Source organism: Orcinus orca, chromosome X (genome assembly GCF_937001465.1).
Source record: "Orcinus orca chromosome X, mOrcOrc1.1, whole genome shotgun sequence".
NCBI lineage: Eukaryota > Metazoa > Chordata > Mammalia > Artiodactyla > Delphinidae > Orcinus > Orcinus orca.
This window is the reverse complement of record NC_064580.1, coordinates 104,095,557-104,239,735: the sequence shown is the minus strand read 5'-3', so window position 1 is coordinate 104,239,735 and position 144,179 is coordinate 104,095,557. Positions and strand designations below refer to the sequence as shown.

Genomic DNA, 144,179 nt, shown 5'->3' with positions numbered 1-144,179 from the left:
CTAGCCTTTAAAGTCTGATTCTCTAGGAATTCCTCCTCCCGTTGCCAGATCCCCAGGTTGGGAAGCCTGACGTGGGGCTCAGAACCTTCACTCCAGTGGGTGGACTTCTGTGGTATAAGCATTCTCCACTTTGTGAGTCACCTGCCTAGCAGTTATGGGATTTGATTTTATCGTGATTGCACCCCTCCTACCGTCTCATTGTGGCTTCTCCTTTGTCTTTGGATGTGGGGTATCTTTTTTGGTGAGTTCCAGTGTCTTCATGTCGATGATTGTTCAGCAGTTAGTTGTGATTCCAGTGCTCTCACAAGAGGGAGTGAGAGCACGTCCTTCTGCTCCGCCATCTTGAACCAATCCTCGATCTTGGATTTCTAACCTCCAGAACAGTGAGAAAATAAATTTCTGTTGTTTAAGCCACCCAGTCTATGGTATTTTGTTATGGCAGCCCTAGCTGACTAATACAATACTGAACCACAGTAAGTCTTTTAAAAATGTATTTTTAAAATATGTTATAACATTTATTAAATCCAGTGCCTATTTTAAATTTTTTAATTAAGTGAGGAACTTTAATTGCGTCTCACATATTTCTTCTTTCTTGTGATTTATCCTTTTATGTCCCTTAAGTTTTAAAAATATGGAACATACCTAAGAATTAAAACATGTTGCCAGTGGATTTTAGCATGCTAATTGTTCTTTTTAAATTATAATTCATGGGGTGCTAATTTCCTATTCATAGAAGGGTTCAGTGTTAAGACAAATAATGCATTTATGTTATTTTGAATTATTTTTTTTCTTCAACTAACCCAATAACAGATTGCATGCCAGATTTTAGCATTACAAAGGGATTTTAAAGATGAACATGCCAGTATGGTTTTGTTTAGTTAATTTTCCTATATACAATACTATCTGAAGGTTTAATGCTTCTTCTTTTTCCTTGTTTCTTTTCTCTTTGGTGCTCTTTATTAGCTGCTGCTTCCCTCTCCTCTATTTCCGTGTCTACTTTAGGTTGAGTTGAGACAATGTGCTTCACAGATAAACTTCTAATTTGTGACTAGTTGATAAAGCATTATTATTAGAAACTTGTACTTACAGATATCCGTATAAGAACATGAAATCAGAGAATTAGAGTTGGAGGGGCCCTAAAAATAATTCTCTAGGCAATACCTAAATTATTCCAGATGTGATGTTAAGAGGAAAAGACTGTGATACAGAAATGCCCTTTTTAAGCTATTGTAGAAGGCTAATAATACTCATTTTCAGAATTCTCTTACAACAGGATGAAATCTCTATTCTGTAGTGTGTTAGGTTCTTACTCTGGGGAGACACAACAATTGCTACTGTACCGTATGTCTGTTCCACATGTAGAATGAAATTATGAAGTCTTCCGTCAGCCTTCTTATGTCCAGTTTCTTTCATCTTTCCTTATGATTCCTATTTCCCTGCATTTGCCCTGTGGTTTCTTCTGAAAATATAAATCCTTCATGCTGCTTTCAGTGTGAATAGCATTTTGTTAACTCGAAAGCATTATGCAAATGTAAATGATTATTCTACTATTTTGAAGGTGGTTGGCCAATAAGCTGTACTGTTACAAAAGCAGTCAGATGCTGGCTTTGAATGGTTCTTGGACAATCAGTTTGTTACTGAAAATTTTTAAGTGTATATTTTTATACTCTGTGGTCCATATTTTATCACTTTTCTGATTCTTACTACAGTTTTCTTTAAATTCAGCTCTGATGAACATACAGCAGTACAGGACAAAGAGCCAAAGAAAAGCACCACTTTAGCTTCTACTTCAGAAGGTATTTTTTAAATATAGGACTTTTTTATTGAGAAGTTTAAAAAATACATTTATAAATAGTTGAATATTAGACTTTACTCAAATCGCCTGTCATCAATTCCTTTTCAGTATTTTTTTTTTTTTTTTTTTTTTTTTTGCGGTACACAGGCCTCTCACTGTTGTGGTCTCTCCCGTTGCGGAGCACAGGCTCCAGACGCTCAGGCTCAGCGGCCATGGCTCACGAGCCCAGCCGCTTCCCGGACCGGGACCCGAACCCGTGTCCCCTGCATCGGCAGGCGGACTCTCAACCACTGCGCCACCAGGGAAGCCCATCTTTTCAGTATTTTTAATACAATAAAATTGATGCTCAGAAATACTTCTTTAGAAGTTAGTTTTTTATTTGTATTTTATGTAGAAGAAAAGAAGAAGAAGTCTAGTCATTCAAAAGAAAGGTCCAAGAAAAAGAGGAAGAAAAAATCATCTAAAAGAAAACACAAGAAGTATTCTGATGATAGTGACAGTGACTCTGATTCTGAAACAGACTCCAGTGGTAAGAAAGCCAACATCCTTCTGTGAGCCTTACTTCAAAACTAGTTGTACTTCTTGAAAGCTTATTTTAGAAGCAGGTTCTTAAAAACAATAATAGCCAAGAGTTTTGAACACTCACTGACTTTGTGTTGGGCACCCTGCTAAGTGCTTGATATGCATTATTGCTATTTAATCCACACAGTCACTGTAGGACACATCTTAGAGATGGAGAAATGGAGGCCCAGAGCAGAGCATTAAGTACCGCACCCAAGGCCACACAGTTGGGATTCAGACCTAAGCCGTGTGACTCCAGATTGGTTGTGTGTAGCTGTACAAGGCATGTGGCACCGAACCATGTTGGGGTTAGTCTGTGAGACGTGTGGTGCTAAACCAAGCCACAGGGGGCTGCCTCAGCCCAGTGGAGCAGCTCTTTTGTGAGATTCTCACACTTAGTGGGCACCTTTGTGCAATTTTCAAAAAGGTACACCATAGGGGACTCCCTCTGGCCAGCAGCTGATTTATGTATCACACTTCCTGTGGGGCGGCACATCACAAAAAAGTCACCTTTTTGTGCCCTCTCCTGGCTGATGACTGACAGAGGGTGCCTCCTCTGGGGACACGTTACACTAAGGCACCCCTTCCTCTGATGTCACCTGGGTTTCCTGGCCCTCACTGTCACCTTTCCTCCTCACTGCTAGAAGCCTGAGCTTTCTTGAAGCGCAGATCTGAGCATGGCGGTCCCTACTTAAAATCCTTCCACAGTTCTCCATGGCCTTCAGGGTAAAGTCAGATCCCAATTGTAGAGGAATAACTGAGGACATGGAAAGGAGACGTGACCCATGAACCCCTCGGCAGACCGAGGGTTAGCGAATAAGCCAGAACTGCAGGCAGTCCTGGATACTTTGGGCGCTGATCCATGAAATGACCTCAGTATAATCAGAATGATGGGAACACAAGGAGATGTCCTTGTGCTGCTTGTGAACTCAAGGATGAAGCACGGCATGTCTTCAAGAAAGCCCACTGTTGCTTGTCTAATCAATACAAGCATATATTGCTGCTTTGGCATTTCTGGAATGTTAAAATTTTAAGTCTTAAGATGTAAACATAGATAATGCTTAAATAAAAGTCACCACAGCAGGATGAGACGGCGCTGTATTGCCTGAGCGAGCAGCAGCCCTCTACTGCTGTGCTTCTGCACAGTTCATCTCGTGTGATGAGCTTACTTTCAGCCCTGTCATAAGAAAACTGCAACACCAATTGATCTCTCACATCACACGTACCCTGTGGCTCTCCTGCAGCGTCCTCTTTGGCCTAAGGATGACTTTCCATCTCCTTGATACTGCACGTCCTTTCTCTTGACTCTGTCGCTTGATACAGAGAGTCTGTCTGCCTACAATGCCGGTCTCTCCCTGCATGCGGCTTGGCTTACTCATTGCTATGATGGGCATGCATTACGTTTGTAATGAAACTGATTTTAAAAATAACTAGCTTAAGAGTCACCTTTTCCTGGTCAACCATTCCTCAACCACTATCCCCAAATCAGCCTGATTTTTAGACTCCTCTGTATGCCCAGAGCACCCCATGCTTCCCTCTCACTCAGATTCTAGTTGCCTCTTTCCCTGTGTCTCCTCCACTAGAATGTGCTCCTGGAAAGCAAACCCTCAAACACACACATCATGAAAATACTCAAACACTGAGAAAAGTAAAGGGAGTAGTAGTATTAATGCCATGTACAGTACTTGTCACTCAGGTTTAACATTTGTTAGCATTTTGACATACTTGCTTCAGATAGGGATTTTTTTGTTGAGATAGTCAAGGTAAAATACACTAAATATTTCTGTCTGCAACGCTTTAAAAAATGACATTTTCCTACTTAACTATAATACCATTATCTTACCAGTAAGTTAATAATTCCTTATATCATCTAATACCTAGTGTGACTTTAATTTCTATGCTTCCAGTGCCTAGCACGGTTCGTGACACAAGCGTTTGAATTTCTCTGATATAACAAATGGGACAGGAAAAGCATATTTATCTTGTCAAAGGTATTAACATGGGGACTTCTCTGGTGGCACAGTGGTTAGGAGTCCGCCTGCCAATGCAGGGGACTTGGGTTCGAGCTCTGGTCCAGGAAGATCCCATATGCCACAGAGCAACTAAGCCCGTGTGCCACAACTACTGGGCCTGTGCTCTAGAGCCCGCAAGCCACAACTACTGAGCCCACGTGCCACAACTACAGAAGCCTGCACGCCTAGAGCCTGTGCTCTGCAACAAGAGAAGCCACTGCAATGAGAAGCCTGTGTGGCACAACGAAGAGTAGCCCCAGCACGCTGCAACTAAAGAAAGCCCGCACACAGCAACGAAGACCGAACACAGCCATAAATAAATAAATAAATCATAAATAAATTTATAAAAAGGTATTAATGTTTAGAGGTAAACTTTTTTTTCAATTTTAATGTGTTTTAATTTTCAGATGAAGATACAAAGGAAAGCAAAAAAAAAGCCCAGCAAAAGAAAAAGAAGAAACACAGATGATCAGGTTTTTTAATTTAATTTTTGTTATGGAAAAGGTCAAATATATATACAAGTATAGAGAATAGTGTAATGATCTCCCATGTACATATCACCCACTTGAACAATTATCAACTTGTGAGAAGTTGCCACCACCTCCCAATTATTTTGAAACAAATCCCAGATATCATTTCATTTATAAACAATTCAGCATGCTTCTCTAAAAGAGAGACATTCTTTTTTAAACATAACCACATTACCATTACTATGCCTAAAAATTTAACAGTAATTCCTCAGTTTTTTATCACACTTCATTTGTATTTTGTTTTCTAGCCTGGCAGTTTCACATGAGGAAGACAGCATGAAGAAAGCCAAGGTCTGACCACTTCTTTTCAGTGATCTATTAATCTGGAATATTAATCAGGGCCTCCCTCTTGCTTCCAGCAGCAGTAAACCAAAATGTTCCCTTTTAGTGTTTAATCGTCAGATCTAGCGTCCTTTCAAGGACGCTGAATGAGACAAAATACATTTGAAGGGATAATTGTCACTTCTGAGCCGGGGAAGACACAACAATATGGCTCCTGTGGTGGGGGGAGGGGTGAAAAGGGAGAAGAGCCTCTTTCTGGCCTCAATGGAGGCACCTCTTGTGTTCCCTTTGAAGCAGCAGTTCCTTTGGGCCAGAATGGTTTGTTCCCCTATATCCTTCACAAAAAGGGAGGGTAGTGAACAGAATCTGGAGCATCTAGAACAAAACTAGGTGAATATTTGGATGCTACCTTCCCATAAAGCCCTATGAATAGTAATTTCTTAGGAAGCTTCCTTTAGAGTCCAGGCTTGTGCCTGAGCTCCTCATCATGAATGGAGCTTGGTCCCATTTTGCAGCACACTGTTCTCTCACTAGGGACTTTTCCCACCTCATCTTACATGTGTATGTATCTGAGAAGTGCAGGGTCTAGTGATAGTGCTTAGGGACGTCACCTCATGAAAAGAGACCTTCTTGACATTCCTTAGCAATTCTTACCCATATCATACTAACCCCATTTGGCACATAAAAACAAGTATACAAGAGAATTCACATCTTTACTGAAAATACAAAAAATATGCCCTATTAAAAACACAGTGCACTGTTTTCATTTATTCAGTTCATTTATTAGGCATTTGGTGAACTGCTCTTGAGGTGCTATGAAAAATTTCAATCTGGCAAAAAAATACTTTGGAAAAACTCATAGAAAACATGTCTTACAAGATAGGGACTAGAAAATGAATGCTGATGACAGGGACCCATGCCAGGCCAAGCAAAGCTAAGCCAAAGGAAGACATAGGTGGAGGAGGCAAGGGCAGACAAGGCAAGGATGGCATGGGTGGCCCAGGTATTTGGGGCTGCAGTGGCACCAGAGGAACCCAACTCCAGTTGGGTTGCAGAATAAATATGGCATTATAGGGTCCATCCAGGATTATGATGACAGGGTGACCCATGGCCAAAGGGGATGTATTTCTGAGAATTAAACCCCTCTGATATCTCCAACACTTGGCCCTCCCATTCTTAAACCAAAACTTTAATCAGAGGGAAAAAAGGTATTGGTTTAGTATATTGAACAGTTAATGTCTTAATAGAAAAACACAATATGCAAATCTATGTGCTATTGATGAAATGGAAGAAACTATTTCATTATTGCTCAAATATCTTAGGAAAATTAATACTGCACCCCTCCCTTCAGCCCAACCTTAGTGATCGTAGGCTATACATGCCAAGCTCTGGTCTAGGCTTATTGCTTTGTTCCTGTCCTCCCACTTTTAGTATTCTTTAACTATTTTCCATGTCCTACATGCAAACCAGCTAGTGAATTGCACTGTGTCCTTGCTGTTAATGTTTTGCCTGGTAACAGGGTAAAGACATGTTAGTGTTCTGACAGCAGTCGAGCTGCCCTGCCCCTCCTCACTAGAGACAATGTCACCCTGGTGATGGGGGAGAGCTGAATATGGTAAAAATTCAACCCCTTTCAAAGTCATACTGAGGGAGGCAGCCCCTATTTTAAAACCCCATCTTCAGTCTGAAGTAAATAATAGGAAGGAACATGTTGGATTTTTAGACAGAAGGCTTCCTTCAAGGATGACTAAGGAGTCATTCACCCTCTGAAACATCTTGAAAGTTAGAAAGGTGGTCTGGCAAGAGGGGCCCAGTGGGGTTTTGACTTGTCTTACTGGGACGTGAGAGTTGCTGAAGATCTGGTCACTGCCTTGATATCTTAGTCTTTAATGCTAAGGAAAGTTCAACCTAACTAGGTTCAACTCCATTCAAACCCAGTTTCTGCCCAGCCAATAATTCGGAGGGAAAGAGGCAGACCACTGTCAATTCTGCATGTGCCAACCTGCCCCCACCCTCCAGTCTTCATGGGCTCAGGACACTGTCAGCTAACCCGGTTCTACCTCCAGGTTCAGGATTCTGGATGGAAGGTGATGTTGCCAGAGTAGGTCCTGCCAGCCCTACTCCTCAACTAGGAGATCCCAACACCAACAAGAGTTCTAAGGCAGGAGAGTGGAACTAGGCATTTTAGAACAAGGTCAGCAACAGTGTGGCACCCCCGTGTTCACTGCAGCATTATTTGCGATAGATAAGGAAACAACCCAATTGTCTATCTACGGATGAATGAATAAAGAAAATGTGTATACAGGCACATCTCAGAGATATTGTTGGTGTGGTTCCAGACCACTGCAACAAAGTGAATATCGCAATAAAGTGAGCCACATGGATTTTTTGGTTTCCTAATACATGTAAAAGTTATTTTTACACTATACTGTAGTCTATTAAAGTATGCAATAGCATTATGTCTTAAGAAACAACATAAAGGGCTTCCCTCGTGGCCCAGTGGTTAAGAACCCGCCTGCCAATGCAGGGGACATGGGTTCGAGCCTTGGTCTGGGAAGATTCCACATGCCATGGAGCAACTACGCCCGTGTGCCACAACTACAGAGCCTGCACTCTACAGCCCACATGCCACAACTACTGAGCCTGCGAACCACAAATACTAAAGCCCGTGCACCTAGAGCCCATGCACTGCAACAAGAGAAGCCACTGCAATGAGAAACCCGGGCAACAAAGAGTAGCCCCCACTCGCTGCAACTAGAGAAAGCCCGTGTGCAGCAACGAAGACCCAATGCAGCCAAAAAATAAATAAATATTTTTTTAAAAACCCACAACGTAAATACCTTAAAAATACTTTATTGATGGGCTTCCCTGGTGGCGCAGTGATTGAGAGTCTGCCTGTCGATGAAGGGGACATGGGTTCGTGCCCCGGTCCGGGCAGATCCCACATGCCGCGGAGCGGCTAGGCCCATGAGCCATGGCCACTGAGCCTGTGCGTCCGGAGCCTGTGCTCCGCAATGGGAGAGGCCACAACAGTGAGAGGCCTGTGTACCGCAAAAAAAAAAAAAAAAAAAAAACTTTACTGGTGAGGAGCTTCAAGATGGCGGAAGAGTAAGACGCAGAGATCACCTTCCTCCCCACAAATACATCAGAAATCTACATGTGGTACAACTCCTACAGAACACCTGCTGAACGCTGGCAGAAGACCTCAGACCTCCCTCCCAAAAGGCAAGAAACTCTCCATGTACCTGGGTAGGGCAAAAGAAAAGACAAAAGAATAGGGACGGGACCTGCACCAGTGGGAGGGAGCTGTGAAGGAGGAGAGGTTTCCACACACTAGGAAGCCCCTTCGTGGGCTGAGACTGCGGGTGGCGGAGCGGGGAAGCCTTGGAGCCATGGAGGAAAATGCAGCAACAGAGGTGCGGAGGGCAAAGCGGGGAGATTCCCGCACAGAGGAACGGTGCCGACCAGCACTCACCAGCCTGAGAGGCTTGTCTGCTCACCTGCTGGGTTGAGCGGGGGTCTGGGAGCTGAGGCTCAGGCTTCGGAGGTCAGATCCCAGGGAGAGGACTGGGGTTGGCTGAGTGAACACAGCCTGAAGGGGGCCAGTGTGCCACAGCTAGCCAGGAGGGAGTCCGGGAAAAAGTCTGGAGCTGCTGAAGAGGCAAGACACTTTTTCTTGCCTCTTTGTTTCCTGGTACACGAGGAGAGGGGATTAAGAGCGCAGCTTAAAGGAGCTCCAGAGACGGGTGCGAGACGCAGCCATCAGTGCGGACCCCAGAGATGGGCATGAGACGCTAAGGCTTCTGCTAGAGCCAACAAGAAGCCTGTGTGCAAGCACAGGTCACCGCCCCTGCTGGGAGCCTGTGCATCCCACCACTGCCAGGGTCCTATGATCCAGGGACAACTTCCCCGGTAGAACGCACGGCACGCCTCAGGCTGGTGCAATGTCACGCCAGCCTCTGCACCTGCAGGCTCGCCCCACATCCATACCCCTGCCTTCCCCCGGCCTGAGCGAGCCAGAGCCCCCGAATCAGCTGCTCCTTTAACCCCATCCTGTCTGAGCGAAGAACAGACGCCCTCTGGCGACCTACACGCAGAGGTGGGTCCAAATCCACAGCTAAACCCGAGGAGCTGTGCGAACAAAGAAGAGAAAGGAAAATCTCTCCCAGCAGCCTAAGGAGCAGCGGATTAAATCTCCACAATCAACTTGATGTACCCTGCATCTGTGGAATACCTGAATAGACAACAAATCATCCCAAATTGAGGAGGTGGACTTTGGGAGCAATGATATATATATTGTTTTCCCTTTTTCTCTTTTTGTGACTGTGTATGTATATGCTTCTGTGTGTGATTTTGTCTGTATAGCTTTGCTTTTACCATTTGTCCTAGGGTTCTCTCCGTTTCTTTTTAATTTTATTAAAAAAATTTTTTTTCGTAATAATTTTTATTTTAATAACGTTATTTTATTTTACTTTATTTTATCTTCTTCTTTCTTTCTTTCCTTTCTTCCTCCCTTTTATTCTGAGCCGTGTGGAGGAGAGGCTCTTGGTGCTCCAGCCAGGCGTCAGGGCTGTGCCACTGAGGTGGGAGAGCCACGTTCAGGACACTGGTCCACAAGAGGCCTCCCATCTCCACGTAATATCAAACGGCGAAAATCTCCCAGAGATCTCCATCTCAACGCCAAGATCCAGCTCCACTCAACAACCAGCAAGGTACAGTGCTGGACACCCAATGCCAAACAACTAGCAAGACAGGAACCCAACCCCATCCATTAGCACAGAGGATTCCTAAAATCACAGTAAGCCCACAGACACTCCAAAACACCACCAAACGTGGACCTGCCCACCAGAAGGACAAGATCCAGCCTCATCCACCAGAATAGGTACTAGTCCCCTCCACCAGGAAGCCTACACAACCCACTGAACCAACCTTAGCCACTGGGGACAGACACCAAAAACAATGGGAACTATGAACCTGCAGCCTGCGAAAAGGAGACCCCAAACACAGTAAGTTAAGCAAAATGAGAAGACAGAGAAAGACACAGCAGCTCAAGGAGCAAGGCAAAAACCCACCAGACCTAACAAATGAAGAGGAAATAGGCAGTCTACCTGAAAAAGAATTCAGAATAATGATAGAAAAGATGATCCAAAATCTTGGAAATAGAATGGAGAAAATACAAGAAGCGTTTAAAAAGGACTTAGAAGACCTAAAGAGCAAACAAACAGTGATGAACAACACAATAAATGAAATTAAAAATTCTCTAGAAGGGATCAATAGCAGAATAACTGAGGCAGAAGAACGCGTAAGTGACCTGGAAGACAAAATAGTGGAAATAACTACTGCAGAGCAGAAAAAAGAAAAAAGAATGTGAAGAACTGAGGACAGTCTCAGAGACTTCTGGGACAACATTAAATGCACTAGCATTCGAATTATAGAGGTCGCAGAAGAAGAAGAGAAAAAGAAAGGGACTGAGAAAATATTTGCAGAGATTATAGTTGAAAACTTCCCTAATATGAGAAAGGAAATAGTTAATTAAGTCCAGGAAGCGCAGAGAGTCCCATACAGGATAAATCCAAGGAGAAACACACCAACACACATACTAAACTATCAAAAATTAAATACAAAGAAAACATATTGAAAGCAGCAAGGGAAAAACAACAAATAACACACAAGGGAATCCCCATAAGGTCAACAGCTGATCTTTCAGCAGAAACTCTGCAAGCCAATAGGGAGTGGCAGGACATATTTAAAGTGATGAAGGAGAAAAACCTACAACCAAGATTACTCTACCCAGCAAGGATCTCATTCAGATTTGACAGAGAAATTAAAACCTTTACAGACAAGCGAAAGCTGAGAGAGTTCAGCACCACCAAACCAGCTTTACAACAAATGCTAAAGGAACTTCTCCAGGCAGGAAACACAAGAGAAGGAAAAGACCTACAATAATAAACCCCAAACAATTAAGAAAATGGGAATAGGAACATACATATTGATAATTACCTTAAATGTAAATGGATTAAATGCTCCAACCAAAAGACATAGATTGACTGAATGGATAAAATAACAAGACCCATATATATGCTGTCTACAGAGACCCACTTCAGACCTAGGGACACATACAGACTGAAAGTGAGGGGATGGAAAAAGATATTCCATGCAAATGGAATCAAAAGAAAGCTGGAGTAGCTATTCTCATATCAGACAAAATAGACTTTAAAGACTATTACAAGAGACAAAGAAGGACACTACATAATGATCAAGGGATCAATCCAAGAAGAAGATATAACAATTGTAAATATTTATGCACCCAACATAGGAGCACCTCAATACATAAGGCAAATACTAACAGCCATAAAACGGGAAATCGACGGTAACACAATCATAGTAGGGGACTTTAACACCCCACTTTCACCAATGGACACATCATCCAAAATGAAAATAAATAAGGAAACAAACTTTAAATGATACATTACACAAGATGTACTTAATTGATATTTACGGACATTGTATCCAAAAACAACAGAATACACATTCTTCGCAAGTGCTCATGGAACATTCTCCAGGATAGATCATATCTTGGGTCACAAATCAAGCCTCAGTAAATTTAAGAAAATTGAAATCTTACCAAGTATCTTTTCCGACCACAACGCCATGAGACTAGATATCAATTATAGGAAAAAATATGTAAGAAACACAAACACATGGAGGCTAAATAACACACTACTTAATAACCAAGAGATCGCTGAAGAAATCAAAGAGGAAATCAAAAAATACCTAGAATCAAATAACACTGAAAACACGACGACCCAAAAGCTATGGGATGCAGCAAAAGCAGTTCTAAGAGGGAAGTTTATAGCAATACAATCCTACCTTAAGAAACAAGAAACATCTCAAATAAACAACCTAACCTTACACCTAAAGCAGTTAGAGAAAGAAAAACAAAAAACCCCAAAATTAGCCAAAGGAAAGAAATCATAAAGATCAGATCAGAAATAAATGAAAAAGAAATGAAGGAAACAATAGTAAAGATCAATAAAACTAAAAGCTGGTGTGTTGAGAAGATAAACAAAATTGATAAACCATTAGCCAGACTCATCAAGAAAAAAGGGAGAAGACTCAAATCAGTAGAATTAGAAATGGAAAAGGAGAAGTAACAACTGACACTGCAGAAATACACAGCAACATGAGAGATTACTACAAGCAACTATATGTCAATAAAATGGACAACCTGGAAGAAATGGACAAATTCTTAGAAATGCACAACCTTCCAAGACTGAACCACGAAGAAATAGAAAATATGAACAGACCAATCACAAGCACTGAAATTGAAACTATGATTAAAAATCTTCCAACAAACAAAAGCCCAGTACCAGGTGGCTTTACAGGTGAATTCTATCAAACATTTAGAGAAGAGCTAACACCTATCCTTCTCAAACTCTTCCAAAATATAGCAGAGGGAGGAACACTCCCAAACTCATTCTACGAGGCCACCATCACTCTGATACCAAACCAGACAAAGATGTCACAAAGAAAGAGAACTACAGGCCAATATCACTGATGAACATAGATGCAAAAATCCTCAACAAAATACTAGCAAGCAGAATCCAACAGCACATTAAAAGGATCATACACTATGATCAAGTGGGATTTATCCCAGGAATGCAAGGATTCTTCAATATATGCAAATCAATCAACGTGATACACCATATTAGCAAATTGAAGGGGAAAAACCATATGATCATCTCAATAGATGCAGAGAAAGCTTTTGACAAAATTCAACACCCATTTATGATAAAAACCCTCCAGATAGTAGGCATAGAGGGAACTTTCGTCAACATAATAAAGGCTATATATGACAAACCCACAGCCAACATTGTCCTCAATGGTGAAAAACTGAAACCATTTCCACTAAGTTCAGGAACAAGACAAGGTTGCCCACTCTCACCACTGTTATTCAACATAGTTTTGGAAGTTTTAGCCACAGCAATCAGAGAAGAAAAAGAAATTAAAGGAATCCATATTGGAAAAGAAGAAGTAACACTGTCACTGTTTGCAGGTGACATGATACTATACATAGAGAATCCTAAAGATGTTACCAGAAAACTACTAGAGCTAGTCAGTGAATGTGGTAAAGTTGCAGGATACAAAATTAATGCACAGAAATCTCTTGCATTTCTATACACTAATGATGAAAAATATGAAGGGGAAATTAAGAAAACACTCCCATTACCCATTGCAACAAAAAGAATAAAATATCTAGGAATAAACCTACATAAGGAGACAAAAGACCTGTATGCAGAAAATTATAAGACACTGATGAAAGAAATTAAAGATGATACAAATAGTTGGAGAGATATACCATTTTCTTGGATTGGAAGATTCAACTTTGTGAAAATGACTCTACTACCCAAAGCAATCTACAGATTCAATGCAATCCCTATCAAACTACCACTGGCATTTCCCCCAGAACTAGAACAAAAAGTTTCACAATTTGTATGGAAACACAAAAGACCCTGAATAGGCAGAGCAATCTTGAGAAAGAAAAACGGGGCTGGAGGAATCAGACTCCCTGACATCAGACTATACTACAAAGCTACAGTAATCAAGACAGTATGGTACTGGCACAGAAACCGAAATATAGATCAGTGGAACAGGATAGAAAACCCAGAAATAAACCCATGCACATATGGTCACCTTATCTTAGATAAAGGAGGCAAGAATATACAGTGGAGAAAAGACAGCCTCTTCAATAAGTGGTGCTGGGAGAACTGGACAGCTCCATGTAAAAGAATGAAATTAGAACACTCCCTAACACCCTACACAAAAATAAACTCAAAATGGATTAAAGACCTAAGTGTAAGGCCAGACACCATCAAACTCTTAGAGGAAAACATAGGCAGAACAGTCTATGACATATATCACAGCAAGATCCTTTCTGACCCACCTCCTAGAGAAATGGAAATAAAAACAAAAATAAACAAATGGGACCTAATGAAACTTAAAAGCTTTTGCACAGCAAAGGAAACCATAAACAAGACAAAAAAACAACCCTCAGAATGGGAGAAAATATTTGTAAATGAAGCAACTGACAAAGGATTAATCTCCAAAATTTACAGGCAGCTCAATATTGAAAAAATAAACAACCCAATCCACAAATGGGCAGAAGACCTAAATAGACATTTCTCCAAAGAAGATATACAGATTGCCTAACAGACACATGAAAGAATGCTCAACATCATTAATCATTAGCGAAATACAAATCAAAACTACAATGAGATATCATCTCACACCGGTCAGAATGGCCATCATCAAAAAATCTACAAACAATAAATGCTGGAGGGGGTGTGGAGAAAAGGGAACCCTCTTGCACTGTTGGTGGGAATGTAAATTGATACAGCCACTATGGAGAACAGTATGGAGGTTCCTTAAGAAACTAAAAATAGAACTGCCATACGACCCAGCAATCCCACTAGTGGGCATATACCCTGAGAAAACCATAATTCAAAAAGAGTCATGTACCACAATGTTCACTGCACCTCTATTTACAATAGCAGGGACATGGAAGCAGCCTAAGTGTCCATTGACAGATGAATGGATAAAGAAGATGTGGCATATATATACAATGGAATATTACTCAGCCATAAAAAGGAATGAAACTGAGTTATTTGTAGTGAGGTGGATGAAGTAAGTCAGAAAGAGAAAAACAAATACTGTATGCTAACACATATATATGGAATCTTAAAATAAAATGGTCATGGAGAACATAGGGGCAAGATGGGAATAAAGATGCATACCTACTAGAGAATGGACTTGAGGATACGGGGAGGGGGAAGGGTAAGCTGGGACAAAGTGAGAAAGTGACATGGACATATATATACACTACCAAAAGTAAAATAGATAGCTAGTGGGAAGCAGCCACATAGCACAGGGAGATCAGCTCGGTGCTTTGTGACCACTTAGCGGGGTGGGATAGGGAGGGTTGGAGGGAGGGAGATGCAAGGGGGAAGAGATATGGGGACATATGTATATGTATAACCAATTCACTTTGTTATAAAGCAGAAATTAACACATCAATGTAAAGCAATTATACTCCAATAAAGATGTTAAAAAAATAAATAAATTTCTGTTGTTTAAGCCATGAAAAATAAAAAATACTTTATTGCTAAAAATGCTAACCACCATCTTGGGCCTTCAGCAAATTGTAATATTTCTGCAATAGAAACAGAGATCACTGATCACAGATCACTATAACAAATATAATAATGATGAAAAAGTCTGAAATATCACCAGAATTTCCAAAATGTGACACAGAGACAAGAAGTGAGCAAATGCTGTTGGAAAAATGGCACCAGTGGACTTGCTTGATTCAGGGTGGCCGTAAATCTTCAATTTGTTTAAGAAAAAGAAAAAACCGCAATATCTGCAAAGTGCAATAAAGTGAAGCACAATAAATGAGGTGTGCCTGTATATACAGTGGAATATTTTTCAGCCACAAAAAAGAATGAAATCTTACACTTGCTACAACATGGATGGACCTTGAGTGCATCATGCTAAGTGAAATAAATCAGAAAGACAGATAATGTGTGATCTCACTTTTACATGGAGGAATCTAAAAGCAACAAACAACAACCCCCCGTCAATTAAAGAAAACAAGCTCATAGGGGCTTCCCTGGTGGCGCAGTGGTTGAGAGTCCACCTGCCGATGCAGGGGACACGGGTTCGTGCCCCTGTCCGGGAAGGTCCCACATGCCGCGGAGCGGCTAGGCCCGTGAGCCATGGCTGCTGAGCCTGCGCGTCTGGAGCCTGTGCTCCGCAACGGGAGAGGCCACAACAGTGAGAGGCCCGCGTACCGCAAAAAACAAAAAAGAAAAGAAAAGAAAACAAGCTCATAGAACAGATTGGTGGTTGCCAGAGGAGGGAGGTAGGAGAAATGGGTGAAGGGGGTCAAAGGTACAAACTTAAGTCATGGGGAGTGTAATGTACAGTATGCTGACTACAGTTAATAGTACTATTGAAAGTACTAATAGTACTAATTTGAAAGTTGCTAAGAGAGTAGATCTTAAAAATTATCATAAGAAAAAAAATTTGGGTGTGGTGACGGATGTTAACTAGACTTATTGTGGTGATCATTTTGCAATATTTACAAATATCAAATAATTATGTTGTACACCTGAAACTAATATAATGTATATCAATTATACCTCAATTTTAAAAAAAGAGAGAAAAGGAGGTTCTTTGGGGTTCATGCTGTAGTTTGGAAATAGATGAGAACATTCTTTTTCCTTATTTTTTTCTTGTGGTTCCTTTTCCCTTCAGAACTCCATTAAGAGACCACTACGTAAACCCAGGAGAAGCAAGCCACCAAAACTTCAGTTTCTCTTTTCCTCTGAGCTTGCTTTGCCTGCTTGAGAAAGCAGAGGCCTGCGCCTCCCAAGCCCTGGCCAGACCTGACTGTGAGCCCAGCCCGTGGCCTTAGGCCGCCAGCACTGCTTTCCAGACCCCACCACCAGCTTTGCAGCCCGTGTCCATCACTGCCCTCACACACACTCTCTGCAGCAAAGCTAATAATAAGCTCATCCTGATTTTTCCTCCTACCAATACTTCCTTGATGCAACCTAAGGTTTTCTGTGATCTTAAGTAGTCACCTCTTGATTCCATGACCTAGAAATAAGTCATCCCTGCTTGAGGAAATGAAAAGGTACTTCAGATTAACACAGGTCCAACTCTACCCTGAATTGACAGCCACCCCACCAGCACCAAAAAGTTCCACAAAACCCACTTGTTCCTAATTGTACCACCAAAAGGGAAAAAAGTCCTTAGATGAGAAGTTCCTCAAGAGAATATTCATTTATGCATTTGGTAGTTTCATAACATTGATTTTGTGTGATATCTCCAAGGCATATTTTGACAATATATTAGAATTCTCATTTTCACCCTTTTTGGGTCAGTGGAATTTTATCCATAATTGTTCTTTTTTGTTTTTGTTTTTTTAGACAACTTTAGGGCTACCACTCCCTACCTTGCTTTACCAAATGCTGAAAAACAACAGCAGGAGGACTTGAACTTTAAGCTCTCAACCCCATCCGTCTCATTGCAACTAAACAGATGCTAGTTACTCCTATAGTGTGCTCTCTGGACCAATTACTCCCTTGCACCAGTGCTGAAATGTTTACAGAATCACTCATTTTACCTCAGAGTTTATGCTTGGTTTTGAATATTTTAAATAATTTAGCACTGTTGAACCCTCTTATAACCCAGCTCCTCAGTGTATTAATGTAAATACTTCCAGGTCAGATTGAGTCCCAACATGACTGCATGGAAGATAGAAGTATTGCTTTAAGGAGGGCTAACATTCTCCCTAAAGGATACTTGTGTTAGGAGGACTTGAATTTTATTGGAAAAAACACATATCTATATATATTCAGATGGATAGATACCACAGGTGTAGGAAAAGTGGCTCTGTTCTATTTTTTCTTCTTTGGGAATGATGGGCAGTTTCCATAAACTGGAATTTACTGATCCCATTTACTACCCCTTAAAGCCCCCAAAGTTCAAAAACTTATTTTCCAATCATGGAAAAGGCAATAAAAACAAACCAACGTGAGAATGTCCATGACAAAGATGTCCAAGTCCCAAAGCAGGTTTTAGGATGGCTGCCCTGCCAGGTTGTTTTTTTCAGGTTTACTCACCTGCACCTTGGCTTCAGTATCATCCATGTGTCTTGCAAGCGAGAAGAAAATCACAAATGTTCAGTATTCTGAGATGTGGATGAAATTAAATATATGGATGTTATTTCATTCTTGTTTTAAATTTTCTATCCCCTTCATGCCCCCCACCACAGTACACTTTTCTGTAATACCCAGCTCCAGGCTTGCCTTAGCAGGTGGTTTTCCCTCCCACGCAAAATTTAATGGGACACCAAAAAAATCAGTAATCAAGATAAATAATGTTTTAGTGTAGTATTTAACAAATACCAAAATTAGTGCAAAAATAGCCCATGATGAAAATATTACCAAAATTTAAACATAGGTAGAATCTGACCCTGCACTTGCTCCACCGTGCCTCATGCACGGTTCCAACAAAACGTTATTTACAAAACGGGCCTCCGGCCAAAGTTTCCCTACTTGATGGATTTAAATACCGCATGAAAATATTTACCTTGATGCCCGGTAGGTATTGCCCCCACCCCAGAGTCCTGGGGGAGGGGGCCCTGGTGGCCTTGGGCCCTCTAGGTGGCTTTTGGCTCAGACTCCGGAAGAGAGCCAGAGACACCCAGAGACAACCGAGCCCCCTGGAGAGCTAGGCACCTCCAGGGCTAGCCGCGTACATGGGGAACACGGCGGGGTATCCAGTGCGGTGTAAAAGGCTCTCCATCCGTAGCTGCAAAGGGGTGAATGTGATGCGGTAGAAGCGCCGCTACCTGTCCCCAGGCTTCCGCCCCTCAGGGACCTGGGGAGGTCAGCTCCTGCTGCTGCTGCTTTGTGGGCTCCTGGCCACCGCCTCCTCGTCCTCCCCCGCCCCAGTTCGGACCACACTGCCTCCTCTTCACCTCCCGCTACCATCCATCGCTGAGATCACGGAGGGCTTCATATCTGAAAAGGGGGAAAGGCAAAGAGAGAGCCTATAGGGAGGCGAAGGGCCGTCCCTGAGCCGCAGCAGCGTCCCGTCCACTCGCCTCTCCCAGGGAAAGGGCATTTCCTGGGCTTCGCCAAAGCACCTGTCCCGGTCCGGGCACTGGCCTTGTGGTTCTTCCCGGTCTTCACCGACTCAGGCTGTGATAGCCAGTATCATCAAGGCTACTCCACTGCCCCGCCCCCACACGAGCCGAGGCTCCACGTCTTGAGTGCTGTGGATAAAGCTGCGCTGGGATCTGTGGGGATGCCCTCGTCGGGGATAGAGCTAGGGCCAGTGGCCGGGTCAGGTCCTCTTTTTGGCGCCTGGTCCCGGTTATAGCGTGTCTGTCGCAGGTGCAGTGCGTACCCGCTCATGGTTAGGTGCCCGTCCCCACCTGGCCTGCGGTGGGTGAGACCCGCTGAGGCGTGCACGAGGCCAGGGAGTGACCGTAGAGGGGTGCCAACTTGAGGCGGGGGAGGGGCATGGGAATGAGACCTCACTCGCCCCCGGGGCCCCAGAAAAATGTTGGGAGAACATCTCTCGGCCTGGCCCCTCCATGGGCGCAGGCTCGTTGCCCTTAGTTACCCCGGAGCGAGAGACACAGAGGTGGGGCTGGAGAAAGCACGCGGGGCCCCAGCAGCCCCAGCCCGGTCACCACCCCTTGTCGTGTGGGCTCTGAGCACGACTCTCCCCCTAACCCCCCGAAAGTCGGTAACTAATGGATGGGACTCTGGTTCTGTTCCATTCGCCCGCAAAGTCCACGAATTGGGCTAGTGGTTCATATGAAATGATCAGGGAGCTGCTTGCTCTGGCTCCCTGGGGCGCATTATAGTGGGAGCTTGGGGCTGTGTTTGCAGAGCACTCTGTGTGCTCAGATGCCTGCTGCAAGAAACCCAACCTGTCCCTTGCCGAATGCAACAAGTGCTCCAGATTTGTACTAACCCACGTCAGAGTGCAAGTGTAGAACCCTGCCAGTGATCAGTGCTCCCAAGAACGTTTACAGTGCAAGGGGCCCTTCCTTCGACTTTGGACGTAACTGTGGAGCTATGCATCGTCCGCTGGACTCTGCTCCACACCTCTGGCTGCAGGTGCCCTACATAGGCGCATGTTTGCCCTTTACTTGGGCCTGTATTGTAGACCAGGGAGAGTTTCCATCTTCCCCATGCCGCCCTTTTCTCCTGCACCCCATCTCCCACCCCACCCCTCCCACTCTGTCTCTCCTCTAACTTCCGGAATTCCTTTTTTTTTTTTTGGTAGCTCTCTCCTCTTTTTTTTTTAATTTAATTTTATTTTAACATCTTTATTGGAGTATAATTGCTTTACAATGGTGTGTTAGTTTCTGCTTTATAACAAAGTGAATCAGTTATACATATACATATACATATGTTCCCATATCTCTTCCCTCTTGCGTCTCCCTCCCTCCCACCCTCCCTATCCCACCCCTCTAGGTGGTCACAAAGCACCGAGCTGATCTCCCTGTGCTATGCAGCTGCTTCCCGCTAGCTATCTACCTTACGTTTGGTAGTGTATATATGTCCATGCCTCTCTCTCGCTTTGTCACAGCTCACCCTTCCCCCTCCCCATATCCTCAAGTCCATTCTCTAGTAGGTCTGTGTCTTTATTCCTGTCTTGCCCCTAGGTTCTTCATGACCTTTTTTTTTTCTCTTAGATTCCATATATATGTGTTAGCATACAGTATTTGTTTTTCTCTTTCTGACTTACTTCACTCTGTATGACAGACTCTAGGTCCATCCGCCTCACTACAGATAACCCAGTTTCGTTCCTTTTTATGGCTGAGTAATATTCCATTGTATATATGTGCCACATCTTCTTTATCCATTCATCTGTTGATGGACACTTAGGTTGCTTCCATGTCCTGGTTATTGTAAATAGAGCTGCAATGAACATTTTGGTACATGACTCTTTTTGAATTATGGTTTTCTCAGGGTATATGCCCAGTAGTGGGATTGCTGGGTCGTATGGCAGTTCTATTTTTAGTTTTTTAAGGAACCTCCATACTGTTCTCCATATTGGAATTCTTGTTCCCCACCAAGAAGGGCCAAATGAAAGCCAGGCCAGATTGAGGGTTTTATGGTTCTTCAAGAGGTGTTTACAGGTCCCCAGGGGCGTGTTAATATCCTGAATATTAAGAATAGCTTCTAACCATGGGTCCTGTGCTTGACATTGTACATGACTTATCCTATTTCTACCTTCACAATCATCATTATCATCATCCCCTTTTTAAAAGAAATTACACCAGGGTGGAATGGCTCAACCTCATTCATAGACAAGCCCTGCCCTGCCCTGATGATGAAGTGGTTCCACTCACTGCACTTTCAGATGTGGCCCCTCGTCCACCAGTGAGTTGGAACAGAGAAGGAGGAGCTGGTAGACAGAGCCTGGGCTGCTGTGTCAGCCAACCTGCCTTTGAGGGGACAAGGGGATTTGATTAAGCAGCCTCTTAGGTACCTTTACCCTGGAGGACATTAATCATTTTTTGTCATTAATTAATTCCATTTATAAATTCTTTAAATGTCTCATTCTTAATGACAATTTAGTGCAGGTGTGGAGGAGAAGAGGTGACGTGAGATTTGTGCACGCATCACTGATGTGCTCTTTGGAAGCTTGTCTTTGGGAGTAGCGGTTACTTACATCATGGGCAGTAACACTTTGGGATTGAATATTTCTAATAAAACTTTACAGATGATCACACCACACTGCTTTATATTCACCACTTCAGTCACTTTCTATTTATTTATGTATTCATGAGGGTCTGTAAGAGGGGAGATGGTTATCCTCTGGTGGTTCTCAACGAGGACAGGATGTTTTCCTGTGAAAATAATGTCCCTCCTGCCGCTTTTTGTACCTGTGAGCATCAGTCAGTAAGCCTATGTCAGCTGCTGGTATACAGGGCCCTGTGCCAGGCGATGTGGGGAATGTCACAATGCCTGACCCAGCCATCGTGCTGTGGGTTCTCAGTCTCGAGAGGCAGATCGGCCCACACCAGAGAAGGAAGCCACAAATTATGGAGGCAGATCGCCCAGCCCCACCATTTACTCACTCTGTGACCCTGGGCAAGTTGGCTGACCTCCCTCTGTGCCTCAATTGCCACATCTGTAGAATGGATATCATGATGGTACCTGCCTTACGGTGTTGTGAGGTTTAAATAACGTAATAAAGATAAGGCCCATGGGCTTCCCTGGTGGCGCAGTGGTTGAGAGTCCGCCTGCCAATTCAGGGGACACGGGTTCGTGCCCTGGTCCGGGAAGGTCCCACATGCCGCGGAGCAGCTGGGACCGTAAGCCATGGCCGCTGAGCCTGCGCATCCGGAGCCTGTGCTCCGCAACGGGAGAGGCCACAACAGTGAGAGGCCCGCGTACCGCAAAAAAAAAAAAAAAAAAAAAAAAAAAGATAAGGCCCATGGTGAGCACTCAACCAACATCAGCTGATGCTCAAGTAAAGGGATCAAGAGTGAGGTCAGTCTGTATCCACGTCCGCACTGACATGAAGATGTCAGGTGAGGAGTTATTGGGAAGAACACAAGAATGTATACATGTAAAACATGTAGAACAGTGCCTGGCACGGTAGGTAAGTACTTGAGCCATGAGAGCTATTGCTATTATATGTATTGTTATTTTCATGTTATTGATGAAAACTACCTCTGATTCAGAGATTCTTACCCAATTCACTAGCTAGGAGTGAGAATTGAGCCTGGATAGAGAGGATGGTTAGGAATTCAATATAGTACAGAGCCCAAGCAGAAAAGACTTGAGCCAAGGCCCTAGGCTGGGAGCAGACAGGTATGTCCAGGGATCCATAGACTGTGCATGCTGGGAGATTGGAGTATCGTAGGACATGAGGTTGAAAGGGAAGGAATCAAGATGTGGCCGTGCTGTGCAAAACTGGCAGGTATTTATTAGATATGTAAGGGGGAACCAGGAGATATTTCCAGCAAAGAAGTTACATAAACCCATGCCTATTTTGGGAAAGTAACACAGGCTGCAGGGGGTAGGAAAGGAGATAGGTGGAAGCTAAAGTTAGGAATCAAGTAGGAGTTTGTTGTAATAGTAAGTTGTAAAAGTAAGCCCAAATGAGGGCCTGGCAAGGGGAACTGGACGAAGGGGAGAGTCAGAGCACTCATGGACTTGAAGATGATTAGAGGGAAGAGTGTTGAACAGCTCTGAAGTTTTAAGCAGGACGACTGAAGGACAGTGATGCCATTATGCAATTTAGGGAACACTGACTTGTGGTGGTAAACAAATAGTGGGGGTTACACACGTTGAATCTGAGATTCATGTGCAACTCAATGAACGCTTAGAAACATGATCCTGGCATTCAGGAGAGACAGCAGAGATAAAGACATAGATTTGTAAATCATGAGTGTGAAGGGATGATGGTTGAATCCATGAGAGTAGAGGAGATCATAAAGGGATAAAGGGTAAAGTGAGAATTCAAGAGTGCTAAGAACCGGGCTTTGGGCAACAACTACACCTTGAGGAGTGGGGAGAAGAAAAGTCAGCAAACAAGACAGAGAAGGAGCAGTTGGAGAGAGAGGAGAAAATTCCAAAGACTGCAGATTACGGAAACCAAGAGAGGAGAGAAATTCAAGAAAGAGAAAGCAGCCAACTGTGTAAAGAAGTACGAAGAAGAAATAAAGAAGACTGAGACCTGGATGTGCTGTTTGGTAAGTCCCTACTGAAGTAAAAAAGTGTTTTGTAAGGGAGGAGTCATATTCAAGGGATCGTAGAGAAAATGGGAGGAAGAAAAATAAAATAAGTTGGCAATAAACGTAGAGTACAATTTAAAGGAGTTTGACATCAAAACGAAAGCAAGGGTAATAGATGGTTAGTTAACTGTCACGTACAAATCTTTTTTTTTTTCTTTTGAAAAATCAAAGGTTCTTTTGTCAGGCACAGTAATCAAAACACCATGGTACTGGCACAAAAACAGACACATAGATCAATGGAACAGAATGGAGAGCCCAGAAATAAACCCACACACCTATGGCCAATTAATATATGACAAAGGAGGCAAGAATATACAATGGAGAAAAGACAGTCTCTTCAACAAGTGATGTTGGGAAAGCTGGACAGCCACATGTAAATCAATGAAATTAGAAAACTCCCTCACACCGTATACAAAAATAAACTCAAAATCGTTTAAAAACCTAAATGTAAAACATGACACCATAAAACTCCTAGAAAAAAACATAGGCGAAACATTCTTTGACATAAATTGTAGTAATATATTCTTAGATCAGTCTCCCAAGGCAAAAGAAATAAAAGCAAAAATAAACAAATGGGACCTAATCAAACTTAAAAGCTTATGCACAGCAATGGAAACCATCAACAAAACAAAAAGACAACCTACTGAATGGGAGAAAATATTTTCAAACAATGCAACCAACAAGGGGTTAATATCCAAAATATACAAACAGCCAAGACATGGAAACAACCCAAGCGCCCATCAACAGATGATTGGCTTAAAAGGATGTGAGATATATATATATATATATATGTGTGTGTGTGTGTGTGTGTGTGTGTGTGTGTGTGTGTGTGTGTATATATGAATATTACTCAGCCATAAAATAGAATGAAATATTGTCATTTGCAGCAACATGGATGGACCTAGAGAATATTATGCTTAGTGAAATAAGTCAGACAGAAAAAGACAAATACTGCATGATATCACTTGTGTGGAATCTAAAAAGTAATACAAATGAATCTATATACAAAACAGAAACAGACTCAACAGACATAGAAAACAAACGTACGGTTACCAAAGCGGAGAGGGAGAGGGTGAAGGACAAATTAGGAATATGGGATTAACAGATACACTCTACTATACATAAAATAGATAAGCAACAAGGGTTTACTGTATAGCACAGGGAATTATATCCAATACCTTGTAATATAATAACCTATAATAGAATATAATCTGCAAACAAAAAACTGAATCACTATGCTGCACACCTAAATCTAACACAATATTGTAAATCAACCATACTTCAGTTTTAAAAATTCTCGGGCTTCCCTGGCGGTCCAGTGGTTAAGACTCCGCACTTCCAATGCAGGGGGCGTGGGTTCAATCCCTGGTCGGGGAACTAAGATCCCACATGCCACACAGCGCGGCCAAAAAACAAAGAAACCATTCTTTTGTCATGTCTGTAATCCTGTATCTGACTTTCAAATTTGGGTATAAAATAAGACTCACCTAAACACAGTTGTAGGGTTTGATCAGAGAAGCGGAGTGAAAGGCAATGAGGGAATTTATTATAGGGATTAGATCTCATGCAGTTGTGGGAGCTGAGGAAGAAGTCTATGAAAGGCTATTGCCTCTGCATTTGACGGTGGCCTGAAGTCAATGCACATATTCAAGGCCAATAGTTGGGCAGATAAGTGCATGTGAAATGGGGGAGAGCAAAGACCAACTGGAATCTGCAAGGATTCCCTTGAACCCATGAGGACAAACTAAAACCCATGAAGACACAAAACTTTGTGGACCCTATAACTGCCTCTTACTGTCTCCAATCTAGAGAAGGAACTGCCATCCTTTGCCACGGAGCTGCACACGCACCCGGCCCAGGATCTGGAGACGTTGGAGGAGATCTTGTGGGTGGAGTCGCTGCGGGCCCCACTGCTGTCCCACGCCAAAAAGATATGCCAGAGGGTCAGTGCCAACGTGCACAAGTGGCAATAGCACCTGGTCTTATACCAAATTTCAGAACATAATGGCTGTGGCTTCACTTCTACCTCCCAAATCTTGCCCCAATTTTTCTTCCAGCCAACCCTAATTCAGGACAGGGAAGGCAATCCCGGGAAAGTTCTAGCCTAGCTAAATTGTCAAAGCCACTACAACAAGCGTGAGACACTATAATAGAGTGTAACTGGTCATTACTGGAAAGAAGGATGGCACACCATGGCAAAAGACACACGGGAGGTCATTCCGGGCCTCAGTTATAGGCAAGGATTTCCCAGCATTTGGTGCTCAGATTCCACAAGAGCTGTGTCCAGGAAGGACTCATTTAACCACCACATTTACTCCACCGATCCTGTTGAGTGTCTCTGTTCACAGTGTCAGTGGAGCAGAAGAGGAAGGAACCGTAAGTAAGCACAGAGTTACTGGCAGCATTTTGGAAATCTTCTGGCCGCCATGAATTTTGGTCACTGACTGCTGACTTCTGAGATAGGCCATCAAACTCTGAACATTCCATCCAGCTTCTCAAAGAGGGTGAGTGGTCCTGGGTATATATCTGAAAACAAACTGAAAACACTAATTCGAAAAGATACATACACCACAGTGTTCATTGCAGCATTATTTACAATAGCCAAGATATGGAAGCAACCCAAGTGTCCATCAACAGAGGAATGGATAAAGAAGATGTGGTATCTATATATACAATGGAATATTATTCAGCCATAAAAAGGAAAATTTGGCATTTGCAGCAACATGGATGGACTTAGAGAGTATTATGCTTAGTGAAATAAGTCAGAGAGACAAATACTATATGATCTCACTTATATGTGGAATCTAAAAAATAAAACAAACTAGTGAATATCCCAGAAAAGAAACAGACTCACAGATATGTAACCGAGAAAGACCCTATGAGGCCTTCCCAGAATAGACCCCTACCCATGTCCTCCGCCTGCCTTTTGTCTGTAGAAAAACTTTAGTCAGAGAATAAATTAAGGGACTTCCCTGGTGGTGCAGTGGTTAAGAAGCCACCTGCCAATGCAGGGGACACGGGTTCAAGCTCTGATCTGGGAAGATCCCACATGCCGCGGAGCAACTAAGCCCATGTGCCACAACTACTGAGCCTGCACTCTAGAGCCCACGAGCCACAACTGCTGAGCCTGCATGCCACAACTACTGACGCCCATGCGCCTAGAGCCCATGCTCTGCAACAAGAGAAGCCACCGCAATAAGAAGCCCATGCACTGCAACGAAGAGTAGCCCCTGTTCGCCACAACTAGAGAAAGCCCACGGGCAGCAACGAAGACCCAACAACGAAGACCCAATGAAGCCAAAAATAAATAAATAAATATTTTTAAAAAGAATAAATTAAATCAGAGAAGTGAGAAAATGCAGAAAGGAAAACAGTCAAGCAAGACAAAATAGTAATACTTTAGCCATTAAACAAAGTCAAAGACCTTTAGTTCCTCCTCAAGGACTATAGATAATATTGAGCCATCTCCTCTGAGCTGTTTTGCAGAGACTGAAACTCCCACCAGGTGGAAGAAGTTAACTGTATGCTGCCCACAAGCACGGAGACCCCAGACCAGTTGGAACCAGAAGGTTGATGATGCTGAGTCCTGATGACCTCACCACCAACCAATCAGAAGAATCTGATCACGCCCTGCTCCTTGAACACTATAAGACTCCTCACTACCCCCTCCAGGGTAGGTCACACAGTCTTGAGGGCATTAGCCTGCTGTGGCCCCCTTTGTCTGGCAAAGCGATAAAGCTGTTTTTCCTACTTCACCCAAAACTCTCTCCACATTTCTATTCAGCACCTGTGAACAAAGGCCGAATTTTGGCAACAGATATAGAAAACAAACTAGTGGTTACCAGTGGAAGAGACGCAGTAGGGAGGGACAAGATAGAAGAAGGGGATTAAGAGACTCAAACTACTATGCGTAACATAAATAAGCTACAAAGATATATTGTACAGCACAGGAAATATAGTCAATATTTTATAATAACTATAAATGTACTATAACCTTTAAAAATTGTGAATCACTATGTTGTACACTTGAAACTTATTGTACATCAACTATACCTGAATTAAAAATATACAAATAAATCAATCAATAAAACAGAGTGAGTGTTTCCTTATTTTTTGACAGCCCTTGGAGAAATAAGGGTAACACAGGCTTGGGTTAACTGTATAGGCTTTGGTAGGAATAGTGACTAGTTTCCAAAGTTTCAGATGGGAATATGAACCTGAAATCTGTCCCAGTGTGACTCATGGTGTCTTCCCATATTAAAAGCAAAGTTTCAGAGGCAACAACTTCTGCTTCTGTGCTCTCTCCCACACCTATTAAGAATAAGAAATAGTGGGCCCATGGATACAAGAGAAAATCAGAAGAGAATAGCTTGAAGGCACTGGGAAGCTGCATAGGTGATAGCATAGATATTCTGCTGTTTTTTTGGGATAAGCTGTGCTTTGAGGATTTTCCACAGAAGAAAGAATCAGGGGTGGTTTTATTTGTCACAAAACAGTTGATTTTTACATAAGAACCTCCAATGAAAAGCTATCATTTCCTGGTTTGACTGACAATAAACCTATTATAACTAGAACATGGTTAAGTAGCTCTACAGCCCACACTTTATTATTTATCCTCTGGATAAATGAAGTTAGAAATAGGAAATATTCATTTAACTACTAAAGTTTTACACCTAAAAACTTCTTCATGAAATTCTGATTACTCTCTTTTAAAGAGTAATAGAAACTATGGGAGTCATTTTGAAGAAACAGCCTTCTTCAGGGGTCATGGTGGTAATAATAATAATAATAATAATAATGGCTAATATTGATTGAGGATTTGCTATGTGCTAGGCACTAACCAATTATTTTACGTGTATTATCTCATTTAATCCTCCCAATAGCTGTAGGCAATCAGTAGTCTGATTGCTTCCACTTAAAGATGAGGAAACTGGAGCCTAGAAAGGCTGTGATTTGTGCAAAGACACACAGTAAATTCCAGAGCTGGAGTTCAAACCCAGCCTATACCGTTGCACTACATTCCTACAAAAATTCAAGCTGAACAATAGGCAGACATCACTTCAGCAAAAGATGTACAAACAGGAATGTTTAGTGCAGCATCTTTTATAAGAGTTTAACATTAGAAAAAGCTTATATGTTTATCATAAGGGACTGATTAAATTAATAAAAGTCCCTCCATCCAACAGAATAGTTATGCATCTGTTAGGAATTATATTGCAAAGAAGTATGGATAGAATGATCCAATTTTAGTGAATACAGCATTTTTACCAGTATTTGCATACATGAAGAAGTCTGGAATATTATACAGCAGAAATACAATGAGCATTTCGAAGTGGTAGGACTCTAGGTAAATTCAAACGTTAACTTCTCCCAACTTTTCCTACAATAATTACTTAATAAAGAATAAAATCCTTAAACATCACACTACTGTCCTTTCCCTGAGAGATACTGCTTCCCACTTGAGCTCCAGACTGGAAATCAGCCCTGACTGCACACAGGTGTTCTGCGACTTTGACCGACACTTATCCTCTCTGGGCCTTCTGTTCCACATATATAATAATGAGAAGGTGGTTTAATTTCGAAAATTCCTTCCAGGTCTAATGTTCTTTGACTTGGTCAATTTCATTCCTAGAGAAGTTCTTTATTTAAAAAAAAAATACAAAAAGGGCGTGTGGGGGTTTAAATGTCAATAAACGGTCTCCTCACACCTTATCTGTTTTCCTCGGCATATGAAGTTGTTGTTCCCATTATCCCCTTCCCATCAGTTTTTTGTGAAGGGAATGTTAATGCATTTCTCCAGAAATGTGTCAAATCACTCTAGAAGAATCAGTCTTTTCCCAGAAAGACAATTTTTAAAATTCATTTTTATTGCAGTATAGTTGATTTACAATGTTGTGTTAGTTTCAGGTGTACAGCAAAGTGATTCAGTTATACATGTACATATATCCACTCTTTTTTAGATTCTTTTCCCATGTAGGTCATTACAGAGTACTGAGTAGAGTTCCCTGTGTTATACAGTGGGTCCTTATTAGTGATGTATTTTATATATAGTAGCGTATATATGTCAATCTCAATCTCCCCACAAAGACAATTTTTAACCTATACCTTAAGAAACAGACAAACAAAAAACACTATATGCCGAAATAGCACACCCTGCAACCCAAACCACAAAAGAAACAAAAGCAAACTACCCAAACACAATCTGCACTTCAGTTCTTATTCCATAGACTCTTGGCTTCTTTCTTAAGATCACCTGTTACCGATACATGTGATAAATGATAATAATAATAGCAATTAACCTTTATTTTGCAGCTATCCATAGGGCCATTCAAAGTAGCGAACTCACTGCGGAGCCTCGGAAGTCGGGAAGAGTCTGTTTCTCAGAAGGGCGTGGCTGGCGGCCTTGGCTTACTACCTGCCTGCGAGCTACACGGCATGGAGGCGGCCCCTGCGCGCGAGCGTCCGGCGGGCCGGCGCTGCGAGGCTCTCCGGCGCCCTCTGCTGTGGAGTCGGCTCCACGCCGCCGCTGAGCGCGGACTCCCCACAGTCGTGCCTTCCCTGCAAGCTTCTCGCCATTCGTGGGTTGATGTGAGACTGCTAGGTGACGTGGGGTGAAGTGGAGCTCGCGGAGGGCTGCGGTGGGGGGCGTGTGGAGTCTGAGAAGTAAGGTGCAGGCCGGCTGGGGGTGTCGTGGAAGGGAGTCTTTGCGGCGGGGAGGGATGTGCAGCCTGTGGGGCGCCATGCCACCAAGATCCACTTTCCCCTGCGCGAGTGTGGTCCTGGCGCCACCCGTGCCCACACATCTCCTACGCCCCTCAGCCCTTTACTTGCTTAGGGAAATGGTAGAAAGCTGGGGGCGGTTTCCCTGTCGCCTTTTAAACCTGCCTCCTTCCCATAAATCGGAAAATCTGTCCTTAGAAGAAGGATAATTTTCTATTATCCTTCCCAGCCAGGGTGAAAACAGAAGATAATTTTCAACATGTAAAATGCTGAACATATGTGTTGCAGGTTCTCCCCTCCCCCTCCCCCGGGGACCATTTCCCTGAGAGTGACTGGTCTGGAATCATCCAAATTGCCTTGCTCCACACCCCACTCCTCCCCCACCCCTACTTTCCATCCCCTTAGCAAATACTTTCCTAGATGGTGTGTTCACCTAAGAACTGTAATTCTGAGATCGCACCCATTTATGTCCACTTGCTAGCTGTGTGGCAGTCACTAAACTACTCTGAGGTAATGGCATCAACCTCACAGAGTGGATGCATAAACCTCCTTTATTCACTCATTCCACATGTGTCAACTGAGCGCCTACCTACTCCAGTTGGGCCCTGGGCTAGGTGCTGGGAGTACATCAGGGAGCAAGACAGATGCTTTCCTTACTGTCATGAAATTTGCCTCCCTACTAGGGACTCAGACAATAAACTAATAAATACACGAATGGTGGTAAGTGTGTCCATGTAAGGAACATGGTACAAGGAGAGAGAATACAATGGATTCTGATTTAGGTTGTGAGGGCAAGGAAGGCCACTCCAGGAAGGGACACGAAAGCTTAACCTGAAAGATAAATAAGCCAGATGAAAGGTGTTGGGCAAAAATCCTGAATTGGGAAAGTTTCATATGTTCTATGAAAGGCCGTGTGACTGGATATCAGGAGTGAGGAGGAGAGATGCTCCAAAGGAGTTTGGAGAATGAACCAGGGGACTATTGGTGTTATGCATTCTGTGGATTTGGACAAATGTATTATGACATGTATCCATCACTATAGTATCAAACAGAATATTTTCACTGCCCTAAAAATCCTCTGTGCTCTGCCTACTCATCCCTTCCCCGACCCCCAACCCCTGACAGCCACTGGTCTTTTTTTCTGTCTCCATAGTTTTACCTTTTCCACAATGGCATATAATTGGAATCATACAATATGTAGCCTTTTTAATTTTTTTTAAACATTTATTTATTTGGTTGTGCCAGGTCTTAGTTGTGGCAGGCAGGCTCCTTAGTTGCAGCACATGGGCTCCTTAGTTGCGGCATGTGAACTCTTAGTTGCAGCATACATGTGGGATCTAGTTCCCCGACCAAGGATCGAACCCAGCCCCCTGCATTGGGAGTGCGGAGTCTTAACCACTGCACCACCAGGGAAGTCCCAGTATGTAGCCTTTTTGAGTTGGCTTTGTTCATTTAGTAATAATGCATTTAAGGTTCTTCCATGCCTTTTCATGGACTTTTATCAGATATTTTAATATGTCCAAAGAGCTAAAGAAAACAATGTCTAAAATCTAAAGGAAAGATTCCACTCCAATAAGAACTTGCAACTTATTCCCACCCTCACAAGAAAAAATATGAACAGATTAAAGATCAATGACTAGAGATTGGTTCAAGATGGCAGAGTAGAAGGACGTGCTCTCACTCCCTCTTGTGAGAGCACTGGGGTCACGGCTAACTGCTGAACAGTCATCAACAGGAGGACACTGGAACTCACCAAAAAGGACACCCCACATCCAAAGACAAAGGAGAAGCCACAGTGAGATGGTAGGAGGGGCGCAATCACAATAAAATCCAATCCCATAACCTCTGGGTGGGTGACTCACAAACTGGAGAACACTTACACCACAGAAGTCCACCCACTGGAGTGAAGGTTCTGAGCCCCACATCAGGCTTCCCAACCTGGGAGTCCGGCAACAGGAGGAGGAATTCCTAGAGAATCAGACTTTAAAGGCTAGTGGGAATCGATTGCAGGACTCTGACTGAACTGGGGGAAACAGAGACTCCACTCTTGGAGGGCACACACAAAGTAGTGTGCACATCAGGACCCAGGGGAAGGAGAAGTGACCCCATAGGAGACTGAACCAGACCTACTGGCAAGTGTTGGAGGGTCTCCTGCAGAGGCGGGGGTGGGGGACTGTGTCTCATCATGAGGACAAGGACACTGGCAGCAGAAGTTCTGGGAATTCCTCCTTGTAGAGACGTGGGTGGATCTAGAGACTGTCATACAGAGTGAGCCATTGCCGCTGAGCCTGCGCGTCCGGAGCCTGTGCTCCGCAACGGGAGAGGCCACAGCAGTGAGAGGCCCACGTACCGCAAAAAAAAATTTTTAAATTTAAAAAAAATTTTAAAAAAATCAATGACTATTCTTGGCCACATCAGAGAATTGAGGTCATGGGACAAATTGCAACCACCAAACTGGAGAAACAGGTGATGCTAGAGATTACAGATTATAGTGAACACAGATCAGCACACGTGAGGCAGAAACTGCTGGAATCTGTAAAACTGGGACTTAAATGGTAGCTTCAATGAATTGCTGGTGACTGAGTGTGGACTAACTTGAGAATTAAAACTGCTGGGGGCCTAATCTAAGCACCCCCCACCCCCGACCATCATGGTGTTTACCCTTTGGATCCTCGACAGGTTTTCTTGGTAAATATCAGAGAAAAATTGCCTGCTGTTTGGCCAGGGAGAGGGGAGAAGTAACCATTTTGAAATAAGCCAAGAGCATTGTCCATACAATGGCCTACCCAGCAAGGGAGAAGACTTCACCAGAGCCTTCTTGGACTTGGGGTAAGGGAAATTACTAAACTTCAGACCCTCTGGCCATCCGCCTTCACATAAGGGAAGAAAAAACCTGAGAAGTACTTGTGAAGGTCACAGCCCGGGGGACAGGCATACTAAACGACCGAGACCAAATCATAGGATTACAGAACGTGTCTCCTCAACACAGACCTGATGAAACTTCAGTAAGGGCTCCTTACGCTTTCAGCTGTGACAGTAGGTCACAGCTGGAAAGAAATGAAGGCTCAGACTCAATGGGGTTTGTAGGGGAAACAAAAGATGCCAGCAGACAAAATCAAAGATGCTTGTGGAAATTGAATCCTCTGATACTACAGATACAGAAAACAGTAAACACAGCATATCTCCTGGCCAAATAAAAGTAAGATGTCATACAAAGTTCTGTCTATGTCCTAATACCTGACAATTCATGATTGGCTTTCAGCAAAAAAATTACATGGTATGATAAAAGGAAAGAGTCTGAAGAGAAAAAGCAAGTGTCAGAACCAGATTCAGGTATAGCAGAGATTATGAAATTATCAGACTGAGAATTAAAAATAAATGATTAATATGCTAAGGGCTCTAGTGGAAAAGGTGGACAACATGCAAGAACAGATGGATAATGTAAACAGAGATAGAAACCCTTAGAAAGAATATAAAGGAAATACTAGAATAAAAAACACTGTAAAGAAATAAAGAATACATTTGATGGACCCATCAGATGATTGGAAAGGGCTGGGATTAGAATCAGAGAGTTTGAATATATATCAGTAGAAACTTCCCAAACTTAAATGTAAAGAGAAAAACATTAAAAATGGAATAGAATATCTCCAATCATTGTGGGACAATTACAAAAAGTATAACATATGTATAATGGGACTACCAAAAGCAGAAGAAAGAAAAGAAACAGATGAAATATTTGAAGTAATAATGGCTGGGATTTTTGTAAGATTAATGATAGAAATCAAACCACACATCTAGGAAGTTCAGAGAACACCAAGCAGGATAAGTGCCAAAAAAAACACCCCAAACCCGCCTAGGCATATCATATTCAAATTGCAGAAAACCAAACACAAAGAGAAAATCTTGGAAAAAAAGTCAGAGAATAAAAACACCTTACCTAAAGAGGAACACAGATTGTTTCCACAGGGAGGCTTGTTCTGTATGCCAGTCTGAGTCTTGCCAGAAGGCTGACCAAATGGCAAGGCCATTAGCCACATCCATGAGTCAGTGAAGATACAGAAAGCCTTCTTTGCTGAAGCGACCTGGACAGACATCCCCACTGCATGAAGCTCTGCCCATTGTGCTGAGCATCCCTTACCATGCTCGGTAAGGGAAAGGTCGTTCTCAGGTTGGATGGCAGCTGCGCCCTATTCCTGCTCGTTAGTAGTTAACCGGGAGGAGCTATCAGGTGTGCTGATCAGGCCCATTTATGGTCCAGGGAGGTCTTTGTCTCTGCACCCTCATAGGGCCAGTGGAGGCACTGGCTCTTCGGGCAGTATGCCAGACAGCCAAAGGGACACTCCTGAGAACTTTCAGGGAGTTCTGAGACCCCATCTGGGCCGAGTTTTGCACATTCCTATATGTACCATTTACATAGAAGATTCCTGAGCCACCTCCACGAGGTGACTTGAGACATCTGCTTGTATCCATGACATGATTGGAACTTATGGTCTTAAGATTACTTCACAGCCATGAATCATGTGCTCAATATCCACCAAGGCCCAATAACAGGCCAATAATTGTGTCCGAAGCTAAGACAGTGGAGCTCTCTCATTCATCTTCAGACTCACCAAGAAAGGCAAAGGGCTATCACCATGCAGCCTCTCCAGGTAATCTGGTACCTGGCCCCGAGTTCCTAAATGGGGAGCCCATCAATCTCCCTTGAGGCCCCATTATTGAGTGACCAGATCCAGAGATGTCTTTGGGAAAGCCCTTGCCCAGATTGTCCAGAAGAGGCGCCTGAACACCATTTTTACATTATTCTTTTCGTTGGTCAAGTTTTGCTATTTTTGCAGTAAATTTTTTTTTTCCTGTGCCCAGAAACAGGGCAGAGCTATGGTTTGGGGCCTGCTGTGGCACTAGAAGGATCATAGCAGTTAATCTTATGGGCTTTGTGGGATTCAGACAAGTGAGCAGAGCTGAGGCCAGTCCCCAGCAGCAGCAGCAGTATTCATAGCTCTGCAGCTTGTGTGCTCATCAATGAGTGTCCATACAAATCCTTCTTCCTTGGCTGCTGGGCATAGACCCTAATGAGTGACAGCTCAAGACACATCTGTCCCTGTAGTACTGAGAAATTCTCCCAGCTTCAGGGAAGCAGTGGGCTCCTTCTGATTCCTTTACTGTTTTTTTCCATCTGTTGTTGTTAGTGTCTTATTTAATCATCATCATGGTAGCTAATGTTTATTGAACACCTACAGCTTGCCAGGCATTGTTCTGAGTGCTCTACATGAATCCCTTCATTTCCTCTTCTTTTCAGCCCTATGAACTATTATTAAGATCCCTTTGTATGGATGAGGCTCAGAAAGCTGAAACAGTCTGTCGAAAGTCACAAAGCCAGTACGTGGCGGAGCTATGATTTGAAACCCTCTGAGCCCGAAGTTTGTCTTCTTCCTATTGAGCCACAATGCCTTCTACACTTCCTCCTCCCAAACTGCATGCCTCTACCACTCCATGCCATCTCAGCAGGTGTACCCTACACCCAGGAGACTAGGGTCAAGCGATAATCATCTGGATCATTATATAAAGTACCCTCAGTGACTCAGAGAACAATAAAGTCAAGTCCTTTTTATAAAACAGCCAACATGCGATAGAAACTATTTTCCGGGTATGTTTGTGCTTCTATCACAGACATGTGCTATAGGGTGCATACCTGTGTAGTATCTGTGTGTGTGTGTTTTCTACCTGGGAGTTCCATTTGAAGAAGGTCCCGTGAACAAACGTAAGGTCTACCTGCTGCTCTTATTTTATTTTTCATTTTTATTTTTTTAACATCTTTATTGGAGTATAATTGCTTTACAATGGTGTGTTAGTTTCTGCTTTATAACAAAGTGAATCCGTTTTTCATATACATATGTTCCCATACCTGCTGCTTTTATTTATTTTTATTTTTAAAATGAATTTATTTTATTATTGGCTGTGTTGGGTCTTTGTGGCTGCGCGTGGGCTTTCTGTAGTTGCGGCGCTTCTCATTGCAGTGGCTGCTCTTGTGGTGGAGCACGGGCTCTAGGTGTGCGGCCTTCAGTAGTTGTGGCACACAGGCTCAGTAGTTGTGGCGCACGGGCTTAGTTGCTCCGCGGCATGTGGGATCTTCCCGCAGACAGACTCTTAACCACTGTGGCACCAGGGAAGCCCTACCTGCTTCTTTTAAATAAAGTGATTATCCTGGATCAGTGCTCAGGGACCACCACCTCCTGGCTTCAGGCAACACTCACCCAAGAGGCTCCATTTCAGTGTTGAATTAGCTGGAACCAGAGTTCTCCCAAGGATGTTGAAGGTGACAAAGTACACTTGAAGGCCACATCATCTGTCAGCTCTGAGCTGCGGAAGGAGCTATGATATGCTTTCCGTATCTGGGGGTGGGGGAGAGGGGGTGAGAAGAGCCGCATGTGGGCCTGGACAGTCTCCTCTTGTGTTACCTTCGCAGAGGTAGGCCCCTCCCCCTCTGCTAGCGTGGTTTCTGTCCCCAGGTGCCCTCCACAACAGGGAAGGCGGTGAACAGAACTGGGAGAGAAGCCGACGGTGCCCCGCTCCCTCTCCTCCATAAAGCCCTATGAGTAGTCACTGCAGAAGTGTCCCTTGGAGTCCTCCTTGTACCTGACCTGGTCACCATGAATGGGCCTCAGGCCTGCTTTGAAACACACTGTTCTCCCATTCGAGACTCACACCACCCGTCTTGCACATCTAGGTGGTCCCAATGGGGCAGCGTGCGGGGAGCATGGGTGCTGGGGGAGAGGGTGGAAGAGAACAGGTGGGTCTGTGTAAACCCCTCACGGGCACCTGGCAAACTTCTGAGATGTGCATGGCCTATGATGGTGACTCAGGGCTGTTACTTCATGAAAGGAGGCCTCCTGGGCATTCGGCCTGAATGGAGTTGGCTTAGCCATTTCCATCAAATTTACTAACCCCATGTGACACAGAGAACAAATATGCAGAGGACTCACAACTTTATTGAAAATACAAAACATGCCCTAAAACAGTGGGTCAAGGCCTCTACTTCTATTTAATATACTTTGCAGGCATTTGGGGAACTGTTCTTGGTGGTGAGGTATGCAGAATTTGAAACTGGCTCAAAGGACCTTTGAAAAAAACTGTCATGGACACCATTTAAGAGGAAACTAGGGCTACCGTAGGATCGCTGATGGTTAGGGACCAGGCCATGCCGCATGAGGGCACCTACAGGGAAGCAAGTGTGGAAGAAGCCTGGGTGGAGAAGGCAACAGCATTGGAGGAAAGGGCTGCCTGGGCATCATGTGTGGCATGGGTTGCACGTGCCACAGGGGCGGCTCGGGAAGCATGGGCGGCACGGGCGGCATTGGTGGCATGGGGTGCACGGGCCACATGAGCTGCATGGGCGGCATGGGTGGCACGGGCGGCCTGGGCACCACAGGCTGCATGGGTGGCATGGGATCCTCGGGCAGCACGGGTGGCACGGGCGGCACGGGCAGCATGGGTGGCACAGGTGGCCTGGGTGGCACGGGCGATCTGGGCAGCAGGGACAGGTCCATCAGCAGTGGCTCCAGAAGATCGCATGACGAATTCAGCTCCTGACGCGAGACGGCAGGGCAGGGCTCACAGAATCTGACGACAACAGGGAGCATGAGGGGCACGTTACTGAACATTAGTGCCCTCTGATGTCTCCTCCACTTGGCCCTTTTCCTCTTAAACCAAGCCTTCAAGCAGAGAGAAAAAGGGATTGATTAGTATATTGAGCATTTCATGTCAGACATGAAAAATTGCAGCAGGGAGCTCTCGGTGCCTTGAAGATTTGAAAGCGCATCAGGAGAAGCTATTTCCTTCTTGCTAAAGTATCTTAGGATATGTAGCTGAAGGCGCTCCCTTCAGCCGCCCTCCCCCGCAAGAGCGAGCACCGACTATGTGCCAGGCTCTGGATTGGCATATGGCTTTGTCTCTCCCCTCCCACCTTTTCTATTATTTCCCCCACTCTTACACGCAGGTGGAGCTGACCAACTGCACTCTGTCCCTGCTGTTATTACTGTGCCTGGGAGGTCTGCGTCCTGACAACTGACCGTCAGCTCCAGCTGCCACTAATCCCTACTCATTGGGCAGGTGTCACCTTAGTTATGGGGGAAGTTGAGCATAGGAAAAAGCGGGTGCCTTTTAAAATCATACTGAGGGGAACGGTCCCCATTTTGAAAAACCCATCTTTGGTTACAGTAAATAATTAATAGGAGTGGGTTGGATTTTTAAACAAAAGCTTTCCCCAAGGATGACTAAAAAGGGTCATTCATCCTCTGGAACCTTGGGATGGTTATAAAGAAGGAGATGGTATTGTGAGGGAGGTTTGGTCATGGGGGGCCCAGGGACTTTGTGGCTTGTCTTGCTGGACACCGGCGGAACTGAAGCCCTGGACACTGCCTTAATATTAGACTATAGGGGTAACGAATGCTTAGACGAACTCAGCCCAAATTTACTAAAACTCTTAAAATCTTTGCCCAGACAAGAGTTTGGGGGGGAAAGAGGCATACCATTGTCACCTCTGTCAATTCTGCACTCTCCAACCTGCCCCACCCTCCAAACCTTCCTGGGCTCAGGACCAGATCAGCTCACTCCGCTCTGGCTACAGTTGCAGGGCCTTGGAGCAGAGCCTCTGGTGCCCAGCAAGGTTGCGCCCTCTAGGAGCTGCTAATCAACCAGGAGATCCCCATCCTGTCCCTTATGCTTAAGTCAAGAGGGTGCAACCTGCATTTTAGGAAGAGAGCCGACAACCACGTGAGTGAGGGGTCACAAAACGGCTCCCCCCTAAATATCTGCCAACTATTAACAACTGAAAGTAAAACCTGTCCTGTGGACTCCACTGCTCCCTCAGCATCTCAGTTAATGGAATTGTGCCACATTTAGTATTTTTGGATGTTTCCACTCGGCAAATTTTACATGAGACCAAGGGCCTCCTCTCTCTGTCGCCCCATCTTCCCTCTCCCATCTTAGTATTTGGGTCCTTCTGCTGCATGAATATGTAGTCGAGAAAAGCCAGTGTAATAGAGCTCATTTTGGGGGGTTCGAGCGTACCAATGGTCAAATCTGCATAAATATAAGCAATGTGCAAAGCTGGCTATGTGAGGTTCAGGCTGACACTACTTCCATATTTCCAATACTGGTTTCATAAAACAGCTCCTACTGTCCTTGCAAACCAAGGGGGGGTGTCCATTAAATGTTTCTTTGGGACGCTCATGCTGTAGAGTTTGGAAATAGATGAAAACATTCTCCCGTCTTCTTCATTTGTTTCTTGTTGCTCCTTTTCCCTTCAGAACTCCATTAAGAGACCACTACGTAAACCCAGGAGAAGCAAGCCACCAAAACTTCAGTTTCTCTTTTCCTCTGAGCTTGCTTTGCCTGCTTGAGAAAGCAGAGGCCTGCGCCTCCCAAGCCCTGGCCAGACCTGACTGTGAGCCCAGCCCGTGGCCTTAGGCCACCAGCACTGCTTTCCAGACCCCACCACCAGCTCTGCAGCCCGTGTCCATCACTGCCCTCACACACGCTCTCTGCAGCAAAGCTAGTGAACCCATCCTGATTCTTCCTTCCTTCCTTCCTTCTTTCTTCCTTTCTATCAATCTTGTGTTTTAAAAAAATATTCCTCTTCCACAACAAGCGAAGCCACTGCACTGAGAAGACCGCGCACCACAACGAAGAGTAACCCCGGCTCTCCTCAACTAGAGAAGAGCCCACGCACAGCAACGAAGACCCAACGCAGCCAAATATAAATAAATAAATATATTAAATATATATATATATATGTAATATATATATATACTCCTTTGATACAACTTACTGTGTTCTATGGACAAATAATCAGCTTCTGTGCCATGAGCTACCAACTAGTAACCACTACCTGAATGAATGAGCAAGTATTTCAAATTAACACAGGTAAGCGACTAGCTGAGAGCCAACCACTGACCATCACAAACAAATTCTTCGAAACCAATCCCTCATAATAGTATGAAAACGGAAGAAAAAAATTCTTAGACATTAGAAATTGCTGAAAATAATATTCACTGATACATTCGGTAGTTTCATAATGTTGAATTTACGCAGTATCTCCAAGACATATATCGATAGTATCCAATTATTCTCAAACCCGTCCACCTTTTGAGGTCAGTGGAAATTTATTCAAATTTGTTCTTTTTGTTTGTTTTATTGTTTTATATGTTTAGACAAATTCCTAAAGGTTGCAAACCTTCCCCCCCCATCATACTGCACAACCTACTATGTTAGCAATGTTTTCAGGCTGCACATCAAAAAATTTCAGAAAATTAAAATTTACGGCTGAAACTCTCTACACTGCTCTACCAAACACATAAAAACAACAGCAAGAGGACCAGGCACTTGGAATTTTAAGCTATTCGCCTCCCCATCAGTCTCACCTAAACTAAACATATATTAGTTGCTCACATGTTGTGTTCCGAGGTGAGTTATTCCCTTACCCAATTGCCTGAATACTTGTAAATTCACTCCTTATACAAAGAGCTTAGGCCTGGCTTTAAAACTTTTAAATAATTTAGTATACTTGAACCCTCTTCTAACCCAGCTATTTGGTGCATTAATTTGAATAACTGCCAAGTCAGAATCAGCCCCAACATGATTCCACAGAGACTTGTCCCCTAAGGGATACCAGTTTTGGAAGGAGTTTAACTTTACTGAAGATACATATATTCTGGCCCCAAAGCCCCAAAAGTCCAAACCTTATTTCCAAAACATCGACAAGTGTACAAAAACACACCAACTTGAGAATGTCTAGGACAAGGTATCCAATTCCTAAAGCAGGTTTTAGATTGGCTGCCCTGCCAAGTTGCTTTTTTCAGGTTTACTGACCCACACACTGGCTTCAGTCACTCCCAGGCGTCTTGCAAGCTCCTTTCTGAGGGGAAAAATATTGAAAATATTCAGCACTTGACATTATGGATGAAACGAAATATACAATGCACATTTTATGCTATGTTAAAATGTTTATTCAGAGAGTAGCCAAGATGATGACATAGGAAAAACCCCGAGCTTACCTCCTTCCATGGGTACACCAAAATTACAGCTATTTACAGAGCAACTTTTTTTTTTTTTTTTTGCGGTACGCGGGCCTCTCACTGTTGTGGCCTCTCCCGTTGCGGAGCACAGGCTCCGGACGCGCAGGCTCAGCGGTCATGGTTCACGGGCCCAGCCGCTCCGCGGCATGTGGGATCTTCCCGGACCGCGGCACGAACCCGTGTCCCCTGCATCGGCAGGCGGACCCTCAACCACTGTGCCACCAGGGAAGCCTACAGAGCAGCTATTGATGAGAATGACCTGAAGACTAGCAGACAAGAGCTTCCACAACTACAGATATAAAGAAGGAAACACAATGAGATGGATAGGAAGGGCCGAGATGTGGTATAGTCAAGACCCACACCCCCAGGTTGGCGACCCATAAATGGGAGGATAATTACAATTGCAGAGGTTCTCCCCAAGAAGCAAGGGGTCCAAGCACATTAGATTTACGAACTGGCAGAAAATATTTGCACACAATGCAACTGACAAGGGCTTAATTTCCAAAATATGCCAATAGCTCATACAACTCAATAACAAAAAAACAAACAACGCAATCAAAAAATGGGCAGAAGACCTAAATAGACATTTCTCCAAAGAAGACATACAGATGGCCAACAGGCACATGAAAAGATGCTCAACATCACTAATCCCATATCTGGGCATATACCTGAAAAAGATGAAAGCTCTAATTCGAAAAGATACATGCACCCCAATGTTCAGAGCAGCACTGTTTACAATAACTAAGATGTGGAAGCAACCTAAGTGTCCATCAACAGATGAATGGATAAAGACGATGTGGTATATATATACAATGGAATATTACTCAGCCATAAAAAGGTATGAAATCCTGCCATTTGTAACAACATGGACGGACTTAGAGAGTACTATCCTAAGTGAAGTAAGTCAGACAGAGAAAGACAAATATTACATGATATCACTTATATGTGGAATCTAAAAAACAGAACAAGTGAACTTATTTACAAAACAAAAACAGATTCACAGACATAAAAAACAAACTTATGGTTACCAAGTGGGGGGATAAATTGGGAGCACAGGATTAACAGATGCACACTACCATAGATACCAGATAAACCACAAGGATTTATTGTATAGCACAGGGAACTCTATTCAATATCTTGTAATAAAATATAATGGAAAAGAATTAAGAAAAAAGAATATAGATATATACATATATATGTATAATCTAATGCACTGCTATATATAAACCTCATGGTAACCACAAACCAAAAATCTATAATAGATACACACACACACAAAGAGAAAGGAATCCAAACATAACACTAAAGATAGTCATCAAATCACAAGGGAAGAGAGCAAAAGAAGAGGAACAAAAAGAACTCCAAAAACAATTAGCAAAATGGCAGTAATTACATACCTACCAATAATTACTTTAAATATAAATGGAATAAATGCTCCAATCAAACGACAAAGAGTGGCTGAATGGATACAAAAACAAGACCCACATACATGCTGCCTACAAGAGACGCACTTCAGATCTAAAGACTCAGACAGAAAGTGAAGGGATGGAAAAAGGTATTCCATGCAAATGGAAATCAAAATAAAGCTGGAGTAGCATTTCTCATATGAGACAAAATACACTTTAAAATAAAGACTATTACAAGAGACAAAGAAGGACACTACATAATGATCAAGGGATCGATCCAAGAAGAAGATATAACAACTGTAAATATTTAAGCACCCAACACAGGAGCACCTCAATACATAAGGCAAAGGCTAACAGCCATAAAAGGGGAAATCGACGGTAACGCAATCATAGTAGGGGACTTTAACACCCCACTTTCACCAATGGGCAGATCATCTAAAATGAAGATAAATAAGGAAACACAAGCTTTAAATGATACATTAAACAAGATGGACTTAATTGATATTTATAGGACATTCCATCCCAAAACAACAGAATACACATTCTTCTCAAGTACTCATGGAACATTCTCCAGGATAGATCATATCTTGGATCACAAATCAAGCCTTGGTAAATTTAAGAAAATTGAAATCATATCAAGTATCTTTTCCAACCACCACGCTATGAAACTAGATATCAATTACAGGAAAAGATCTGTAAAAAATACAAACACATGGAGGCTAAACAATACACCACTTAATAACCAAGTGATCACTGAAGAAATCAAAGAGGAAATCAAAAAATACCTAGAAACAAATGACAATGGAGACACGATGACCCAAAACCTATGGGATGCAGCAAAAGCAGTTCTAAGAGGCAAGTTTATAGCAATACAATCCTACCTTAAGAAACAGGAAACATCTCAAATAAACAACCTAACCTTGCACCTAAAGCAATTAGAGAAAGAAGAACAAAAAAACCCCCAAAGTTAGCAGAAGGAAAGAAATCATGAAGATCAGATCAGAAATAAATGAAAAAGAAATGAAGGAAATGATAGCAAAGATCAATAAAACTAAAAGCTGGTTCTTTGAGAAGATAAACAAAATTGATAAACCATTACCCAGACTCATCAAGAAAAAAAGGGAGAAGACTCAAATCAATAGAATTAGAAATGAAAAAGGAGAAGTAACAACTGACACTGCAGAAATACAAAGGATCATGAGTGATTACTACAAGCAACTATATGCCAATAAATTTGACAATGGGAAAAAATGGACAGATTCTTAGAAAGGCACAACTTGCCGAGACTGAACCAGGAAGAAATAGAAAATATGAACTGACCAATCACAAGCACTGAAATTGAAAGTGTGATTAAAAATCTTCCAACAAACAAAAGCCCAGGACCAGATGGCTTCACAGGCGAATTCTATCAAACATTTAGAGAAGAGCTAACACCTATCCTTCTCAAACTCTTCCAAAATATAGCAGAGGGAGGAACACTCCCAAACTCATTCTACGAGGCCACCATCACCCTGATACCAAAACTAGACAAGATGTCACAAAGCAAGAAAACTACAGGCAATACCACTGATGAACATAGATGCAAAAATCCTCAACAAAATACTAGCAAACAGAATCCAACAGCACATTAAAAGGATCATGCACCATGATCAAGTGGGGTTTATTCCAAGAATGCAAGGATTCTTCCATATATGCAAATCAATCAATGTGATACACCATATTAACACATTGAAGGAGAAAAACCATAGGATCATCTCAATCGATGCAGAGAAAGCTTTCGACAAAATTCAACACCCATTTATGATAAAAACCCTGCAGAAAGCAGGCATAGAGGGAACTTTCCTCAACATAATAAAGGCCATATATGACAAGCCCACAGCCAACATCGTCCTCAATGGTGAAAAACTGAAACCATTTCCACTAAGATTAGGAACAAGACAAGGTTTCCCACTTTCTCACCACTATTATTCAACATAGTTTTGGAAGTTTTAGCCACAGCAATCAGAGAAACAAAAAATAAAAGGAATCCAAATTGGAAAAGAAGAAGTAAAGCTGTCACTGTTTGCAGATGACATGATACTATACATAGAGAATCCTAAAGATGCTAGCAGAAAACTACTAGAGTGAATCAATGTATTTGGTAAAGTAGCAGGATACAAAATTAATGCACAGAAATCTCTGGCATTCCTATACAATAATGATGAAAAATCTAAAAGTGAAACTAAGAAAACACTCCCATTTACCACTGCAACAAAAAGAATAAAGTATCTAGGAATAAACCAACCTAAGGAGACAAAAGACCTGTGTGCAGAAAATTATAAGACACTGATGAAAGAAATTAAAGATGACACGAATAGATGGAGAGATATACCATGTTCTTGGAATGGAAGAACCAACATTGTGAAAATGACTCTACTACCCAAAGCAATCTACAGATTTAATGCAATCCCTATCAAACTACCACTGGCATTTTTCACAGAACTAGAACAAAAAATTTCACAAATTGTATGGAAACACAAAAGACCCCGAATACCTAAAGCAATCTTGAGAACGAAAAATGGAGCTGGAGGGATCAGGCTCCCTGACTTCAGACTATACTACAAAGTTACAGTAATCAAGACAGTATGCTACCGGCACAAAACCAGAAATACAGATCAATGGAACAGGATAGAAAGCCCAGACATAAACCCACGCACATATGGTCACTTTACCTTTGATAAAGGAGGCAACAATATATGGTAGAGAAAAGACAGCCTCTTCAATAAGTGGTGCTGGGAAAACTGGACAGGTACATGTAGAAGTATGAAATTAGAACACTCCCTATCACCATATACAAAAATAAACTAAAAATGGATTAAAGACCTAAATGTAAGGCCAGACGCTATCAAACTCTTAGAGGAAAACATAGGCAGAACACTCTATGACATAAATCAGAGCAAGATCCTTTTTGACCCACTTCCTAGAGAAATGGAAATAAAAACAAAAATAAACAAATGGGACCTATTGAAACTTCAAAGCTTTTTCACAGCAAAGGAAACCATAAACAAGACCAAAAGACAACCCTCAGAATGGAAAAAAGTATTTGCAAATGAAGCAACTGACAAAGGATTCATCTCCAAAATTTACAAACAGTTCATGCAGCTCAATATCAAACAAACAACAGCCCAATCCATAAATGGGCAGAAGACCTAAATAGACATTTCTCCAAAGAAGATACACAGATTGCCAACAAACACATGAAAGAATGCTCAACATCATTTTTTGTAGTTAATTAATTAATTAATTTATTTTTGGCCGTGTTGGGTCTTCATTTCTGTGCGAGGGCTCTCTCTAGTTGCGGAAAGCGGGGGCCACTCTTCATCGTGGTGCGTGGGCCTCTCACTATCACGGCCTCTCTTGTTGCGGAGCACAGGCTCCAGACGCACAGGCTCAGTAGTTGTGGCTCACGGGCCCAGTTGCTCCGTGGCATGTGGGATCTTCCCAGACCAGGGCTCGAACCCGTGTCCCCTGCATTGGCAGGCAGATTCTCAACCACTGCACCACCAGGGAAGCCCTGCTCAACATCATTAATCATTAGAGAAATGCAAATCAAAACTACAATGAGATGTCATATCACACCCGTCAGAATGGCCATCATCAAAAAAATCTAGAAATGATAAATGCTGGAGAGGGTGCGCAGAAAAGGGAACGCTCTTGCACTGTTGGTTGGAATGTAAATTGATACAACCACTATGGAGAACAGTATGGAGGTTCCTTAGAAAACTAAAAATAGAACTACCATACGACCCAGCAAACCCACTACTGGGAATATACCCTGAGAAAACCATAATTCCAAAAGAGTCATGTACCACAATGTTCATTGCAGCTCTATTTACAATAGCCAGGACATGGAAGCAACCTAAGTGTCCATCAACAGGTGAATGGATAAAGAAGATGTGGCACATATATACAATGGAATGTTACTCAGCCATAAAAAGAAACGAAATCGAGTTATTTGTAGTGAGGTGGATGGACCTAGCGTCTGTCTTACACAGTGAAGTAAGTCAGAAAGAGAAAGACAAATACCGTATGCTAACACATATATATGGAATCTAAGAAAAAAAATGACATGAAGAACTAGGCGCAAGACAGGAATAAAGACACAGACCTACTAGAGAATGGACTTGAGGATACGGGGAGGGGGAAGGGTAAGCTGGGACAAACTGAGAGAGTGGCATGGACATATATACACTACCAAACCTAAAATAGATAGCTAGTGGGAAGCAGCCGCATAGCACAGGGAGATCAGCTCGGTGCTTTGTGACCACCTAGAGGGGTGGGATAGGGAGGGTGGGAGGGAGGGAGACACAAGCGGGAAGAGATATGGGGACATATGTATATGTATAACTGATTCACTTTGTTATAAAGCAGAAACTAACACACCATTGTAAAGCAATTATACCCCAATAAAGATGTTAAAAAAACAAAAAAACAAAATAAGAGAACAAAACCCAAAGTTAGTACAAGGGACAAAGTCACAAAGATCAGAGAAGAAAGAAATGAAATAGATTTTAAAATATATAAAATATCAATGGAAGTAAGAGATGATTCTTTGAAAAGGTAAATAAAATTGATAAACCTTTAGCCAGACTCATCAAGAAAAAGAGAAAGAGGGTCCAAATCAATAAAATCAGAAAAGAAAAAGAGGTTAGAACCAACACCACAGAAATACAAAGGATCATAAGAGATTACTATGAACAATCATACATCAATAAAATGGACAAACTAGAAGAAATGAACAAATTCCCAGAAATGTACCGTCTCCCAAGACTAAAGCAGTAAGAAATAGAAAATTTGAATACATCAATGATCAGTAATGAAACTGAATTGGATAATAAAAAAGGATATATTTTACAGCACCAGGAATAGAGCCAATATTTTATAATAACTTTAAATGGAGAATAATCTATGAAAATATTGAATCACTGTGCTGCACATCTGAAACTAATATAACATTGTAAATCAAATATACCTCAATAAAAACAGACATTAGGAAGTAGAGAGCAGAAGCAAGAAGAACTACAATCCCACAGCCTGTGGAACAAAAACCACAATCACAGAAAGATAGACAAGATGAAAAGGCAGAGGGCTATGTACCAGATGAAGGAACAAGATGAAACCCCAGAAAAACAACTAAATGAAGTGGAGATAGGAAAACTTCCAGAAAATGAATTCAGAATAATGATAGTGAAGATGATCCAGGACCTCAGAAAACGAATGGAGGCAACGATTGAGAAGATGCAAGAAATGTTAAACAAAGATCTAGGAGAATTAAAGCACAAACAAACAGAGATGAACAATACAATAACTGAAATGAAAAATACACTAGAAGGAATCAATCGCAGAATAACTGAGGCAGAAGAACAGATAAGTGACCTGGAAGACAGAATGGTGGAGTTCACTGCCACGGAACAGAATAAAGAAAAAAGAATGAAAAGAAATGAAGACAGCCTAAGAGACCTCTGGGACCACATTAAACGCAACAACATTCGCATTATAGGGGTCCCAGAAGGCGAAGAGAGAGAGAAAGGACCCGAGAAAATATTTGAAGAGATTATAGTGGAAAACTTCCCTAACGTGGGAAAGGAAATAGCCACTCAAGTCCAGGAAGCACAGAGAGACCCAGGCAGGATAAACCCAAGGGGAAACACACCGAGACACATAGTAATCAAATTGACAAAATTTAAAGACAAAGAAAAATTACTGAAAGCAACAAGGGAAAAATGACAAATAATATACAAGGGAACTGCCATAAGGTTAACAGCTGATTTCTCAGCAGGAACTCTACAAAAGCCAGAAGGGAGTGGCATGATATACTTAAAGTGATGAAAGGGAAGAACCTACAACCAAGATTACTCTACTCGGCAAGGATGTCATTCAGTTCGATGGAGAAATCAAAAGCTTTACAGACAAGCAAAAGCTAAGAGAATTCAGCACTACCAAACCAGCTTTACAACAAATGCTACAGGAAGTTCTCTAAGTGGGAGACACAAGAGAAAAAAAGGACCTACAAAAACAAACCCATAACAATTAAGACAATGGTAACAGGAACATACATATCGATAATTACCTTAAACGTGAATGGACTAAATGCTCCAACTAAAAGACACAGGCTCGCTGAATGGACAGAAAAATAAGAACCATATACATGCTGTCTACAAGAGACCCACTTCAGACCAAGGGACACATACAGACTGAAAGTGAGGGGATGGAAAAAGATATTCCATGCAAATGGAAATCAAAAGAAAGCTGGAGGGCTTCCCTGGTGGCGCAGTGGTTGAGAGTCTGCCTGCCTATGCAGGGGACATGGGTTCGTGCCCTGGTCCGGGAGGATTCCATATGCCGCGGAGCGGCTAGGCCCGCGAGACATGGCCGCTGAGCCTGCGCGTCCGGAACCTGTGCTCTGCAACGGGAGAGGCCACAACAGTGAGAGGCCCACGTACCACAAAAAAAAATAAATAAAGAAAAAAAAAAGCTGGAGTAGCAATACTTGTATCAGATAAAATAGACCTTAAAATAAACAATGTTACAAGAGACAAGGAAGGACACTACATAATGATCAATCCAGGAAGAAGATATAAGAATTATAAATATATATGCACTCAACATAGGAGCACCTCAATACATAGGGCAACCGCTAACAGCTATAAAAGAGGTAATCGACAGCAACACAATAATAGTGGGGGACTTTAACACCTCACTTACACCAATGGACAGATCATCCAAACAGAAAATTAATAAGGAAACACAAGCTTTAAATGACACAATAGACCAGATAGATTTAATTGATATTTATAGGACATTCCATCCAAAAACAGCAGATTACACTTTTTTCTCAACTGCGCATGGAACATTCTCCAGGACAGATCACATCTACGGCCACAAATCAAGCTTCAGTAAATTTAACAAAATTGAAATGATATCAAGCATCTTTTCTGACCACAACACTATAAGATTAGAAATCAATTACAGGGAAAAAAACGTAAAAAACACGAACACATGCAGGCTAAACAATACGTTACTAAATAACCAAGAGATCATTGAAGAAATTAAAGAGGAAATCAAAAAATACCTAGAGACGAATGACAATGAAAATACGACGATCCAAAACCTATGGGATGCAGCAAAAGCAGTTCTAAGACGGAAGTTTATAGCAATACAAGCCTACCTCAAGAAACAATAAAAATCTCAAGTAAACAATCTAAACTTACACCTAAAGGAACTAGAGAAAGAAGAACAAACAAAACCCAAAGTTAGCAGAAGGAAAGAAATCATAAACATCAGAGCAGAAATAAATGAAATAGAAACAAAGAAAACAATAGCAAAGATCAACAGAACTAAAAGCTGGTTCTTTGAGAAGATAAACGAAATTGATACACCATTAGCCAGACTCCTCAAGGAAAAGAGGGAGAGAACTCAAATCAATTAAATTAGGAATGCAAAAGGAAAAGTTACAACAGACACTGCAGAAATACAAAGCAACCTAAGAGACTACTACAAGCAACTCTATGGAAATAAAATGGACAACCTGGAAGAAATGGACAAATTCTTAGAACGGTATAACCTTCCAAGACTGAACCAGGAAGAAATAGAAAATATGAACAGACCAATCACAAGTAATTAAATTGAAACTGTGATTAAAAATCTTCCAACAGGGCTTCCCTGGTGGCGCAGTGGTTGAGAGTCTGCCTGCTGATGCAGGGGACACGGGTTCGTGCCCCAGTCCGGGAAGATCCCACATGCCGTGGAGCGGCTGGGCCCATGAGCCATGGCCGCTGAGCCTGCGCATCTGGAGCCTGCGCTCTGCAACGGGAGACGCCACAGCAGTGAGAGGCCCGCGTACCGCAAAAAAAAAAAAAAAAAAAAAAAAAAAAAAAAAAAAAAAATCTTCCAACAAACAAAAGTCCAGGACCAGATAACTTCACAGGTGAATGCTATCAAACATTTAGAGAAGCACTAACACCCATCCTTCTCAAACTCTTCCAAAAAATTGCAGAGGAAGGAACACTCCCAAACTCATTCTATGAGGCCACCATCACCTGGATACCAAAACCAGACAAAGATACTACAAAAAAGAAAATTACAGACCAATATCACTGATGAATATAGATGCCAAAATCCTCAACAAAATACTAGCAAACAGAATACAACAACACATTAAAAGGATCAGACACTGTGATCAAGTGGGATTTATCCCAGGAATGCAAGGATTCTTCAATATATGCAAATCAATCAATGTGATACACCATATTAACACATTGAAGAATAAAAACCATATGATCATCTCAATAGCTGAAGAAAAAGCTTTTGAGAAAATTCGACACCATTTATGATAAAAACTCTCCAGAAAGTGGGCATAGAGGGAACCTACCTCAATATAATAAAGCCCATATACGACAAACCCACAGCAAACATCATTCTCAGTGGTGAAAAACTGAAAGCATTTCCTAAGATCAGGAACAAGACAAGGTTGCCCACTCTCACCACTATTATTCAACATAGTTTTGGAAGTCCTAGCCACGGCAATCGGAGAAGAAAGAGAAATAAAAGGAATACAAATTGGAATAGAAGAAGTAAAGCTGTCACTGTTTGCAGATGGCATGATACTATACATAGAGAATCCTACAGATGCCACCAGAATACTACTGGAGCTAACCAATGAATTTGGTAAAGTTGCAGGATACAAAATTAATGCACAGAAATCTCTTGCATTCCTATACACTAATGATGAAAAATCTGAAAGAGAAATTAAGGAAACACTCCCATTTACCATGGCAACAAAAAGAATAAAATACCTAGGAATAAACCTACCTAGAGAGACAAAAGACCTGTATGCAGAAAACTATAAGACACTGATGAAAGAAATTAAAGATGATACCAACAGATGGAGAGATATACCATGTTCTTGGATTGGAAGAATCAACATTGTGAAAATGGCAATACTACCCAAAGCAATCTACAGATTCAATGCAATCCCTATCAAATTACCAATGGCGTGTTTTACAGAACTAGAACAAAAAAATCTTAAAATTTGTATGGAGACACAAAAGACCCCGAATATCCAAAGCAGTCTTGAGGGAAAAAAATGGAGCTGGAGGAATCAGACTCGCAGACTTCAGAATATACTGCAAAGCTACAGTAATCAAGACAATAGGGTACTGGCACAAAAACAGAAATACAGATCAATGCAACAGGATAGAAAGCCCAGACATAAACCCACGCACCTATGGTCAACTAATCTATGACAAAGGAGGCAGGGACGTACAATGGAGAAAAAGACAGTCTCTTCAATAAGTGGTGCTGGGAAAACTGGACAGCTCCATGTAAAAGAATGCAATTAGAACACTCCCTAACACCATACACAAATATAAACTCAAAATGGATTAGAGACCTAAATGTAAGACCGAGCACTATAAAACTCTTAGAGGAAAACATAGGAAGAACACTCTTTGAGATAAATTGCCGCAAGATCTTTTTTGTTCCACCTCCTAGAGTAATGAAAATAAAAACAAAAATAAACCAATGGGACCTAATGAAACTTAAAAGCTTTTGCATAACAAAGGAAACCATAAACAAGGCCAAAAGACAACCCTCAGAATGGGAGAAAATATTTGCAAATGAAGCAAGTGACAAAGGATTAATCTCCAAAATTTACAAGCAGCTCATGCAGCTCAATAGCAAAAAAACAAACAACCCAATCCAAAAATGGGCAGAAGACCTAAACAGACATTTCTCCAAAGAAGACATACAGATGGCCAAGAAGCACATGACAAGCTGCTCAACAGCACTATTATTAGAGAAACGCAAATCAAAACTACAGTGAGGTATCACCGCACACCAGTTAGAATGGGCATCATCCGAAAATGTACAAACAACAAATGCTGGAGAGGGTGTGGAGAAAAGGGAACCCTGTTGCCCTGTTGGTGGGAATGTAAATTGATATAGCCACTATGGAGAACAGTATGGAGGTTCCTTAAAAAACTAAAAATAGAATTACCATATGACCCAGTAATCCCACTCCTGGGCATATACCCAGAGAAAACCGTAATTCAAAAAGACACATGCACCCCAATGTTCATTACAGCACTATTTACAATAGCCAGGTCATGGAAGCAACCTAAATGCCCATCGTCAGATGAATGGATAAAGAAGATGTGGTACATATGTACAGTGGAATATTAGTCATAAAAAGGAACGAAATTGGGTCATTTGTAGAGATGTGGATGGATCTAGAGACTGTCATACAGAGTGAAGTAAGTCAGAAAGAGAAAAACAAATATCCTATATTAATGCATATATGTGGAACCTAGAAGAATGGTACAGATGAACCAGTTTGCAGGGCAGAAATAGAGACGCACATGTACAGAACAAACATATGGACACCAAGGGGGGACAGTGGGGTGGTGCTGGTGGTGGGATGAACTGGGAGACTGGGATTGACATATATACAGTAATATGTGTAAAATGGATAACTAATAAGAACACGCTGTATAAAAAAATAAATAAAATTCAAAAATTCAGAAAAATAAATATATAAAAAAATAAAAACGGACATCACTAATCATCAGAGTAATGCAAACCACAACTACAATGAGATATCACCTTAGAATAGCTACCGTCCAAAAGACTACAGGGACTTCCCTGGTGGCGCAGTGGTTAAGAATCCACCTGCCAGTGCAGGGGACACGGGTTTGAGCCCTGGTCCAGGAAGATCCTACATGCCACAGAGCAACTAAGCCCGTGCACCACAACTACTGAGCCTGCGCTCTAGAGCCCTCGAGCCACAACTACTGAGCCCGTGTGCCACAACTACTGAAGCCTGCGCACCTGCAGCCTGTGATCCACCACAAGAGAAGCCACCGCAATGAGAAGCCCGTGCACCGCAACAAAGAGCAGCTCTGGCTCACCTGCAACTAGAGTAAGCTCGCGCACAGCATCAAAGACCCAATGCAGCCAAAACTTAGTAAAGTAATTAATTCTTAAAAAGACTACAAATAACAAATATTGGTGAGGATGTGGAGAAAGGGGAACCCTTGTACACTGTTGGTGGGAATGTAAATTGGTGCAGCCACTGTGGCAAACAGTATGGAGGTTTCTCAAAAAACTAAAAATAGAACTACCATAGGACCCAGCAATTTCAATCCTGGGTATATATCTGAAAAAAACAAAAACACTAATTCAAAAAGATACATGCACCCCAATGTTCATAGCAGCATCATTTACAATAGCCAAGATATGGGAGCAACCTGAGTGTCCACCAATAGAGGAACGGATAAAGAAGATGTGGTATGTATATACAATGGAGGTTAAAAAGAATAAAACTTTGCCGTTTGCAACAACATGGATGGACTTGGAGGGTATTATGCTTAGTGAAATAAGTAGGACAGAGAAAGACAAATGATCTCACTGATATGTGGAATCTAAAAATTAAAGCAAACTATTGAATACAACGAAAAAGAAACAGTCTCATAGATATAGAGAACAAACTAGTGGTTACCAGTGGGAAGATACAGGGGAGAAGGACGAGATAGGGGCAGTGGATTAATAGGTACAAACTACTATGTATAAAATAAATAAGCTACAAGGATATATTGTACAGCATGGGGAATATAGCCAATATTTTATAATAACTATAATGGAGTATAACCTTTAAAAATTGTGAATCACTATATTGTACACCTGAAACTTATATAATATTGTACATCAACTGTAACTCAATTAAAAACAAACCCGATAACCCTAAAGTCTCCACCAAAAAACTGCTACAACTAATAAGTGAATTCAGTAAAGTTTCAGGATTCAAATTAATATACAGAAATCTGCTGCTTTTCTCTACACTATAATACACTATACTCTCAGAGAGAAAGCAAGAAAACAATCCCATTTAAAATAGCTTCAAGGGCTTCCCTGGTGGCGCAGTAGTTAAGAATCCACCTGCCAATGCAGGGTCCACGGGTTCAAGCCCTGGTCTGGGAAGATCCCACATGCCGCGGAGCAACTAAGCCTGTGGGACACAACTACTGAGCCTGCGCTCTGGAGCCTGCGAGCCACAGCTACTGAGCCCGTGTGCCACAACTACTAAAGCCCGCGTGCCTAGAGCCTGTGCTCTGCAACAAGAGAAGCCACCGCAATGAGAAGGCCCCACTTGCCGCAACTAAAGAAAGCCCACGTGCAGCAACAAAGACCCAACGCAGCCAAAAATAAAATTAATTAATTAATAATAATAAATAAAATAGCATCAAAAAGAATAAAATACCTAGGAATAAACTTAACCAAGGAAGTGAAAGACCTATACTCTGAAAACTATATACAAAACACTGATGAAGGAATTTGAAAATGTTCCCCCAAAATGGCAAGATACACTGTGTTCTTGGATTGGAAGAATTAATATTGCTAAAATATCCATACAGGAAACACAGGGGACCCCGAATGGCCAGGGCAGTCTTGAGAACGAGGAACGGAGCTGGAGGAGTCGGGCTCCCTGGCTTCGGACTATACTACAGAGCTGCAGTGGTCGGGACACTGTGGTACTGGCGCAGAGGCAGGGAGATGGATCAATGCAACAGGATGGAAAGCCCAGAGATGAACCCACGCACATATGGTCACCTTATCTTTGATGAAGGAGGCAGGAGTGTACAGTGGAGAAGGGACAGCCTCTTCAATGGGTGGTGCTGGGAGGACTGGACAGGTACATGTAAAGGTTTGAGATTAGATCACTCCCTGGCACCATGCACAAAAATAAGCTCAAAATGGATGGAGGGCCTGAATGTAAGGCCAGAAGCTGTCGGGCTCTTAGAGGAAAGCATAGGCAGAACACTCTATGACATAAATCACAGCAAGATCCTTTTTGACCCACCTCCTAGAGAAATGGAAATAGAAACAAGGGTGAACAGGTGGGACCTAGTGAAACTTCAGGGCCTTTGCACAGCGGAGGAAACCATAAGCAAGACCAGGGGACGACCCTCAGAATGGAAGAAGGTGTTTGCAGATGGAGCAACTGACAAAGGATTAATTTCCAAAATATGCAAGCAGCTCGTGCAGCTCAATAACAGAAAAACGGGCAACCCAATCCAGGAATGGGCAGGGGACCTGGGTAGACATTTCTCCAAGGAAGTTGTACAGACTGCCAGCAAGCACATGGAGGAATGCTCAATATCATTAATCATTAGGGAAATGCAGATCAGGGCTGCGGTGAGATATCATCTCACACCGGTCAGAATGGCCATCATCAAAAAATCTAGAAACAATAAATGCTGGAGAGGGTGTGGAGATGGCTGGATGGCCATCATCAAAAAATCTAGAAACAATAAATGCTGGAGAGGGTGTGGAGAACGCTCCTGCACTGCTGGTGGGAATGTGAATTGGTACAGCCACTATGGAGAACAGTATGGGGGTTCCTTGGAAAACTACAAGTGGAACTGCCACGTGACCCAGCGGGCCCACTACTGGGCATATACCCTGGGAGGACTATGGTTCAAAGGGAGTCATGTACCAGGATGTTCATTGCAGCTCTATTTACAATGGCCCAGAGATGGAAGCAACCTAGGTGCTCATCATCGGATGAATGGATGGGGAAGATGTGGCACATATATACAATGGAATATTACTCAGCCATAAAAAGAAATGAAATTGAGTGAGGTGGGGAAATTGGATGAAGGCAGTCAAAAGGTACAAACTTCCAGTTATAAGATAAATAAGTACTAGGGATATAATGTACAACATGATAAATAAAATTAACACTGCTGTATGTTATATACGAAATCTGTTAAGAGAGTTCCTAAAAGTTCTCATCACACAAAAAGCTTTTTTTCTGTTTAATTATGTATCTGTATGAGATGATGGATGGTCACCAAACTTATTATGATCATTTCATGACGCACATAAGCCAACTCGTTATGCTGTGCACCTTAAACTTATACAGTACTGAATGTTAATTATATCATAATAGACTGGAAGAAAAAATATTTATCAGGCAGCTCTAGACATCCAAATCAAGGGGCATCTTGAGTTTGACACTTTTGAGAAAGGGAGAAATTGGGCTGATCCAATTATCACACCACAGCAAAAAGCAACCGAACTTGGAGTAATCGAGTTGAACAGAAAATCCTAAACCGAAGTTGATGCTAGTTACCATCCCTTCTTGTTGAATCGTCTCCTACCGCCATCCAGGTTTCCACGATACGGTTTGCCTACAAACAGCCTCTCCAAACACTCCTCCTCTGTCTCTTGCAAGCTTCTTTTATTGTCTTTCAATATTCCCTAGCTCACTGAATATACCAGCAGCCATTCATTTGGGCAAATCAGAAATTTATACATTTTTCTTAAACATTTCCTTTTACCCACGTGTTCAAATTACCATGAATTGCTATCAATTTTACCTGCTAAATATCTCTTTAATCTGTTCACTTCTCTCCATCGCCACTACCCTGGACCAACACACCATCACCTCTGGCCTTGCCTACTGAACAGCCTCCTAGGACTGAATCCCAGCTCTGCCACATTCCAGCTGTGCCATCTTGGGCAAGTCTCATCACTTCTCTGAGCTGCAGTTTTTTCACAGTTATAAGTGGGGATAATAACAGTGGCTACCACATTCACAAGGGGTTGTGAAGATTCAATGACAGTATGTAGAAAAACCCTTTAAAACAAGTGCTTAACACACAGTAAGCACAATGTAAATGATAGCTTTTTAAATTTTAGCCGCATTCACGGGTACTCAGCAACCCATTCATTCTCCACACTGAAGCTTGCTTTAGGGAACAATTCTGCCTCAGGCACAAACTTCAGGGGTAACTAAAAATTCAGTAATCGGGCTTCCCTGGTGGCGCAGGGGTTAAGAATCCACCTGCCGATGCAGGGGACACGGGTCCGAGCCCTGGTCCGGGAAGATCCCACATGCCGCGGGGCAACTAAGCCCGTGTGCCACCACTACCGAGACTGCGCTCTAGAGCCCGCGAGCCACAACTACTGAGCCCACGTGCCACAACTACTACGGAAGCCCACCCGCCTAGAGCCCGCGCTCTGCAACAAGAGAAGCCACCACAATGCGCGCACCGCAATTTTAGGGTAGCCCCCGCTCGCCGCAACTAGAGAAAGCCCGTGCCCAGAGCCCGAGAGCAGCAACAAAGACCCAATGCAGCCATAAATAAATAAATTGATTTATTTTTAAAAATTCAGTAATCAAGATAAAGGATGTTTTAGGGCTTCCCTGGTGGCGCAGTGGTTGACAGTCCGCCTGCCGATGCGGGGGACACGGGTTCGTGCCCCGCTTCGGGAACATCCCACATGCCGCGGAGAGGCTGGGCCCGAGAGCCATGGCCGCTGAGCCTGCACGTCCGGAGCCTGTGCTCCGCAACCGGAAAGGCCACAACAGTGAGAGGTCCGTGCACCGCAAAAAAAAAAAGAAAAGATAAAGGATGTTTTCATGTAGTGTTTAAACTAATGCAAATATAATCCATGAATAACTGATGATCAAAATTTCAGATAAAAGTAGATTCCAACTCTGCATTTGCTCCACCACGTCTCGGGCGACTCATTATTTATGTGAACCGGCGGCCCACAAAGCTCCCCAACGTGACTTACTCAAACACCGCACGGAAATATCGACCTCGATTCCCGCCAGGCAGAGTCCCCGCCCCCGTCCTAGGCCTCGAGTGTGCAGGAAGGGCGGGCCGCCGCCAGGCCCCGGGGCTTTCAGATCCGGAGCCGAGGAGAGGGACTCGCGAGAGCGCCGCCCACCACCCGCGCGGCAGCCCGCGCCACCCGAGACGCCTGCTTACCGCATGAGCGCGGTGGGGTACTGAGTGTGCTGGAAAACGCTCTCCAGGTCCTGCACCTGCACCTGCGTGAACCTGGCGCGGGGGCCCCGCCGCTGCCCGTCTGCGGTCTCGGGACCCTCGACGGCGGCCCGCGGGGGCTGCTCCTCGCCGCCCTGCTCTCCGCCTTCGCCGCCGCCCGCCTCGGCCTCGGCCTCGCGGCTTTCGCCGTCCGCGGGGCCGGCGGCTCCGACGCTGACCTCGCAGCCTTCCTTTCCTTCTCCTTCGTCTCCCGCCTCTTTCCCTTCCGCGGCTGCTCCCTGCTCTGGTTCGGACTGAGCCTTCTGCTCCTCTCCCCCCTCTCCGGGAGGCGACATCTCCGCGGGCTTCACCTCTGCAAGGGAGGAAACCCAAAGAGAAAGATCAGGCCGTCGAGTGAGCCCGGCTCTGGGGAGGGCCTGCGTCCGAGGGGGGTCCTGCCGTTCGCCTCGCCCTGGGAAAGTACCTTTCCTGGAATCCGTTAAAGCGAGTGCCCCACCCGCCACTGACCTTTCGCTTCTTCCCGCTCCTCTTCGACCCCCAGCTTGAAGAAGCGGGCAATGGCTGCATCCGTGACGTCATAGGCATCGTGGCTGCTCTGCGGCTGACGCTCCATGTCCCGACTGCTGTCGAGGAGGCTGTGAGCTTCAGCAGAGGCTGCTCCGGATCTCCTGAGACCCCCGGCTCACGACTCAAGGCTAGAGCGGTGGCCCACGATCTGGCACGTTAAGGCTCCTCTGGAGGCTGGTCCGGTTTCAGAGATTCTGGTATGACGCCCGCTGTGGGTTTACCACAGCCTGCTGGGGGTTGGGTTAGCTGATGTGCGCATGCGGCAGGGCGTCGGCCATCTAGGGGCCGTCTAAGGGGGCGCGGGCAGGGCGCGGAGGATGTTGCGCGCCGCCCAGGCGCTGGTAGGGAGCATGCGTGAGAGCAGAATTCCAGGTCGCAGGTTGCAACCTAGCTGACTAAGTACTCCGTACTTGGTCGGGCGCCTTCCCAGACCAAGGGGCTGTGCCCGTTTTGTGGAGGGTAAGAGAGAGACCTCACCCAAGCTCCATAGACCTTGGAGAAGCATTTGGGGACTATCTCTTGACCGAGCCCTCCATATCCGGCAGCCAGTACCAAGAAGGGAACAGTAATCAAAGTAATACGGTCGCCCCTCGGTATCTGCGGGGGATTGGTTCCAGGACCCGCCGCGGATACCAAAATCGGCGGATGCTCAAGTCCCAGAGTCGGCCCTCCGCATCTGCTGATGCAAAACCCATGGCTATGGAGGGCCGCCTGTATATTTATTGAAATTTTTTTAAAAAACACCAAAAACCTGTGTTTAAGTGGACTTGCAAGTTCAAAAGCCGTGTATTTGAAGGGTCAGCCATATTATTAGCTAGGAGTTTGCTTGCTCTGAATTTTTGCAATGAGGTTGAAGTCAGAGTCCGCCATAGTCCCCGGGTCTCCAGGAGCAGGAGTTCAGGGCTGGGTTTTCTGAGCATGCCTGGTGCTCAGATGCACTATGCAAACAAAACAAAAGAAAGCGAAAGCCAGCGCCCCCCCCCCATTAGCCTATAGATTTTTAGTAATGAATCAACATCAGATTGCAGGTGTAGAAACCTGCACAGTGTTTCAAGCACTCAAGAATGCTTACCGGGTACAGATTTCCTGCCTTTTTTCTTTTTCTTTTTTTTGGTCCTTGTTGCAGCTATGGACTATGCTACATCTTTGTGCACAGCTCCTAAGCTCCTATTGCTTCTGGCTGTAGATCCTCTACAAAAGCATACATGTCCCTTGTGGTGGGCCCCTGTGGACATGGGTAAATTTACCCACTTTCTTGCCGCTGCCTATCCCCCCATCTCATCTCCTCACGTTTTCTCGAAATATTCTCCTGAGCCCTTGCTGAGGAGTAAATAAATTTTATTTATTGTCAAATAAAAGAGGGCCAGGCCAGATTTACAGCTCTATGGTTTTTCCTTGGAGAAGTGTTTTATAGATGCCCCAAGACTTAATATCCTAAATATTGAAAATAGCTTATAATAATGGGCCCTATACTTGACAATGTACTTGATTTAGCCTGTGTTTCCTTGGACAACCATTTTCATCAACCCCATTGGGGATCAGAAGCCAAATCATTTTTGTGGGCTCCTAAATATATCATGGGACCTAGTCCCCTCACCTACAGTGCCTAAGGGATAAGTGCCCCTGCCTCATGTCTGTGGAGGGTGGTCCAGAAACTAAAAAAGGTTTGTTGACCAATTCTCTTTCAAAAACTGGTAAGACATGGCAATATGAGTACCTCCTCCTGATTTTAACCAAGACATTTCCTCCTCAGGTTGGCCCTTGGTGAGTTCGGCAGGCCTGTCCCTCTCTTGGCTGGATACCCTGTACACAATTTTGGCTCCATATCAGTTATCACATGCGAGACCTATGAGGGTTTTTATCATGATTTGCATTAGACAGGCTAGGAGGTCTGTGACAGCTCAGGAGGTGTGTCCTTCCACATCTCAGATTTCCACAGTGAATTTGTGTTTTCTCAACTTTAGTCACCCATGTGACCCTTGACAAATGTTGCCCTACCTTGGCATCAGTCATGGTCGTACTTATTTAAAAGTTTTACTTAACTTCACACTTTGAAAACCTTAAATACTGAACGGAGCTTCATCCTAAGCAGTAACAGCCATGAATCGTAGTCGATGTAGCGGATTTATGGGAGCAGGGGCCCTGGAGCCAGATTGCTGGCATCTAAATCCTGGCTTTGCTCAACGCTTGCTAGCTGGCTAAACTGTTAGGTTGCTTATTCTCACTTAATCGTGGTTTCCACATCTGTAAAATGAGGCTAGCAATAGTAACTACCTCACCAGGTTATCGTGAGGATTAACTGAGATGGTGAAAACACAGTGTTACCAACGGCCATACCATGCTGTCTCACATTTCCAATTTTCATCAATTTTGTGGTTTATTTATTCACAAAGGTCCATGAGAGAAGAAAGATGATGGCTATTCTCTGGCAGTTGGCAATGAGGACAGAAAGTTTTCTTGTGAATATGTCGCTACCATGTTTTTGTGTCCCTATACAGGCTTCAGTCAGTAATCCTCTGTTGGCTGCTCTGTTTACAAGGCCCTGCCTCAGGCAGTGTGGAGAGTGTCATGATTCCAGACGCAGCTATTGTGCCATGGGTTCTCACAGTCTGGGGAGAGAGATCAGCCCATGTGAGAGAAAGAAGCTGAAAATTCTGGAGACAGAGTGCCCAGCCCCACCGCCACTAACTTGCTGTGTGGCCAGAGCTAAATTAGCTGACCTCTCTGTGCCTCAGGTGCCACATCTGTAGGATGGGGATCATGATGGTACCTGCTGTACCGTGTTGTGAAATTTACATGAAGGAATACAAATAAGGCCCATGGTGAGGGCTCAGATAACTTTAGCTGATGCTAGAGTTAAGGGGTCGGGACTGACTGCGGTCATTCTGCACAGGGGCCTGCACTGTGACTGAGGATGCTGGACACGGAGTGTCGCCCCTGCCCCTGAGTGGATATGAGAGTCTGTGGAGTGGCACAGAGCTGTGCTTGCTCAGGCTGGTGACACCATGTGGGTACTCACTGTGCACCAGGGCCTGGCTAATCGATCTTATAGCCGTCCCCTGAGGAGGGGGCCATCACTCTCTTTAGTTCCTAAGGGAAGAAATGGAGGCTCGGAGAGGTCCAGTGACTTCCCTAAGGTTACATAGGTCAGTGGAAGAGGGCCAGGATTCAAACCGTTGAAGAGACTTTGTTCTTAGCAGCCCGTGGTAGAAGCAGATTTGGCTTTTTCTGCAGGGTGGTGGGGTTTCCCTTACACCTCACAGAGTGAGTCAAATTTTGGTAAATGCTAAGCAGGCCGTGCATGGAACTTCAGTTCAGGGAGGTAGTATGAGCAGCCCCAGGAGTGATCAAGTGTAAAGCTTGTCTTAGGGAACACCAACCCAAACAGGGTGGCCAGGAGAATGAATGCATATGAGGTGCTGACCTTGAGAGGGAGCTGGAGGGGGAGCCTGGAGACAACTCTGTACTGGGTGGGAACTAAAGTTTAAAAGTTAGGTTGGGGTCCAATTTATGGAAGGAGTTAGAATGTCTGCATTTGGGATCATGGAAAACTGTTAAGAGTTTTGTGCCGGGGGAGTGCCTTAATGAAAGCAGTGTTTTAGGATGTGTTTATAGGAAGGGAATCTCTAGGCTGGCTCTTGGTTCAGTTCATTGCAGTTACTGGGCCTGCGGAACAAGGTACAGATCCGGAGGGCTTACTTGGAGGCCACAGCTGGCTGTCAGCGGGATTGGGAGTCCCCTTGAATTTGAATGTAAAGTTCCGTGTGTATGGTGGCATTAGAATAGTGTGTGCACTTTTCATCAGAAAAAGTGGGACACAATGCCCCTAACCACCCCCTCCCACCCAAAATAATAAGAAGAATAAATAATAACTAATGATAATAATCGGAAAGACCAAGGAATTGAGTAACGGAAGCAGTCTCTGGAGTTGCAGCATATGCATCTGGTTTTAGGGCACTTCTACTTTCCTGCTCATAGCAAGAGCTTTGGCCCTGAATTCTCACTACACGACACTGACAAGCCTTACTGTCCCTGAGCCTTAGTTTCCCGAACTATAAACAACTATTACTCTTACTACTACTATTTGCTAAAATAAAGATAATCATCTCACGGAATTCTTATGAAGTCAGAATGAAGTATGGAAAGATACTCTATTAACTTTAATTGTGTATAAACATAAGGGGTGATTTATGTAATGGTTTATTTTTATTGAAGTATAGTTGAATTATAATGCTTTGTTGATTACTGCTGTACAGCAGAGTGACTCAGTTATACATATATATATATATATATACACATTCTTTTTCATATTCTTTTCCATTATGGTTTATCATAGGATATTGAATATAGTTCCCTGTGCTATACAGTAGGACCTTGTTGTTTATCCATTTTATATATACTAGCTTGCATCTGCTAATCCCAAACTCCCAATCCATCCCTGTCCCACCCCACCTTCCCCCTTGGCAAACACCGGTCTTTTTTTTTTTTTTTACTGTTTAATTTTATTTATTTTTGGCTGAGTTGGGTTTTCGTTGCTGCGCACGGGCTTTCTCCAGTTGCCGCGAGCGGGGGCTACTCTTCGTTGTGGTGCACGGGCTTCTCACTGCGGTGGATTTTCTTGTTGCGGAGCATGGGCTCTAGGCATGCGGGCTTCAGTAGTTGTGGCACGCGGGCTCTAGAGCGCAGGCTCGGTAGTTGTGGTGCATGGGCTTAGTTGCTCCAGGGCATGTGGGATCTTCCTGGACCAGGGGTCAAACCCATGTCCCCTGCATTGGCAGGCAGATTCTCAACCACTGTGCCACCAGGGAAGTCCCACCAGTCTATTGTGTATGTCCCTGATTCTGTTTCTGTTTGATAGATAAGTTCATTTGTGTCATATTTTAGATTCCACATATAAGTGATATCATATGGTATTTGTCTCTCTGACTTACTTCACTTAGGATGATAATCTCTAGTTGCATTGTAATTGTTACTTGTGATAGGGGTTTTACTCATTTCTTTTGAAAAACACGTTTTATCATGAAAATATTCAAATATACAGAACAATGGCAAGAGTACTGGAAGGGACTCCCATAAAAACCATCACCCAGCTTCAGCATTTATCACGATCTTACCAAACTGTTTCATCTATCTTCTTTCCTTGCTCCCTCCCTCCCTGCTTCCCTCCCTCCCTTCTTCCCTCCCTTCCTTCTTTCTGTCCTTCTCTCTTCCTCCCCTCCCCACTCACTCTCCTCTTCTTGCTGTGCTGATTTAAAAGAAACTCAAGGCAACTTGTGTTTTCATCCCTGTATCTTTATGTGTATCTGCACTTTCTAAAAAATAGTCTTTTTTCCTACATAACCAGAGTGCCATCCAGGCGCCTGAATGGTAATAATAATCCCTTGGCGCCATCACCCAGTCGCTTGTATTCTGAATTCCCTGATTGCCTCAAAAATGACTTCTTACAGTTGGTTTCTTTAGGATATAAGTTTTTCTGTGTCTACGCTGATAAAATAAAAGGAAAACTTGAGGGGGTGGGCATTTGCATATCTAATCCCAGCCTTAGAAAGCGGAGGAGGAAATTAAAGACAGCCCTGGATATATACTACTGCTGGTGGTTGTATGTGGCAATAAAAGTGATTCAGTGTTTGCATTCACTGCCCTATCTCAGGACAGCATGGACCCTTTGGGTTTGTTCCAAATCATTTGCAGACTAAATCCCAGTCCAGACACTGGGACAGTGCATCCCTTTGCTGTAACCAGGCATTAAGGGTAAAATTGCACGATTTTCCTTTAAATTCTGCCAGAGATATTAGGCCATTATGAGCAGCAAGCTTGTAGAACCACCGCTGTTCGTGGCTCCATGTGGTGAAGCATGAACCAGGCGTCTCGCTTTACCTTAGGCAGCCTGGGCTCAAGCCTCAAGGGCTGCTCCCTGCAGCCACATTCTCTGCGGGCATCCTTCAGAGGGAAACCTTACGTGACATTCTTGAGCCTTGCTAGGACTGGGAAAAGCTATTTGCTTTTTTAGTTATTTCTTTTTATTTTTTTGGCTGCATTGGGTCTTCGTTGCTTCGTGCGGGCTTTGTCTAGTTGTGGCGAGCAGGGGCTACCTTTCGTTGCAGTGCGCGGGCTTCTCATTGCGGTGGCTTCTCTTGTTGCGGAGCATGGGCTGTAGGCGCGCAGGCATCAGTAGTTGTGGCACGTGGGCTCAGTACTTGTGGCTCGCCGGCTCTAGAGCGCAGGCTCAGTCGTTGTGGCGCAGGGGCTTATTTTCTCCGCGGCATGTGGGATCTTCCTGGACCAGGGCTTGAACCCGTGACCCCTGCACTGGCAGGCAGATTCTTAACCACCGTGCCACCAGGGAAGCCCAAGCTATTTGCTTTTAGTCTACTCGATGGTAAAAGAAATGCAATGTGCTGATTCCTGTCAACTTTCAGATTTTTCAAGTTCTAGCTCAATCCCCATCTCTTGGAGGAAGCCACAGTACTCTCATCTTCTGAGCTCTTACTGCTCTTGAAATGGGACCAATTCATTGGATCCCTATCACACATTGCTTGCATTGCGAGTCAGTCTTAAATGTATGGAAGCATGAATGGTGTATGTATGTGTGTGTGTGTGTCCATGGGTGAATGTAATATGTATGTATACGTATGTGTATTTTGTGACTTCTCAGTTACAGTGTAATCTGGCACTTGACACACTTCTTAGCATTCCCCATGCAGTACCCCAGAGCAGTGCTGTGTACGTAGCAGGCATTCAGTAAGGACTTGTTGATTGGTTGAAAGTGAATATAGAAGAAGGGTGGATGGCCTTGACTAAGGCCAGTGAGCCTGGGGACTTTTACTAGCTGAGCTTGTCCAGTGTTGGCTCCATTCTCTTATTTTCCTCCCAGCCCATCTGGCAGTCCTGAGCGACAGACTCTGAGGTAGCAAAGATCTTCTCAGAAAGGCTCTAGCACTTAGCTGGTGGCCTTCCATGGGGGTGGAGAAACAGATCAGCAACGTGCTCTCCTCTGTGTCTGAAGCACTGTGTGTGGAGCTGCCCTGGAAGTCTGAATTGCAAAGGCTCTTCTCTCCTGTTTCTCTCTCCTTCTTCATAGTTATCATCCTTTTCCTCCCTATCATTAGTGTGTGTATGTGTCTGTGTGTGTGTATAATTTTTTAATTCATTGTCCATGTACTATAAATGAGGGCCAAAGAAAGACATAAGCAAGTCATGGAGAGAAAGAAAATACATGAGTTAAAGTCACATATATTCTGGAACAAGACAAATGCCACAGGTGAGTAACAAAGCAATAATATGGGAGTTCAAAGAAGGTAGATGTTACTTTCAATACAAATCTGGAAGCATACTTGAAGAAGTGGACTTAAAGATGACTCAGGTGTGCGTGGGAGTTCTTCTTTGCCTTCCCCAAAGAAACACTCAAGAACAAAAGTAACAGATTATCATTGTAATTTACATGGAGATGATGAAGAAAGCAAAACTAAAACAAATTAAACTGAACTATAACCTTGTCTAACATGCAAGGGTGATAATGAAAACTACCTTTTCAGTTTCTTATCCTATAATTTCTTTTACAAGTACTATATTCCACATACTGTAGATAGTGTGCAGAGTCCTGCTCTTTGTGTAATTTGAATTCATGCTAGATTATCTTGGCACTCAAAGGTTTAATTTCTAGGACACCAAAATTTCACAGACAGTAACTATACCCACCACTTAGCTCAATAGCTGATGGCGTGCAGGGGCAAAGCCTTTGTAGCCTGGTTTCCCAGGCCCTGGGCAGCAATTACATAAATGTTGATGCAAATGAATATGAAGAAGGCATACAGACAATGAACTTAAAATGTTTGTACACCTTTTAAGGACCTATTCTTTTTTTCTTTTGCCTTGTACACTTTTTTTAACGTTTTTATTGGAGTATAATTGCTTTACAATGGTGTGTTAGTTTCTGCTTTATGACGAAGCGAATCAGTTATACATATACATATATCCCCATATCTCCTCCATCTCGCATCTCCCTCCCTCCCACCCTCCCTATCCCACCCCTCCAGGCGGTCACAAAGCACCGAGCTGATCTCCATGTGCTATGCGGCTGCTTCGCACTAGCTATCTATTTTACATTTGGTAGTGTGTATATGTCCATGCCACTCTCTCACTTTGTCCCAGCTTACCCTTCCCCCTCCCCGTATCCTCAAGTCCATTCTCTAGTAGGTCTGCGTCTTTAGTCCCGTAAGAACCTATTCTTGAGGAATTGACTTCATATGTGCTTGAGTAGATGGATAGAGATCCATAATCAAATATATGTATATAGGTATAGTTTACACAAAGGTGTATACATATATATACAAACAGATATATATATGTGTGTGTATATATATACATATATGTGTGTGTGTATATATATATACATATATCTATATATATCTTTGTTTAGACTCTACCTATATAAACTTATATATTATATGTCTCTGAATTCTACACACACACGTTCAATTCCTTCTAACACTGGCATCCTTTAGGTACCACTTCTGTGTGGAGTCACACTGAGGTTAAGTCTGAAGTGGCAATTATTCAAATTAATGCACCGAGGAGCCCAACTATATTAAATTATTTAAAACCAGGCATAAATGCTTTGCATAAGGAGTGAATATATGAATACTTAGGCATCGGAGTGAGGGGATAATTCACACTCAGAACACAACAGACGAGCAACTGATGTATGTTTCGTTACGCTGACGCTGATGCGGAGGGGAGAGCGTAGAGTCCAAGTCTGCTCCTCCCGCAGCTGTTCTTTTGTTATCTTTTCCACAGAGAGTGGTTTCTTGCTTTCAGAACAAAATAAGATGCTCTCAGAACTTTGGTTAGCGAAGCAAACACTTTTAGGACTTTAGAATCTTTTAGAACTTTTGTAAAACACCATTTTGTCAGCGGATGAAGGAGGCACTTGAATGTCGAACACTTTCCAGAGGCGAGGGCCCAGGCTGGGTGGCACAGCTCATAGGCTTTGGGTCCCCGAGCTGTCCCACTGGAGGCAGCTCGCTGCCTAGGGCAGGGCTTGAGCTGCTGCCAGTGTGCTGAGGGGCAGGTCTGGCTTCCTTGCCCTGACGCCCGGGGTGCCCTTCTTCTCCAGCACCCACTCAGGGCTCTTCCTCGCCACCCCCGCCTCACAATCCTGCACGGGACCCTGTGCAGGAGACACAGCTGGGGGCTGAGGGCTGGAGCGGCCTGGCTGGCGCCCAGGTCAGTCCAGGCGGGGAAAACGGTGAGCTTCCCCCCAACTGAGGTGGCCTCAGAAGCCCTTGTACAACAGCCTCCGTGCCTGGACCCCGTTCCAGGTGACATCCGCTGGGAACAAGCAGGTGCGTCTAGGAGGGCAGGAGGTGAGAGGCCCCCTCACTGGCGGGTGTCTGTACAGTAGGTGGTCACTTGTTGGGGGTGCATACGTCCTTGCCTGGGGACAGCCTAGGCCAGGATCAGCCCATGAGAGCCTGGCAGTGTCCTGGGAAAGAAAGCCAGAGGCCCCGTGCCCAGTGCTGCCACGTAAGGCCCAGCCTGGTGTAGACCAGGTAGGGGCTCCCAGCAACTACAAACGTCTGAGGTAGGAAAACAAGGGTGCCCAGCTCATGGCAGCCCCGACAGGGATCCCCCAGGGCTGATCTGCGCTTCCAGCCCAAGGGCTGAGGAGAAGAGGTCCCCTCCCCCCGACACACACAGCCCCATGGGAGAGAGGCCCTCTCCTGCTGGAGTTTCTAAGTGTTTGGTAAAGTAGTGGAGAGAGTGGCAGCCCTAAATCCTCATTTTCTGGAATTCTTTGCTATGCCAGCCTGAAAGCGTTGCTAACGTAGTAGGTTTGGCATTATAGTGGAGGTGGGAGGGCGAGTTGCAACCTTTGACATATGTCTAAAGAACAAAACAAATTAAAACAACAATTTCAAACAAAGTTCCACCGACCTGAGAAAGGTGGAAGTTAGGCAAGAGTTATACAGAGTGGAACGTACGCCGTGAGGATTCCTCACACGTTCAAAGTTTTGAGACTACCGAATGCATTCATGAATAGTCTCTTGAGGAATTTCTGACACCTGAGGCTTTTCTTCCTTTTCGTGGTACTGTTACGAAGAGATGGGGTGTGTGGAATTTGTTGGCAGTGGAGGATGACTCTTAGTTCAGGCAGGATTCTTACCTGTGGTAAGGTGAAATACATATGCTCTTCCAGTGATGACTAGTTTGTGAGTCAAAGGATCAGGAGTGATTATTTGAGATTATAGAAAAGCCTAAGTTAAATCCAAGGAGTATTTGTGGGGGGAAAGAAGAAGAAAAGAAAGAAAGAGAGAAACAGAAGAATCAGGACGGGTTCACTAGCTTTGCTGCAGAGAGCATGTGTGAGGGCAGTGATGGACACGGGCTGCAGAGCTGGTGGTGGGGTCTGGAAAGCAGTGCTGGCGGCCTAAGGCCACAGGCTGGGCTCACAGTCAGGTCTGGCCAGGGCTTGGGAGGCGCAGGCCTCTGCTTTCTCAAGCAGGCAAAGCAAGCTCAGAGGAAAAGAGAAACTGAAGTTTTGGTGGCTTGCTTCTCCTGGGTTTACGTAGTGGTCTCTTAATGGAGTTCTGAAGGGAAAAGGAGCAACAAGAAACAAATGAAGAAGACGGGAGAATGTTTTCATCTATTTCCAAACTCTACAGCATGAGCGTCCTAAAGAAACATTTAATGGACACCCCCCCTTGGTTTGCAAGGACAGTAGGAGCTGTTTTATGAAACCAGTATTGGAAATATGGAAGTAGTGTCAGCCTGAACCTCACATAGCCAGCTTTGCACATTGCCTATATTTATGCAGATTTGACCATTGGTACGCTCGAACCCCCCAAAATGAGCTCTATTACACTGGCTTTTCTCGACTACATATTCATGCAGCAGAAGGACCCAAATACTAAGATGGGAGAGGGAAGATGGGGCGACAGAGAGAGGAGGCCCTTGGTCTCATGTAAAATTTGCCGAGTGGAAACATCCAAAAATACTAAATGTGGCACAATTCCATTAACTGAGATGCTGAGGGAGCAGTGGAGTCCACAGGACAGGTTTTACTTTCAGTTGTTAATAGTTGGCAGATATTTAGGGGGGAGCCGTTTTGTGACCCCTCACTCACGTGGTTGTCGGCTGTCCTCCTAAAATGCAGGTTGCACCCTCTTGACTTAAGCATAAGGGACAGGATGGGGATCTCCTGGTTGATTAGCAGCTCCTAGAGGGCGCAACCTTGCTGGGCACCAGAGGCTCTGCTCCAGGGCCCTGCAACTGTAGCCAGAGCGGAGTGAGCTGACCTGGTCCTGAGCCCAGGAAGGTTTGGAGGGTGGGGCAGGTTGGAGAGTGCAGAATTGACAGAGGTGACAATGGTATGCCTCTTTCCCCCCAAACTCTTGTCTGGGCAAAGATTTTAAGAGTTTTAGTAAATTTGGGCTGAGTTCGTCTAAGCATTCGTTACCCCTATAGTCTAATATTAAGGCAGTGTCCAGGGCTTCAGTTCCGCCGGTGTCCAGCAAGACAAGCCACAAAGTCCCTGGGCCCCCCATGACCAAACCTCCCTCACAATACCATCTCCTTCTTTATAACCATCCCAAGGTTCCAGAGGATGAATGACCCTTTTTAGTCATCCTTGGGGAAAACTTTTGTTTAAAAATCCAACCCACTCCTATTGATTATTTACTGTAACCAAAGATGGGTTTTTCAAAATGGGGACCGTTCCCCTCAGTATGATTTTAAAAGGCACCCACTTTTTCCTATGCTCAAGTTCCCCCATAACTAAGGTGACACCTGCCCAATGAGTAGGGATTAGTGGCAGCTGGAGCTGACGGTCAGTTGTCAGGACGCAGACCTCCCAGGCACAGTAATAACAGCAGGGACAGAGTGCAGTTGGTCAGCTCCACCTGCGTGTAAGAGTGGGTGAAATAATAGAAAGGTGGGAGGGGAGAGACAAAGCCATATGCCAATCCAGAGCCTGGCACATAGTCGGTGCTCGCTCTTCGGGGCGAGGGCGGCTGAAGGGAGCGCCTTCAGCTACATATCCTAAGATACTTTAGCAAGAAGGAAATAGCTTCTCCTGATGCACTTTCAAATCTTCAAGGCACCGAGAGCTCCCTGCTGCAATTTTTCATATCTGACTTGAAATGCTCAACATACTAATCAATCCCTTTTTCTCTCTGCTTGAAGGTTTGGTTTAGGAGTAGAAGGGCCAAGTGTCGGAGACATCAGAGGGCACTAATGCTCAGAAATGTGCCCCACGTGTCCGTGGTCCCCCTTGCTGTCGTCAGCGTGTGTGAACCCTGCCGTGCCATTCTGCTTCAGGAGCTGGATTGGGTCCACGTTCTTCTGGAGCAAGTGCCGCTGGAGCAGCCTCTGCTGCCCGGGGCACCCATGCCACCCATACCACACGTGCCACCCATGCCACGCGTGCCACCCGTGCCACCCATGCCACCCTTTACTCCTTTGCTGTTGCCTCCTCCGCCCTGTCGTCTTCCACTCGTGTTTCACTGTAGGTGCCTTCATGTGGCATGGCGTCCCTCCTTTCCTTTGGAGATCCTTCAGCTGCCGCGACATTCTATTGAATTGTGTCTGGGACAGTTTTTTCCAAAGGGCCTTTGAGCCAGTTTCAAATTCTGCATACCTCACCACCAAGAGCAGTTCCCCAAATGCCTGCAAAAGTATATTAAATAGAAGTAGAGTCCTTGACCCACTGTTTTAGGGCATGTTTTGTATTTTCAATAAAGTTGTGAGTCCTCTGCATATTTGTTCTCTGTGTCACATGGGGTTAGTAAATTTGATAGAAACGGCTAAGCCAACTCCATTCAGACTGAATGCCCAGGAGGCCTCCTTTCATGCAGTAACAGCCCTGAGTCACCATCATAGGCCATGCACATCTCAGAAGTTTGCCAGGTGCCCGTGAGGGGTTTACACAGACCCACCTGTTCTCTTCCACCCTCTCCCCCAGCACCCATGCTCCCCGCACGCTGCCCCATTGGGACCACCTAGATGTGCAAGACGGGTGGTGTGAGTCTCGAATGGGAGAACAGTGTGTTTCAAAGCAGGCCTGAGGCCCATTCATGGTGACCAGCTCAGGTACAAGGAGGACTCCAAGGGACACTTCTGCAGTGACTACTCATAGGGCTTTATGGAGGAGAGGGAGCAGGGCACCGTCGGCTTCTCTCCCAGTTCTGTTCACCGCCTTCCCTGTTGTGGAGGGCACCTGGGGACAGAAACCACGCTAGCGGAGGGGGAGGGGCCTACCTCTGCGAAGGTAACACAAGAGGAGACTGTCCAGGCCCGCATGCGGCTCTTCTCACCCCCTCTCCCCCACCCCCAGATGCGGAAAGCATATCATAGCTCCTTCCGCAGCTCAGAGCTGACGGATGATGTGGCCTTCAAGTGTATTTTGTCACCTTCAACATCCTTGGGAGAACTCTGGTTCCAGCTAATTCAACACTGAAAGGGAGCCTCTTGGGTGAGTGTTGCCTGAAGCCAGGAGGTGGTGGTCCCTGAGCACTGATCCAGGATAATCACTTTATTTAAAAGAAGCAGGTAGGGCTTCCCTGGTGACGCAGTGGTTAAGAGTCTGCCTGCGGGAAGATCCCACATACCGCGGAGCAACTAAGCCCGTGCACCACAACTACTGAGCCTGTGTGCCACAACTACTGAAGGCCGCACACCTAGAGCCCGTGCTCCACCACAAGAGCAGCCACTGCAATGAGAAGTGCCGCAACTACAGAAAGCCTGTGCACAGCCAAAAATAAAATAAATTCATTTTAAAAATAAAAATAAATAAAAGCAGCAGGTATGGGAACATATGTATATGTAAAACGGATTCACTTTGTTATAAAGCAGGAACTAACACACCATTGTAAAGCAATTATACTCCAGTAAAGATGTAAAAAGAATAAAAATGAAAAATAAAATAAAAGCAGCAGGTAGGCCTTACCTTTGTTCATGGGGCCTTCTTCCAATGGAACTGCCAGGTAGAAAACACACACGCACAGACACAGATACTACACAGGTGTGCACCCTATAGCACATGTCTGTGATAGAAGCACAAACATACCCAGAAAATACCCGGAACACAAGCAGAATTGGCTTGTGTTATTAAAATAACCCTTCTGAAATGTATCTAGTGGCCTGTTGTCCTTGCCTTCGGTTATTTCAGGTTCGATGCTGGGAAAGAACGTGTGTCCTTGTCCACCCTGGTCTTGGGGACGGGGAGGGGCTCATGCGGAACTGAAGCCGGTGTCCATGCTGCATCGCCAGTTTATTTACACAGGCACACACAACCCTTCTTGTTGGTAGGACGACCCCAGCCTGAGGAAGAGTTTTGCTGACGGACAAAAACGTTTCCACGGCTAGTCAGGTTTGGGCGGTAGCACTGCAGAGGGTTCTTGGAACCCGGACACCTGAGATCTTCTCTGAGATCGGAATCGCCTCCTTCTTACGCAGTAGCGATGGTTTCAGCATCGTGCCTCCGAATGGAGAAAACACAGCCTTTCTTTGCGGTTCCCCAAGCCCAGCAAAGCCGCAGGCTCCACGCTTAGCCACCACTCTCGCTCCCATTCTAACCTCAGTCCCGAGACCTGAATGGCCTCAGCCATCAGCTGTCGAGGCTTCAGCCCAGGCTCCCGAAACCAATCCTACAGCTCCTGCTCAAGGTGTCACTCTCAAGAGCTGTCCTGGGCACCATCTTCCCTCGTGACTCCAGGACACTTCTGTGCAAATGGCAAGTTTTGAAACTGCCTCTTGGTACGTTCCTTGATGGAGGTCTTGCTATTCTTTTCCTTTGTGCATTTTAATAGTCAGGTGCTAGAGGGAAACGGGCTATTTTCATTTATTTCTTTTATTTGGGTGGGATAATGACACCTTTATTTTGGACTACCTCGTAAAGAAATGTAGCATTTCCTTCCTCCCCCCAGTTTTATTGAGATAGAATTGACATACAACACCGTAAAAGTTTAAGGTGTACAGTATAATGTTTTGACTTACATACATCACGAGATTATTAGCACAAGTTTAGTGAACATCCATCATCTCATATAGATACATAAATAAATAGGAAAAAACTTTTGTGTGTGATGAGAACTCTCATGATTTACTCTCTTAACTTTCATGTGTAACATACAGTTGTGTTAATTATATTTATCGTGTTGTGCATTACATCCCCAGTACTTATTTGGCTTATAACTGGAAGTTTGTGTCATTTGACTGCCTTCATCCGTTCCCCACCCCACCACAAATCAGATCTCTTTTTCTATGAGTTTGTGTGTTTCTTTTTGAAGTATAATTGACCTACAACACTCAGTTAGTTCCTATTACATAGTGAGTGGGTATTTCTATCTATTTCAAAATGATTTCCACGATAAGTCTAGTTATGATATGTCACCAGAGATATCACATAGGTATTGATTATATTCCCCACACTGTACATTTCATACCTGTGACTCATTTATTTTGCAAGTGGAAATTTGTACCTCTTAATTTCCCCCACCTATTTCTTTCCTTCTTCCACCCCCCTCCCCCTCTGGCAACCACATGTTTGTTCTCTGTATCTGTGACTTTGTTTCTGTTTTGTAATGTTTATTCACTTGTTTTGAACCCAAGTCCCCTGCGTTGAAAGGCAGATTCTTTACCACTGGACCACCAGGGAAGTCCCCAGTATTCTCTCTTTATCTTTAAGTTTTGCCATTTTTATGACAATGTGTCTTGCTGTGGTCCTGTTTGGGTTGATCCTGTTTGGGACTCTATGTGCTCTCTGGACCTAGATGTGTGTTTCCTTTCCCAGGTTAGGGATGTTTTCTGCTATTATGTCTTCAGATATGTTCTCTGCCCCTTTCTTTCTCTCTCTTTTCCGTCTGTGACTCCTATAATGTGAATATTAGTATGCTGGACATCTCTTAAACTGTCCTCATTTATTTATATTCTTTTTTCTTTGTTCTGTTCAACTTCAGTGATTTCCACTACCCTGTCTTTGCATTCACTGATCTGGAATGTAAAGACAGGGTAGACTGTTGATTTCTTCTGGTGTATTTTTCATTTCAGTTATTATAGTCTTCATCTCTGTTTTGTTCCTCTTTATATTTTCTAACTCTGTTCAAAAACTTCTAATTTCTCGCAAACTGGCTATTTTGAATTGTAACAACTGGCTTCATTGGTCCTCTGGCTTTGATTGTCTCATGACTATCCTAAGGGATTTAACTACTGTGAGACCTCAGATGGAATGCTGCCATGACATAGGTCACGTTTTTCGTGCCCATTTAAATTCTTACTTGCATCATCTGCATTAATTTCGGTATAAAAACGTAAGTCCAAATGTAGCATATGGTTTTAAGCTCTTACCTGACCTTGAACTCTGGGCATTAGATCTCATTTTTCCATAGATAAAAATATCATCAAGCATCTCACAATTCAAAAGTTGACACAAATTTCTGAAAGAATTAAAAATATAAAAGGACTAATTACCTAATTTTAGATGTAGCCCCTTTATACCTGAAGGCTTTTCTTCTCAATATTTGTTCTGCTATCACCAGGTGCATCCAAGAGGACAACAAGAGGTGCCCAAACAAGCAAACAAAACTAAGATTTAATGAGAGTGGGATTGGGTTAGGGGAACACCAATACCTAAAAGAGGCTTAGGACAGTCAAATTGACGCCTTGTCCCACGTCTTATTCCACTCATACCCTTTATCACAGTCTATCCACAACAATTATTTTCCTCTTATATCATTTTTTAAAATTGTGGTAAAATTCGGGCTTCCCTGGTGGCGCAGTGGTTGAGAGTCCGCCTGCCGATGCAGGAGACACGGGTTCGTGCCTCAGTCCGGGATGATCCCACATGCCGCGGAGCGACTAGGCCTGTGAGCCATGGCCGCTGAGCCTGCGCGTCCCGCAACGGGAGAGGCCACAACAGTGAGAGGCCCGCGTACCACAAAAAAAAAAAAAAAAAAAATTGTGGTAAAATTCAAATAATATATAATTACCCATTTTAAAGTGTATGGTTCAGTGGCATTTAGAACATTCACAATGTTCTGCCACCATCACCACCATCTAGTTTCAAAACATATTCATCGGGACTTCCCTGGTGGTCCAGCGGTTAAGCCTCTGCACTCTAATGCAGGGGGCCTGGGTTCAATCTCTGGTCAGGGAACTAGATCCCACATGCCCCAGTTAAAGATCCTACACGCGGCAGCAAAGATCCCGCATGCCGCAACGAAGACCTGGTGCAGCCACATAAAAGCAGACAAACGTATTCATCACCCCAAAATGACACCCCTATTTATTCAGCAGTCATTCCCCAGCCCTCCCTCCCCCAGCCCCTGGCAACCGCTAATCTGCTTTCTGTCTCTGGATTTGCCCGCTCTGGGCATTTAATCCTCGTGGAATCATACACTATGTGGCCTTTGCTGCCAGCTCCTTTCACTTGGCATAATGCTTTTGAGGTTCGCCCACACTGTAGGAGGTGTTAGTACCTCATTCTTTTTTTCTCTGTGTGCCACCATATGTCAAGATTTATAGGTGACAAAAGAACTGAACGGGGCCCTGGGGATTTACAAAGTTACAAAATATACATGTAAAAAGTCTAATAAAATATTTGAGTTTAAAAGCAAACCAAGCCAAATCATTCTAAAAGGAAGAGAAGAAAGTGCTTTCAAATCGCAGATTTCTCTTACTAGATCAATAAACTGGACTTGATTTTATAATCACTAATGTTAAAAGAATAATATGGATGTATAATTTTTCATTTTCTGATAACATACCACTTTAAATGAAAGAACTGTACCCTACACCCAGGAGACTAGGGTCAAGCGATAATCATCTGGATCATTATATAAAGTACCTTCAGTGAGTCAGAGAACAATAAAGTCAAGTCCTTTTTATAAAATAGCCAACATGCGATAGAAACTATTTTTCTCGTTCCACAGATGAGGAAGTTGAGTCTCAGGTGTTTAAAGCCATTTGCTGGGAATTCCCTGGCGGTCCAGTGGTTAGGACTCGGCGCTTTCACTGCCAGGGGCCCTGGATCAATCCCTGGTCGGGAAACTAAGATCCCGCAAGCTGCACGGTGTGGCCAGAAAACGAAACCAAACCAAAACAAAACACTCACTTGCTTAAATCAGTAGGGGAGCAGAAAACCCAAGCGTAGGGTTGCAGGCTTGCCTCTGCCTCTTCTGGGTGTTGGGGTTTGGAGAAGTGGAACTTTGGGGTTTTTCTGTGTATTATCAAACTTTTCAAATAAGCTGTACTGATGAATTAATTATGTAATAAAAAAAAGCTAATTCAGCTTCTCGAATACACTTTGTAGATAGTGGGCCACAAACAAATCTAAGCTATCACTTTGTAAGGAGCCAAAACAGATTTGGACAGGTGGCTGCTTGTACTCATGATTTAATCATCACACAAGTACCTATAACGCATGGTTACTGTTAGGAATTAAAATGATACTATCATTTCTCCTAACTACCTATAATCTATTTCTAGATAGAGCATACTGTTACATGATTCTTTATGGTGTAATACAAGTGAGCCAAAGATAAACTCTGTATATTGCTTCTATATTGTTTACTTCTTCACAGCAGACCGGGACCCGTTAGCTCAAAGGTACCTATCCAACTGGTGTAAATATAGCCTAAATAAGCAGACACTTATAATATTGTTAAAATGGCCACACAACACAAGGGAACTGGCAAACAAGCCGTAGAGTCTGCTCCGCAGTTGGAGAACGCATTAAACAACCTCCTGCAACCCCTGAAGGCCTCGGCTTCTAAAAATACAGAAACCAAACTCTCACGCTTCATGAAAACGTTCCTGGATCAACAGACCAGGAACATAAGCTATCTGGAATACCAGCTTAACTATCCCAAGGACTTAGAAAAGGCAGCCCAGAGTGAGGGACAGCTTGAAAAGGCTGCTAAAGCATCTGAAGCATCAGGTAAAGAGACAACATCTGAAGGCAACACGGCAAGTCTTCCCACCCAGCAGGTCCCAAAGTCGGCTACAAGGACACACGTTCTTTCTCAGCATCGAACTTGAAATAACCAAAGGCAAGGACAACAGGCCACTAGATACATTTCAGAAGGGTTATTTTAATAACACAAGCCAATTCTGCTTGTGTTCCGGGTATTTTCTGCGTATGTTTGTGCTTCTATCACAGACATGTGCTATAGGGTGCACACCTGTGTAGTATCTGTGTGTGTGCGTGTGTGTTTTCTACCTGGCAGTTCCATTGGAAGAAAGCCCCGTGAACAAACGTAAGATCTACCTGCTGCTCTTATTTTATTTTTCATTTTTATTTTTTTAACATCTTTATTGGAGTATAATTGCCTTACAATGGTGTGTTAGTTTCTGCTTTATAACAAAGTGATTCCGTTTTACATATACATATGTTCCCATACCTGCTGCTTTTATTTATTTTTATTTTTAAAATGAATTTATTTTATTATTGGCTGTGTTGGGTCTTTGTGGCTTGCACGGGCTTTCTGTAGTTGCGGCGCTTCTCTCTGCAGTGGCTGCTCTTGTGGTGGAGCATGGGCTCTAGGTGTGCGGCCTTCAGTAGTTGTGGCACACAGGCTCAGTAGTTGTGGCGCACGGGCTTAGTTGCTCCGCGGCATGTGGGATCTTCCCACAGGCAGACTCTTAACCACTGCGTCACCAAGGAAGCCCTACCTGCTTCTTTTAAATAAAGTGATTATCCTGGATCAGTGCTCAGGGACCACCACCTCCTGGCTTCAGGCAACACTCACCCAAGAGGCTCCCTTTCAGTGTTGAATTAGCTGGAACCAGAGTTCTCCCAAGGATGTTGAAGGTGACAAAATACACTTGAAGGCCACATCATCCGTCAGCTCTGAGCTGCGGAAGGAGCTATGATATGCTTTCCGCATCTGGGGGTGGGGGAGAGGGGGTGAGAAGAGCCGCATGCGGGCCTGGACAGTCTCCTCTTGTGTTACCTTCGCAGAGGTAGGCCCCTCCCCCTCCGCTAGCGTGGTTTCTGTCCCCACGTGCCCTCCACAACAGAGAAGGCGGTGAACAGAACTGGGAGAGAAGCCGACGGTGCCCCGCTCCCTCTCCTCCATAGAGCCCTATGAGTAGTCACTGCAGAAGTGTCCCTTGGAGTCCTCCTTGTACCTGACCTGGTCACCATGAATGGGCCTCAGGCCTGCTTTGAAACACACTGTTCTCCCATTCGAGACTCACACCACCCGTCTTGCACATCTAGGTGGTCCCAATGGGGCAGCGTGCGGGGAGCATGGGTGCTGGGGGAGAGGGTGGAAGAGAACAGGTGGGTCTGTGTAAACCCCTCACGGGCACCTGGCAAACTTCTGAGATGTGCATGGCCTATGATGGTGACTCAGGGCTGTTACTGCATGAAAGGAGGCCTCCTGGGCATTCGGTCTGAATGGAGTTGGCTTAGCCATTTCCATCAAATTTACTAACCCCATGTGACACAGAGAACAAATATGCAGAGGACTCACAACTTTATTGAAAATACAAAACATGCCCTAAAACAGTGGGTCAAGGTCTCTACTTCTATTTAATATACTTGGCAGGCATTTGGGGAACTGCTCTTGGTGGTGAGGTATGCAGAATTTGAAACTGGCTCAAAGGCCCTTTGGAAAAAACCGTCACAGACACAATTCAATAGAAAGTCGGGGCAGCTGAAGGATCTCCAATGGAAAGGAACGACGCGATGCCACATGAGGGCACCAACAGTGAAGCACGTGTGGAAGATGACAGGGCGGAGGTGGCAACAGCATAGGAGGAAAGGGTGGCAAGGGTGGCACAGGTGGCTCAGGTGGCACGGGCAGATTAGGTGGCACGGGCGGCATGGGTGGCACGGGTGGCTCAGGCGGCATGGGCAGGTTGGGTGGCATGGGGGGCGGCATGGGCGGCATGGGTGGCACGGGCAGGTTGGGTGGCATGGGCGGCATGGGCAGCAGAGGCAGCTCCAGCGGCACTTGCTCCAGAAGAACGTGGACCCAATCCAGCTCCTGAAGCAGAATGGCACTGCAGGGTCGACACACGCTGACGACAGCAGGGAGGACCGGGGGCACGTGGGGCACGTTTCTGAGCATTACTGCCCTCTGATGTCTCCGACACTTGGCCCTTCTACTCCTAAACCAAACCTTCAAGCAGAGAGAAAAAGGGATTGATTAGTATATTGAGCATTTCATGTCAGACATGAAAAATTGCAGCAGGGAGCTCTCAGTGCCTTGAAGATTTGAAAGTGCATCAGGAGAAGCTATTTCCTTCTTGCTAAAGTATCTTAGGATATGTAGCTGAAGGCGCTCCCTTCAGCCGCCCTCGCCCCGAAGAGCGAGCACCGACTATGTGCCAGGCTCTGGATTGGCATATGGCTTTGTCTCTCCCCTCCCACCTTTCTATTATTTCACCCACTCTTACACGCAGGTGGAGCTGACCAACTGCACTCTGTCCCTGCTGTTATTACTGTGCCTGGGAGGTCTGCGTCCTGACAACTGACCGTCAGCTCCAGCTGCCACTAATCCCTACTCATTGGGCAGGTGTCACCTTAGTTATGGGGGAACTTGAGCATAGGAAAAAGTGGGTGCCTTTTAAAATCATACTGAGGGGAACGGTCCCCATTTTGAAAAACCCATCTTTGGTTACAGTAAATAATCAATAGGAGTGGGTTGGATTTTTAAACAAAAGCTTTCCCCAAGGATGACTAAAAAGGGTCATTCATCCTCTGGAACCTTGGGATGGTTATAAAGAAGGAGATGGTATTGTGAGGGAGGTTTGGTCATGGGGGGCCCAGGGACTTTGTGGCTTGTCTTGCTGGACACCGGCGGAACTGAAGCCCTGGACACTGCCTTAATATTAGACTATAGGGGTAACGAATGCTTAGACGAACTCAGCCCAAATTTACTAAAACTCTTAAAATCTTTGCCCAGACAAGAGTTTGGGGGGAAAGAGGCATACCATTGCCACCTCTGTCAATTCTGCACTCTCCAACCTGCCCCACCCTCCAAACCTTCCTGGGCTCAGGACCAGGTCAGCTCACTCCGCTCTGGCTACAGTTGCAGGGCCTTGGAGCAGAGCCTCTGGTGCCCAGCAAGGTTGCGCCCTCTAGGAGCTGCTAATCAACCAGGAGATCCCCATCCTGTCCCTTATGCTTAAGTCAAGAGGGTGCAACCTGCATTTTAGGAGGACAGCCGACAACCACGTGAGTGAGGGGTCACAAAACGGCTCCCCCCTAAATATCTGCCAACTATTAACAACTGAAAGTAAAACCTGTCCTGTGGACTCCACTGCTCCCTCAGCATCTCAGTTAATGGAATTGTGCCATATTTAGTATTTTTGGATGTTTCCACTCGGCAAATTTTACATGAGACCAAGGGCCTCCTCTCTCTGTCGCCCCATCTTCCCTCTCCCATCTTAGTATTTGGGTCCTTCTGCTGCATGAATATGTAGTCGAGAAAAGCCAGTGTAATAGAGCTCATTTTGGGGGGTTCGAGCGTACCAATGGTCAAATCTGCATAAATATAGGCAATGTGCAAAGCTGGCTATGTGAGGTTCAGGCTGACACTACTTCCATATTTCCAATACTGGTTTCATAAAACAGCTCCTACTGTCCTTGCAAACCAAGGGAGGGTGTCCATTAAATGTTTCTTTAGGACGCTCATGCTGTAGAGTTTGGAAATAGATGAAAACATTCTCCCGTCTTCTTCATTTGTTTCTTGTTGCTCCTTTTCCCTTCAGAACTCCATTAAGAGACCACTACGTAAACCCAGGAGAAGCAAGCCACCAAAACTTCAGTTTCTCTTTTCCTCTGAGCTTGCTTTGCCTGCTTGAGAAAGCAGAGGCCTGCGCCTCCCAAGCCCTGGCCAGACCTGACTGTGAGCCCAGCCCGTGGCCTTAGGCCGCCAGCACTGCTTTCCAGACCCCACCACCAGCTCTGCAGCCCGTGTCCATCACTGCCCTCACACATGCTCTCTGCAGCAAAGCTAGTGAACCCGTCCTGATTCTTCTGTTTCTCTCTTTCTTTCTTTTCTTCTTCTTTCCCCCCACAAATACTCCTTGGATTTAACTTAGGCTTTTCTATAGTCTCAAATAATCACTCCTGATCCTTTGACTCACAAACTAGTCATCACTGGAAGAGCATATGTATTTCACCTTACCACAGGTAAGAATCCTGCCTGAACTAAGAGTCATCCTCCACTGCCAACAAATTCCACACACCCCATCTCTTCGTAACAGTACCACGAAAAGGAAGAAAAGCCTCAGGTGTCAGAAATTCCTCAAGAGACTATTCATGAATGCATTCGGTAGTCTCAAAACTTTGAACGTGTGAGGAATCCTCACGGCGTACGTTCCACTCTGTATAACTCTTGCCTAACTTCCACCTTTCTCAGGTCGGTGGAACTTTGTTTGAAATTGTTGTTTTAATTTGTTTTGTTCTTTAGACATATGTCAAAGGTTGCAACTCGCCCTCCCACCTCCACTATAATGCCAAACCTACTACGTTAGCAACGCTTTCAGGCTGGCATAGCAAAGAATTCCAGAAAATGAGGATTTAGGGCTGCCACTCTCTCCACTACTTTACCAAACACTTAGAAACTCCAGCAGGAGAGGGCCTCTCTCCCATGGGGCTGTGTGTGTCGGGGGGAGGGGACCTCTTCTCCTCAGCCCTTGGGCTGGAAGCGCAGATCAGCCCTGGGGGATCCCTGTCGGGGCTGCCATGAGCTGGGCACCCTTGTTTTCCTACCTCAGACGTTTGTAGTTGCTGGGAGCCCCTACCTGGTCTACACCAGGCTGGGCCTTACGTGGCAGCACTGGGCACGGGGCCTCTGGCTTTCTTTCCCAGGACACTGCCAGGCTCTCATGGGCTGATCCTGGCCTAGGCTGTCCCCAGGCAAGGACGTATGCACCCCCAACAAGTGACCACCTACTGTACAGACACCCGCCAGTGAGGGGGCCTCTCACCTCCTGCCCTCCTAGACGCACCTGCTTGTTCCCAGCGGATGTCACCTGGAACGGGGTCCAGGCACGGAGGCTGTTGTACAAGGGCTTCTGAGGCCACCTCAGTTGGGGGGAAGCTCACCGTTTTCCCCGCCTGGACTGACCTGGGCGCCAGCCAGGCCGCTCCAGCCCTCAGCCCCCAGCTGTGTCTCCTGCACAGGGTCCCGTGCAGGATTGTGAGGCGGGGGTGGCGAGGAAGAGCCCTGAGTGGGTGCTGGAGAAGAAGGGCACCCCGGGCGTCAGGGCAAGGAAGCCAGACCTGCCCCTCAGCACACTGGCAGCAGCTCAAGCCCTGCCCTAGGCAGCGAGCTGCCTCCAGTGGGACAGCTCGGGGACCCAAAGCCTATGAGCTGTGCCACCCAGCCCGGGCCCTCGCCTCTGGAAAGTGTTCGACATTCAAGTGCCTCCTTCATCCGCTGACAAAATGGTGTTTTACAAAAGTTCTAAAAGATTCTAAAGTCCTAAAAGTGTTTGCTTCGCTAACCAAAGTTCTGAGAGCATCTTATTTTGTTCTGAAAGCAAGAAACCACTCTCTGTGGAAAAGATAACAAAAGAACAGCTGCGGGAGGAGCAGACTTGGACTCTACGCTCTCCCCTCCGCATCAGCGTCAGCGTAACGAAACATACATCAGTTGCTCGTCTGTTGTGTTCTGAGTGTGAATTATCCCCTCACTCCGATGCCTAAGTATTCATATATTCACTCCTTATGCAAAGCATTTATGCCTGGTTTTAAATAATTTAATATAGTTGGGCTCCTCGGTGCATTAATTTGAATAATTGCCACTTCAGACTTAACCTCAGTGTGACTCCACACAGAAGTGGTACCTAAAGGATGCCAGTGTTAGAAGGAATTGAACGTGTGTGTGTAGAATTCAGAGACATATAATATATAAGTTTATATAGGTAGAGTCTAAACAAAGATATATATAGATATATGTATATATATATACACACACACATATATGTATATATATACACACACATATATATATCTGTTTGTATATATATGTATACACCTTTGTGTAAACTATACCTATATACATATATTTGATTATGGATCTCTATCCATCTACTCAAGCACATATGAAGTCAATTCCTCAAGAATAGGTTCTTACGGGACTAAAGACGCAGACCTACTAGAGAATGGACTTGAGGATACGGGGAGGGGGAAGGGTAAGCTGGGACAAAGTGAGAGAGTGGCATGGACATATACACACTACCAAATGTAAAATAGATAGCTAGTGCGAAGCAGCCGCATAGCACATGGAGATCAGCTCGGTGCTTTGTGACCGCCTGGAGGGGTGGGATAGGGAGGGTGGGAGGGAGGGAGATGCGAGAGGGAGGAGATATGGGGATATATGTATATGTATAACTGATTCGCTTCGTCATAAAGCAGAAACTAACACACCATTGTAAAGCAATTATACTCCAATAAAAACGTTAAAAAAAGTGTACAAGGCAAAAGAAAAAAAGAATAGGTCCTTAAAAGGTGTACAAACATTTTAAGTTCATTGTCTGTATGCCTTCTTCATATTCATTTGCATCAACATTTATGTAATTGCTGCCCAGGGCCTGGGAAACCAGGCTACAAAGGCTTTGCCCCTGCACGCCATCAGCTATTGAGCTAAGTGGTGGGTATAGTTACTGTCTGTGAAATTTTGGTGTCCTAGAAATTAAACCTTTGAGTGCCAAGATAATCTAGCATGAATTCAAATTACACAAAGAGCAGGACTCTGCACACTATCTACAGTATGTGGAATATAGTACTTGTAAAAGAAATTATAGGATAAGAAACTGAAAAGGTAGTTTTCATTATCACCCTTGCATGTTAGACAAGGTTATAGTTCAGTTTAATTTGTTTTAGTTTTGCTTTCTTCATCATCTCCATGTAAATTACAATGATAATCTGTTACTTTTGTTCTTGAGTGTTTCTTTGGGGAAGGCAAAGAAGAACTCCCACGCACACCTGAGTCATCTTTAAGTCCACTTCTTCAAGTATGCTTCCAGATTTGTATTGAAAGTAACATCTACCTTCTTTGAACTCCCATATTATTGCTTTGTTACTCACCTGTGGCATTTGTCTTGTTCCAGAATATATGTGACTTTAACTCATGTATTTTCTTTCTCTCCATGACTTGCTTATGTCTTTCTTTGGCCCTCATTTATAGTACATGGACAATGAATTAAAAAATTATACACACACACAGACACATACACACACTAATGATAGGGAGGAAAAGGATGATAACTATGAAGAAGGAGAGAGAAACAGGAGAGAAGAGCCTTTGCAATTCAGACTTCCAGGGCAGCTCCACACACAGTGCTTCAGACACAGAGGAGAGCACGTTGCTGATCTGTTTCTCCACCCCCATGGAAGGCCACCAGCTAAGTGCTAGAGCCTTTCTGAGAAGATCTTTGCTACCTCAGAGTCTGTCGCTCAGGACTGCCAGATGGGCTGGGAGGAAAATAAGAGAATGGAGCCAACACTGGACAAGCTCAGCTAGTAAAAGTCCCCAGGCTCACTGGCCTTAGTCAAGGCCATCCACCCTTCTTCTATATTCACTTTCAACCAATCAACAAGTCCTTACTGAATGCCTGCTACGTACACAGCACTGCTCTGGGGTACTGCATGGGGAATGCTAAGAAGTGTGTCAAGTGCCAGATTACACCGTGACTGAGAAGTCACAAAATACACATACGTATACATACATATTACATTCACCCATGGACACACACACACACATACATACACCATTCATGCTTCCATACATTTAAGACTGACTCGCAATGCAAGCAATGTGTGATAGGGATCCAATGAATTGGTCCCATTTCAAGAGCAGTAAGAGCTCAGAAGATGAGAGTACTGTGGCTTCCTCCAAGAGATGGGGATTGAGCTAGAACTTGAAAAATCTGAAAGTTGACAGGAATCAGCACATTGCATTTCTTTTACCATCGAGTAGACTAAAAGCAAATAGCTTGGGCTTCCCTGGTGGCACGGTGGTTAAGAATCTGCCTGCCAGTGCAGGGGTCACGGGTTCAAGCCCTGGTCCAGGAAGATCCCACATGCCGCGGAGAAAATAAGCCCCTGCGCCACAACGACTGAGCCTGCGCTCTAGAGTCGGCGAGCCACAAGTACTGAGCCCGCGTGCCACAACTACTGATGCCTGCGCGCCTACAGCCCATGCTCCGCAACAAGAGAAGCCACCGCAATGAGAAGCCCGCGCACTGCAACGAAAGGTAGCCCCTGCTCGCCACAACTAGACAAAGCCCGCACGAAGCAACGAAGACCCAATGCAGCCAAAAAAATAAAAAGAAATAACTAAAAAAGCAAATAGCTTTTCCCAGTCCTAGCAAGGCTCAAGAATGTCACGTAAGGTTTCCCTCTGAAGGATGCCCGCAGAGAATGTGGCTGCAGGGAGCAGCCCTTGAGGCTTGAGCCCAGGCTGCCTAAGGTAAAGCGAGACGCCTGGTTCATGCTTCACCACATGGAGCCACGAACAGCGGTGGTTCTACAAGCTTGCTGCTCATAATGGCCTAATATCTCTGGCAGAATTTAAAGGAAAATCGTGCAATTTTACCCTTAATGCCTGGTTACAGCAAAGGGATGCACTGTCCCAGTGTCTGGACTGGGATTTAGTCTGCAAATGATTTGGAACAAACCCAAAGGGTCCATGCTGTCCTGAGATAGGGCAGTGAATGCAAACACTGAATCACTTTTATTGCCACATACAACCACCAGCAGTAGTATATATCCAGGGCTGTCTTTAATTTCCTCCTCCGCTTTCTAAGGCTGGGATTAGATATGCAAATGCCCACCCCCTCAAGTTTTCCTTTTATTTTATCAGCGTAGACACAGAAAAACTTATATCCTAAAGAAACCAACTGTAAGAAGTCATTTTTGAGGCAATCAGGGAATTCAGAATACAAGCGACTGGGTGATGGCGCCAAGGGATTATTATTACCATTCAGGCGCCTGGATGGCACTCTGGTTATGTAGGAAAAAAGACTATTTTTTAGAAAGTGCAGATACACATAAAGATACAGGGATGAAAACACAAGTTGCCTTGAGTTTCTTTTAAATCAGCACAGCAAGAAGAGGAGAGTGAGTGGGGAGGGGAGGAAGAGAGAAGGACAGAAAGAAGGAAGGGAGGGAAGAAGGGAGGGAGGGAAGCAGGGAGGGAGGGAGCAAGGAAAGAAGATAGATGAAACAGTTTGGTAAGATCGTGATAAATGCTGAAGCTGGGTGATGGTTTTTATGGGAGTCCCTTCCAGTACTCTTGCCATTGTTCTGTATATTTGAATATTTTCATGATAAAACGTGTTTTTCAAAAGAAATGAGTAAAACCCCTATCACAAGTAACAATTACAATGCAACTAGAGATTATCATCCTAAGTGAAGTAAGTCAGAGAGACAAATACCATATGATATCACTTATATGTGGAATCTAAAATATGACACAAATGAACTTATCTATCAAACAGAAACAGAATCAGGGACATACACAATAGACTGGTGGGACTTCCCTGGTGGCACAGTGGTTGAGAATCTGCCTGCCAATGCAGGGGACATGGGTTTGACCCCTGGTCCAGGAAGATCCCACATGCCCTGGAGCAACTAAGCCCATGCACCACAACTACTGAGCCTGCGCTCTAGAGCCCGCGTGCCACAACTACTGAAGCCCGCATGCCTAGAGCCCATGCTCCGCAACAAGAAAATCCACCGCAGTGAGAAGCCCGTGCACCACAACGAAGAGTAGCCCCCGCTCGCGGCAACTGGAGAAAGCCCGTGCGCAGCAACGAAAACCCAACTCAGCCAAAAATAAATAAAATTAAATATTAAAAAAAAAAAAAAGACCGGTGGTTGCCAAGTGGGAAGGTGGGGTGGGACAGGGATGGATTGGGAGTTTGGGATTAGCAGATGCAAGCTAGTATATATAAAATGGATAAACAACAAGGTCCTACTGTATAGCACAGGGAACTATATTCAATATCCTATGATAAACCATAATGGAAAAGAATATGAAAAAGAATGTGTATATATATATATATATATATATATATGTATAACTGAGTCACTCTGCTGTACAGCAGTAATCAACAAAGCATTATAATTCAACTATACTTCAATAAAAATAAACCATTACATAAATCACCCCTTATGTTTATACACAATTAAAGTTAATAGAGTATCTTTCCATACTTCATTCTGACTTCATAAGAATTCCGTGAGATGATTATCTTTATTTTAGCAAATAGTAGTAGTAAGAGTAATAGTTGTTTATAGTTCGGGAAACTAAGGCTCAGGGACAGTAAGGCTTGTCAGTGTCGTGTAGTGAGAATTCAGGGCCAAAGCTCTTGCTATGAGCAGGAAAGTAGAAGTGCCCTAAAACCAGATGCATATGCTGCAACTCCAGAGACTGCTTCCGTTACTCAATTCCTTGGTCTTTCCGATTATTATCATTAGTTATTATTTATTCTTCTTATTATTTTGGGTGGGAGGGGGTGGTTAGGGGCATTGTGTCCCACTTTTTCTGATGAAAAGTGCACACACTATTCTAATGCCACCATACACACGGAACTTTACATTCAAATTCAAGGGGACTCCCAATCCCGCTGACAGCCAGCTGTGGCCTCCAAGTAAGCCCTCCGGATCTGTACCTTGTTCCGCAGGCCCAGTAACTGCAATGAACTGAACCAAGAGCCAGCCTAGAGATTCCCTTCCTATAAACACATCCTAAAACACTGCTTTCATTAAGGCACTCCCCCGGCACAAAACTCTTACAGTTTTCCATGATCCCAAATGCAGACATTCTAACTCCTTCCATAAATTGGACCCCAACCTAACTTTTAAACTTTAGTTCCCACCCAGTACAGAGTTGTCTCCAGGCTCCCCCTCCAGCTCCCTCTCAAGGTCAGCACCTCATATGCATTCATTCTCCTGGCCACCCTGTTTGGGTTGGTGTTCCCTAAGACAAGCTTTACACTTGATCACTCCTGGGGCTGCTCATACTACCTCCCTGAACTGAAGTTCCATGCACGGCCTGCTTAGCATTTACCAAAATTTGACTCACTCTGTGAGGTGTAAGGGAAACCCCACCACCCTGCAAAAAAAGCCAAATCTGCTCCTCCCACGGGCTGCTAAGAACAAAGTCTCTTCAACGGTTTGAATCCTGGCCCTCTTCCACTGACCTATGTAACCTTAGGGAAGTCACTGGACCTCTCCGAGCCTCCATTTCTTCCCTTAGGAACTAAAGAGACTGATGGCCCCCTCCTCAGGGGACGGCTATAAGATCGATTAGCCAGGCCCTGGTGCACAGTGAGTACCCACATGGTGTCACCAGCCTGAGCAAGCACAGCTCTGTGCCACTCCACAGACTCTCATATCCACTCAGGGGCAGGGGCGACACTCCATGTCCAGCATCCTCAGTCACAGTGCAGGCCCCTGTGCAGAATGACCGCAGTCAGTCCCGACCCCTTAACTCTAGCATCAGCTAAAGTTATCTGAGCCCTCACCATGGGCCTTATTTGTATTCCTTCATGTAAATTTCACAACACGGTACAGCAGGTACCATCATGATCCCCATCCTACAGATGTGGCACCTGAGGCACAGAGAGGTCAGCTAATTTAGCTCTGGCCACACAGCAAGTTAGTGGCGGTGGGGCTGGGCACTCTGTCTCCAGAATTTTCAGCTTCTTTCTCTCACATGGGCTGATCTCTCTCCCCAGACTGTGAGAACCCATGGCACAATAGCTGCGTCTGGAATCATGACACTCTCCACACTGCCTGAGGCAGGGCCTTGTAAACAGAGCAGCCAACAGAGGATTACTGACTGAAGCCTGTATAGGGACACAAAAACATGGTAGCGACATATTCACAAGAAAACTTTCTGTCCTCATTGCCAACTGCCAGAGAATAGCCATCATCTTTCTTCTCTCATGGACCTTTGTGAATAAATAAACCACAAAATTGATGAAAATTGGAAATGTGAGACAGCATGGTATGGCCGTTGGTAACACTGTGTTTTCACCATCTCAGTTAATCCTCACGATAACCTGGTGAGGTAGTTACTATTGCTAGCCTCATTTTACAGATGTGGAAACCACGATTAAGTGAGAATAAGCAACCTAACAGTTTAGCCAGCTAGCAAGCGTTGAGCAAAGCCAGGATTTAAATGCCAGCAATCTGGCTCCAGGGCCCCTGCTCCCATAAATCCGCTACATCGACTACGATTCATGGCTGTTACTGCTTAGGATGAAGCTCCGTTCAGTATTTAAGGTTTTCAAAGTGTGAAGTTAAGTAAAACTTTTAAATAAGTACGACCATGACTGATGCCAAGGTAGGGCAACATTTGTCAAGGGTCACATGGGTGACTAAAGTTGAGAAAACACAAATTCACTGTGGAAATCTGAGATGTGGAAGGACACACCTCCTGAGCTGTCACAGACCTCCTAGCCTGTCTAATGCAAATCATGATAAAAACCCTCATAGGTCTCGCATGTGATAACTGATATGGAGCCAAAATTGTGTACAGGGTATCCAGCCAAGAGAGGGACAGGCCTGCCGAACTCACCAAGGGCCAACCTGAGGAGGAAATGTCTTGGTTAAAATCAGGAGGAGGTACTCATATTGCCATGTCTTACCAGTTTTTGAAAGAGAATTGGTCAACAAACCTTTTTTAGTTTCTGGACCACCCTCCACAGACATGAGGCAGGGGCACTTATCCCTTAGGCACTGTAGGTGAGGGGACTAGGTCCCATGATATATTTAGGAGCCCACAAAAATGATTTGGCTTCTGATCCCCAATGGGGTTGATGAAAATGGTTGTCCAAGGAAACACAGGCTAAATCAAGTACATTGTCAAGTATAGGGCCCATTATTATAAGCTATTTTCAATATTTAGGATATTAAGTCTTGGGGCATCTATAAAACACTTCTCCAAGGAAAAACCATAGAGCTGTAAATCTGGCCTGGCCCTCTTTTATTTGACAATAAATAAAATTTATTTACTCCTCAGCAAGGGCTCAGGAGAATATTTCGAGAAAACGTGAGGAGATGAGATGGGGGGATAGGCAGCGGCAAGAAAGTGGGTAAATTTACCCATGTCCACAGGGGCCCACCACAAGGGACATGTATGCTTTTGTAGAGGATCTACAGCCAGAAGCAATAGGAGCTTAGGAGCTGTGCACAAAGATGTAGCATAGTCCATAGCTGCAACAAGGACCAAAAAAAAGAAAAAGAAAAAAGGCAGGAAATCTGTACCCGGTAAGCATTCTTGAGTGCTTGAAACACTGTGCAGGTTTCTACACCTGCAATCTGATGTTGATTCATTACTAAAAATCTATAGGCTAATGGGGGGGGGGCGCTGGCTTTCGCTTTCTTTTGTTTTGTTTGCATAGTGCATCTGAGCACCAGGCATGCTCAGAAAACCCAGCCCTGAACTCCTGCTCCTGGAGACCCGGGGACTATGGCGGACTCTGACTTCAACCTCATTGCAAAAATTCAGAGCAAGCAAACTCCTAGCTAATAATATGGCTGACCCTTCAAATACACGGCTTTTGAACTTGCAAGTCCACTTAAACACAGGTTTTTGGTGTTTTTTAAAAAAATTTCAATAAATATACAGGCGGCCCTCCATAGCCATGGGTTTTGCATCAGCAGATGCGGAGGGCCGACTCTGGGACTTGAGCATCCGCCGATTTTGGTATCCGCGGCGGGTCCTGGAACCAATCCCCCGCAGATACCGAGGGGCGACCGTATTACTTTGATTACTGTTCCCTTCTTGGTACTGGCTGCCGGATATGGAGGGCTCGGTCAAGAGATAGTCCCCAAATGCTTCTCCAAGGTCTATGGAGCTTGGGTGAGGTCTCTCTCTTACCCTCCACAAAACGGGCACAGCCCCTTGGTCTGGGAAGGCGCCCGACCAAGTACGGAGTACTTAGTCAGCTAGGTTGCAACCTGCGACCTGGAATTCTGCTCTCACGCATGCTCCCTACCAGCGCCTGGGCGGCGCGCAACATCCTCCGCGCCCTGCCCGCGCCCCCTTAGACGGCCCCTAGATGGCCGACGCCCTGCCGCATGCGCACATCAGCTAACCCAACCCCCAGCAGGCTGTGGTAAACCCACAGCGGGCGTCATACCAGAATCTCTGAAACCGGACCAGCCTCCAGAGGAGCCTTAACGTGCCAGATCGTGGGCCACCGCTCTAGCCTTGAGTCGTGAGCCGGGGGTCTCAGGAGATCCGGAGCAGCCTCTGCTGAAGCTCACAGCCTCCTCGACAGCAGTCGGGACATGGAGCGTCAGCCGCAGAGCAGCCACGATGCCTATGACGTCACGGATGCAGCCATTGCCCGCTTCTTCAAGCTGGGGGTCGAAGAGGAGCGGGAAGAAGCGAAAGGTCAGTGGCGGGTGGGGCACTCGCTTTAACGGATTCCAGGAAAGGTACTTTCCCAGGGCGAGGCGAACGGCAGGACCCCCCTCGGACGCAGGCCCTCCCCAGAGCCGGGCTCACTCGACGGCCTGATCTTTCTCTTTGGGTTTCCTCCCTTGCAGAGGTGAAGCCCGCGGAGATGTCGCCTCCCGGAGAGGGGGGAGAGGAGCAGAAGGCTCAGTCCGAACCAGAGCAGGGAGCAGCCGCGGAAGGGAAAGAGGCGGGAGACGAAGGAGAAGGAAAGGAAGGCTGCGAGGTCAGCGTCGGAGCCGCCGGCCCCGCGGACGGCGAAAGCCGCGAGGCCGAGGCCGAGGCGGGCGGCGGCGAAGGCGGAGAGCAGGGCGGCGAGGAGCAGCCCCCGCGGGCCGCCGTCGAGGGTCCCGAGACCGCAGACGGGCAGCGGCGGGGCCCCCGCGCCAGGTTCACGCAGGTGCAGGTGCAGGACCTGGAGAGCGTTTTCCAGCACACTCAGTACCCCACCGCGCTCATGCGGTAAGCAGGCGTCTCGGGTGGCGCGGGCTGCCGCGCGGGTGGTGGGCGGCGCTCTCGCGAGTCCCTCTCCTCGGCTCCGGATCTGAAAGCCCCGGGGCCTGGCGGCGGCCCGCCCTTCCTGCACACTCGAGGCCTAGGACGGGGGCGGGGACTCTGCCTGGCGGGAATCGAGGTCGATATTTCCGTGCGGTGTTTGAGTAAGTCACGTTGGGGAGCTTTGTGGGCCGCCGGTTCACATAAATAATGAGTCGCCCGAGACGTGGTGGAGCAAATGCAGAGTTGGAATCTACTTTTATCTGAAATTTTGATCATCAGTTATTCATGGATTATATTTGCATTAGTTTAAACACTACATGAAAACATCCTTTATCTTTTCTTTTTTTTTTTGCGGTGCACGGACCTCTCACTGTTGTGGCCTTTCCGGTTGCGGAGCACAGGCTCCGGACGTGCAGGCTCAGCGGCCATGGCTCTCGGGCCCAGCCTCTCCGCGGCATGTGGGATGTTCCCGAAGCGGGGCACGAACCCGTGTCCCCCGCATCGGCAGGCGGACTGTCAACCACTGCGCCACCAGGGAAGCCCTAAAACATCCTTTATCTTGATTACTGAATTTTTAAAAATAAATCAATTTATTTATTTATGGCTGCATTGGGTCTTTGTTGCTGCTCTCGGGCTCTGGGCACGGGCTTTCTCTAGTTGCGGCGAGCGGGGGCTACCCTAAAATTGCGGTGCGCGCATTGTGGTGGCTTCTCTTGTTGCAGAGCGCGGGCTCTAGGCGGGTGGGCTTCCGTAGTAGTTGTGGCACGTGGGCTCAGTAGTTGTGGCTCGCGGGCTCTAGAGCGCAGTCTCGGTAGTGGTGGCACACGGGCTTAGTTGCCCCGCGGCATGTGGGATCTTCCCGGACCAGGGCTCGGACCCGTGTCCCCTGCATCGGCAGGTGGATTCTTAACCCCTGCGCCACCAGGGAAGCCCGATTACTGAATTTTTAGTTACCCCTGAAGTTTGTGCCTGAGGCAGAATTGTTCCCTAAAGCAAGCTTCAGTGTGGAGAATGAATGGGTTGCTGAGTACCCGTGAATGCGGCTAAAATTTAAAAAGCTATCATTTACATTGTGCTTACTGTGTGTTAAGCACTTGTTTTAAAGGGTTTTTCTACATACTGTCATTGAATCTTCACAACCCCTTGTGAATGTGGTAGCCACTGTTATTATCCCCACTTATAACTGTGAAAAAACTGCAGCTCAGAGAAGTGATGAGACTTGCCCAAGATGGCACAGCTGGAATGTGGCAGAGCTGGGATTCAGTCCTAGGAGGCTGTTCAGTAGGCAAGGCCAGAGGTGATGGTGTGTTGGTCCAGGGTAGTGGCGATGGAGAGAAGTGAACAGATTAAAGAGATATTTAGCAGGTAAAATTGATAGCAATTCATGGTAATTTGAACACGGGGGTAAAAGGAAATGTTTAAGAAAAATGTATAAATTTCTGATTTGCCCAAATGAATGGCTGCTGGTATATTCAGTGAGCTAGGGAATATTGAAAGACAATAAAAGAAGCTTGCAAGAGACAGAGGAGGAGTGTTTGGAGAGGCTGTTTGTAGGCAAACCGTATCGTGGAAACCTGGATGGCGGTAGGAGACGATTCAACAAGAAGGGATGGTAACTAGCATCAACTTCGGTTTAGGATTTTCTGTTCAACTCGATTACTCCAAGTTCGGTTGCTTTTTGCTGTGGTGTGATAATTGGATCAGCCCAATTTCTCCCTTTCTCAAAAGTGTCAAACTCAAGATGCCCCTTGATTTGGATGTCTAGAGCTGCCTGATAAATATTTTTTCTTCCAGTCTATTATGATATAATTAACATTCAGTACTGTATAAGTTTAAGGTGCACAGCATAACGAGTTGGCTTATGTGCGTCATGAAATGATCATAATAAGTTTGGTGACCATCCATCATCTCATACAGATACATAATTAAACAGAAAAAAAGCTTTTTGTGTGATGAGAACTTTTAGGAACTCTCTTAACAGATTTCGTATATAACATACAGCAGTGTTAATTTTATTTATCATGTTGTACATTATATCCCTAGTACTTATTTATCTTATAACTGGAAGTTTGTACCTTTTGACTGCCTTCATCCAATTTCCCCACCTCACTCAATTTCATTTCTTTTTATGGCTGAGTAATATTCCATTGTATATATGTGCCACATCTTCCCCATCCATTCATCCGATGATGAGCACCTAGGTTGCTTCCATCTCTGGGCCATTGTAAATAGAGCTGCAATGAACATCCTGGTACATGACTCCCTTTGAACCATAGTCCTCCCAGGGTATATGCCCAGTAGTGGGCCCGCTGGGTCACGTGGCAGTTCCACTTGTAGTTTTCCAAGGAACCCCCATACTGTTCTCCATAGTGGCTGTACCAATTCACATTCCCACCAGCAGTGCAGGAGCGTTCTCCACACCCTCTCCAGCATTTATTGTTTCTAGATTTTTTGATGATGGCCATCCAGCCATCTCCACACCCTCTCCAGCATTTATTGTTTCTAGATTTTTTGATGATGGCCATTCTGACCGGTGTGAGATGATATCTCACCGCAGCCCTGATCTGCATTTCCCTAATGATTAATGATATTGAGCATTCCTCCATGTGCTTGCTGGCAGTCTGTACAACTTCCTTGGAGAAATGTCTACCCAGGTCCCCTGCCCATTCCTGGATTGGGTTGCCCGTTTTTCTGTTATTGAGCTGCACGAGCTGCTTGCATATTTTGGAAATTAATCCTTTGTCAGTTGCTCCATCTGCAAACACCTTCTTCCATTCTGAGGGTCGTCCCCTGGTCTTGCTTATGGTTTCCTCCGCTGTGCAAAGGCCCTGAAGTTTCACTAGGTCCCACCTGTTCACCCTTGTTTCTATTTCCATTTCTCTAGGAGGTGGGTCAAAAAGGATCTTGCTGTGATTTATGTCATAGAGTGTTCTGCCTATGCTTTCCTCTAAGAGCCCGACAGCTTCTGGCCTTACATTCAGGCCCTCCATCCATTTTGAGCTTATTTTTGTGCATGGTGCCAGGGAGTGATCTAATCTCAAACCTTTACATGTACCTGTCCAGTCCTCCCAGCACCACCCATTGAAGAGGCTGTCCCTTCTCCACTGTACACTCCTGCCTCCTTCATCAAAGATAAGGTGACCATATGTGCGTGGGTTCATCTCTGGGCTTTCCATCCTGTTGCATTGATCCATCTCCCTGCCTCTGCGCCAGTACCACAGTGTCCCGACCACTGCAGCTCTGTAGTATAGTCCGAAGCCAGGGAGCCCGACTCCTCCAGCTCCGTTCCTCGTTCTCAAGACTGCCCTGGCCATTCGGGGTCCCCTGTGTTTCCTGTATGGATATTTTAGCAATATTAATTCTTCCAATCCAAGAACACAGTATATCTTGCCATTTTGGGGGAACATTTTCAAATTCCTTCATCAGTGTTTTGTATATAGTTTTCAGAGTATAGGTCTTTCACTTCCTTGGTTAAGTTTATTCCTAGGTATTTTATTCTTTTTGATGCTATTTTATTTATTATTATTAATTAATTAATTACTTTTATTTTTGGCTGCGTTGGGTCTTTGTTGCTGCACGTGGGCTTTCTTTAGTTGCGGCAAGTGGGGCCTTCTCATTGCGGTGGCTTCTCTTGTTGCAGAGCACAGGCTCTAGGCACGCGGGCTTTAGTAGTTGTGGCACACGGGCTCAGTAGCTGTGGCTCGCAGGCTCCAGAGCGCAGGCTCAGTAGTTGTGTCCCACAGGCTTAGTTGCTCCGCGGCATGTGGGATCTTCCCAGACCAGGGCTTGAACCCGTGGACCCTGCATTGGCAGGTGGATTCTTAACTACTGCGCCACCAGGGAAGCCCTTGAAGCTATTTTAAATGGGATTGTTTTCTTGCTTTCTCTCTGAGAGTATAGTGTATTATAGTGTAGAGAAAAGCAGCAGATTTCTGTATATTAATTTGAATCCTGAAACTTTACTGAATTCACTTATTAGTTGTAGCAGTTTTTTGGTGGAGACTTTAGGGTTATCGGGTTTGTTTTTAATTGAGTTACAGTTGATGTACAATATTATATAAGTTTCAGGTGTACAATATAGTGATTCACAATTTTTAAAGGTTATACTCCATTATAGTTATTATAAAATATTGGCTATATTCCCCATGCTGTACAATATATCCTTGTAGCTTATTTATTTTATACATAGTAGTTTGTACCTATTAATCCACTGCCCCTATCTCGTCCTTCTCCCCTGTATCTTCCCACTGGTAACCACTAGTTTGTTCTCTATATCTATGAGACTGTTTCTTTTTCGTTGTATTCAATAGTTTGCTTTAATTTTTAGATTCCACATATCAGTGAGATCATTTGTCTTTCTCTGTCCTACTTATTTCACTAAGCATAATACCCTCCAAGTCCATCCATGTTGTTGCAAACGGCAAAGTTTTATTCTTTTTAACCTCCATTGTATATACATACCACATCTTCTTTATCCGTTCCTCTATTGGTGGACACTCAGGTTGCTCCCATATCTTGGCTATTGTAAATGATGCTGCTATGAACATTGGGGTGCATGTATCTTTTTGAATTAGTGTTTTTGTTTTTTTCAGATATATACCCAGGATTGAAATTGCTGGGTCCTATGGTAGTTCTATTTTTAGTTTTTTGAGAAACCTCCATACTGTTTGCCACAGTGGCTGCACCAATTTACATTCCCACCAACAGTGTACAAGGGTTCCCCTTTCTCCACATCCTCACCAATATTTGTTATTTGTAGTCTTTTTAAGAATTAATTACTTTACTAAGTTTTGGCTGCATTGGGTCTTCGATGCTGTGCGCGAGCTTACTCTAGTTGCAGGTGAGCCAGAGCTGCTCTTTGTTGCGGTGCACGGGCTTCTCATTGCGGTGGCTTCTCTTGTGGTGGATCACAGGCTGCAGGTGCGCAGGCTTCAGTAGTTGTGGCACACGGGCTCAGTAGTTGTGGCTCGAGGGCTCTAGAGCGCAGGCTCAGTAGTTGTGGTGCACGGGCTTAGTTGCTCTGTGGCATGTAGGATCTTCCTGGACCAGGGCTCAAACCCGTGTCCCCTGCACTGGCAGGTGGATTCTTAACCACTGCGCCACCAGGGAAGTCCCTGTAGTCTTTTGGACGGTAGCTATTCTAAGGTGATATCTCATTGTAGTTGTGGTTTGCATTACTCTGATGATTAGTGATGTCCGTTTTTATTTTTTTATATATTTATTTTTCTGAATTTTTGAATTTTATTTATTTTTTTATACAGCGTGTTCTTATTAGTTATCCATTTTACACATATTACTGTATATATGTCAATCCCAGTCTCCCAGTTCATCCCACCACCAGCACCACCCCACTGTCCCCCCTTGGTGTCCATATGTTTGTTCTGTACATGTGCGTCTCTATTTCTGCCCTGCAAACTGGTTCATCTGTACCATTCTTCTAGGTTCCACATATATGCATTAATATAGGATATTTGTTTTTCTCTTTCTGACTTACTTCACTCTGTATGACAGTCTCTAGATCCATCCACATCTCTACAAATGACCCAATTTCGTTCCTTTTTATGACTAATATTCCACTGTACATATGTACCACATCTTCTTTATCCATTCATCTGACGATGGGCATTTAGGTTGCTTCCATGACCTGGCTATTGTAAATAGTGCTGTAATGAACATTGGGGTGCATGTGTCTTTTTGAATTACGGTTTTCTCTGGGTATATGCCCAGGAGTGGGATTACTGGGTCATATGGTAATTCTATTTTTAGTTTTTTAAGGAACCTCCATACTGTTCTCCATAGTGGCTATATCAATTTACATTCCCACCAACAGGGCAACAGGGTTCCCTTTTCTCCACACCCTCTCCAGCATTTGTTGTTTGTAGATTTTGTAATGATGCCCATTCTAACTGGTGTGCGGTGATACCTCACTGTAGTTTTGATTTGCGTTTCTCTAATAATAGTGCTGTTGAGCAGCTTGTCATGTGCTTCTTGGCCATCTGTATGTCTTCTTTGGAGAAATGTCTGTTTAGGTCTTCTGCCCATTTTTGGATTGGGTTGTTTGTTTTTTTGCTATTGAGCTGCATGAGCTGCTTGTAAATTTTGGAGATTAATCCTTTGTCACTTGCTTCATTTGCAAATATTTTCTCCCATTCTGAGGGTTGTCTTTTGGCCTTGTTTATGGTTTCCTTTGTTATGCAAAAGCTTTTAAGTTTCATTAGGTCCCATTGGTTTATTTTTGTTTTTATTTTCATTACTCTAGGAGGTGGAACAAAAAAGATCTTGCGGCAATTTATCTCAAAGAGTGTTCTTCCTATGTTTTCCTCTAAGAGTTTTATAGTGCTCGGTCTTACATTTAGGTCTCTAATCCATTTTGAGTTTATATTTGTGTATGGTGTTAGGGAGTGTTCTAATTGCATTCTTTTACATGGAGCTGTCCAGTTTTCCCAGCACCACTTATTGAAGAGACTGTCTTTTTCTCCATTGTACATCCCTGCCTCCTTTGTCATAGATTAGTTGACCATATGTGTGTGGGTTTATGTCTGGGCTTTCTATCCTGTTCCATTGATCTGTATTTCTGTTTTTGTGCCAGTACCCTATTGTCTTGATTACTGTAGCTTTGCAGTATAGTCTGAAGTCTGCGAGTCTGATTCCTCCAGCTCCATTTTTTTCCCTCAAGACTGCTTTGGATATTCAGGGTCTTTTGTGTCTCCATACAAATTTTAAGATTTTTTTGTTCTAGTTCTGTAAAACACGCCATTGGTAATTTGATAGGGATTGCATTGAATCTGTAGATTGCTTTGGGTAGTATTGCCATTTTCACAATGTTGATTCTTCCAATCCAAGAACATGGTATATCTCTCCATCTGTTGGTATCATCTTTAATTTCTTTCATCAGTGTCTTATAGTTTTCTGCATACAGGTCTTTTGTCTCTCTAGGTAGGTTTATTCCTAGGTATTTTATTCTTTTTGTTGCCATGGTAAATGGGAGTGTTTCCTTAATTTCTCTTTCAGATTTTTCATCATTAGTGTATAGGAATGCAAGAGATTTCTGTGCATTAATTTTGTATCCTGCAACTTTACCAAATTCATTGGTTAGCTCCAGTAGTATTCTGGTGGCATCTGTAGGATTCTCTATGTATAGTATCATGCCATCTGCAAACAGTGACAGCTTTACTTCTTCTATTCCAATTTGTATTCCTTTTATTTCTCTTTCTTCTCCGATTGCCGTGGCTAGGACTTCCAAAACTATGTTGAATAATAGTGGTGAGAGTGGGCAACCTTGTCTTGTTCCTGATCTTAGGAAATGCTTTCAGTTTTTCACCACTGAGAATGATGTTTGCTGTGGGTTTGTCGTATATGGGCTTTATTATATTGAGGTAGGTTCCCTCTATGCCCACTTTCTGGAGAGTTTTTATCATAAATGGTGTCGAATTTTCTCAAAAGCTTTTTCTTCATCTATTGAGATGATCATATGGTTTTTATTCTTCAATGTGTTAATATGGTGTATCACATTGATTGATTTGCATATATTGAAGAATCCTTGCATTCCTGGGATAAATCCCACTTGATCACAGTGTCTGATCCTTTTAATGTGTTGTTGTATTCTGTTTGCTAGTATTTTGTTGAGGATTTTGGCATCTATATTCATCAGTGATATTGGTCTGTAATTTTCTTTTTTGTAGTATCTTTGTCTGGTTTTGGTATCCAGGTGATGGTGGCCTCATAGAATGAGTTTGGGAGTGTTCCTTCCTCTGCAATTTTTTGGAAGAGTTTGAGAAGGATGGGTGTTAGTGCTTCTCTAAATGTTTGATAGCATTCACCTGTGAAGTTATCTGGTCCTGGACTTTTGTTTGTTGGAAGATTTTTTTTTTTTTTTTTTTTTTTTTTTTTTTTTTTTGCGGTACGCGGGCCTCTCACTGCTGTGGCGTCTCCCGTTGCAGAGCGCAGGCTCCAGATGCGCAGGCTCAGCGGCCATGGCTCATGGGCCCAGCCGCTCCACGGCATGTGGGATCTTCCCGGACTGGGGCACGAACCCGTGTCCCCTGCATCAGCAGGCAGACTCTCAACCACTGCGCCACCAGGGAAGCCCTGTTGGAAGATTTTTAATCACAGTTTCAATTTAATTACTTGTGATTGGTCTGTTCATATTTTCTATTTCTTCCTGGTTCAGTCTTGGAAGGTTATACCGTTCTAAGAATTTGTCCATTTCTTCCAGGTTGTCCATTTTATTTCCATAGAGTTGCTTGTAGTAGTCTCTTAGGTTGCTTTGTATTTCTGCAGTGTCTGTTGTAACTTTTCCTTTTGCATTCCTAATTTAATTGATTTGAGTTCTCTCCCTCTTTTCCTTGAGGAGTCTGGCTAATGGTGTATCAATTTCGTTTATCTTCTCAAAGAACCAGCTTTTAGTTCTGTTGATCTTTGCTATTGTTTTCTTTGTTTCTATTTCATTTATTTCTGCTCTGATGTTTATGATTTCTTTCCTTCTGCTAACTTTGGGTTTTGTTTGTTCTTCTTTCTCTAGTTCCTTTAGGTGTAAGTTTAGATTGTTTACTTGAGATTTTTATTGTTTCTTGAGGTAGGCTTGTATTGCTATAAACTTCCGTCTTAGAACTGCTTTTGCTGCATCCCATAGGTTTTGGATCGTCGTATTTTCATTGTCATTCGTCTCTAGGTATTTTTTGATTTCCTCTTTAATTTCTTCAATGATCTCTTGGTTATTTAGTAACGTATTGTTTAGCCTGCATGTGTTCGTGTTTTTTACGTTTTTTTCCCTGTAATTGATTTCTAATCTTATAGTGTTGTGGTCAGAAAAGATGCTTGATATCATTTCAATTTTGTTAAATTTACTGAAGCTTGATTTGTGGCCGTAGATGTGATCTGTCCTGGAGAATGTTCCATGCGCAGTTGAGAAAAAAGTGTAATCTGCTGTTTTTGGATGGAATGTCCTATAAATATCAATTAAATCTATCTGGTCTATTGTGTCATTTAAAGCTTGTGTTTCCTTATTAATTTTCTGTTTGGATGATCTGTCCATTGGTGTAAGTGAGGTGTTAAAGTCCCCCACTATTATTGTGTTGCTGTCGATTACCTCTTTTATAGCTGTTAGCGGTTGCCCTATGTATTGAGGTGCTCCTATGTTGAGTGCATATATATTTATAATTCTTATATCTTCTTCCTGGATTGATCATTATGTAGTGTCCTTCCTTGTCTCTTGTAACATTGTTTATTTTAAGGTCTATTTTATCTGATACAAGTATTGCTACTCCAGCTTTTTTTTTTCTTTATTTATTTTTTTTTGTGGTACGTGGGCCTCTCACTGTTGTGGCCTCTCCCGTTGCAGAGCACAGGTTCCGGACGCGCAGGCTCAGCGGCCATGTCTCGCGGGCCTAGCCGCTCCGCGGCATATGGAATCCTCCCGGACCAGGGCACGAACCCATGTCCCCTGCATAGGCAGGCAGACTCTCAACCACTGCGCCACCAGGGAAGCCCTCCAGCTTTCTTTTGATTTCCATTTGCATGGAATATCTTTTTCCATCCCCTCACTTTCAGTCTGTATGTGTCCCTTGGTCTGAAGTGGGTCTCTTGTAGACAGCATGTATATGGTTCTTATTTTTCTGTCCATTCAGCGAGCCTGTGTCTTTTAGTTGGAGCATTTAGTCCATTCACGTTTAAGGTAATTATCGATATGTATGTTCCTGTTACCATTGTCTTAATTGTTATGGGTTTGTTTTTGTAGGTCCTTTTTTTCTCTTGTGTCTCCCACTTAGAGAACTTCCTGTAGCATTTGTTGTAAAGCTGGTTTGGTAGTGCTGAATTCTCTTAGCTTTTGCTTGTCTGTAAAGCTTTTGATTTCTCCATCGAACTGAATGACATCCTTGCCGAGTAGAGTAATCTTGGTTGTAGGTTCTTCCCTTTCATCACTTTAAGTATATCATGCCACTCCCTTCTGGCTTTTGTAGAGTTCCTGCTGAGAAATCAGCTGTTAACCTTATGGCAGTTCCCTTGTATATTATTTGTCATTTTTCCCTTGTTGCTTTCAGTAATTTTTCTTTGTCTTTAAATTTTGTCAATTTGATTACTATGTGTCTCGGTGTGTTTCCCCTTGGGTTTATCCTGCCTGGGTCTCTCTGTGCTTCCTGGACTTGAGTGGCTATTTCCTTTCCCACGTTAGGGAAGTTTTCCACTATAATCTCTTCAAATATTTTCTCGGGTCCTTTCTCTCTCTCTTCGCCTTCTGGGACCCCTATAATGCGAATGTTGTTGCGTTTAATGTGGTCCCAGAGGTCTCTTAGGCTGTCTTCATTTCTTTTCATTCTTTTTTCTTTATTCTGTTCCGTGGCAGTGAACTCCACCATTCTGTCTTCCAGGTCACTTATCTGTTCTTCTGCCTCAGTTATTCTGCGATTGATTCCTTCTAGTGTATTTTTCATTTCAGTTATTGTATTGTTCATCTCTGTTTGTTTGTGCTTTAATTCTCCTAGATCTTTGTTTAACATTTCTTGCATCTTCTCAATCGTTGCCTCCATTCGTTTTCTGAGGTCCTGGATCATCTTCACTATCATTATTCTGAATTCATTTTCTGGAAGTTTTCCTATCTCCACTTCATTTAGTTGTTTTTCTGGGGTTTCATCTTGTTCCTTCATCTGGTACATAGCCCTCTGCCTTTTCATCTTGTCTATCTTTCTGTGATTGTGGTTTTTGTTCCACAGGCTGTGGGATTGTAGTTCTTCTTGCTTCTGCTCTCTACTTCCTAATGTCTGTTTTTATTGAGGTATATTTGATTTACAATGTTATATTAGTTTCAGATGTGCAGCACAGTGATTCAATATTTTCATAGATTATTCTCCATTTAAAGTTATTATAAAATATTGGCTCTATTCCTGGTGCTGTAAAATATATCCTTTTTTATTATCCAATTCAGTTTCATTACTGATCATTGATGTATTCAAATTTTCTATTTCTTACTGCTTTAGTCTTGGGAGACGGTACATTTCTGGGAATTTGTTCATTTCTTCTAGTTTGTCCATTTTATTGATGTATGATTGTTCATAGTAATCTCTTATGATCCTTTGTATTTCTGTGGTGTTGGTTCTAACCTCTTTTTCTTTTCTGATTTTATTGATTTGGACCCTCTTTCTCTTTTTCTTGATGAGTCTGGCTAAAGGTTTATCAATTTTATTTACCTTTTCAAAGAATCATCTCTTACTTCCATTGATATTTTATATATTTTAAAATCTATTTCATTTCTTTCTTCTCTGATCTTTGTGACTTTGTCCCTTGTACTAACTTTGGGTTTTGTTCTCTTATTTTGTTTTTTTGTTTTTTTAACATCTTTATTGGGGTATAATTGCTTTACAATGGTGTGTTAGTTTCTGCTTTATAACAAAGTGAATCAGTTATACATATACATATGTCCCCATATCTCTTCCCGCTTGTGTCTCCCTCCCTCCCACCCTCCCTATCCCACCCCTCTAGGTGGTCACAAAGCACCGAGCTGATCTCCCTGTGCTATGCGGCTGCTTCCCACTAGCTATCTATTTTAGGTTTGGTAGTGTATATATGTCCATGCCACTCTCTCAGTTTGTCCCAGCTTACCCTTCCCCCTCCCCGTATCCTCAAGTCCATTCTCTAGTAGGTCTGTGTCTTTATTCCTGTCTTGCGCCTAGTTCTTCATGTCATTTTTTTCTTAGATTCCATATATATGTGTTAGCATACGGTATTTGTCTTTCTCTTTCTGACTTACTTCACTGTGTAAGACAGACGCTAGGTCCATCCACCTCACTACAAATAACTCGATTTCGTTTCTTTTTATGGCTGAGTAACATTCCATTGTATATATGTGCCACATCTTCTTTATCCATTCACCTGTTGATGGACACTTAGGTTGCTTCCATGTCCTGGCTATTGTAAATAGAGCTGCAATGAACATTGTGGTACATGACTCTTTTGGAATTATGGTTTTCTCAGGGTATATTCCCAGTAGTGGGTTTGCTGGGTCGTATGGTAGTTCTATTTTTAGTTTTCTAAGGAACCTCCATACTGTTCTCCATAGTGGTTGTATCAATTTACATTCCAACCAACAGTGCAAGAGCGTTCCCTTTTCTGCGCACCCTCTCCAGCATTTATCGTTTCTAGATTTTTTTGATGATGGCCATTCTGACGGGTGTGATATGACATCTCATTGTAGTTTTGATTTGCATTTCTCTAATGATTAATGATGTTGAGCAGGGCTTCCCTGGTGGTGCAGTGGTTGAGAATCTGCCTGCCAATGCAGGGGACACGGGTTTGAGCCCCGGTCTGGGAAGATTCCACATGCCACGGAGCAACTGGGCCCGTGAGCCACAACTACTGAGCCTGTGCGTCTGGAGCCTGTGCTCCGCAACAAGAGAGGCCGTGATAGTGAGAGGCCCACGCACCACGATGAAGAGTGGCCCCCGCTTTCCGCAACTAGAGAGAGCCCTCGCACAGAAATGAAGACCCAACACGGCCAAAAATAAATTAATTAATTAATTAACTACAAAAAATGATGTTGAGCATTCTTTCATGTGTTTGTTGGCAATCTGTGTATCTTCTTTGGAGAAATGTCTATTTAGGTCTTCTGCCCATTTATGGATTGGGCTGTTGTTTGTTTGATATTGAGCTGCATGAACTGTTTGTAAATTTTGGAGATGAATCCTTTGTCAGTTGCTTCATTTGCAAATACTTTTTTCCATTCTGAGGGTTGTCTTTTGGTCTTGTTTATGGTTTCCTTTGCTGTGAAAAAGCTTTGAAGTTTCAATAGGTCCCATTTGTTTATTTTTGTTTTTATTTCCATTTCTCTAGGAAGTGGGTCAAAAAGGATCTTGCTCTGATTTATGTCATAGAGTGTTCTGCCTATGTTTTCCTCTAAGAGTTTGATAGTGTCTGGCCTTACATTTAGGTCTTTAATCCATTTTTAGTTTATTTTTGTATATGGTGATAGGGAGTGTTCTAATTTCATACTTCTACATGTACCTGTCCAGTTTTCCCAGCACCACTTATTGAAGAGGCTGTCTTTTCTCTACCATATATTGTTGCCTCCTTTATCAAAGGTAAAGTGACCATATGTGCGTGGGTTTATGTCTGGGCTTTCTATCCTGTTCCATTGATCTGTATTTCTGGTTTTGTGCCGGTAGCATACTGTCTTGATTACTGTAACTTTGTAGTATAGTCTGAAGTCAGGGAGCCTGATCCCTCCAGCTCCATTTTTCGTTCTCAAGATTGCTTTAGGTATTCGGGGTCTTTTGTGTTTCCATACAATTTGTGAAATTTTTTGTTCTAGTTCTGTGAAAAATGCCAGTGGTAGTTTGATAGGGATTGCATTAAATCTGTAGATTGCTTTGGGTAGTAGAGTCATTTTCACAATGTTGGTTCTTCCATTCCAAGAACATGGTATATCTCTCCATCTATTCGTGTCATCTTTAATTTCTTTCATCAGTGTCTTATAATTTTCTGCACACAGGTCTTTTGTCTCCTTAGGTTGGTTTATTCCTAGATACTTTATTCTTTTTGTTGCAGTGGTAAATGGGAGTGTTTTCTTAGTTTCACTTTTAGATTTTTCATCATTATTGTATAGGAATGCCAGAGATTTCTGTGCATTAATTTTGTATCCTGCTACTTTACCAAATACATTGATTCACTCTAGTAGTTTTCTGTTAGCATTTTTAGGATTCTCTATGTATAGGATCATGTCATCTGCAAACAGTGACAGCTTTACTTCTTCTTTTCCAATTTGGATTCCTTTTATTTTTTGTTTCTCTGATTGCTGTGGCTAAAACTTCCAAAACTATGTTGAATAATAGTGGTGAGAAAGTGGGAAACCTTGTCTTGTTCCTAATCTTAGTGGAAATGGTTTCAGTTTTTCACCATTGAGGACGATGTTGGCTGTGGGCTTGTCATATATGGCCTTTATTATGTTGAGGAAAGTTCCCTCTATGCCTGCTTTCTGCAGGGTTTTTATCATAAATGGGTGTTGAATTTTGTCGAAAGCTTTCTCTGCATCGATTGAGATGATCCTATGGTTTTTCTCCTTCAATGTGTTAATATGGTGTATCACATTGATTGATTTGCATATATGGAAGAATCCTTGCATTCTTGGAATAAACCCCACTTGATCATGGTGCATGATCCTTTTAATGTGCTGTTGGATTCTGTTTGCTAGTATTTTGTTGAGGATTTTTGCATCTATGTTCATCAGTGGTATTGCCTGTAGTTTTCTTGCTTTGTGACATCTTGTCTAGTTTTGGTATCAGGGTGATGGTGGCCTCGTAGAATGAGTTTGGGAGTGTTCCTCCCTCTGCTATATTTTGGAAGAGTTTGAGAAGGATAGGTGTTAGCTCTTCTCTAAATGTTTGATAGAATTCGCCTGTGAAGCCATCTGGTCCTGGGCTTTTGTTTGTTGGAAGATTTTTAATCACACTTTCAATTTCAGTGCTTGTGATTGGTCAGTTCATATTTTCTATTTCTTCCTGGTTCAGTCTCGGCAAGTTGTGCCTTTCTAAGAATCTGTCCATTTTTTCCCATTGTCAAATTTATTGGCATATAGTTGCTTGTAGTAATCACTCATGATCCTTTGTATTTCTGCAGTGTCAGTTGTTACTTCTCCTTTTTCATTTCTAATTCTATTGATTTGAGTCTTCTCCCTTTTTTTCTTGATGAGTCTGGGTAATGGTTTATCAATTTTGTTTATCTTCTCAAAGAACCAGCTTTTAGTTTTATTGATCTTTGCTATCATTTCCTTCATTTCTTTTTCATTTATTTCTGATCTGATCTTCATGATTTCTTTCCTTCTGCTAACTTTGGGGGTTTTTTTGTTCTTCTTTCTCTAATTGCTTTAGGTGCAAGGTTAGGTTGTTTATTTGAGATGTTTCCTGTTTCTTAAGGTAGGATTGTATTGCTATAAACTTGCCTCTTAGAACTGCTTTTGCTGCATCCCATAGGTTTTGGGTCATCGTGTCTCCATTGTCATTTGTTTCTAGGTATTTTTTGATTTCCTCTTTGATTTCTTCAGTGATCACTTGGTTATTAAGTGGTGTATTGTTTAGCCTCCATGTGTTTGTATTTTTTACAGATCTTTTCCTGTAATTGATATCTAGTTTCATAGCGTGGTGGTTGGAAAAGATACTTGATATGATTTCAATTTTCTTAAATTTACCAAGGCTTGATTTGTGATCCAAGATATGATCTATCCTGGAGAATGTTCCATGAGTACTTGAGAAGAATGTGTATTCTGTTGTTTTGGGATGGAATGTCCTATAAATATCAATTAAGTCCATCTTGTTTAATGTATCATTTAAAGCTTGTGTTTCCTTATTTATCTTCATTTTAGATGATCTGCCCATTGGTGAAAGTGGGGTGTTAAAGTCCCCTACTATGATTGCGTTACCGTCGATTTCCCCTTTTATGGCTGTTAGCCTTTGCCTTATGTATTGAGGTGCTCCTGTGTTGGGTGCTTAAATATTTACAGTTGTTATATCTTCTTCTTGGATCGATCCCTTGATCATTATGTAGTGTCCTTCTTTGTCTCTTGTAATAGTCTTTATTTTAAAGTGTATTTTGTCTCATATGAGAAATGCTACTCCAGCTTTATTTTGATTTCCATTTGCATGGAATACCTTTTTCCATCCCTTCACTTTCTGTCTGAGTCTTTAGATCTGAAGTGCGTCTCTTGTAGGCAGCATGTATGTGGGTCTTGTTTTTGTATCCATTCAGCCACTCTTTGTCGTTTGATTGGAGCATTTATTCCATTTATATTTAAAGTAATTATTGGTAGGTATGTAATTACTGCCATTTTGCTAATTGTTTTTGGAGTTCTTTTTGTTCCTCTTCTTTTGCTCTCTTCCCTTGTGATTTGATGACTATCTTTAGTGTTATGTTTGGATTCCTTTCTCTGTGTGTGTGTGTATCTATTATAGATTTTTGGTTTGTGGTTACCATGAGGTTTATATATAGCAGTGCATTAGATTATACATATATATGTATATATCTATATTCTTTTTTCTTAATTCTTTTCCATTATATTTTATTACAAGATATTGAATAGAGTTCCCTGTGCTATACAATAAATCCTTGTGGTTTATCTGGTATCTATGGTAGTGTGCATCTGTTAATCCTGTGCTCCCAATTTATCCCCCCACTTGGTAACCATAAGTTTGTTTTTTATGTCTGTGAATCTGTTTTTGTTTTGTAAATAAGTTCACTTGTTCTGTTTTTTAGATTCCACATATAAGTGATATCATGTAATATTTGTCTTTCTCTGTCTGACTTACTTCACTTAGGATAGTACTCTCTAAGTCCGTCCATGTTGTTACAAATGGCAGGATTTCATACCTTTTTATGGCTGAGTAATATTCCATTGTATATATATACCACATCGTCTTTATCCATTCATCTGTTGATGGACACTTAGGTTGCTTCCACATCTTAGTTATTGTAAACAGTGCTGCTCTGAACATTGGGGTGCATGTATCTTTTCGAATTAGAGCTTTCATCTTTTTCAGGTATATGCCCAGATATGGGATTAGTGATGTTGAGCATCTTTTCATGTGCCTGTTGGCCATCTGTATGTCTTCTTTGGAGAAATGTCTATTTAGGTCTTCTGCCCATTTTTTGATTGCGTTGTTTGTTTTTTTGTTATTGAGTTGTATGAGCTATTGGCATATTTTGGAAATTAAGCCCTTGTCAGTTGCATTGTGTGCAAATATTTTCTGCCAGTTCGTAAATCTAATGTGCTTGGACCCCTTGCTTCTTGGGGAGAACCTCTGCAATTGTAATTATCCTCCCATTTATGGGTCGCCAACCTGGGGGTGTGGGTCTTGACTATACCACATCTCGGCCCTTCCTATCCATCTCATTGTGTTTCCTTCTTTATATCTGTAGTTGTGGAAGCTCTTGTCTGCTAGTCTTCAGGTCATTCTCATCAATAGCTGCTCTGTAGGCTTCCCTGGTGGCACAGTGGTTGAGGGTCCGCCTGCCGATGCAGGGGACACGGGTTCGTGCCGCGGTCCGGGAAGATCCCACATGCCGCGGAGCGGCTGGGCCCGTGAACCATGACCGCTGAGCCTGCGCGTCCGGAGCCTGTGCTCCGCAACGGGAGAGGCCACAACAGTGAGAGGCCCGCGTACCGCAAAAAAAAAAAAAAAAAAAAAGTTGCTCTGTAAATAGCTGTAATTTTGGTGTACCCATGGAAGGAGGTAAGCTCGGGGTTTTTCCTATGTCACCATCTTGGTTACTCTCTGAATAAACATTTTCACATAGCATGAAATGTGCATTGTATATTTCATTTCATCCATAATGTCAAATGCTGAATATTTTCAACATTTTTCCCCTCAGAAATGAGCTTGCAAGACGCCTGGGAGTGACTGAAGCCAGAGTGTGGGTCAGTAAACCTGAAAAAAGCAACTTGGCAGGGCAGCCAATCTAAAACCTGCTTTAGGAATTGGATACCTTGTCCTAGACATTCTCAAGTTGGTGTGTTTTTGTACACTTGTCGATGTTTTGGAAATAAGGTTTGGACTTCTGGGGCTTTGGGGCCAGAATATATGTATCTTCAGTAAAGTTAAACTCCTTCCAAAACTGGTATCCCTTAGGGGACAAGTCTCTGTGGAATCATGTTGGGGCTGATTCGGACTTGGCAGTTATTCAAATTAATGCACCAAATAGCTGGGTTAGAAGAGGGTTCAAGTATACTAAATTATTTAAAAGTTTTAAAGCCAGGCCTAAGCTCTTTGTATAAGGAGTGAATTTACAAGTATTCAGGCAATTGGGTAAGGGAATAACTCACCTCGGAACACAACATGTGAGCAACTAATATATGTTTAGTTTAGGTGAGACTGATGGGGAGGCGAATAGCTTAAAATTCCAAGTGCCTGGTCCTCTTGCTGTTGTTTTTATGTGTTTGGTAGAGCAGTGTAGAGAGTTTCAGCCGTAAATTTTAATTTTCTGAAATTTTTTGATGTGCAGCCTGAAAACATTGCTAACATAGTAGGTTGTGCAGTATGATGGAGGGGGGAAAGGTTTGCAACCTTTAGGAATTTGTCTAAACATATAAAACAATAAAACAAACAAAAAGAACAAATTTGAATAAATTTCCACTGACCTCAAAAGGTGGACGGGTTTGAGAATAATTGGATACTATCGATATATGTCTTGGAGATACTGCGTAAATTCAACATTATGAAACTACCGAATGTATCAGTGAATATTATTTTCAGCAATTTCTAATGTCTAAGAATTTTTTTCTTCCGTTTTCATACTATTATGAGGGATTGGTTTCGAAGAATTTGTTTGTGATGGTCAGTGGTTGGCTCTCAGCTAGTCGCTTACCTGTGTTAATTTGAAATACTTGCTCATTCATTCAGGTAGTGGTTACTAGTTGGTAGCTCATGGCACAGAAGCTGATTATTTGTCCATAGAACACAGTAAGTTGTATCAAAGGAGTATATATATATATATAATATATATATATATTTAATATATTTATTTATTTATATTTGGCTGCGTTGGGTCTTCGTTGCTGTGCGTGGGCTCTTCTCTAGTTGAGGAGAGCCGGGGTTACTCTTCGTTGTGGTGCGCGGTCTTCTCAGTGCAGTGGCTTCGCTTGTTGTGGAAGAGGAATATTTTTTTAAAACACAAGATTGATAGAAAGGAAGAAAGAAGGAAGGAAGGAAGGAAGAATCAGGATGGGTTCACTAGCTTTGCTGCAGAGAGCGTGTGTGAGGGCAGTGATGGACACGGGCTGCAGAGCTGGTGGTGGGGTCTGGAAAGCAGTGCTGGTGGCCTAAGGCCACGGGCTGGGCTCACAGTCAGGTCTGGCCAGGGCTTGGGAGGCGCAGGCCTCTGCTTTCTCAAGCAGGCAAAGCAAGCTCAGAGGAAAAGAGAAACTGAAGTTTTGGTGGCTTGCTTCTCCTGGGTTTACGTAGTGGTCTCTTAATGGAGTTCTGAAGGGAAAAGGAGCAACAAGAAACAAATGAAGAAGACGGGAGAATGTTTTCATCTATTTCCAAACTCTACAGCATGAGCGTCCCAAAGAAACATTTAATGGACACCCCCCCTTGGTTTGCAAGGACAGTAGGAGCTGTTTTATGAAACCAGTATTGGAAATATGGAAGTAGTGTCAGCCTGAACCTCACATAGCCAGCTTTGCACATTGCTTATATTTATGCAGATTTGACCATTGGTACGCTCGAACCCCCCAAAATGAGCTCTATTACACTGGCTTTTCTCGACTACATATTCATGCAGCAGAAGGACCCAAATACTAAGATGGGAGAGGGAAGATGGGGCGACAGAGAGAGGAGGCCCTTGGTCTCATGTAAAATTTGCCGAGTGGAAACATCCAAAAATACTAAATATGGCACAATTCCATTAACTGAGATGCTGAGGGAGCAGTGGAGTCCACAGGACAGGTTTTACTTTCAGTTGTTAATAGTTGGCAGATATTTAGGGGGGAGCCGTTTTGTGACCCCTCACTCACGTGGTTGTCGGCTGTCTTCCTAAAATGCAGGTTGCACCCTCTTGACTTAAGCATAAGGGACAGGATGGGGATCTCCTGGTTGATTAGCAGCTCCTAGAGGGCGCAACCTTGCTGGGCACCAGAGGCTCTGCTCCAAGGCCCTGCAACTGTAGCCAGAGCGGAGTGAGCTGACCTGGTCCTGAGCCCAGGAAGGTTTGGAGGGTGGGGCAGGTTGGAGAGTGCAGAATTGACAGAGGTGACAATGGTATGCCTCTTTCCCCCCAAACTCTTGTCTGGGCAAAGATTTTAAGAGTTTTAGTAAATTTGGGCTGAGTTCGTCTAAGCATTCGTTACCCCTATAGTCTAATATTAAGGCAGTGTCCAGGGCTTCAGTTCCGCTGGTGTCCAGCAAGACAAGCCACAAAGTCCCTGGGCCCCCCATGACCAAACCTCCCTCACAATACCATCTCCTTCTTTATAACCATCCCAAGGTTCCAGAGGATGAATGACCCTTTTTAGTCATCCTTGGGGAAAGCTTTTGTTTAAAAATCCAACCCACTCCTATTGATTATTTACTGTAACCAAAGATGGGTTTTTCAAAATGGGGACCGTTCCCCTCAGTATGATTTTAAAAGGCACCCACTTTTTCCTATGCTCAACTTCCCCCATAACTAAGGTGACACCTGCCCAATGAGTAGGGATTAGTGGCAGCTGGAGCTGACGGTCAGTTGTCAGGACGCAGACCTCCCAGGCACAGTAATAACAGCAGGGACAGAGTGCAGTTGGTCAGCTCCACCTGCGTGTAAGAGTGGGGGAAATAATAGAAAAGGTGGGAGGGGAGAGACAAAGCCATATGCCAATCCAGAGCCTGGCACATAGTCGGTGCTCGCTCTTCGGGGCGAGGGCGGCTGAAGGGAGCGCCTTCAGCTACATATCCTAAGATACTTTAGCAAGAAGGAAATAGCTTCTCCTGATGCACTTTCAAATCTTCAAGGCACCGAGAGCTCCCTGATGCAATTTTTCATGTCTGACATGAAATGCTCAATATACTAATCAATCTCTTTTTCTCTCTGCTTGAAGGCTTGGTTTAAGAGGAAAAGGGCCAAGTGGAGGAGACATCAGAGGGCACTAATGTTCAGTAACGTGCCCCCCGTGCCCCCTGTTGTCGTCAGCTTCTGTGAGCCCTGCCCTGCCGTCTCGCGTCAGGAGCTGAATTCGTCATGCGATCTTCTGGAGCCACTGCTGATGGACCTGTCCCTGCTGCCCAGACCGCCCGTGCCACCCAGGCCACCTGTGCCACCCATGCTGCCCGTGCCACCCGTGCTGCCCGAGGATCCCATGCCACCCATGCAGCCTGTGGTGCCCAGGCCGCCCGTGCCACCCATGCTGCCCGTGCCGCCCGTGCCACCCGTGCTGCCCGAGGATCCCATGCCACCCATGCAGCCTGTGGTGCCCAGGCCGCCCGTGCCACCCATGCCGCCCATGCAGCTCATGTGGCCCGTGCACCCCATGCCACCAATTTCACCCGTGCCGCCCATGCTGCCCGAGCCGCCCCTGTGGCACGTGCAACCCATGCCACACATGATGCCCAGGCAGCCCTTTCCTCCAATGCCGTTGCCTTCTCCACCCAGGCTTCTTCCACACTTGCTTCCCTGTAGGTGCCCTCATGCAGCATGGCCTGGTCCCTAACCATTGGCAGTCCTACGGTAGCCCTAGTTTCCTCTTAAATGGTGTCCATGACAGTTTTTTTCAAAGGGCCTTTGAGCTAGTTTCAAATTCTGCATACCTCACCACCAAGAACAGTTCCCCAAATGCCTGCAAAGTATATTAAATAGAAGTAGAGGCCTTGACCCACTGTCTTAGGGCATGTTTTGTATTTTCAATAAAGTTGTGAGTTCTCTGCATATTTGTTCTCTGTGTCACATGGGGTTAGTAAATTTGATGGAAATGGCTAAGCCAACTCCATTCAGACCGAATGCCCAGGAGGCCTCCTTTCATGCAGTAACAGCCCTGAGTCACCATCATAGGCCATGCACATCTCAGAAGTTTGCCAGGTGCCCGTGAGGGGTTTACACAGACCCACCTGTTCTCTTCCACCCTCTCCCCCAGCACCCATGCTCCCCGCACGCTGCCCCATTGGGACCACCTAGATGTGCAAGACGGGTGGTGTGAGTCTCGAATGGGAGAACAGTGTGTTTCAAAGCAGGCCTGAGGCCCATTCATGGTGACCAGGTCAGGTACAAGGAGGACTCCAAGGGACACTTCTGCAGTGACTACTCATAGGGCTTTATGGAGGAGAGGGAGCGGGGCACCGTCGGCTTCTCTCCCAGTTCTGTTCACCGCCTTCCCTGTTGTGGAGGGCACCTGGGGACAGAAACCACGCTAGCGGAGGGGGAGGGGCCTACCTCTGCGAAGGTAACACAAGAGGAGACTGTCCAGGCCCGCATGCGGCTCTTCTCACCCCCTCTCCCCCACCCCCAGATGCGGAAAGCATATCATAGCTCCTTCCGCAGCTCAGAGCTGACGGATGATGTGGCCTTCAAGTGTATTTTGTCACCTTCAACATCCTTGGGAGAACTCTGGTTCCAGCTAATTCAACACTGAAAGGGAGCCTCTTGGGTGAGTGTTGCCTGAAGCCAGGAGGTGGTGGTCCCTGAGCACTGATCCAGGATAATCACTTTATTTAAAAGAAGCTGGTAGGGCTTCCTTGGTGACGCAGTGGTTAAGAGTCTGCCTGTGGGAAGATCCCACATGCCGCGGAGCAACTAAGCCCGTGCGCCACAACTACTGAGCCTGTGTGCCACAACTACTGAAGGCCGCACACCTAGAGCCCGTGCTCCACCACAAGGGAAGCCACTGCAAAGAGAAGCGCCGCAACTACAGAAAGCCCGTGCAAGCCACAAAAACCCAACACAGCCAATAATAAAATAAATTCATTTTAAAAATAAAAATAAATAAAAGCAGCAGGTATGGGAACATATGTATATGAAAAACGGATTCACTTTGTTATAAAGCAGAAACTAACACACCATTGTAAAGCAATTATACTCCAATAAAGATGTTAAAAAAATAAAAATGAAAATAAAATAAGAGCAGCAGGTAGATCTTACGTTTGTTCACGGGGCCTTCTTCCAATGGAACTGCCAGGTAGAAAACACACACGCACACACACAGATACTACACAGGTGTGCACCCTATATCACATGTCTGTGACAGAAGCACAAACATACCCAGAAAATACCCGGAACACAAGCAGAATTGGCTTGTGTTATTAAAATAACCCTTCTGAAATGTATCTAGTGGCCTGTTGTCCTTGCCTTCGGTTATTTCAAGTTCGATGCTGAGAAAGAACGTGTGTCCTTGTAGCCGACTTTGGGACCTGCTGGGTGGGAAGACTTGCTGTGTTGCCTTCAGATGTTGTCTCTTTACCTGATGCTTCAGATGCTTTAGCAGCCTTTTCAAGCTGTCCCTCACTCTGGGCTGCCTTTTCTAAGTCCTTGGGATAGTTAAGCTGGTATTCCAGATAGCTTATGTTCCTGGTCTGTTGATCCAGGAACGTTTTCATGAAGCGTGAGAGTTTGGTTTCTGTATTTTTAGAAGCCGAGGCCTTCAGGGGTTGCAGGAGGTTGTTTAATGCGTTCTCCAACTGCGGAGCAGACTCTACGGCTTGTTTGCCAGTTCCCTTGTGTTGTGTGGCCATTTTAACAATATTATAAGTGTCTGCTTATTTAGGCTATATTTACACCAGTTGGATAGGTACCTTTGAGCTAACGGGTCCCGGTCTGCTGTGAAGAAGTAAACAATATAGAAGCAATATACAGAGTTTATCTTTGGCTCACTTGTATTACACCATAAAGAATCATGTAACAGTATGCTCTATCTAGAAATAGATTATAGGTAGTTAGGAGAAATGATAGTATCATTTTAATTCCTAACAGTAACCATGCGTTATAGGTACTTGTGTGATGATTAAATCATGAGTACAAGCAGCCACCTGTCCAAATCTGTTTTGGCTCCTTACAAAGTGATAGCTTAGATTTGTTTGTGGCCCACTATCTACAAAGTGTATTCTATAAGCTGAATTAGCTTTTTTTAATTACATAATTAATTCATCAGTACATCTTATTTTTTTTCTATTTATTTATGTATCTATATGAGATGATAGATGTCCACTAAACTTGTGCAAATAATCTCGTGATGTATGTAAGTCAAAATATTTACAGTGTTGTATGTCAATTCTATCTCAATAAAACTGGGGGGAGGAAGGAAATGCTACATTTCTTTACGAGGTAGTCCAAAATAAAGGTGTCATTATCCCACCCAAATAAAATAAATAAATGAAAATAGCCAGTTTCCCTCTAGCACCTGACTATTAAAATGCACAAAGGAAAAGAATAGCAAGACCTCCATCAACGAACATACCAAGAGGCAGTTTCAAAACTTGCCATTTGCACAGAAGTGTCCTGGAGTCACGAGGGAAGATGGTGCCCAGGACAGCTCTTGAGAGTGACACCTTGAGCAGGAGCTGTAGGATTGGTTTCGGGAGCCTGGGCTGAATCCTCGACAGCTGATGGCTGAGGCCATTCAGGTCTCGGGACTGAGGTTAGAATGGGAGCGAGAGTGGTGGCTAAGCGTGGAGCCTGCGGCTTTGCTGGGCTTGGGGAACTGCAAAGAAAGGCTGTGTTTTCTCCATCCGGAGGCACGATGCTGAAACCATCGCTACTGCGTAAGAAGGAGGCGATTCCGATCTCAGAGAAGATCTCAGGTGTCCAGGTTCCAAGAACCCTCTGCAGTGCTACCGCCCAAACCTGACTAGCCGTGGAAACGGTTTTTGGTCCGTCAGCAAAACTCTTCCTCAGGCTGGGGTCGTCCTACCAACAAGAAGTGTTGTGTGTGCCTGTGTTAATAAACTGGCGATGCAGCATGGACACGGCTTCAGTTCCGCATGAGCCCCTCCCCGTCCCCAAGACCAGGGTGGACAAGGACACGCGTTTTTTCCCAGCATCGAACCTGAAAAAACCGAAGGCAAGGACAACAGGCCACTAGATACATTTCAGAAGGGTTATTTTAATAACACAAGCCAATTCTGCTTGTGTTCCGGGTATTTTCTGGGTATGTTTGTGCTTCTATCACAGACATGTGCTATAGGGTGCACACCTGTGTAGTATCTGTGTGTGTGCGTGTGTGTTTTCTACCTGGCAGTTCCATTTGAAGAAGGCCCCATGAACAAAGGTAAGGTGTGCCTGTTGCTTTTATTTTATTTATTTCCTTTTTTTAACATCTTTATTGGAGTATAATTCTTTACAATGGTGTGTTAGTTTCTGCTTCATAACAAAGTGAATCCGTTTTTCATATACATATGTTCCCATACCTGCTGCTTTTATTTATTTTTATTTTTAAAATGAATTTATTTTATTATTGGCTGTGTTGGGTCTTTGTGGCTTGCACGGGCTTTCTGTAGTTGCGGCGCTTCTCTTTGCAGTGGCTGATCTTGTGGTGGAGCACGGGCTCTAGGTGTGCAGCTTTCAGTAGTTGTGGCACACAGGCTCAGTAGTTGTGGTGCACGGGCTTAGCTGCCATGGCTTACGGGCCCAGCCACTCCGTGGACCGCTGCCCTAGTGCATTTTCTCTCAAATTCAAAGAATTTAATGAAATGAATTGAATATTTGATTAAATGAATTCTGTTGTAGCCACTTGTCAGCTGTGTGACTTTAGGCATATTATTTAACCCAGGGGTCCCCTACCCCTGAGCCGAGGACAGTACTGGCCCGAGGCCTGTTAGGAACCAGGCCCACAGCAAGAAGTGAGCAGCAAGTGAGCTAGGGAAGTTTCATCTGCCACTCCCCATCCCCGCCATGGCTCGCATTACCACCTGAATCATCGCCCACCCCCCGCATCCCCCAGTCCACGGAAAAATTGTCTTCCACAGGACCAGTCCCTGGTGCGAAAAAGGTTGGGGACTGCTGATTTAACCTCTCTCTGCGTTAGTTTTCTCCTCTGCAAAACAGAACAATGATAATTCATGCATATTGCTTAGCACAGTACTTTGTACACAGGAAGCCCTCAGAAAATTGTAGCTGTTTGTTTTTGTTTTTGTTTTTGCTTTTGCAGTACGCGCGCCTCTCACTGTTGTGGCCTCTCCCGTTGCGGAGCACAGGCAGCGGACGCGCAGGCTCAGCGGCCATGGCTTACGGGCCCAGCCGCTCCGTGGCATGTGGAATCCTCCCAGACCGGGGCACGAACCCACGTCCCCTGCATGGCTAAGCGGACCCTCAACCACTGCGCCACCAGGGAAGCCTGTGTAGCTGTTTTAATTGTCATTATTCATGATTGTAAAGCACCACCTAGCCAGCTGTATTGAGGGAAACAAAAAAGCTAATGACTCAGTGGGTACTTCAGGTACTTTCTGTGCAGGTAAGGGACACAGGATTTATATCACAAAACAGTTAAGTTTCATTGGGAGGCCGTTGTTTATGACCTTTCTTGCCAAATGAGTGATCCACACTTCAGGTTTTTAGGAGTTCAGGTAGGGGAGACACCAGGTGCGCAGGCTAGGATGAAAAAGGAAGGAGGAAGAACGAAAGGAGAATAAGGCAAGACCTGAATGAATTGTCTAGATGAAAAAGCGGGAAGAGGAACAGAACAAGCGAACTGTAGGGTCAGAAATGAGCGACATGTTCTGGGGATCCGCTGTGAGGTTGCAGTGTCTCAGAGTCATCGTTCTGGAGATCAGATTTCATTGTCAGAAGACTACAGCTAGAAAATTTGACAGAATGTGTGCTGAACCCTGGGACTTTTCTCTGAATGGTTACAATGGAAACAGTAAGAAAAATAAAAATGATTAAAACTCAGCAAAAGAAAAAAAGACTCTTTCCTGGCAATTTGCCTTTTCCTGCAGTAAATATGCAATCCTATGAACCAAAATTACCTCCTAGTATGTTTCTATGTAATTGAGATATTGCTGTACAATATTACAGGACTACCAGTGGTGAGGGAGAGCAAGCCGTGCTTGTGCAAAAGGCCCTGAAATGGCAAGGGAGTGTTAAGAGCTATTGAAAGTACCATTGGTCTGTTTCCTGTGGATTAAAGTCTTCTTATGGCTCTCAGGGGAAGGAATGGTGAGAAGGAGCAGGGTGAGGCTCATGGATTTCAATTTCTGGCCTTGGATTTGGTTACTATTCTTGGACGGCTGCCTCATGACTATGAGCTCTCTTTCCTTATCTCTTCACACTCCCATCTTGGTGTGGTCAGCCTTCTTTTTTTGTTTTTCTTTTTTTGTTAATTGAAGTATAGTTGATTTACAATATTGTGTAAGTTTCAGGTGTACAGCATAGTGATATGTTTTTCTTTTTTGCAGATTATATTCCATTATAGGTTATTATAAGATATTGAGTATAGTTCCCTGTGCTATATGGTAAGTCCTTGTTGGTTATCTATTTCATGTATAGTAGTTTGTGTCTGTTAATCCCATACTCCTGATTTATCCCTCCCCCTTCCCTCTCCCCTTTGGTAACCATAAGTTTGTTTTCTATGTCTGTGAGTCTATTTCTGTTTTGTATATAGGTTCATTTGTATTATTTTTTAGATTCCACATGTTAGTGATATCATATAGTATTTGTCTTTCTCCATCTGACTTATTTTGCTAAGCATAATATTCTCTAGGTTCATGCATGTTGTTGCAAATGGCAGAATTTCATTCTTTTTTATGGCTGAGTAATATTCCATTGTGTATATATACCACATCTTCTTAATCCATTTGTCAGTTGATGGACATTTCAGTTGCTTCCATGTCTTGGCTATTGTAAATAAATAGTGCTGCTATGAACACTGGGGTGCATGTACCTTTTCAAATTAGAGTTTTTGTTTTTTTCAGATATATAACCAGGAGTGGAATTGCTGGGTCATATGGTAGTTCTATTTTTAGTTTTTTAAGGAACCTCCATACTGTTTTCCATAGTGGCTACACCAATTTACACCCCATCAACAGTGTATGAGGAACCTCCCTGGCGGTCCAGTGGCTAAGGCTCTGCGCTCCCAATTCAGGGGGCCCACGTTCAATCCCTGGTCAGGGAACTAGATCCCACATGCCACAACTGAGAGTTCACATGCCGCAACTAAAGATCTCACATGCAGCAATGAAGATCCCGCATACCGCAACTAAGACCTTTATTTATTTGGTGCAGCCAAATAAATAAATAAAATATTTTTTATTTAAATAAATAAATAAATAAATAAAATTTCTTAATAAATAAATAAATAAATATTTTTGAAAAACCCAAACAACAGTGTACGAGATGAACACTCTTTTATTTTTTATTTTATTTTTTGTTTGTTTGTTTTGTTTTTTGCGGTACGCGGGCCTCTCACTGTTGTGGCCTCTCCCGTTGCGGAGCACAGGCTCCGGACGCGCAGGCTCAGCGGCCATGGCTCACGGGCCCAGCCGCTCCGCGGCATGTGGGATCTTCCCGGAGCGGGGCACGAACCCGTGTCCCCTGCATCGGCAGGTGGACTCTCAACCACTGCGCCACCAGGGGAGCCCAACACTCTGTTAAACTGAGTGTTAAGCAGAGTTTTGAAACTATAGAATGCATTCATCTAATGGAAGGCCAGGTTTGGTCACAGAGACCCCTGAAGTCTAAGTTTCTATGTTAAGTAAGTAACAGAGCCAATTTAGCACCTGGCAATATTTCTGTCTGACTCCCTGTTGGAGTTAAGGTTTTGATGTGGTGGGTGGGCCCACAGAATTAATTGGATATTCTTTATTTTTTATTTTTTTTTAATTTTTGGCCACGCCAGGTGGCTTACAAGATCTTAGTTCCTCGATCAGGGATTGAACCCAGGCCCCAGAAGTCAAAGTGCAGAGTCCTAACCATTGGACCGCCAGGGACTTCCCTAATTGGACATTCTTAGGAATTTCTTCTTGTTAAAATGAAGAAATAGGACCATTCTGGACGTTTTTTGAGGTGCTGGGGTTGGGGACCTGGGCTAGGGCCAGTCACAGTGAGCGCCCCCCCAGCCCCCCCCGTTTTGACTTTCCCTCCTTCCTTATGAATATTTCAGTCCTGGTGAAATCCCTTAAGGTGACCAGTTGCGTTAAAAGGAAGGTAGGCAAGAGAGAAAAAAAGAAAAAAGAGCTCTGTTGCTTGACCTCGTGATGGGGGCTGTGGAAGGGGATGTAAGGAACTCATCTGCACATGAACCTGAGTCCTGTTTTTCCTTTCTCTTAGAAAGCCCAGCCAGCCAGAGCCATCTCCTTGTACACCCCCGACTACTATCCAGAGGACGTGCTGAGCTGCCAGCCCCCCTCAATACCCAGCTCCCTAAACTGGATCGATAGCTCTGGGCCCAGCTGTTGACATCGATTTCTTTTTCCCCTAGAGCCTCCTTTCCACTTACTATGAAAAAATATCCTTTGTTTCACCCTTTGTCTCTCTTGTTCAAGGGAGAGGTGGACAGAGACTTTTCTTTGGTCTCTACCTTGTCTCCATTTTTTTTTCCTAAACCAAGATTCTTGGGCCTGGAATAGGAGGAGGTGGTGCTCCAAACCTGCAATTCTCAATAGCAGCTCTCATTTTGTCTGGGGGCCGTGCTTCAAATGGGTCTAGGCATATCAATTACATACCCGTGCCTGAATGCCACCACTTCAGTGTCTTGTGTCCCTTGATTTTGAAAGCAAGCTTGTGGGTAGGAGACGTGTTTTGTACGTCTGGAGTCTAAAATATTGGCATGTAAATGTTAGGAATTCAGACATTTACCTTAAGACCTACCCTTGGCATGGTGGGGGGGTGTGGGTAGGTGGAGACAGCTCACTGCAGTTGAAAATTATATTTACACCATCGCACCAGGGTCCCCGCCCCATAGCTTCATGCTGATATCTGAGAAGAAGCAAGTGTGACATTGATCAAGGCAAACCATAAATTATCAACTTCAAAGTGAGTATTAATTGCCTAGTGACAGTTTCCATTATCCTCCTTTCCTAAAAAAGCGGATTCAGCACAAGCTTAGGGCTGGGTCTTGATCATGGGTCATGCCGCTAGGTGGCAGACTTGGCAGGCTTGGCATTGCAAGGACATTGGGAGAAATGAGCGCTGTTGTAATGGAAGCACACTAAGCCTTTTGTGAGGAGGGTATAAATTTCATCACTCTCAGGGCCTGAAACTGTGGACATCAGGAGGCCGAATGCCTCTGCAGGGGAGGTTGATGCCTTTTCCTACAGGTAAAATGGCTCAGTGATCAGGCTTTGGTGGGAGCTTTGAGTCTTCAGTCCTTTGAAGGAAAGAGTTCTTGGGCAGGATGGAGGTTTAAGTGCTGAGGAGCTGAACCTGGGCTGATGTTCACTGCCTGTAGCTGGATGATACAAGGCCCAGTGGAAGGCATGGCCACCAAAAGCCTGGTCTTCTCTGGGATGAACTCTGTGTGCTTTTTTGGGCTGGCCACTCCACTGCTCTGAGCCTATGTCCCAAATCTGTAAAATGAAGGGTGTGAAGTGGATGACCCCAAAAGTCCCTTGCGGTGTGGAGACCACCGTGGTCTCTTCCTTTAAGCTAGGTACAGAAAACAAAGGCACTTTGCCTAGAAGAGCCACATGACCCAATGGGACTGGTTCTCTGTGGCTGCCAGCCTTTTCCTGCAGGGTCTGTGAACATTTGTTTCTTTTGCCGAATGAAGGTATCTTGTGTAAGGGTTCCACAAAGGAAAATGAGAATATGCCTGCTAAGAAAGATGATCTGGCGAAGGTAAGGATTCACTCTCACTGGGACACCCTACTGCTTTGGCTTAATGGGAGGGAGTGGAAAGTCTCAAATGAATCCCCAAATAAAAGTAATGTCTTACAGCATTCTTAGGATGAGGGGTACGTCATGAGGTTTATGTTATCATAGCAACTGACTCCTGAGGTGTCCACTCAAGGTTTTGGGAACCCCAGTCCATGTCATGGGCTATGGGAAGTCAAATGAGACCAACTTGGGCTTACCAGTCAGGAAATCCAGTGAAGAACTCTATTTTAGCTCCACTATTTCACTTCCAGGATTCCTACAAGTAAACTAAAGATGACTGTGATAGGTAGAATAGTTAGTTGAATCCAGGAAGTTGAAAAACATATTCTTCTCAGCTCTACCTGCTTATTTCTTGTTGGGAAAGCCAGATAACGCTACAGATAACTGAGTGTCCCTAGGGTGCTAGATAACTAGAAACAGGTAGAGATAAGTGGAAAAACTTATAGATGTCCAGAACCTGGAAAACACATCTTTTTTTCTAATTTAAATACAAATTACTTGTGGAAAAATGAGCAAAGAGTATGGTTATCTAGTGGTACCTAGGTAATTAGTTAAATGAAGGTAACTAGAAACAAGTGGAATAAATACTTTAGATGAGGCTGTTAAGAAAAACATTATTCTGGGACTTCCCCTGGCGGTCTAGTCGTTAGCACTCGCACTTCCACCATGGGGAGCACGGGTTCGATCCCTGGTGGGGGAACTAAGATCCCACATGCTGCATGGCCAAAACAAGAAAAAAAGAAAAAGAAAAACATTATTCTGAAATATAACTTTTATTTCTTGTGATAATAATGGGTATTATCAGTGAGTAGTGGTACCTATCTATTTATTTAATTAGGGGAAACTAGATATTCCTTAGAAGAATAATTTGAAGCCACGAAGCTGAAATCCATTTCTCTCAAAACTAAATATTAATTCTTGTTGCAGTACTGAGTTAGACTATAGATAACTATTGGTACCTAGGTAATTTGTCTACTATGGATAGCTAGAGAAAACCAGGAATCTGTATAAATCTGGACGTTGAAAACCACTCCTCACAGCACAGTCTTATCTCTTGTGGGAATAAAGATTTAGTACTATGGATAACTACTGGTAACGAGGTAACTACCTAACTACAGACAACTACAGATAAGTACTTGTAGCCAGAATGTGGAAAACACAATCTTCTCAACCCAAACTTCTCATTTCTCATTGAAATGCTGCATCAGTAATAAGATAACTATTAGTAACCAGGTAAGTAATATACCAGATATCTAGAACAGTTTGAATCTAGGATGCTAGAAAGCACTCTGCTCAATTCTTATGTTTTGAATATTCAGTTAGTAATGTAGAAAATGACAGTTGCTTAGGTAAGATTTAAATAGAGATAATCATATAAAAACAGAATAAAAATTTGAAGCCAGAAAGCTAAAAACATTCTTCTTAACTGTTAGTGCTTATCAAAACCACAATGCGATACCACTTCACACCCAGTAGGATAGCTGTTACCAACAAAACAGAAAATAAGTGTTGGTGAAGATGTGGAGAAGTTGAAACCCTGTGTATTACTGGTTGGAATATAAATGGTGCAGCCACTATGAGAAAAGGTATAGTGGTTCCTCAAAAAAATTAAACATAGAATTACCACATGATCCAGCAATTCCACAGCGGTTCCCTAAGAACTGAAAGCAAGGACTTGAATACACATTCAGAGCAGCATTAATCACAATAGCCAAAAGATGGAAACAACCCAAATGTCCATCGACAGATGAATGGGCAAACAAAATGTGATGTATACATACAATAGAATATTATTCAGCCTTAAAAAGGAATGAAATTCTGACACATGCTACAACATGGATGAAGCTTGAAGACGTTAAGCTAAACGAAATAAGCCGGACACAAAAGGACAAATATTGTATGATTCCATTTATATGAGATACCCAGAGTAGTCAAATTTATAGAGACAGAAAGTAGAACAATAGTCCCCAGAGGCTGGGAGAAGTGGTATTTGGGAGTTTTTGTATGGAGTTTGGGAAGGTGAAAAAATTCTGGAGATGGATGGTGGTGATGGCTGCACAACAATGTGAATGTACTTCATGCCCCTGAACTGTACCCTTAAAACTGGTTAAGATGGTAAGTTTTATTTATGTGTATTTTATTGCAGTAGAATAAGATTAGTCTTAATTTTTGTTGCAGTAATGATTTCGTACTATAGACATTGGCACTAGGTGTCTAGTTACTTAGAGCTATCTAGAATAAGTAGTTGAAGTCAGGAGCTTAAATGTACGTTCTTCTGGACCCTAAATTCTTTTTCTCCTGGTAGATTAATGAGTTAATAATATAGCTAAATAATAGAACTTAGGTTACTAATTACCTAAACAGTATTAGTATATGGAGTTGAAGCCCTGAATTGGAAAACATATCCTTCTCAATCTAACTTTATGTTTCGTGTTGAAAGAACTCCTAAGTCTGAGATAAATAGTGGTACATAGATAACTAGTTTACAGGAGATATCTAGAGATAACTACTAATACTCATTGATGTCAGAAAGCTGAAAAATACATTCTGCTAAAATGTAAATTCTTATTTTCTTTTGGAATAATGAGTTAGTACTGTCGACTGAAAAAAATGCACAACCTAAAAGTTGAGAATTATGTTTTATTTGGTAGACAAAACTGAGGACTTCAGCCCAGAAGACAGCTTCTCAGACTGCTCTGAGGGACTGACTCCAAAGAGGTAAGGGAGGAGCCAGGATATACAGGGGTTTTTGCAACAAAAACCAGGTAGTCAGAACATCAAAAGATTACTGTTAATTAAAGAAACCATACATCGCAAGTTATTGAGACGCACTTCTCTCTGTATGGGAAGATGTAAAAGTCTGGGCTCCTTGAAGTCATTCCTTTGATAGGCGCCTTAGCGATCTAGGGCCAGTTTCCTGCTTTTCTCCATCCTGAATCCCCTCAGGGTGCACCGTTGTGGGGGGCTGTAGTGGCTGCTGGCTTGGTGGCTGCAACATCCCTTGTTTACTGATATGGCAGGCGACAGTTTTCATCCACAGTACCATAGATATGTAAGGGGACCTAGATGATTTGTTAGCTATAGATAACTAGTGATAACTAGAATAACCAGTCCAAACCAGTAAGGTGAAGAGCACAATCTTCTGTCTAAATTCTTATTCCTTGTTCTAATAACGAGTTGAGTGTACAGATATCCAGTGGAATCTAGGTAATCTGTTAACTAGAGCTACCTAGACTAAACCAGAAAGATGACTTGTAGATGTTGTTTTGCAGCACTGTAGAGAGTATCTGGGTCAGAGAGCACCAAAGGGCAGCAGTGGCCTGTGGTCTTATTGGCCCAGGGCTCATCTTACTGATAGCTAGCAGATGTTAGGCACAATTTCATGGGGAAGGTAAAACAGCCAGGCTCTAAATGGATAAAAATATGGTTAATTTGGATATGTTTTAAACAATTGGATGTGTAAAAATTTGTTTGGCTCCAGCAGGCTTTTGAGGTAATGGGTCTCAGCCTCCAGTGAAGAAATAAACACCTAGTGGCCAATAGACCGAGGCCATTTTTGGCTCATTTGTATAACGTAAGTTAAAGTCCCCAAGCTGAAAGACACCATCCTCTCAACCCTAAATTCATATTTCTTGTTGGAATGAAATATTAGTACTAGAGATAGCTAGTAATACCTAGACAACTACTTTACTAGAGTTAAGTAGAGGTGACTAAGAAAACTGATGAATCCAGGAAGTTGTAAAATCATTCAACACTAGCTTCTTTGCATCTAAATGCAAAACAAATGCAATGCATGAAACAGATACCTATTCTAAAAATAGCTATAAAATACATTTGGGACAATTGCGGAAATTGGAATATGGACTAGACATATGCTAATATTATTACATTATTGTTAATTTTATTAAGATGTAATAGCATTGTGGTTATGTAGGAACATCTCCTTTTTTAAGGAGATGTATAGTGGAATTTTTTAGAGTTATAAATGTCATGACAACTGTAACTATTTTTGCAAGGTTCAGGAGACAGACAGAGAAAGCAAATATGACAACATATAAAAATTTTTGAAATACAGGTGAAAGTTGTGCCGGGGCGTTGTTGTTCCTGTGTGTTTGAAATGACTTGACATCCAACCCTGTTATTTGTTCAGCTTCCTCCTAGTTTAAAGAACTAGTGTAGGAAGAGTCATCTGCAACTTATGACCATTTTCTCCTTCCGTCCTCCTTGGACCTGATGAGGGGTGTGGTGACTTGCTCCCGGCTGTGATAGGAGACCAGGCTCCACCATGGGAATGTGTGCCAGCTGTAATTACATGGAGATTCTCTCCTTATAAGATGTTGGGATGTGTGAACTTGACAAACCAGGATAAAAGCCTCTTCATTTTAATGGTAATTTTATTTCAACAGAGATTCATATGCCAGGCACTCTTCTAGGCTCTGGGGATACAACAGTGTACAAAAGACACAAAAACCTCTGTCTGCATGGAGTTTCATTCTGCTGGTGGGGATACAGGCAGGGAATACGCAAAATAAATAAGGACATTATGAAGTGAGGAGAGCTAAAGAGAAGAAATGGAGCAGGGACATGGTGTAAAAGGTTTCCAGGAAGGGGGTAGGGGATGAAATTTTAGTTGGGGTGGGCAGAAAAGGCCCCCTGGTGAATTGTTTTTGAGGAAAGTCCTGAAGAGGGCGAGAGAGCAAGCCGTTGCAGATATCTGGGGGGAAGGCGTTGCAGGCAGAAGGAATAGCTAGGTGACTTGTACCCCTGAGCAGAGCATGGAGATCATGGGTCACAGATGGAGACCGTATAAGTCACCTCTCTCTTGTTTCCCTGGCGCATATCTTTGATCAGTCATTGAGCACTTCCCCACAGTACCCAGATATAGCCTCAGAATCTTCCTGAACACTGTGTATTAATTTGCTATTGCTGCCATAGCAAATTACCACAAACGTAGTCACTTAAAGTAACACAAATTTATTCTCTCCCAGTTCTGTGTGGGTTGGCAGCCCAGGTAAAATGTAGCTCAGCTAGATCCTCTGTTGGGTGTCACAAGGCTGAAATCAAGGTGTCAGCTGCGTTCCTTCCTGGAGGCTTTGAGGATAAATTTACTCCCAAGGTCATTCAGATTGTTAGCCAGATTCAGTTCCTTGTGGTGTGGGGCTGAGGACCTTGTTTCCTTGTTGTCTGTCAATTGGGAGTCAGTTTTTGCTACTAGACACTGCCCTCATTCCTTCTCATGCTTTTCTTTCCTTTTTTAAAAAATATTTATTTACTTATTTGGTTGCACTGGGTCTTAGTTGTGGCATGCGAACTCTTTAGTTGCATCATGCATGTGGGATCTAGTTCCCTGACCAGGGATCGAACCTGGGCCCCCTGCATTGGGAGCACAGCGTCTTAACCACTGCACCACTAGGGAAGTCCCCCTTCTCATGCTTTTCATGTGGCCTTCCTTCAACAAGAGCTGGCCAAGTTCCTCTTACATTTTGACTCTCCAACTGCTCTATCTGCTACACCTCTCTTGCCTCCAGCCAGAGAAAGTTCTTGACTTTGAAGAACTCGTGTGGTTAGATTAGCCCCATCCAGCTAATCCAGGATAATTTCCCTATGTTAAGGTTCATAACCTTAATTATATGTGCAAAGTCCCTCTTTGCAGATGGCATATAAGATAACGTATTCGCAGGATACAGGGATTCGGGCATGAACATCTCTGGTCAGCTATTCCATCTACCACATTGCAATCCAGAAAGTCATCACTTGTTGGCATAGGAAGAGGAGATGAAACTTGTTTGATCTAGGTAATGATAGGGCAACTTAGGCCTTTTACATCCATATATCTGGACTTTGACTCAGCCCACTGCAACCTATGTGTTAGTTTTCTATTGCTGTACCACAAACTTAGCTGCTTAGACCAACACAAATGTATTATACCGTAGTTTCCTTGTGTCAGGAGTTTGGGCATGGCTCAACTGGATCCTCTGCTCAGGGTCTCACAGCCCGTAATCAGAGTGTCAATCAGGCCAGGAACTCTTACAATTTTCACATTTTGGTGTGTTTTGGTAAAAGGCAAAAGAGAAGGAAAATTCTTTATAGAATAAATCCAAAGCTGTGTTCGTGTTGTCTTTCATCGTTAAGTGTTTCTTTGGTATATTTTTGTCTCGTGGTGTTGGCTGTAATATAGTCCCTCGCCTCTGGAGGCTCATGTTCTTGGAAGAGCCAAATGATTTCTTTTGGGATTTCCACAAATCTTGGTTCAGGATTAAATACCAAATTGTTCTTTTTTTAGCGTCGCACTGAGAAGATGACCAGGCAGATCTTATTGGTGAATTCAGTTATGGTAACTCACGTACCTGTTGTTTTATCAGTCTGAGCTTATTTTGTACCATCTGTTGTTTTGTATCTTGGCAGGAACCTTCATTACTTTCAGAAAACACAGAGAGACCAATTATTAAACTTGGTTTACAGAGTGATCAGATAAGACATTTAAAGTAATAATGTGATTTCTATTGCTGGGGCTCAGAGCAGGCCACCCCAAAACATGCCACAGTGGCATATTGATTATTTTGAATTAAAGTCACTTGAGAAACAGCTGATGTGAGAACACTTTGACCCTCCTCTTCTCTGTCCTCCTTGAAAGCAGGAAATAATTCTCCCATGCAAAATTTACTCTCTGTGTACCAGGAGAGAGACATCTTTATCACCAGAGACAGGGAATTCAGGGCTGAGAAGCCTGTACAAACAAACGCTGTTACTTCTTTGCTAGTTTACTACCCCCAAACCCAAACTCTGCTTATATTCTTCCCCAATTAAGCATTCAAGCCTAAGTTTCCTTGTCCTGTCAATTCCTCACAGATTTATTCTTTCTTTGTCTAAAAAGGTAAAAGCTGCCTGCCTTGGTTGCTTCTTGGGTCCTATTTGCATGACACCTCTGTACATACGAATTAAATTTGTTTATTTTTTCTCCTGTTAATCTGTCTTCTGTCAATTTTTAATTATTAGGCTAGCCAGAAGAACCCAGAAGGTCACTATTATGACTCTAATGAGCTGCTTTCCGAAGGCAGTAGGTGAAAGGTAGTGAATACAATGAGAACATGGAGTATTACTTCCACAAGAAAAATAATGTGATTTTTCATGTGTTCAAGTTTCTTCAATATATTGTGTGTATCCTACTGTGTGGTACCTACCACATGGCTGTCTGGGGGAGAGTTTTATTCAGCATATACCTTTTCCTTCCAGGCCTAATATGTTTGTTTCTGGAGGCCAGAAAACAGCTCCACACCCCAGAGGCCCACTATTTTCTCTTACTTATAAGAACTTGTATTTGGGGGTGGGGTTGGTTAGGACTCTCAGGCAACTCTGGTGTTTTCAGCCTGAGCCTGTAAGAGCAGCCCACCGTACACATGACGGTGGACCTGACTGGAAGAAGAGAACAACACCAAGGTATCGGCACCGGGTATTTGGTCAACAGAGGGACAGCTTTCCCACAGTACACGGCACTGTTCAGTGAGGCGCCCAGCTGTGTGGCGGAGTCCCCCCTCCGCCCCATGCTCAAGGGTGACTGGAGTGTTCTGAACAGTCATTTTGACATCATGACTCTCAAGGATCCACCCACCTGGGAGTGACCAGCATGATACTCAGGATGTATGGCCCTTAATGTTGGAGGATGGACCTCAGCTTGGGAAACGCCCTGGGACCACTTCTTCCCATTTTGGGGGTCAATCTGGCTGCCTTTTAGTCTTGCATAGAACCTACCTAACCCTAACTTTGCCTGGAGTTTTTTTTTTCCCACATCTTTATTGGAGTATAATTGCTTCACAGTGTTGTGTTGGTTTCTGCTGTATAACACAGTGAATCAGCTATATGTATACATATATCCCCATATCCCCTCCCTCTTGCGTCTCCCTCCCACCCTCCCTAACCCACCCCTCTAGGTGGTCACAAAGCACCGAGCTGATCTCCCTGTGCTATGCGGCTGCTTCCCACTAGCTAGCTATTTTACGTTTGATAGTGTATATGCGTGCAGCAGGCTGTTGTTCATGAGCTGTGCTGCCAGGTGGCAGGCTTGGCTTTGCAAGGAGATTGGAGGAAATGAGGGCTGTTGTCCTGGAATCGCACTCAGCTTTTGTGAGCCGGGTGCACGTTGCGTCACTCTCTCAACGCTCTCGTGTTTGCTGTTCAAGGGGGAACCCCAGGATACTGCATGCCTTAAGGGTGGAGAGTGGGGGCCTTAGTGCTGAGGCTGAGTGAGAAACCTTAAGCCAGCAGCCCTTTGAAGGAACGAGTTCTGTGCAGGATGGAGGTGGTAAGCGCTGAAGAGCTGAACCTGCGTGTGCACTGCCCATAGCTGGATGAATCTGGGCCCAGGGAAGGGCATGGTCATCCAGAGACTGACATTCTCTGAGACGAACTCCACATGCTCTCTCTCTTGCAGGCCACCCCACTGAACTGGACTTGCATTCACTCCTCTGTAGTATGAAGGGAATGGGCTGGATGCCCACAGAGGTCCGTTCCCTGCGATGCAGAGAGACTACCGTGGTTTCTTCCTTTAACCTGGGTGTCCCCCAGAAGACAAAAAGGTACTTTGCTTGGAAGAGCATCATGAAATGATGAGACTGGTTTCTCTGTTATTGCCGACCTTTTACTACAGGGCTGGTGAACATTCGTCTCGTTTGTCAAAGATGATCTTGTGTGAGTTCCACAAAGGAAAAAAGAGTGTGTGGTCTGCTAAAATGATCTGGCTGAGGCAAGGATTCGCTTTCCATTAGACACCCTACTGTATTGGTTTAATGGGAGGGAGTGGAAGGAAAGTCTCAAATGAATCCCAACACAAAAGTAATGTCTTGCAGCATTCTTAGGATGAGGGGTATGTGATGAGGGTTATGTTGTCATAGCAACTGACTCCTGAGGTGTCCACTCAAGGTTTTTTGTTTTGTTTTTGTTCTGTTTTGTTTTTTTGCCACGCCGTGCAGCATGCGGGATCTTAGTTCCCTGACCAGGGATCGAACCCATGCCCTCTGCAGTGGAAGCGTGGGAGTCCTAACTGCCACTGGAGTGTCAGGGAAGTCCTTGCTCAAGGTTTTGAGAACCCCAGTCTGTGTTGTAGACCAAGCTGAACTTACCAATCAGGAAATCCAGTGAAGTGTTCTATTTAGCTTCATTATTTCCTCATTATTTCAGTTCCAGGGTCTGACATTTCCTAGGGGAGCCACATCAGCACCAAATGACTGCACGGTAGATCAGTATGTGTGCTCAGAGCACGCCCCGTGGTAAGCACAGCACCCCATAATCAGAATTCAGGCACATGTAGTTTTGTTCCTTTGACGACAACTCAAAACAAACTTCATTGCCCTGTTTTGTATACATTTATTAATTTTAAAAGTCACTTTTCACATCTATTTGGAGGGACCACACTCTTGTATTGCCTGATAAAGAATTGTTTCTGGTTCCTTCCTTTCCTGCTGCCCTTTGTTTCTAAGTACTTGTAGTTAAAATAGGAGCTTGGAATTTTGACTGTCAGGCACTTCCGAGTTAGATCTCCAGGGTTCTCGGTATATTATATGCGTTTGAATCAAGATCCAGTCTACATAAATCTAGTTTTTTAAAAAAGTTTTTCCCTCAAACAGTTCATACCGTGGATGAAAACTGTCGCCTGCCATATCAGTAAACAAGGGATGTTGCAGCCACCAAGCCAGCAGCCACTACAGCCCCCCACAACGGTGCACCCTGAGGGGATTCAGGATGGAGAAAAGCAGGAAACTGGCCCTAGATCGCTAAGGTGCCTATCAAAGGAATGACTTCAATGAGCGCAGACTCTTGCATCTTCTCAGACATAGAAAAGCACGCTAAATTCAGTAACTTGAGATGTCTGGTTTTCTTTAATTAACAGTAATCTTTTGATGTTCCGACTACCTGGGTTTTGTTGCAAAACTCCTATATATCGTGGCTTCTCCCTTACCTCTTTGGAGCAGTCCCTCAGAGCTCTCTGAGAGGCTGTCTTCCGGGCTGAAGTCCTCAGTTTTGTTCGCCAAATGAAGCATAATTCTCAACTTTTAGGTTGCGCATTTTTTTTAGTCGGCAATACCTTCTTCCTACTTAATTTGATCACCAACCTTACTATTTTGAAAGTTCACTAGCATGTGTTCTTCATTGTGAAAAACTTTAGAAAGCAAGACTACATCCAGAACTGTTAGATTATTGTAATAGGCTGAATCTACTGTACTCCTTCCAAGATTGTGCTTATAACTTTTTAGCCAAAACTAACTTCTTCAAAGACAACCTCCCTCAGGTCTCTGTATTTGTTGGTAGCTAGTTTCTAAAGATTTTTTTTTTATAAATCAAAGTTATTTCATTATGTCAGAATAATTAATTTCTGATCTATGTCTGGGATATTTGAAATGTACATTGAGAGAAATTCTCTTTGGGGCACTAATTAATTTGGGGGATTAATTTTAGAAGAGCTATCTATCTCTTTGCAAACCTAGACTAAGGGTAAATTATCATCTACAGCAATGTTTTGCTTATTTCTTATGCCTCATGCCACCACTCTGCCTTAATATACCTGGCATCTGAAAGAAGTAGAGACATGTTTAAAAAAAAGAGTGTATATGATGAAGACACCAGCCACTTACAGGAAAGATACTCACTTGTTTGTTTGTTTGTTTCTCCCAGGCAGCCTGAGCATGAAAAAAGAATGTTGTTAGAGTGTGCCAGACCGGATGTGAGGGTTAACTGGGGGATTTGTGCTGAGCATTCTCTGACTTTCAGTCTCAGGTTGGAAAGGTTGAATGTGGTCCTTTCCGCTGTGGCCAAAACAGAGAAGGGGTCAGGACTGGGTCTGATGGTGTCCTGGAGCTTATTTGTACAGGCCCTGTAGTTCTGAGGGTCCTTAAAGCACCGAGAAACCTAATGTTTAAAAAAGGATAGTGGGGCTTCCCTGGTGGCGCAGTGGTTGAGAGTCCGCCTGCCGATGCCTGCAGGGGACACAGGTTCGTGCCCCGGTCCGGGAAGATCCCACATGCCGCGGAGTGGCTGGGCCCGTGAGCCATGGCCACTGCGCGTCTGGAGCCTGTGCACCGCAAAAAAATAAATAAAATAAAATATAAATGGATAGTGGTCAACATTAGGAAATAAGAATTTTTGGTTTCAGAATCATCTGGTAAGAATGACAGTGGGCATACACGGGAACATCCTCGAATTTCTCCCACTCCCCATAAGGTCTGGCGTCTCTGTGTAGCAGTAACATCCTTCTCTCTGTGGAAGCCTGACATTACAACCGCTTGGCTGACATTTGACACCCACAAGTGAGAAAGGTGGGGAGAAGGAATAAAAATTAGTGGACACCATGGCAAAGAGTGTAAGCTTTCCTGAGAAAACAGAGCCTCCTTCACACTGGGAACATAGAAGTGCTGTGAGACTGGTCTTTGATTAACTCCTCTGAGAGGAAAATCTGATGTAACCACGGCACCTTATCTGTAGTCATTGAAATATTTAATCGCTTTTAACATCAAACCCCACTTGAGGAGCCTCACATTGCTAAAGATTACTCAACACCAAAGGTTCAACTGAGAAGAACATAGTGCTTTTTAAAAAGTGGGCCTGGCTTTTCACTCTCCTAAACTTCTTTTTTTCCCTACCCTGGTCGTTTCACACAAAGAAGACAACATGAATAAAGCACAAGTATGACTGCTTCTTTGCAACGAGGGACTATTCGGGAGCACTGCTTGGGAGAGCATCTCCTTATTCTTGCTTTGAGCACCATTAAACCAAAAGTTTCCCTTTCAGTGTTTAACAGCAGAAATTGGGGTTCTCTCAAGGATGTTGAAGGTGACAAAATACATCTGAAGGTGTGATGGTCAGCTTCTCAGCTGGGGAAGGAGCGATGAACATGCTTTCCTGGGCTGGTGGGGGGAGGGAAGAAAAGTGAGAAGGGAACAGAATTTGGAGCATACTGGATGGATGCTCTGCTGCCACCTTCCCATGAATCTTTGTGAGCAGCCTCTTAAGGAAGATTCCCTTAGGGTCCAGTGTTCAGCCTGAACTTGTCAGCATGAACGGAGCTCATCCCTGTCTGGAAACACACTGTTCTCACACTAGGGACTCACCCCGCCCAATCGTGCATATGCACGTGGTCCCAAAGGGGCAGGGTGGGGTTAGGGATGGAGTGATGGGGGAGAGACGGAGGAGAATATATGGGTCAGTGCAAACTCACCAGTGGGCACTTGGGAAACTTCTGTGAGGTACAGGACCTACTGATAGTGATTCAGGGGTGTCACCTCATGAAAGGAGGCCTCCTTGCCATTCTGTTTAAATGGCATTTCCTTAACAATTTTCATACATACCCCGCTTGCCGCATTTGACACACAAAGACAAACATATGGAGGATTTGCCTCTTCGTTGATAATACAAGTACAGAGGAGGTACGGCTGGCATGGGCAGCACGGGCAGCCCAGGTGTCAGTGGTATCAGAAGAACCCATCTCCAATCTGGCTCCTGAACGAGGATGGTATTTTAGGGCCCATCCAACATTATGATGGCAAGGTGGTCCAGGGAAACAGGTGGTGCATCTCGAAGCATTGATGCTCTCTCATTTCTCCTGCACTTGGCCCTCCTATTCTTAAACCAGACCTACAATCAGAGCGGGAAAAGGATTGGCTTAGTATATTGAACAGTTAATGTCATAATACAAACAGCATAGCACGCAACTTTATATGCCATTGAGATCTTAAGCTGCATCAGGAGAAATATTTCCTTCTTGCTAAAATACCTCAGGAAAGTTACCACCACACTCCCTCCCTTCCACTTACCCTTCGTGAGCTCCCCCGTCTGTGTGCCAAGTTCTGGCTTAGGCTTATTATTTTGTCTCCTCGCAATTTTAATTTTTAATTGTTTTTCTTATTTTTTGGCCGTGCCACGCGGCATGTGGGATCTCAGCTCCCCAACCAGGGATCGAACCTGTTCCCCTTGCAGTGGAAGCTCAGAGTCAACCACTGGACCGCCGGGGAAGTCCCTCTCCTCTCAAGTTTAATATTCTAATTTTTTTCCAGGTATTGGATGCAGGTTTAGCTTATGAATTGTTGTACCAGGTCCTTGCTGTTGATACAATGTCTGGTAACAGGATAAAAATAGTCTGTACCCTGGCAGCTGATCATCAGCCATCTGGCCGCCTCCTGCCCCCTCCTCACCTTGTTGTGGGGGTGGATTTGGGCATGGTAAATAGTGGGCCCCACGTACAGTCATATCGAGGGGAACGGCTCCCTATTTGAAACGCCTACATTCAGTGTGAAGTAAATAATTAATAGGAAGGAACATGTTGGTTTTTTTTTTTTTTTTGGCTGTGCTGGGTCTCAGTTGGGGCGCACAGAATCTTCATTGCGGTATGCGGGCTCCTAGTTGCAGCAGGTGGGATCTAGTTCCCCCACCAGGGATCGAACCGGGGCCCCCTGCATTGGGAGCACAGAGTCCCACCCACTGGGCCACCAGGGAAGTCCTGGAACATGTTGGATTTTTAGACAGAAGGTCTCCCTCAAGGATGTCCAAGGGGTCATTAATCCTTTGAAATGTCTTGAGAGTTAGAACGGTGGTCTGGCAAGGGGGCCCAGGGGGGTTGTGACTTGTCTTACTGGGACGTGAGAGTTGCTGAAGCTCTGGACACTGCGTTGATATTTTAGCCTGTAGTGTTAAGGAAAGTTGAGATCAACTCGACCCAAGTTAACAAAGACTGTCAAAAATCTTAGGCCACCCAAGAGTTTAGGGGAAAGAGGCATACCATTGTCACCACTGTCAATTCTGCACGCTCCAACCTGCCCCACCCTCCAAACCTTCCTGGGCTCAGGACCAGGTCAGCTCACTCTGCTCTGGCTACGGTTCCAGGATCCTGGACCGGAGCCGCTGTTGTCCGCCATGGCAGGTTATCCTAGGTGCTGCTATTCAACCAGGAGGTCCCAGTCCCATCCCTTATTCTTAAGACAAGAAGGTGCAACAGGCATTTTAGCAAGACAGTCAACAACAATGAGGGTAAAGGTCATAAAATAGCTCCTCCCTAAATATCTGCCTACTATTTTTGCAAACAAAACTGTGGATTAGACTTCACTGTCTTCTCAATATCCTAGTTAATGGGGTTTAACACTGTATTTAAATCCTGTTGAAAGTTTCCAAACTGTAAATTTTAAGTGACACAGAAGGCCTTCTCTCCCTGCCTGAGACCTCATTTTCATTCTCCCATCTTAGGACTTGCAGTCTTTCTGCTGCATGCATAGATAGTTTAAACCAGGCCGGTGTAACAGGGCTCATTTTGGGGGGTAAATGAGTTATTTGCGCACACATGCTCACTGCAGCATTATTCACAATAGCCAAAAGGTAGAAGCAACCCAAGTGCTCATTAATAAAGGAACAGATAAACAAATGGCAGTATTTACATATAATGGAATATTATTCAGCCCTAAAAAGGAAGGAAATTCTGACACATGCTACAACATGGATGGATACTGAGGACATTATACCAAGCGAAATAAGCCAGTTACAAAAAGACAAACACTGTACAACTCCACTAATATGATGCGCCCACAGTAGTCAAATTCATAAAAAGAGAAAATAGAAAGGTGGTTCCCAGGGGCTTGGGGTGGGGTGCATAGTGACTTGTCTTCCCCGTACAGAGTTTTAGTTTTGCAAGACAAAAAAATTCTGGAGATTGCTTGCCTGACAACATTAATATCCTTAACAGTACTGAACGGAACACTTTAAAGTGTTAAAATAGTAAATCTTACGTTTACGTACATTTTACCACAATTTACAAAAAACACCACCAAACGACCACAAACCAGTTTCCAGACTTGATCCACGTAACTACTGTATGAAAATATTCCCTTTAATGTGCAGAAGGCATTCTCCTCCCCCCATCCTGGGGCACAGGTGGCTTTTATGGCTTCGGAGGGGAAGGAGGAGGCCCAGCAGAGGGACGAAGGTGCCTGGAAATGAGCCCGAACCACCCGGAGCCCGCCACATACCTGGTGAGTACGTCCGGGCACCGAGTGTTCTGGAAGAGGCCCTCCAGTTCCTGCAGCTGCAACGGTGTGAACTTATTGCACAGGACGCAACGTCAAGGCCGGTTTCTGGGCTGCTGGGCCTGAGCAGCCGTCGCCACATGGCCTGGCTCCTCAGGTGGCTGCTTCCCGGGCTCCTGGCCGCCATCGCCGCCCTCGTGGTTCCCGTCGCCTTCTTGGCTCATGTCGCCCACATGGTTCATGCCGTCCGCAAGGCCCGGACCTCCTTCCTCCACATAGAGTTCTCTGGCTTCTGGCGCTGGACCCTGCACAGATTCAGATCTTATTTCCACTTCGTACCCTCCCAGGATGTACTACCCGGGGTCATAGTGGTGGCCCCGGGGCGGAGGCTCCATGGCTGGCGCGCCATGGAAGCCCCGTGCCTCCATGAGCTCTGCTAGGTGCGAACAGAGGCTGAGGCTGGCGCTCTTTCTGATGCCTGGTACGGGTTACAACGGTCTCGGCTGGGTTCACCGCTTACTCACTCTGCTTTGGACGATTGCTATTGGCTTTTTTTTTACCGCCAGTCGCCGGGGGTGGCACTTGCTTAAGTGCGGCAGCGGCTGGGGCGTGGGCCCAAAATGGGGGCACCCTGGATAAGCAGGGTGCTGGTGGGGGCATGGGCATCTGCGGAATCGGGGCTCTGGTTTACAGTTCAGCTCACTACTGCCCACGCGAGCAGAGTGTCTGCCCTGAGGAAGGGGCTGTACTGGGTTATGCAAGCTCTTTTTAGGGGGGAGGGGAGGGGAGGGGGCATGAGCTCACAGTAACCACAGGAACCCTCGCGGAAATGTTTGGAGACCGTTGCAGAGTCCAGCCTTTCATATTTGGCAGCCTGCCCATGCCACGGGCTAGTAATTAAGCTGAAATGACTAACTAGGTTGCTCCTTGCTCTGAGCTTCTGCAGAGCCCGCTGTGCACCCTGGAGTGCTGGGAGCGTGATCTTGGAGCTGCATTTGCAAAGGATTCTGGGTCAGATAAGTTCTGCAGGAAACTTACTGCACCCCTTGAGAAAGTTCAAGCACTCCAGATTCTTGGTAATGAATCCACATCATAGTGGAAGTGTGGACTACAGCCCAAGGCTTAGTGCATCCAAGTGCACGCTCGCACTGCATGGGCTCGGGACCGCAGAATGGAGTATGCATCCTCTACTGTGCTCCACCCCAGCATCTCTAGTTGCAGGTCTTCTGCACAAGTTCAGGCTGTCCTGTGCTGAGCTCCTGCTGTGAACCCAGGTGAATTTACTCTTCCCCCTTCCACCTCCCCCTCCCTTTCTCTATAAATAGCATCCTGATCTCTTGCTTGCTTAGGAAAAAGTTAAATTGTATTTGTTTATCTATTTTTGGCTGAGTTGGGTCTTCGTTGCTGGGCGCCGTCTTCCTCTGGTTGCCGCGAGCGGGGGGGGGCTACTCTTGTTGTGGTGCGCGGGCTTCTCATTGCGGTGGCTTCTCTTGTTGCAGAGCACGGGGCTCTAGGCACACGGGTTTCAGTAGTTGTGGCACGTGGGCTCCAGAGCGCAGGCTAAGTAGTTATGGCGCACAGGCTTAGTTGCTCCATGTTATGTGGGCTCTTCCCGGACCAGGGATCGAGCCTGTGTCCACTGCATTGGCAGGCGGATTCTTAACCACTGCGCCACCAGGGAAGTCCGTGGAATGGGTATTTAAAAGCAAGCATGGGGACTTCCCTGGCGGTCCAGTGGTTAAGACTCCAGGCTTCCACTGCAGGGGGTGCAGGTTCGATCCCTGGTCCGGGAACTAAGATTTAAAAAAAAAAAAAAAAAAAGCAAGCACGAACAGAACATGGTGTATTTCATTTCACCTTCAACTCCAAACACTGAATATTTGTGGTTTTCTCCCTTCAGAAAGGAGCTTACAAGATGCATGCGTGTGACTGAAGCCAGAATATAGGTCAGTAAACCTGAAAAAATTGTGGAGGCAACCATTCTAAAACCTGCTTCAGGACTTACACACCTTTGTCCTAGATATTCTTAAGTTGTGTGTTTTGTTGCCTTTTCCATGTTTGGAGAATAAGTTTTGAACTTTGGGTCTTTGTGAGTGGAAACTGGGATATGTAAACCCCAGCTTCTGGGAATTCCCTATCACCACCAGAAACATGATTTCCTAAAGGAAAAAACCAATAGAACTGAACCACTTCTTTTAGTCTCTGTATACAATTAAATATATATATGGATAATTTATAAGTAACATAAAATCTGGCAACCACCTGCTCTCTGTACCTATGACTCTGTTCTGTTTGTTCATTGCTTTTGGATTCCACGTATAAGTGAGATCATACAGTTTTCGTCTTACTGTCTGACTTATTTCACTTAGCATAACACCTTCTAAGTTCATCCATGTTGTTGCACATGGCAAGATTTCATTCTTTTTTATGGCTGAGTAATGTCCCATTGTGTATATATACCACATCTTCTTTATCTATTCATCTATTGATGGGCATTTAGGTTGCTTCCATATCTTGACTATTGTGAATAATGCTGCAATGAACTTAGGGGTGCATATATCTCTTCAATGAACTTAGGGGTGCATATATCTCTTCAATGAACTTAGGGGTGCATATATCTCTTCTAATTAGTGTTTTTGCTTTCTTTGGATAAATACCCAGGAGTAAAATTGCTGGGTCATATGGTAGTTCTATTTTTAAGTTTTTGAGGAATATCCATACTGTTTTCCATAGCGGCTGCACCGATTTACATTCCCACCAGCAGTGAACGAGGCTTCCCTTTTCTCTACATTCACTACATGTTTTTTATTTATTTATTTATTTATTTGCGGTACGCGGGCCTCTCACTGTTGTGGCCTCTCCCGTTGCGGAGCACAGGCTCCGGAGCGCAGGCTCAGCGGCCATGGCTCACGGGCCCAGCCGCTCCGCGGCATGTGGGATCTTCCCGGACCGGGGCACGAACCCGTGTCCCCTGCATCGGCAGGCGGACTCTCAACCACTGCGCCACCAGGGAAGCCCCACTACATGTTTTTTAAAAATTAGAATCAGATCTGAGTAACCTAAGCGTAATCCTCTGAAATGTAGCCTGTCCAGCTATGCTTTCTGTCCAATCGATCTGCTAGATTCTAGCAATCTATGAAATGCTACCAGAAATTTGTTTCTTTCACTCAAACCGTAGTACCAGATTGACAGACCATTGATGACGTAATTGCCTGAGAGTTGCAGTAGTGAAATGTTGGAAATATTTCTACTAAAAGGCATATATATCTAAGTTGACTCTCGGATATCACCGAATTTTGAGCACTTTCTCTAGCTAGCCCAAAAATTGAGCCTAAGCATCCTTAAATTTGGTGGACAATGAACTTAAGACATAATTTACTTAGGGACTTCCCTGGTGGTGCAGTGGTTAAGACTCCACGCTCCCAATGCAGGGGGCCTGGGTTCGATCCCTGGTCCGGGAACTAGATCCCACGTGCATGCCTCAACTAAGAGTTCGCATGCCACAACTGAGGAGCCCTCGAGCCGCAGCTAAGGAGTCTGCCTGCCGCAACTAAGACCCGATGCAACCAAATAAATAAATAAATATTAAAAAATACCTTCCTATTAAAAAAAACCCCAGAAAACATAAGTTACTTATATTTTACAATGAAAAAAAAACTAAAATGGAAATCAAAGACATCTGGGAGATCTATAACAAGTCATTAAATCTTCTTTCATGACATAACATACACAAGTACGTAGCACAATGTCTAGCCACAGAAGAAGCCCTCAGAAATGTTCACTACTGTTACTCCATAATATATCCTTATCATCACGGTGTATTACCTGTGGCATATTTGGCATAATGGAAAGAGGCCTGATTAGGAACCACACATTCTGGTTCTTTAAGAGACACACACTGAAATATTTACAGATGAGATGATGTCTAGATTTGCATCTAAATAATCAAGGGGCAGATGCAAGTGTGTTGGAGAACTGGTTAGGGTGTTGATGAAACAACGTTGGTGATGGATAATTGTTGATACCGCGTGAGGAGTACATGGAGTTTATCCTAAGATTCTCTCTGCTATTATTTTGAATAATAAAAAAACATGTTTTTAAATGATCAGGGTTACAAACAAATGCTGACAAAGGCAGGCCGATAATTTAATAGCAAGGAGCGTGGGGACTGGCAAATTGGGGAAGAATATGTCTCTTCCAAAGAAGATGGCCAGTACTCAGCTCCAGCTCAGTGTTGCTGGGCAGGAATGTTGGGCCAGGACTGCCAGATTTTCCCAGTTTTTCAAGACTGGCCCCAAATCAAAATGTTTATATGAAACCTTCCATTCTTTAAATGTTGGCAACTAACTGAAATATGTTTTATTGAAAAGCATGCTGCCTATCTAAAACAGGTCTGTGGAATAGACTCAGTCTGCAGCTGCCAATTTGCAGCCTCTGCCTGAGAAGCTAATAACATTAAACAATTTTCATTTTCTGGAGCAGAAGAATGTAACTGAAAGCACACCTAAAGCTAACAATCATAGGATGCCACTGTTCTGCCCTGTTGTTTCTCATTATAAGTCCCGCTCCCATACATGCTTTGGTCTCTCCCCTCCATCCCTGCCTGTGAGTTTCTCTAACTCGATCCTTCACTCTGGTTACCTAGTTCTGATCTCAAATTTCTGACCACTGAGGACTAAGACATCATGAGTGTCCAGGACAGGAAGTCCCATGGTAATGAACCAGGTCCCACTTGTCCTAGTCATCCTTGCTGACAAATTTTGTAGCTGTTATTAGTGATAAGCATGCATCTTGGGAGAGTCTTTTTTTCAAATAAATTTATTTATTCATTTATTTATTTTTGGCCACGTTGGATCTTCGTTGCTGTGCAATGGCTTTCTTCAGTTGCGGCGAGTGGGGGCTTCTCTTCGTTGCAGTGCGCGGGCTTCTCATTGCGGTGGTTTCTCTTGTTGTGGAGCACGGGCTCTAGGCACATGGGCTTCAGTAGTTGTGGCGCACAGGCTCAGTAGTTGTGGTGCACGGGCGTAGTTGCTCCGCGGCATGTGGGATCTTCTCGGACCAGGGATCGAACCCGTGTCCCCTGCATTGGCAGGCAGATTCTTAACCACTGCACCACCAGGGAGGCCCCTTGGGAGAGTATTAAGAAACATTATGCCTCAGGGACAAGGTAACAGGCTGGGAAGGTCAGAGTACCCTGGAGAAGAAAAAGGGGATTTTATGAATCCCCTTTTTTCCCTCATGTGGTCAAGAACATTTTCCTGAAGTTCAGCAGTTTTTTTCAGTCTCCTTTGTTTCTTTTCCTTCTGTTAAATGAAGTAAAATTGAAACATAATACTCTATATTTTAAGTGTATGTGGTATGATTCCAGTCTTATTAGATTCTCCTGCTGCACACACGCCCCCATTCACCCTCTCTTCTTCATCCTTGTGTGTATAGGGATGTCGGTGGGAAGGTACATCAATATCATCAACCCTGATTATTTCATCTTCATCAGATGTGAGTAGATTTGTTCTTTTTACTTTGGACTTTTATGAAGTCCTTGTATTTTCATAATGCCAATTATCAGTTTATGACTAAAATGAAGTATTACATAAAAGAACAAATGTATAGAAATTTGAAAATTTAAAACTGCATCAACATTTTAATCTTGTTGATTTTGAAGAATAGGAAATAAACTTGCATTGGCAGATAAAATGCAGGACCCTGACTTATATTTGAATTTCAAATAAACAACAATGTTTTAATATAAGTATGTCTCGAATATTGCATGGGACATTCTTATCCAGAAATATATTTGTTGTTTATCAGAATTAAAACGTAACTCAGCCTCCTGTATTCTTTGTGCTAAATATTGCAACTGTAATACAAACATATTGTCATT

At 44.0% G+C, this 144,179-nt stretch overlaps 2 protein-coding genes, 1 long non-coding RNA gene and 2 other non-coding genes across 5 annotated transcripts; 2 read left to right on the top strand and 3 right to left on the bottom strand.

Annotated features, from left to right (window-relative positions):
- Window positions 1-37,206: 37,206 nt before the first annotated feature.
- Window positions 37,207-59,167, bottom strand: LOC125962949 (homeobox protein ESX1-like). Its single transcript, XM_049704534.1, has 4 exons — window positions 59,062-59,167; window positions 58,537-58,906; window positions 41,107-41,152; window positions 37,207-37,949 (listed from the first exon to the last, which is right to left on the bottom strand). Exons 1-4 carry the CDS (start codon window positions 59,165-59,167, stop codon window positions 37,422-37,424), a joined length of 1,050 nt encoding a protein of 349 aa, XP_049560491.1. The 3' UTR covers window positions 37,207-37,421.
- A 9,526-nt stretch (window positions 59,168-68,693) lies between these two features.
- On the bottom strand, window positions 68,694-68,838 carry LOC125963167 (small Cajal body-specific RNA 20). The gene has a single exon (XR_007474996.1). It is a non-coding gene; the product is annotated as a small Cajal body-specific RNA 20 (non-coding RNA).
- Window positions 68,839-80,213: 11,375 nt separating this feature from the next.
- LOC125963044 (uncharacterized) lies at window positions 80,214-92,709 on the bottom strand. Its single transcript, XR_007474798.1, has 3 exons — window positions 92,610-92,709; window positions 92,239-92,461; window positions 80,214-80,246 (listed from the first exon to the last, which is right to left on the bottom strand). It is a non-coding gene; the product is annotated as an uncharacterized LOC125963044 (long non-coding RNA).
- On the top strand, window positions 82,713-82,857 carry LOC125963166 (small Cajal body-specific RNA 20). The gene has a single exon (XR_007474995.1). It is a non-coding gene; the product is annotated as a small Cajal body-specific RNA 20 (non-coding RNA).
- An 86-nt stretch (window positions 92,710-92,795) lies between the features above and the next one.
- Window positions 92,796-113,862, top strand: LOC125962948 (rhox homeobox family member 2-like; the record flags this gene model as incomplete). Its single annotated transcript, XM_049704533.1, has 2 exons — window positions 92,796-93,020; window positions 113,608-113,862. Coding segments are annotated over 2 exons (480 nt in total), but the record flags the coding sequence as incomplete, so codon positions are not given.
- Between the last annotated feature and the right edge of the window lie 30,317 nt (window positions 113,863-144,179).

Bases quoted from the DNA above. Each gene is read 5' to 3' on its own strand.
- LOC125962949 (XM_049704534.1), bottom strand. From the start codon at position 59,167: ATGGAGCGTCAGCCGCAGAGCAGCCACGATGCCTATGACGTCACGGAT. The intron at 58,907-59,061 runs GTCAGTGGCGGG...CCTCCCTTGCAG, and splicing joins GGAGCGGGAAGAAGCGAAAG to AGGTGAAGCCCGCGGAGATG. The intron at 41,153-58,536 runs GTAAGCAGGCGT...TTTTCCCCTCAG, and splicing joins TACCCCACCGCGCTCATGCG to AAAGGAGCTTGCAAGACGCC.